Source organism: Acinonyx jubatus, chromosome E3, assembly GCF_027475565.1.
Source record: "Acinonyx jubatus isolate Ajub_Pintada_27869175 chromosome E3, VMU_Ajub_asm_v1.0, whole genome shotgun sequence".
NCBI classification, from domain to species: Eukaryota; Metazoa; Chordata; class Mammalia; order Carnivora; family Felidae; genus Acinonyx; species Acinonyx jubatus.
In genome coordinates, this window is record NC_069398.1 from 12,957,199 (window position 1) to 13,070,863 (window position 113,665).

The following is a 113,665-nucleotide window of genomic DNA, read 5'->3' on the forward strand; positions in this document are numbered from 1 at the left end:
CCTGAGCTGAAATCAAGAGTCAAATGCTCAATCCAGTGAGCCACCCAGGCACCACTATACCCATTTAAAGTGTATAATTCAGGTTTTGTTTTTGTTTCAGTATATTCAAAGTTTGCAACCATCACCATGATTATTAATTTTAGAACATTTTCATAGCCCCCAAAAAGAAACCCCACACCCTTTTGTAGTCACTGCCCATTCTCCCCAAACTCCCCTCCCAGCCCCAGGCAACCAATAATCTACCTTCTGTCACTTTGAATTTCCCCAATCTGGACATTTTATATCAATAAATTTATATAGTAAGTTGCCTTTTGTGACTAGCTCCTTTCGCTTAGCATAATGGTTTTTCCTTAAAGATTTAATTTTTAAGTAATCGCTACCCCCAATGTCGGGCTCGAACCCACAACCGCAAGAATAGTAGTCGTTCGTTCCACCGACTGAGCCAGCCGGGTGCCTCTTAGCATAATTTTTTTTAAGGTTCATCCATGTTGTAGCATGTGTCAGTGCTTCATTCATATTTACTGCCAAATAATATTTCGTTGTATGGATATACCACATTTTAATTACCTGTTCATCAGCTGATGGGCAGTTGGGTTTTCACATTTTGGCTATTATGACTAATACTGTTCTGAACATTCGTGTATGAGTTTTTGTGTAGGCATGTTTTTATTTCTCTTGGGAATGGAATTGTTGGGTTGTATGGTAACCCAATGTTTAATTTTTTGAAGCAAATGTTTTCAAAGTGGTTAAACCCAAAGGGTTTTCTTTGAGTGGTAAGAGCTCTCCATATATTCTAGCTACAAATCCTTTATGAGATACACGATTCGTCAATATTTTCTCCCATTATCTGAAATGTCTTCTCACTGTCTTTTTTTTTTTTTTTTTAAGTATTGTTGAGTCACAACCACACAGTGTTACATTAGCTTCAGGTGTGTCTTTTCACTTTCTTGATGGTATCTTTTGCATCTTGTGGGTTATTGAGTCCCTTACTGTGGACTCCTCTGGTGGGAAAGGGGGAAAAAAACCAACTCCCTGTCGGTGAGAAGAGGGATTTTTCCAATAGAGGTGGGGATTTTGTCCCTCAGAGCTTGAAGAGGAGATGGCTGCCTGTGTGACAGAAGGAGGGGCAGGCTTTAGGACAGGGGAGCAAGGCTTGGAACTGGAGTGGGCCAATGAAGAGTGCCCTGGGAAGGGTTTATTCTTCCTCTTGGATACTGTAACATTGCTAGTATGGTTTAATGTTTTCCGTCCTATATTTAATTCTTGTTACCCCAAACTTTTCAGTAAAGTCTGAACAACTTTGTGCGATGGTTATAGGAGGTGATCAAGGACTGAGTAAAAACCAAGAATGGTTCTGACCCACATCTCCTTGCTGAGGCCACCCAGGCACTGTCTTCCTAAAGCTACTGGAAGTGATGCCTACTTTTCCTTGAGAGCCCGGCTCAAATGCCATTTCTTCAGAGAAGCCTTTCTGAGCAGGTTTGCCTTATAATCTCTCCTTGTTGCCCATACCTCTCGCTCCTGGCACACCTGGAGGTTTATAATGGCATGATGGAATGACTATGAGAAAAATTGCCATTCTCCCATTTCTTGCCCCATTAGTTCTCTGAAGGCAGGCCTTTCCCCCAACTCCTAGCACAATACTTGGCCCACAATAGGGGCTTAATAAATTTTTGCCGTGAGAATGAATGTCCAGAAACCCTAGGCTTAAATCCTATTAGCTTAACAACTCTCTGGAAAAGAGATTCTCGTTTTTATGCTTGCTAGAAAAGATGCAGATAAGTATCTCATTGGCCTGGCTTGGGTCCCATGCTCATCCCAGAACCAATCAGTGTGGCTAAAAGGATGGAATGTGCTGATTGGCCAGGTCTTCTCGTGTGTTCACACTTGGCCCCACGTCAGTGGGAAGGGCCATCCTCACAAACTGAGAATAGGGTGAGCTGGTTTCCTGAGGACAAATCAAGATCCTCCTGCAAAGAAGGGGACTTCTGGGCAGACAAAACTTACAGAGGCTCAGAGGAGTTAAATAACTTGCCCAACACCACTCAGAGCTTTACGTAGTTAAGTAATGCAGTCTTGGTGGGGTTTTTTTTTTGTTTTTTGTCTGGTTTTGGACTTGGACAGAGTAGCTCAGACTCTGTTCCTGCCCAACGTTCCCACCGTCAGAATTTCAGGTGCAATTTTGTCTTGCCAAAAGCCAGTTTTCCCAAAACATCAAACCAAAATATCTACTGTCTCTGGTATTTTCCAAAACTTGTAGTACAGAGGCCAGAGGCTACAACACTCAGTGATAGGTTTCAAGACCATTTGATTTTATTCATCCCCCCCCCCACTACCTTATGAGATGCTGCCATATGTCATCCCCCTTCCTCAAGCCACATAAACTTGAACCTGCTCCCTACAGAGGCCATGGCACCTGGTAAGCTGAAGGCCTTTGCTCTCTCAGGGGAATCTGAATTTTCAGGGACCTTAAAAACTGAAGAGTCAAGGCTTAGGGACAGGACACTTGAGGGGCCAGTGTATACTCATGCCTGGGTCAAATCCTGGGTCTGCCATTGACTGTGTAACCTTGGGAAAGTCCTTTAACCTGTCTCAGCCTGTGTATGAAGTGGGGACAATAAGAGCATTGGGATGGTAATCAAAGAGCTGATCCTGTAAAGCAGTTACTTACCACAGTCACTTGCACAAAGTGAGTGTCCTGTAAAAATATCAGCGCCTACTACATCCCCTATATACCAAAGCAAGCGTTACAAATGACAGGTGGCTCTTGACTACAAAAACATGTTCACAAGCTAGTGTCACCCAGGGAAAGGAGCAAGAGAAAGGAGTCACTCTTCCTTAGAAAAATGTGAATATACCTACATGTATACCCAGATATCGTTGTCTGTCTCTGGTCTGCCTGCACCTGTGGTCTCTGTGTTTGCTGGGCCTCACCTGAGCAAAGACTCAGCATGCCCTCCAGCTCCTGTAATATAGATGCCCTTTGCCAAGAGGAGCCACCTTAGAAATCTCTTGGGCAGGGATGCCTGGCTGACTCAGCTGGAGGAGTGCACCACTCTTGATCTTGGGGTGGTGAGTTTGAATCCCATGTTGGGTGTTAGAGATTACTTAAATAAGTAAAACTTAAAAAAAAAAAATCTATGTAAGCCTCAGTTTTATGATCTGTGAAATAGAGCTAATGCAACCTACTCACAGGGTTGGTGTGAAACTGGAATGAGATAAATCACTCAATAAATATCACTTATTATTTGTATATCTGAAATTATATCTGAAATAAGAGCCGTGAAATTTCTAAAAGTTTATTAGAAAAGTATCTGGAAGGATATAGTATCAGCATGTTCACAGTAGTTATCACACGTTTTGTATCCTTTCTTCTTTATACCTTTCTATATTTATCTATTCATTCCACAGGTGTTTATTAAACATTTACTATATGCCGAGCCCTGAGAGTTAGGAATACGGCAATTTACTGGAATGGCCAGGAACGTCTACAGGGGATACTAATCAAATAATCACACAAATAGCTGCAATTGTCGTAAGTGCCTACGTTTTAACAAAGAAGAAATCAGGGGAAAAAACAATTTCGGATAAAAATATTTTAAGGTTACACATGGAGACTCAAACAATGAGATGGATTTCTAGTGATTTTGGAAAGGACTTCTCGAATTACCCACCGGGAGGGCGCCCCTTTCGCGGGTGGGTGCTAGGACCGCCCCCCACGTTAGGTCCGGACGCCGTGTAGTCAGCAGGCGGGGAGGCTGGCATTCAGCGCGGGTTGTGCACTGGGGCCTGGAGACTTGCGTGGCGGCTGCAGGAGCGGTGGCGGCCACCGGGGGGCGGGCACGTAAGTGCTGCGCGGTGCGCCCGCCGGGCCAGAGCCCCGCCCCTGCCCGCCGGCTGGTGCCCCAGCCCCGCTCCTGCCGGGATCCGACGTCCGTTTCCCTGCGCTGCAGCTGCCCCAGCTCCGCTGACTGTCGCCGGCGCTCCCGCCCCCGACACGCGTCCTCAGCGCCCCGGGATCGTTCCAGCGGCCCATCGCGCCCCGGGATCGTGCCGGCGGCCGCCGCGCCCCGAGATCTATCCAACCGCCCTGCGCAGCCCTCTCTGCCTCCCAGGAGCGCCTGCCGGTGCGCCCTGCTCGCCGCTCCCCGGGACTTTCGGGGGGCCCGCCCGCCCTGCACCCTGGAGCACCGGGCCGCGAGCCTCTGCCAACTCCTCTGGTTCTTCGCGGCCGTGGGCAGCGGCTGCGGTGCCTGTCCGCCCGAAGGAGGTAAGTGCTGGCCGCGTGTAGCCAGGCGGATGGGGGGCCGGGATCCGGCGCTTCAGGCCTGGCGCGCCCCGGTGCACCGGCTCCCGGAGCGCGCTGGGTCCGAGCCTGGAAGTGGGGCGGAGGCGGCGCAGAGTGTGTGAAGCGCTTCTTCTGTGGGTTCAACTCTTTGGGACTCTGTGTTTGCTTCTGTAAAAGCGGGGAGTCATGCAGATTAACGGCAGTGTCTGTTGGGAAAACACTTGGCACGCCGTCGGCAGGGAGAGGCAGTTTGGGGGCCTCCGCCCCGGGCTCCTCAGAGCCCGTAGAGGGTGGGGGCAGTGCTGCCTTCCTGTCTCCTGCGGGGGGCCCCGAGCCGCATGCCCTACCCTGGCCCCTGAACAAGAGGCCTGAATTCCTGGAACCCCGAGGACAGCGTAGACGCGCCCTTGCTGTATTGTTGACTGCGGGAGGGAGTTTGGGTGTTGGCAGGCTCCGCCGACATGTGCGCCGAGGGCCGGGCATTGATAGGCGTGTGGCGGCGCGGGGGTGGAGGCCTCTTGGGTAAGTCCCGGCCTAGATCAGCCAGCACCCGGGCGGAGGACTGAGGGGAGCCAGCCCGGCTGCGCCCCTAGTGTGACAGATGGGCCGCATGGGAAGGGCCGCTACATGTGCTGTGGGGACACTCTGGGAGCCTGACTTCTGGGCCCTTGGCCCGGGACGCTGCTTGCCTGGGGCCACAGTTTCAGCCAGGAAATGGAGTGACATAGTCCAGCCCTATGATTTTATAGAGGAGGAAACCGAAGCCCAGGGTTGTCTAACAGCCAACTAATGCGCAAAAGGGACTAAGCGCGGACCCTTAGAGCAAGCAGGTGGGAGCCAGTTGTGCCCGCTGTGTGGAGGTGCGTGGAGGGGGGGAGGTTACTGGGAGGCTTCCTGGAGGAGGTGATGTTTGAGCTGATTTGGAGAGGATGCCTGTGGAAGGAGGTAGGGTTTAGAGATAGCGTATGCACACATTCATTCCTTTGTTCATGTATTAACTCAACAAATACGATAAAGCTTGTAGACGATGTAGATTCAGGTGTGACACAGTTGGGATAGCCGTCCTCCCTCCTTTGAGTTCCCTTCTCAAAGAGGGGTTTGCAGGGGTCAGAGGAGGCAGAAAGTCAGAGCCTAACGATCACTTAAAATGGTTTCAGATTGTGTAGGATGGATTGTGTACATTCTGTGATGTACACTTTCTCTCTTTTGTGCTTTCGGTGATGGCACACTGCTTTTTGGCTGATTGAGGATGTAGCCCTGAGTTTATTTTAAACCGTTTTTAATGTGTAATATGGCAGAGATGGCGATTAGTCCCCTCTTCCAGGGGTATCACCTGACTGAATTTCCCAGGCTCCCTTACAGTTTGGTGGGCTGTGTGACTGCATTTTGGCTGATGGGATATGAGCAGAAATGGCGAGTGCCCCTCTTGAGCTTGAACCCCAAAAACCTCCCGCCCCCTCTGTCCACATTTACCAATGGATTTGGAGGGCTCTGAGGGCCTAGGAGAGGGCAGAGCTACCAGACGGGAGGAGTCTGGGCCCCTGAATGACTGTGGAGCAGAGCCCCACCCCCCCCTTTCTGCCTCCCTTGGGGGTCCATGTCTGCTGAAGGGAATGGGGTTCCAGTAAGCTCTTTGGAAGGTCTGGGGCTGTGCGTGGAGTTTGTTGGCTGTGGCCTTTGCATCCGGGCGATCTGGCTGGGCTGTTTCCCTGGGGAAGGGCGTCCTTAAGGCCTTTTTTTCTCACACTGGTCAGATTCCCCAAAGAAGTCTTGTCCAGTCTTTGGCAGGATTGACAGCCAGTTGCCGGGACACGGAGAACATTGTGGGCGAAAATGGAAGGTCAACGGCAGAAACTTGGATTTGTTCAAGCTCCTTCTCTAGGAATCACTCTTTCTGACCCAGTTCTTAAAGCTGAAGCAGAAAAAAAATTGGTGGTTGGGACTATATCCAAAGTAATGGCGGCTGGCTGGACTGATTAAAAAATAAAAGTTTTGTGTTGGAGAGATCAGTTCTGCTGACCAAGAAGCTGTAGACTGTTGCCTTAGTAAACTGAGAATATTCTAGAAGAAGGTGATTATGGTGGCCACCACAGGATGAAAGCGTTTTTTGTTTTGTTTTTGAGAGAGAGAGAGAGGAGAGCATGTGAGTGGGGGAGAGGGACAGTGGGGGGGGGGGGAGAGAGAGAGAGAGAGAGAGAGAGAGAGAGAGAGAGAGAGAGAGAATCTTAAGCAGGCTCCATGCTCAGCATGGAGCCCGATGTGGGGCTTGATCCCACGACGCTGGGATCATGACCTGAGCCAGAATCAAGAGTCAGAAACTCAACCAACTGAGCCACCCAGGTGCCCCTAAAGTGCCTTGGGTATTTGAATGTTGCTGGATTGAACCCTTGTAGACAAGACTGATGGGCACAAGCAGAAGGCTCTGAACAAAGGAACCAGCGAGTTACTAACATGCTGATGATAAAATAGGAGATGACGGTCTCTGGGTCCCCAAAACCCTAGGGCTGGGAACACCCAGAGAAGCATTTCAAATGGCTAGAAAGTCAGAGGGGTGGACAAGTGTTCAGATCTTCAGCTGTGACACTTTCTCGCCCTAGCAAGGACTCCACAGGTGGAGTCAGCTGCAGAGAATTTCTCTAGGCCATTGGTTCTGGAACTTAACTGCACATTATCAGAACCACCTGGTGAGCTTGTTTAAACACAGATTGCTGGGCCCACCTCCAGAGTTTACTTCAGTGGGACTGGAGTGAGGCCCGAGAATTGGAAAATACCATGTTCTGCTGCTGCTGCTACTGGTGGTCCCATGACCGCACTTTTAGAAGGACTGATTTAGCAAGTGATGGCGAGTAAAAGCCCTGGATTCAGCCCACACTGTCTTCACACCCAACTATCCCACTTTCTAGCCATGTGATTTTGGGGAAGGCACTTAACCTCTCTGTTCCTCAGTTTCCTTGTCTGTAGGATGAAGCTAATAGTGCCTACCTCCTGGGCTTCAGGGGAGGCTCCCTGGAGGAGGCGGCATCTAAACTGAGACCTGAAGGATGAGCAGAACAGTTGGCCAGGGGTTGGGTAGGGAGGGCAGGCCTGGCTGTGTGCCTGTGTCCTCCAGGGAACTGAGAGGAACTATGGTGTAAGTGCTTTGTAAGTGACACCGAAATGCTGCAAATCTGTTCTGTGCTACGTGTCTCAGGGCAGGATTGCAGTTGAGGGAGAATTGACCAGGTTGTGGAAAATGGGCTGCCTGGAAGCAGCGCCAGTTACTCCTGCCCACATTCCATTGGCCCGAATGCAGTCACATGGCCCCACCTAGATGCACAGGATGCTGGGAAATGTAGTCCGTGGTGGGGGAGGGGAGCACAAATCTGTGGTGGAGAGCTAGCTGTCTATGCCACAGCAGCTTTTTATGACCCTTGGCCACCTCTCTTACCTCTCCTTCTCTGCTTACTCTGCTCCGCTTTGTAGGATGAGTGAATTTTACAGATGAGGAAGCTGAGGTTCAGAGAGGTTAAGTAATTTGCCTAATGTCACTCAGCTAGTAGTGGCAGAGACAGGACTTGAACCCAGGTCTATTTGTCCTCGAAGCCTGTTGGTCCAGATCATAGTCCTGGGTGCTTTTTAAGGGCCTCCCTATGATCCAGGTTTTCCTAATCAGGATCTCAGCCATGTCTCAAGCTAACTAAGCCCCAGATGCCTTGTAATTATAATGGCATAGTCCCTCCACTCCACGCCTACACTGCCCATGATGTCCATAGAGCTTGCCATCTTTTCTCTAATTACTCATTCACGCAACATGCATTTACATAGAACCTGCTGTGTGCCAGGCATTGTGCTCTTGGCTCGGAGCTGGCGACGAATAAGACACAGCCCCTTTTGTTCCAAACGTTCACATGGTTTGGCCACTGAGAGGCTATGTAAACACAGAGTTCCCCTGAGAAGTGAGACACGCTGGATCCCTGGTCTGACCCGCCAGGAGTACAGAGTGTCCCGGGTACATGAGAAGGGTGCCCAGCAAATGATTAAAAATTAAATTCAAGCTCTCTTGTGCATTTTGTAAACCGAAGCTATAATGACAATATTATGTGCTTTGTATTCTAAAATGTGTTTTTCTGATTTTTAAAACAATAAAATTGCCTTTGCTCCATGACAGTTTTATATGCACAAAGCACAGTGTATGTGCCACAGTGATCTTTTTATGAGCCTCGGAGCAAACGTTGACTTCTCTCCTTGGGTTCAGCCGCGGGGTGCTGTTCTCATCAGTGAGTAAGTTTATTTCTTCAGTTCAAAAGAAACACCAGGACCGGTATGCATGGAGATCTGCTTTTAAAGAGGAGAGGAGGGGGAGTGGGTCAGGGGAAGCTCCTAGAGCTTCCCCCAGAATCTTTCTAAAGTGGGGTTTCTCGGAACTATTAACATTCTGAGCTGAATACTTCTGGGTTGTGGGGCCTGTGCTGTGCACTGTAGAGTGTCTAGCAGCATCCCTGGTGCACTCGGTACACTATTCACTAGATAACCAGGTGTACTCGGAGGGTTGTGACAACCAAAAACGTCTCCAGACGTTGCCAAAATGTCTCCTGAAGCGGCAAAAGTGCCCCAGTGTTTAGGGCCACTGTTCTAGGCTACATTTGTTTTCCATTGCTCCTATAGCAAATCACCACACGCTTAACACAAATTTCTTATGGTTCTGGAGGTCAGAAGTTCAAAAGTCAAGGGGCACATGGGTGGCTCACTCAGTCGGTTGACTGTCTGACTTTGGTTCAGGGCGTGATCTCACGGTTTGTGAGTTTGAGCCCCGCGTTGGGCTCGCTGCTGTCAGCACAGAGCCTGCTTCAGATCCTCTGCTTCCCCCTCTGCTCCTCCTGTACTCACGCTCTCTCTCTCAAAAATAAAAATAAAACATTACAAAAAAGTTCAAGGGGCACCTGGGTGGCTCAGTTGGTTAAGCGGCCGACTTCAGTTCAGGTCATGATCTCGCGGTTCATGAGTTCAAGCCGTGCTTTGGGCTCGGTGCTGACAGCTCAGAGCCTGGAGCCTGCTTTGGATTCTGTGTCTCCTTCTTTCTCTGCCCCTCCCCTGCTTGCTCTCTGTCTGTCTGTCTGTCTCTCTCTCTCTCTCTCTCTCTCAACAATAATAAACATAAAAAAATTTTTTTTTCATGTTCAAAAGTCGAGGGCTCAGTTCCTTCTGGAGACTCTAGGAGAAATCTATTTCCCTGCCTTTTCCAGCTTCTAGGGACCGACTGCATTTCTTGGCTTGTGGTCCCATTCTCCATGTTCAAAGCCAGCTGCATGGCATCTTCAAATCTTTCTCTAGGACCCCTGCTTCCATTATCATGTCTCTTTAGCTCTGACCCTCCTGCCTCCTTTTTATAAGGACCCTTGTGATTATATACAGTACATTGGATTTTCCAGGAGAATCTCTCCATCTCAAGATCACATTCCCAGGGTGACTTTTACCATGTAAGGGAGCATAGTCACAGATACTGGAGATTAGGATGTGGACATCTTTTGGAGGGCCAGTTTCTGCTCACCACATAGAATGTTCAGCCTCTGGGTATAATGGAAATGCTTCTGGAGAGCCTGGCAGGAGCGAAGTGACTTAGGGAGTGGGGCTTGGGGGGTGGTCACAATAACAGCCAGTACTTTTGAGCTCCAGTTCTCTGTCAGGCATCACATGCCGGATCTCACTGATTCCTCAAACATCTCCAGGGGTCCGTACTGTTGGTCCTCTGTTTCACAGATGAGGACACCACCTAGGGGAGACTTTCTAGAAGGAGTAAAAATTTGAGCTGGATTTTGAAGGGAACCAAGGGGTTTGGCAGCAGGTAGGAGAGGCGTTTCAGAAAGAGGGCCCGTGGGGTGCCAGGGGCAGGGAGGTGGGAACTTGGTGTGAATGGTTCTTCAGGGCAGGGCAGGTGGGTGTAGACATCTGCAAATCAGTCCTTTTATCCTGACATTCTCATATAAACTCTCTCATTTTTCCACAATAGTTTAAATATTTTTTTCATGAGCACCTACCACATGCTGGGGTTATAGACATTAATAAGACACCAACATGAGCTCGTCACCTCTGTTACTATCCCCACCCTCAGTAAATAAATAAAACCCAGCCCAGAAAGGTATTTGATTAGCACCATTGAGTCCTGCCAGGGCCAGGTGCTGTGGGGGACACAGACTCCAGGAAGGCTCAGCTTACCCTTAGGACAGCACTTTGGCTCCTAATGGGGAAGCTGGGATTCAAACCAGGCCCTGCAGCTGCAGAGCACAGCTTCTCAGCCCCTATTTTGGCTTTGATTTTTATTAAATTTTTCCACCAGATTTATCGAGATATAATTGACAAATAAAAACTACATATTAAACGTGTCCAACATGACGGCTTGGTATACATATGCGTTGTGAAATGATTACCACAGTGAACCTAATTAACATATTTATCGACTCACATAGTTACCTAAGTTTTTTATGTTTGTATGAGAATAATTAAGATCTTTTCTCCGGGCACCTGGCTGGCTCAGTCTGAAGAGCATGGGACTCTTGATCTCCAGGTCTTGAGTTCAAGCCCCACTTTGGGTGTAGAGATACTTACATAAACTTTAGAAAAATCTATTCTCTCAGTGAATTTCCAGTATACAGTAGAGTATTACTAACTATAGTCGCCGAGCTGTACATTACATTCCCAGGACTTACTCATCTTGCACAACTGAAACTTTGTACCCTTTGACCAACATCTTTCTATTTCCTCCACCTCCCAGCCCTGGACAACTACCATCTGACTTTCTGTTTTTATGACTTTGGTGTCTTTGGGGGTGTTTTTGTTTTGTTTTGTTTTCTTTTTCGTGAGATCACAAAATGTTTGTCTCCTATGTCTGGCATATTTCACTGAACATAAAGTCCTCCAGGTTCATTCATGTTTTTGCAAATGGCAGGATTGCTTTCCTTTTTTTAAGACTGTATAACATTCCATTGTATATGTACGCCAGATTTTCTTTATCCATTCATCCATCTCTTAGGTGGTTTCCATACGTTGACTATTGTAAATAATGCTGCAGTGAACATGAGAGTGCAGATGTGTCTTCAAGATAGTTTTTCCTTTCTGGTTTGAAGGAAACTGAGGACTCCTGCTACAGCCCAAGATACCCTTGGAACAAGCCGGGGGTGCAGCCCAGGGCATCCTGCCCCTGCTCACCCCTCCTCCCCAAGGTACCCCATCGCAAGCAGGCTGTCACTTCTTTGCCCAGCAGTTCCCGTCATTGCCAGATAAGAGTCCATGTTGAGTACATAGCGTGGCACCTGGGACACCGGAAGCTGTCTACGTGTGTTACTTATCTATCTCATTTCAGTAAAAATTACGCATCTTCCATAGGAACGAAAGTATCTTCCTCTTTCTCACCACTCATTTGCAGCACAAAAGCCACATCTTAGCTTATCTCCCTTGGTGAGATGAACTCATGCTAACCTGTAAGAAACCCATAGCTCCTTCTGCTTGGTGGAATAAGACAGCATTCTTGGCATGAGATCTAAAGGAACCAGGAGAGGACCTGCCGGTCTGGGGGTGGTGGAGTGTGGAAGGGAAGTGGGAAGTTCAAGGGAAGCTCAAGTCTCATTTATCACACCAGGAAATCAATATATAAGGACCCAAAGTAGGCAAAGTAAGAAATGGCAGAGAAACCATGTTATTTAGGGATGTGGCAGTATCTACCTGAAGTAACATCTAGAATAATTGGAAGTGGTTGCCTCTGAAGGTGGGAAGCAGGGCTGCCCTGTCCTCTTGCAAAGGTTGTAAACTAAAGTTGAGCAGTACCCCACCTGTACGGTCATACACCATGGACTCAATAGGAAAATGCCGTTATTTTTAACCATGGGCTTTACTGAAACTTTTTTAATTATAAGAAATAATACACAGTGGCTCTAAGTGCTGGCTGGGTTTTGGACTCTTCATAATGCAGGTGAGAAAAACCTGTGTATAATCAGCTAAGTCATCCCCAGACCCCCTAAAAAGAGGCAGTGTCAGGCATGTTTGGATTCATGGTCTCAAATGATATCACCACTATTTGTTTTTCTCTAAATCTCTTGTTCTGCTTTCTGCCAATCGTCACCTTTGTTCTCTGGTGGCCTCAGCCCCTGTCTCTGATTCACATCCTACACAAACGGATGACCTTCTCTAGTCTCTCAGACTAAAACCCCTGGCTTACCTGGGATTGGGCCAGATTGGTTAGCTTGAGTCACATGCTCACCTGTGAGCCAATCACTGTGGCCAGGTGCCTGAATGCTGTGATTGGTTTAGACCTGGGTCATGTGACACACCCTGTTGCCTGATGGTGCATCTCCAATCACAGAACAATGGCGGGGGGGGGGGGGGGGGGGGGAAGAGGGACAGATCCTGGAACAGAAACAGGTGTGTGACCCAAGGTGGCCCCCAAGTCACCCTGTTCGCGGCGGTGCAATTGACGACCCGGTGGGTTCTGCCGTGCTGGGCATGTGGTAGTGTGTGTGCGCTGGCCACATCACGTGGACAATATCGGCTCTGGGATGCTGACTCCTGGGAGTGGCCGGCAGTTTACTTCTACAGGTAGCGAGGCAGCCCTGGGCGGGGGGCGGGAAGGGAACCCCAAGGAAGACCAGAGGTCACTGTGGCCTGGCCCACAGGCCTTGACCTGGACATTGCAAACATTGTTTTCTGTCCCAGCCACTGCCAGAGGAACCTTTTATAGCGAGACCCAGTAAGAGCAGTGATTCTCTGGCCAGAGTCTAAAATAGCCTGTTCCCCGAGGACCCCTGAAGAAGCTTGGCTTGGCTGCTAACCAGGTATCCAGGTTACCAGCGTGGCTGGGACCCAAGGTTCAGCCCCCTTTATTTAGGAAAATAAAAATGATGACGATGATAATAGTTCTGTATCTTAGTGCTTGCTCTGTGTGAGTGCTGTGAGGTTAACGGTGAGAATATTGCCTCCTGCATTATCACAAGGAAGCTAAGGCTTGAGAGGTAATGTTACACAGCTAGTAAGAGGCAGAGTGGGGGCTTGAAGTTGGGTCTGACTCAGAATTCCACCCAACTACCTCTCTATACAAGTATTTTCCCAGGGTGTGTCAGGGACTCGGAGGGGAAGATGTGGGTTCCAGAGCAAGGGCAAAGGAAACCTTTCAGAAAATCCTGATGTCTTAGCTGGGGTGCTGCTGTGTGGGCCAAGGGAAGTCCAAGTCGGATGGAGATTCCTGGGAGGCCGGGGCTCTGGCTGGTGTTGGAACAGGCATCGTGGGGCTGAGTTATGGGCCATTGAGGGCTCCTTGCCTGCCTAGGGGAATCCGGCAGCCTCCAGGGCCCAGTCTTCCTGGGCGAATGTGGGAGTAGTTGCCAAGTCTGGACTCTGGACTAAGGCCTTGGTTTTCCCAGGCTGATCCTATCCAGGCCTTGACTTGTTGTAAGAGATGTGATGTGACTTTTTGGGGGAGAGATGGGGTTACTGGACTAGATAGAATTAGCAAGTAGTATGGGGGTGGATTATAGTAGATATTATAAGTTGAGATAGTCAAGTCTGAAGATTGTGAGTCCAGGGCTGTTATACTGGCCAATGATGGAAGATAATGCTGCCCCAGGCTCCCTCTGTCTCATGGCTCTGCCATCCACAGCATATGGTTTCTTCTTCTTGGTTAAATATAGCTGCTTGAGTTCCAGCCATCACACCTCCATTCCAGCCAGCAGGAAGGAGGAAGAGTCCAAAAGGGCACACTCCCTCCCTTTAAAAACTCTTCCCTAAAGTTGAAAACAGCCCTTCTGTTTATATCCGCTTGGCCAGAACTTGGACACATGGTCACACCTAACTGCAAAGGAATCTGGGAAGGAAACTGGGAAGGAATCTGGGAAGGAAACTGCAAAGGAATCATGGTCACACCTAACTGCAAAGGACCTTATTTTGAGTGGCCATGTGTTTAGCCAAAAAACCAGTGGTTGTTATTAAGAAGGAGAGAACAGCTGTTGGGGGACAGTTCGCAGGCACTGTCACAGCTGCCTTAAGAGCAAATTTATGACAACGGAAAAACCATAAAACATCCTCGCTCAGTTCTGGAATACGCATCACGTGCCTGCTGAGTGCAAGGCACTGTGCCAGGCAGGGTCGCAGCTGCTTGTCTGCAGCTCCTTTTGTTTCCCAGGGTCAAGGAGAATGTCGGGTCTGTGGCTCTGGTCATAATTACCCTGTGAACTGGCTCTGGAACGTCAGGCCACTTCCCCTCCCTCAGCTCCCCTCACGAATGGGGATGTCAGCGAGCTGAATTAGTTTAGTCCAGGTCATCAGCAGCACAGCTGGGATTTGTACCTGCGAGCAGGCTCTTAGCCCCTGGACTACACTGCCTGGAAGCCTGTGGGCTGAAGCTGAGGTTCTGGCCCCTCCCCAGCACCATCCCAGCCCTCAGAGGCCAGTGACCGGGCTGGGTCCCCTGGCAGCCCCAGACACCACGCTGCCTTGGTCAGCAGAGGTTCTGGCCAAGGGCTGACGGGGCAGAGCAGGCGCTGGGACTGGGAGCGGCCGAGAGGGGGAGGAGTGGGCCCAGGGCCCAGGGCAGGTTTTGGTAACCAACAGGGTCAGGTGGTTCAGGCATTGGCTCTTGACCGTGACTGTGTCCTGCCCACAGGGTAAGAAACAACTCTGCAGTAGACACCTGGGGCGGCCGATTTTCAAGAAATCCCTGTGGGTGGTGCCTTAAGGGAAAAGAATGAGAAGGAAGTAAAGCAAAACAAAAATGAGTGGAGTAGAAAATAGCAGAGCACGTTGTACAAAGTGAAGCTAAGTACAGTTTCCTCACATTTTAATTTGCATTTTGTGTGTACCAAGTTAGGATACAAGTATATTCCCTGCTATGATAGCTGTTAAGAAAGTGCCAGAGCCTCAGCTCTAGGAGGCTGCCTGCAGATGGAAGGAGCCATTAGATTGATCTAAAAAAGTATTACCTTGATCTAAAAAATTTTTAAAAGTGTTTTCGTTTATTTATTATTTTATATTGAAAGCAACTCAGCTTGTGAAAAGTTAACACAGTGTAGAAGTGTACAAAGTTCTTTTTTTTTTTTTTTTACAGATTTATTTTGAGAGCGTTTGTGTGTGTGCACAAGTGGGGGAGGGGTGGGGAGAGAGAGAGAGAGAGGTTGGTTGAGGGAGAATCCCAACCAAGCAGGCTCCACACTCAGTGTAGAGCCCATTGTAGGGCTCAATCCCACAACCCTGGGATCATGACCTGAGTCAGAATCAAGAGTCAACCACTAAACTGACAGAACCACCCAGGCACCTCTGTACAAAGTTCTTCAAAGTTCCCACCACCCCCACCTTCCAGCTTCCATTATCACTGCCATCCCTGTGTTGGTAGAGCTCCTAGGGGTCCTTGAGGGAAGTCTCAACCCATCTACAAATGTCCTTTTTCTTTTCACCATAATAGACCTGATGTTCTTCAACTTGTTTTTATTTAAAAAAAAAAAATTTTTTTTAATGTTTATTTATTTAAAAAATTTTTTTTTCAACGTTTTTTATTTATTTTTGGGACAGAGAGAGACAGAGCATGAACGGGGGAGGGGCAGAGAGAGAGGGAGACACAGAATCGGAAACAGGTTCCAGGCTCCGAGCCATCAGTCCAGAGCCCGACGCGGGGCTCGAACTCGCGGACGGCAAGATTGTAACCTGAGCCGAAGTCGGCCGCTCATCCGACTGAGCCACCCAGGCACCCCTCAACTTGCTTTTTAAATGTGACAGTTTTGTGGGGTGCCTGGCTGGCTCAGTCAGTAGAGCGTGTGACTCTTGACCTCGGGGTTGTGAGTTGGAACCCCACATTGGGTGTAAAGATTACTTGAAAGTAAAATCTTAAAAAACATAAGTGTCACAGTTTTTTCTGACTTTTTTTTAACCTTAGCTTTATTAAAATATAATTCTCAAACCTTATAATCTATCCATGTAAAGTACAATTCAACGGTTTTTAATATATTGGCAGTCATGCAATCAAGACACAGTTTTAGAACATTTTCACCAACTCCAAAGAAACACGTTAGCAATTGTTCCCCATTTCCCGCCCCCGCAACTCTCCCCTCCCCCATCCATAGGCAATCACTCATGTACTTTCCATCTGTATAGATTTGCCTTCTCTGGGTATTTCGTGTAAATGGATTCATTCAATACATGGTCTTTTGTGGTTAGATTCTCTCACTTAGCATAATGCTTTTAAGGTTCACCCTGTGTCAGTCCTTCCTTTTTGTGACTATTATAGCATTCCATTGTATGGATATGCCACATTTTGTTTATCCATTCATTAGCTGATGGGCATTTGGGTTTGTTTCCCCATTTGGCTATTACAGATAACACTTCTATGAACATATGTGTACAAGTTTTTATGTGAATGTTTTCATTTCCCTTGGACGTGTACCCAGGAGTGGAATTGCTGGATCATATGGTAATTCTGTGGTTAACTTTTTGAGGAACTGTCAGACTGTTTTCCAAAGTGGTTGCACCATTTTACATTCCTACCAACAGTGTATGAGAGTTTCAATTTCTCCGTACCCTTGCCAACATTTGTTATTTATTGGGTTTTAAAAAATTGATCCCTCCTAGTGGGTGGCTTTGACTTGCATTTGCCTAATGGCTAATGATGTTGAGCCTGTTTCACGGGCTTACTGGTCGCGAGTATATCTTGTTTCGAGTAATGTCTGTTAAAATTCATTCAAGCCCTTTGCCCATTTTTTATTTGGGTTATTTGTTATTTTATTGTTCAGTTGTATAATATTTATTTTGAGAGAAAGAGAATGTGGGAGAAGAGCAGAGAGAGATGGAGAGAGAATCCCAAGCAGGATCCATACTGTCAGGGCAGAGCCCGACACGTGGCTCGATCTCACGAACTGTGAGATCATAACCTGAGCCAAAATCAAGAGTTGGACACTCAACTGACTGAGCCACCCAGGCGTCCCACAAATGTTTAGTATTGATGGTGCCTAATTTATCTGTTCTTTTGTTGCTCGTGCTGTTGGTGTCATATCTAAGAAGGCTTTGCCTAACCCACATCACAAGATTTTCTCCCATATTGTTTTCTAAGGGTTAAGTAATGTCGTAGCTTTTATATTTAAGTCTTTGATCTATTTTTAGTTATTTCCCATGATGGGTGTAAGGAAGGGGGTCAATTTCATTCTTTTGCCACGTATATTCACTTGTCCCAGCGCCATTTGTTGAAAAGATTATTCTTTCCGCATTGAATGGTCTTGGCTCCCTTGTCAAAATCAATGATTCTAAATGTGAGCGCTCATTTCCAGACTCTCAAATCTATTCCATTGATCTGTGTCTATCCTTACACCAATACCGACTGTCTTGATTACCGCAGCTACTGTAGCAAGTTTTGAACTCAGGAAGTGTGACTCCTTCAACCTTGTTCCTCTTTTCTGAAGACTGTTTTGGCAATTTTGGGACCCTTGAATTTCCATATGAACTTTAGGACCCATTTGTTAATTTGTTCAAAGAAGCCACTAGGATTTTGATAGTGATTGGTTTGAGTCTGTAGATCAATTTGGGGAGTATGGGCATCTTAGCAATATTAAATCATCCTCTGATCTGTGAACACAGAATATCTTCCCATTTTTTTAGGTCTTTAATTTCTTTCAACATGCTGTGTTTCTCAGTGTATGAGTCATGTACTTCTTTTATTAAATTTATTCCCAAGTATTCTTTTTGAAGTTCTTAATAGGTGAGCTTGTTTTCTTAATTTCATTTTTGAATTTTTCATTCCTAATGTGTAGAAATACTATTGATTTTTGTATCCTACAATCTTGCTGAACTTTTTTTTTATTGTTTTTGCATGTCTGCATGTATCTAGAGTTTCCCCTTTCTTCTAACAGTCACACAGCAGTTCATGGTATATAGAAAACTCTAATTAATTTGACATGCTTCCACTGGTGGACATTGTGGGCTGTTACCGTTTTTTTGCTGTTACTGATTATGCTAAAGAGAACATTGTTTAGGGCACACAACCATTCTGGGGGCATGTATTGAGTGCCCACTCTCTGCCAGGTACTCTTTGAGGCACTGGGGATACAGACAGTAAAAAAGTAAAGGAGGTTTCAGCTTGGGAATATCTCTGTGATGAGAATAAAGCAGATGTGCTAAGGAGTAACTGGATATGTATATGAGAGGAGTTCTTTGAATTGAGGGGCTGGAGAATATTTCTCTAGAGAGGCGACTATTGAGCTAGGATCCAACTGATGAGAAAGAACCCACTGTTGGAAGGTTGGGAAGATTGTTCCAGGCACAGGGAATAGCAAGTACAAAGGCCCTGGGGTAGAAATGGGCTCCCTGTGTTCACCAAACAGAAAGCAAGCCAGTGGGCCTTGGAGAGCTGCCAAGGCCAGAGGATAAGTGGGCAGAGGCCAGACTAAGGTTGGCCTTGTAGCCTTAAAAGCCGTTTATGTTTTTTTTCAATTTTTAAAAAATGTTTATTTATTTATTTACTTACTTACTTACTTATTTATTTATTTACTTATATATTTAGAGAGGGAGAGACAGAGCATGAGCAGGGGAGGGGCAGAGAGAGAGGGAGACACAGAATCCGAAGCAGGCTCCAGGCTCTGAGCTGTCAGCACAGAGCCCGATGCGGTGCTCGAACTCACAAACCGTGAGATCATGACCTGAGCCGTAGTCAGACGTTCAGCTGACTGAGCCACCCAGGCGCCCCAGTCATTTACATTTTATTAATAATGGGGAGAGAAGCTCCCAGAGGGTGTTAAGCAGGGGAATGATTTAATCTACTTTATGTTCTAAAACGATCGCTCTAGTTGCTTAAGAAGCATTTATTTTCCCTGCCTTATTTCAAACACAGAGTTCTTCGAAGTGGAATTACTGGGTTGACGGGTTTGTACATTAAAAATGTTCTTAGATGCCGCCTGCCAGGTGCCTCCCCAAAAGATAGCTGTAGTTTTCACTCCGAGGGTGCCAGCTCTTTGTCACCAGGGGCATTCGCAGTAAGGTGCACAGCGAGTTCTGACTCCCTGGACCCCGGCACCCATTGTCTTGCTTCCCTTTGCAGGACCCACACTGCTGCATTTACACTATAACTCTGGCTGTGCCGCCCACCCCTTGGGTAACACGGGCATCCCAGGAAGATGGCAGACGAAGACCTCATTTTTCGCCTGGAAGGTGTTGATGGCGGCCAGACCCCCCGGGCTGGTCACGACGGTGATTCCGAGGCAGACAGCGACAATGAGGAAAGTTACTTCATCTGCCCCATCACTGATGACCCTAGGTCACACCAGAATGTCAATTCCAAAGTTAATAACTACTACAGCAACCTAACGAAGAGCGAGCAGTATGGCTCCAGTGGGTCCCCTGCAAGCTCCTTCCACTTTAAGGTGAGTGGACCGCCCACTCCACCCCGGCCCACCTGCCGCAAGGGATGGGGAAGTGGGGTCACTGACTGGGGTCGTCTCTGTGTTTCCCTCCCCTGGGCAGCACTCTGAGCCCTGGAGATTGGCAGATATGCCTGTAAGGCTGGGAGGTTTTTGTTGGCTTAAAACAAGTCTCATTACTTTAGAGGTGTTTTTCTAAAAAAAAAAAAACACATTTTTTTTAATGTTTATTTATTTTTGAGAGAGAGAGAGACAGAATATGAGTGGGGGAGGGGCAGAGAGAGAGGGAGACACAGAATCTGAAACAGGCTCCAGGCTCTGAGCCGTCAGCACAGAGCCTGATGCGGGGCTCGAACTCACGAACCGTGAGATCATGACCTGAGCTAAAGTCGGACGCTCAACCGACTGAGCCACCCAGGTGCCCCTAGAGAGGTGTTTTTCAAATAGCTGCTTCGGACCCACTGCTGGGTCATGAAAACCTTGACCAACTTTTAAAAAATTGCAACAGAAGAGAATAGACCAGGACATCCTGGAGACCAGTGCAAATTGTAAAGATCTTATTTTTTGGTACCTATGCTCACACATGTTCACATGTGTAGATGTGGTGACCCAGTTGGTTGTTGTCGGCCAGGCTCTAATCATGTAAATATTTGCATTTCATCCCTGATGTGTGTATATGTGGGTCCAGGTACCTGATGTAAAATGTAGTTCTTCATGTTGGTTGTAGTAAAAAAAAAGCCACTGCCTTAATATAACACTGTATGTTAACTATACTGGAATTAAAATAAAAATCTTAATAAAATTTTTTTTAAAAACCATGCTTGGGGTTAGGCAACCTTTTGGATTGAGGAAAAGTGTACTTACTTTGTTCAGGATTTGTCTTCATGCCAGGGCAAAGCTGGTCTAAAGGGGTAGGGGAAAGATGAACATCATCGGGCTTTTGTATAATAACTGGTGATGAAAAAAATTTCATTTTATTAGTTAGTAATCTCTATGCCCAATGTGGGGCTCAAACTCATGACCCAGAGGGGTGCCTGGATGGCTCAGTTGGTATAATGTCCCACTTCGGCTGAGGTCATGATCTCATGGTTTGTGGGTTCGAGCCCCATATCAGTCTCTGTGCTGACAGCTTGGAGCCTGGCGCCTGCTTCAGATTCTGTGTCTCCCTCTCTCTCTGCTCCTCCCCTGCTCGGGCTCTGTCTTTCAGAAACGAATAAACGTTAAAAAAAAATTTCAAACTCATGACCCTGCGATCAAGAGTCACATGCTCTCCCAGCTGAGCCAGTCAGGCGCCACCCCCCCCAAATTTTAAATGCAATAATGTTATCCTGATTTAATTTAATGCCCACCAACAGAAGTTATCTGTTAGTACCATAAGCAAAATGCGAATTACCACTTTGGGATTTAGAATTGGAGTCATTCTTCTGTAACTTCAAAATTAATCTGTTTTTAGAAAATTAATGATTCTAGGGGCTCCTGGGTGGCTCAGTCAGCTGAACAATCTGACTCTTGATTTTGGCTCATGTCATGATCCCAGGGTCATGGGATTGAGCCCCACCTCGGGCTCTGTACCGAACATGGAGCCTGCTTAAGATTCTTTCTCTCTGCCCCTCTCCCCTGCTCATGCTCTCTTAAAAAAAAATTAATAATTCTAGTTCTTGGACAGTTGGATTTTTTTTTTCCTATCGGGGCCAGAGTTCTAGCTTAAGTCTCTGTGGGACAGGCAGCTCCAGAAATAGCCCTGTGGGTCCCCTCTGAGGTTGGGGGCCCCTGAGGGGTCAGACTGAGGCTTGCCCTGCTTTTCCCGTACCGAGCCAGCCTCTGAAACTCAGACCCAGCCCCGTGGAGGGCAGCACAGGGAGGGCAGGAGAGCAGTCTGGCACTCCTGTCTGTTCACTGTGGGTCACGGAGGCTTGAGGAAACACGGATCCCTGAGGAATCCTGTACCACATGTGAGGGAATCTGGGAACCAGCGGGGGCTGCAGGGCTCAGGGCTTGTGAATCAGAAACCAGCTCATGCCAGCTGAAGGGAGGAAGGGTATCCATTATAACAGTCCAGGAGTATTTCTGGGGACCCAGGGAGAGAAGTAATGTCTGGTCTCTCAGGGCACAGGTCTAGGAACCAGGAGATAGCAGGACTGTCTCTCCCTGTCTCTCTTTCCCTATCCTTTATTCTTCTCTGCCTCATTCTAGACAGTGGGAAGATAGACCCCTATGGCCCCAGTGTCCCCTCATTACAGATGGAGCCATGTGCAAAGACAGACTTGACCTTCTCTGTCCCAATTGCAAGGGGCAAATATCTGTTTGGCCCAGCCTGGGTCAGGCATTCTCTCTCTCTGACTCAGTCATTTCTGTCCAGTGCATGGGATTGAGGGGTGGGGGGGGGGTGTCGCACAAGAGGGGACTGCCTCAGGGAAGGAGGATCCTGGTGGCTTCTTTGGGGGGCAGACCTGGCAGCTGACCCCATGAGCCCAGTTGAGGCTTTTGGGAAGACACTGAGAGAGCCCAGGAACTGAAAGGCCTCAGACACAGACGGCCAGTCCCTGACCACAAAATGTAGTATGGTAAAGCCTTTATAAAGGAAGCACAGACGGGAGGTTTGTCTGTCTGTCCGTGGCTTTAGGATGTGAGCCTCATGAGGGCAGGGCACTGTGGCATTTATCACTCATCCCCAGTACCTGGGGCCATCCTCTGCACACAGTAAGTACTTGCTTCAGAATTGGGCAGGGGGGACGGGTGGGAGACTACTCAACTGACTTCACTGTGGGTGCCCTCTTGATAAAGGACAGTATTTATGTAAAACATAAACCCCTGTGGGCCACTTGACAATAGTCCTTAAAATAAAAAATATACCTCAGATGGCAATTCAATCTCTGGAGACTCTTCCTCAGCCCAAGTGTTCCCACTGGGGTACTGTTGGCATTGGGGGAAGGACAATTCTTTGTTGGGTGGGACTGTCCATTCTGTTATAGGTTATTCAGCAGGTCTGACCCCTGCCCACTAAGAGCTGCATTTCCCCCCTGTTCCTTACGACAATCCAAAATGTTTCCCATTATGTGTTTGCAAAGCCCATATGGGAGGATACCCACTTCAGTTTAGAACCAGTATAGAAGAGGGACGCTTGGGTAGCTCAGTCAGAGAAGCATCTGACTCTTGGTTTTGGCTCAGGTCATGATTTCAGTTTCATGAGTTTGAGCCCCGCTTCAGGCTCTGCACTGACCATTCGGAGCCTGCTTGGGATTCTCTCTCTGCCCTTCCCCCACTTGTACTGTCTCTGTCTGTCTGCCTCTCTCTCTCAAACAATAAAAAAATAAAAAAAAACAGTATAGAAGTATTTGTACAAGTGTTCAAGTTTACATATTCAAAGATGTTGCAGTATTGTTTGTAATAAAGAAAAAATGGACATAGCTCAGAGGTCTATCAAGAGGGGCTTATTTAAATGATAAACCATGGTCCTAAGAGAATAGTGTATTTACATTAAAACAAAGATGATGTTTATATGTAATTTGACTTGAAAACTGTGCCAAGATGTATATATATATATATATATTTGGAGGGAAAATCCATGAAAAGCAGAGGGATAGTAATGGGTCCATAATTAGCACAAAAAATGTTAGCTATTTTTATTTTTATACACTGTTACGTAAAAAAGCAAGCTGAAATACAATACAATCTCACATTTATCCAAAAAACTATACACACATCTTAGTATTTGCATCACAAAAACTGCTGGAGGAATTTGCACCCAACGGTTAATGGTGATTCTCTCTGGGGGAGAGGATGCCACTGTGGGAGACTTTATGTTATATATATTTTTAAACATTTGGGACTTTTTTTTAATGTTTATTTTTGAGAGAGAGAGAGCGAGCGAGCACAAGGGGGAGGGGCAGAGAGTGGGGGGAGAGAGAGAATCCCCAACAGGCTCTGTGCTGTCAGCACAGAGCCCGATGCGGGGCTTGAACCCATGAGCTATAAGATCATTACCTGAGCCAAAATCAAGAGTCAGAAACTTAACCGACTGAGCCACACAGGCACCCCAAACACTTGGAATGTTTAAACCACACATATGTATTACTGTGTGCAGAAGAAGGTGTTTTTAGAAGAAAAATAAAGCAAAACACCCAGTTCACCTTCCCTCCCTCAAACAAAGTAATAAATAGCCTCTCCTTAAAACTTCTACGAGGCATAGTTCAAAATCCTCACCGAGGATGGGAGTGCTTGTGGTCCCCAGGGACCCTTCTGGGCTCTGTTCACCCCGCACTTCTGACTGCTCCTGGAATAGGCTTCCCTTTTCACGCCTCGGCCTGAAACCTCTTTAAACTGATGGTTGATCCGGTCTGTTAAAATGATTGTCCTGGCTCCCTCAGGATGTGTGGTTTAAGACACCCTGCCCTGGCTATCTCTTGTGCATTCCCTGGGGATCATAGGAGACCTCTGTGTGTGTCTGTTATCCTCTGAGTCAGCTGCTGCCTCCAAGGCTAGGGACTGTGTCTCATTGCACTTCCCATTCCCTATACTTGGTAGAATGACCATTTATGGACAAGACTGTGCCCCTTCGTTGCCCACCGTCCTAGGTAACTGAAAGCAGGCTCTGTGGTGTTCCTGTGGTCTGTGGCAGCTTCAGAGGGGGACAGCAGCTCAGTTTTCCAAACTTCACTCTCCTCAAAGCTAATGTGTTTTTTGTTTACTGTTGACATGGCAACCTGGCTTGTTCAACCAAAATGGCCACCTGGAGTTCCTCCAGAGAGGCACCACCCTGGCAGGTACCGGGCATGTATTGTGAACAGTCCAGTTCTGTCACTGCCTTCTGCCTAGTTCCCCGGAGGGGGGGGGGGGGGGGGTTGGGGGGATGGTGGCGAAATCTTTCAGGGGGCCACCCTGTTGATAGAATATCAGGCAGCCAAGCAAGGATATTTATAGAGTTTACTATAACATGGGAAAGTGCTTCTGCTCTGGAGTTAAATTTAAATAGCAGAATATAGAGTACAGTTATAGCTTTGTTAAAACACACTTGCACGTGCATGCACACACATACACACACAGAACAAAAGCGTGGAAGGAAGTATATCAACACACCAGCCGGGATTGCCTTTGGATACTAGGAGTTATTGTATTTCCTTTCTACTGCTCTGTCATTTCTCCACTTTCTAGAATAAGCATATGTGTTTTTAATTTTTTAGTAAAGTGGGAAATTTGATTTTAAGAAATTGTTCTCCTGGTCTGGGAGTATCTTGGGGATCAGTCTATATCAGCACATATAGATCACCTCTTTTTTTTTTTTTAAGTGAATTATGTTCCATCACATGATGTGCATGGATTTATTTAGCCACTCCGCCTCTTGGGGACACTTTCATTATCCGCCCCCACCCCCCCCCCCCGCTCTTTTTTTTGCTTACAAACAGTGCTGTAATAAATCTCCCTGTATGTATAGCTAAGCAAACTTTAAAATGCATATATTTCAGCGGTGCCTGGGTGGCTCAGTAGGTTGAGCGTCAGACTTCGGCTCAGGTCATGATCTCATAGTTTGTGATTTTGAGCCGCACATCGATTTGGGATTCTTTCTCTCTCTTCCTCTCTTTCAGCCCCTCTCCCACTCGTGCTCTCTGTCTCAGAATAAATAAGTTAACTAAAAAAATAATTACTATAAAATGCATATATTTTATAATATGTAAATAATATGTATACAAGGTAAAGAGAATTCACACTGTATCAGTGGAATAGTGAAAAGTCAGCCTCCCACCTCAGACCTGCTTCCCTTAGGGATGTCCTTCCAGAAATGTCCTTGCCTATATACACATCTATATGTATATGACCCTCCTCCCCCCCCCCCCCCTGTTTTTTATGGAATCGTTAGCTGCCTGCAGACCTGTCTTGCGCTCTTGTGGCTGTCTTCCCACATTGGCACATATGAGCTGGTATCAGCTAGTACTTGTGTAACAGCCACTCTGGGCTGGGCAGGCACTGCCCTGCACTCTTTATTCATTTAATCTACACGGCAGTCCTGTAAGGATGGGCGTTTTGCAGACAGTAAACTTGAGGCTCTGAGATCTTTTTTTTTTATTAAAAAAATTTTTTTTTATATTTATTTATTTTTGAGAGAGAGGGAGAGACAGAGCATGAGCAGGGGAGGGGTAGAGAGAGAGGGAAACACAGAATCTGAAGCAGGCTCCAGGCTCTGAGCTGTCAGCACAGAGCCTGACGTGGGACTCGAACTCATGAACTGCGAGATTGTGTCTTGAGCCGAAGTCGGACATTCATTCAGCCGACTGAGGTACCTAGGCGCCCCTGAGGCTCTGAGATCTTAATCACTTGATGCTCGTCGTGATGGCAGCATGGTGCAGCTTATTTTGTTGTTTTGTAATGGCTGAATATCATGTCTGGAAGCCCCATAATATACTGAGTCAGTCCCTCATGGATGGGTAGGAAGGTCGTTTCCAGTCTTCTGCTACTACAAACATCTCTTCCTTAAACATCTTTGTGCATATGTCCTTGTGCCCAAGCAGGGTGCACCTGCCAGGTAAATCCCCAGAGGTGGATGTTTAAGAACACAGCTGGACATTGGCGGCTGTCCTTCAAAGAGTCTGCACCAATGTCTGTCCCCACGCTGTATGGGCACATCTGCTTCCCATGCCCTTGTTGGTGGACTTTGGTGATCACACATCTTTTCAGCCCACCAAGGGTGGCTCTAACAGCTTGGTCAGAGGCAGTGATTACCCTAGAATGAGACGGACATGCCAGCCTTTGATGACTCACTGGGAAGAGAGGCATCCCTGTCCATCTGAGCCCCAGGAAGCCCCACCCTGGCAGCTTTGGGCTTCTGTCCCTGACTAGTGACCACAGGAGGCTCTGTGCACACCCAGAGGTGATGAACATTTTGGGGCTCTGCCCACTGCTTTGAGAATGCAGAATCAGACAGGGAAAGTTAGGCATCTGGTGTCCACAAAGCTTTGGACTTCTAGCAAGATGAGGGCCTGCTAGGCAGATGAAGGAAAAAGAGGGTGACACTGGCAGTGGGCAGAAGGCCACCCAGTGACCTGCTGTCTGAAAAACAGGATGAGGCTGAGGAGATTCAAGCCTGACCACAGGGACTCCTCTTTCTGAAGTCTGTGCATGGGCTAAAATGCTCAAATCCAGGGCGCCTGGGTGACTCAGTCAGCTAAGTGTCTGACTCTTGGTTTCAGCTCAGGTCATGATCTCATGGTTGATGGGTTCGAGCCCCACATTGGGCTCTGCACTGGCAGTGTAGAGCCTGTTTGGGATTCATTCATTCTCTCTCTCTCTCTCTCTCTCTCTCTCTCTCTCTCTGCCCCCTCCCTGCTTGTGTGCTTTCTCTCTGTCTCTCTGAAAATAAATAAACATTAAATACATATATATATGTACATATAAAATGCTCAAATCCTTTATGGAAATGTGCTGGGGTACAGGGGCTCCCTTCTTCAATTTTACTTTATGTTTTTAGCAGCTTCATTGAAATATAGTTCATATAACATACAGTTTAACCATTGAAAATGTCCAATTCAGCAGCTTTAAGTATAGTTATTCAATTTTGCATCCACATCACCACAATCAATTTTAGCCCGTTTTCATTAGCCCTGAAAAGAAACCCCGCATCTATCTCTCAGCCATAACCCCCAAGCATCCCCATCCCACCCAACCCCTGCAACCACTAATCTGCTTTCAGTCTCAATGGATTTGCCTTTTCTGGACCTTTCATATAAATAGGATTCTGTGACATGGGGTCTCTTGTGTCTGGCTTCTCATTGCAGTGTTTTCAAGATTCATGCATGTAGAAGCGTGAATTTATTGCCGAATAAATTTATTTATTGCCGAATACTACCCAGTGCATGGACATACCACATTTTATTTGTTCATCTGTTGACGCGCCTTGGGGTGGTTTCTCCCTTTTGGCTTTTGCAAATAATGCTACATGAATTGCTGTGTGGATGCATGTTCATTTCTCCTGGGAGTGAATTGCTGGGTCACATGGTCATACTCTATGTTTGGCTCTCCTTTTTACAAAAGAGCAGGGAACTTGGGGCTTGACGGGCTTGGTCTGAGTTTGGGGTCTGCCGGTTCCTGGCTGCTGCAGGTCTATAGGCAAGTTACCTCCTTGCTCTTGGAGCCTTGGGCTTTTCTCCAGTAGACTAGGGAACTGTCCTACCTGCCTGGCTGCCCTTCACAAGACTTCCATGAGGTGCAGGCTGGGATTCTGTCTGGGAAGGTAGCTTCCAGGGGGCAAGGGCATTATGCCACCCTCGGGGATGTTACTGCATTGCTGATTATTATTTCCATCCTTCCCATCCTTTCTTCTCTAACCCTGGCTCTGAATCCGACTGGTTGGGGGAGACCAGCTGCAACTATTCCTTTTGACAGAGAGATTTGTTTAGGACTTTTAGCTATGTTTCTTTGGCAGTTACTTGTGTGATTCCTTATGGAAGTAATCCATGTTCCTTGCAGAAAACAGCAAAAGTGTAGATACAATTGCTGTTAAGGTCTTAGTGTGTATTTTAGTCTTTTCTGCATTTCACTATAAATATAGACTTGACTAAATAAATAGGGACTTTTATTGCATTATGTATCTATGTCTTCAGAAACCAATTTTTCTTGGCAAACAAGGGATGGTGCATATCTTTCCATATTAGTAAATGTGGATCTAGTTCATCTTTTTTTCTTAATGGCTCCATGGCAGCCTGGATGTGCCCCAGTTCCTTTAAACATTTCCTCCTGTGGGATACTTAGACGGTTTCCAGTTTTTTGCTGCCATAGCCAGTGCTGAGATCCACGGAAATTGCATGAAACCTCTAAATGCATGTGGTTCAGAGTGGGACAGGCACATAACACTTCCCTAGTGAAGTGGCCTCTTCCCTAGTAAGCAAGCAAACTTCCCCAATTCTTCCTGCTTCTTTTCTATGTCCTTGGGTGTAGCTTAATCCTTTATTGTCAACCAGGAGGGGCGAGTCAGGCTGACACAGAGCTACAGACAGTTCTTGGAGTCTACAGAAAGGGACATGGGAAAAGACATTTTATAATGTCCACTTGGGGAAAAACAGTTGATGTTTCAGGGAGGATTTAGGCAGCTTCAAGATGCTTCCTCGTGTAAGATCCAGAGGCCTTGATTGCTGTGTTGGGTGATAATAAGAATAGCAATATAAAAACAGGACCAACAGTAATAACATTCTATGTGCCAAAGAAATTGCAAACACATACCCCAGCCCCACTCCTGGCATATTCCAGGAAATTTGTTGTTGTTGTTTGTTACTTTTGTTATGATTATATTTATTTTTATTTTGTACTCTCAGTCTTTGAGAAACCAAAGTTTTTTCTGATCTCTAGGCAGGGTTATATTTTCCTTTTTAGGAAATCCCCTTGGCCTGCCCATTCTGTGTAAGATCATGCACCAACAACTGAATTCAGATATTTTATTGTATTTTATTTTATTTTAATTTTTTTTTTTTTTTTTGCATCTTTAGAACTGGAGAATGCTAGAGTTGGCAGGGCCTTAAGAATCACCTAACCCAGTGATCTTTGTTAACTTTGACTTGTAAGTGCAATACCTGAAGGGTATTCAATATGTGAATATTCTCGTAGTAAAAAAATGCAAACAACATAGGTAAACCTATCTCCCAGAGATAACCATTTTATATCATTTCGGTAGAAAATACTTTTCAGACCTCTTTTATGCACTTATATATAAAGATACACTTATGTGTATATGTACAGACACACACATCCTTAGAAATCCATAATGCTGGGGAGCCTTGTTGGCTCAGTTGGTTAAGCGTCTGACTCTTGATTTTGGCTCAGGTCATGATCTCACAGTTCATGGGATGGAGCCCTATGCTGACAGTGCTGAGCCTGCTTGACATTCTCTCTCTCTCCATCTCTCTGCGCCTCTGCACGCACACACTCTCTCTCAAAATAAGTAAATAAACTTAAAAAAAAAAATCCATAGTGCTGATTTGTGGGTTTCCTCCACAGTAAATGGTGTCATACTGCTTGCATTATTCAGCAACTTGCTTTTTTACCTTCTAAACAATAAGTCGTAGATTTTGTCCATTCAGTATCTTAATCTGGTTTTTTTTAAGTTTATTTTTTTTTTTTTTAGTAATTCCTATACCCAACATGGAGCTTGAACCCACGACCCCTGAGATCAAGAGTTGCATGCTTTTCCGACTGAGCCAGCCAATCCCAATACCTTGATCTTCTTAATGGCTGCATACTAGTCTGCCAGGTGTATGGAATCATCCCCCTGTGGACAGGCAGGTTGTCGGCAATGCCTGAGCGTTATATAGCATTATAAGCACGGACCCATCTTTAGGGTACTCACCTGTGCACACCAGAGTAGGTGATCCACATGGCTGGGTCACAAGTCAGTGAAGGTACTGGCAGATGCCTCTCAAAGGTGGCAGTACCTGCTTCCACCCCCTCAGTGCCTGAGAGTACCCATTCCTCAGGCATCCATAAACACCTGTTTTTCTTAGCCTGATGGATAAAATAGTACACTGGTGATTTGCAGCTCATTACAGGGCTGTTGAACTGTAATGAGCATTACAACCTCAGTGAGCCCCTATTTCTTTTCTTTTTTTTAAGATTTTTTTTTTTTGAAAGAGTGTGCCTGTGCACGCGTGGGGGAGGGGCAGCGGGAGAGAGGAACAGAGGATCTGAAGTGGGCTCTGTGCTAACAGAAGACAGCCTGATGTGGGGCTTGAACGCATGAACCATGAGATCATGACCTGAGCTGAAACCAAGAGTCGGAGGCTTAACCAACTGAGCCACCCAGGTGCCCCAGTGAGCCACTTGCTATTTCTTTTTTTTTTTATTAGAAAAAAAATTTTTTTTAATGTTTATTCGTTCTTAAAGGAGAGAGAAAGTGAGTGGGGGGAGGGGCAGAGAGAGAGGGAGACACAGAATCTGAAGCAGGCTCCAGGCTCTGAGCTGTCAGCACACAGCCCGATGCAGGGCTCGAACTCACGATCTGTGAGATCACGATCTGAGTGAAGTTGGTTGCCCAGCTGACTGAGCCACCCAGGCGCCCTGCCACTTGCTATTTCTGAAGAGAATGTGTCCACCCCAGGAAAAAAGTTGGCCACTAGGAGTCAAAACATTCTTCATTGTCTTTTGTAAACAAGGAAATGGAGGTTCCCCCAGTTAGTCAGCCATGGGTAGGAACCAGAGTCCAGGGAACAGAGCTTAGTACAAGACCTTTTATATTGTGCTTTTAAAAAAAAGTTAGTTGCACTAAACCCATCTGTTGCCAACAAGGTGTGGCGTGATTCTTTTCTGGGTTTGGAAAAAAAGGTCATTTTGATCCTGTGAAATAACGTGCCCTCAAATTCTGAAATACTTTTTTTCTAGACTGTTTTTTCAGTTGGAGCCATAGCCTCTAACCAGGAGGAAATTTTTTAAAATTCTTATTTATTTTTGAGAGCGGCGGGAGGGGCAGAGAGAGAGGGAGACAGAGGATGTAAAGCAGCTCCGAGCCATCAGTGCAGAGCCCAATGTGGGGCTCGAACTCACAAACCACAAGATCATTGACCTGAGCCAAAGTGCCAAAGTTGGACGCTTAAACCGACTGAGCCACCAAGGTGCCCCCAGGAGATAGTTTCTGTTGATACTCCTCATTGAATGGAGAATTGGGGGAGCATTTGAGTCACCAGATAAGAGAGGCGCAGTTGGAGAGGCATGTGTAGCAGGTAGGGAATGGGGCACTTGTCCAGACAGGCTCAGAACACTATAGGTTCCTTGACAGGCAGGGGTCAGAGTCTATCTCTTCTATTCACAGCAGCTGGAATATGAGAGGGACAGTGGCCCTTTTTTGTTAACTACAGAGATTCAGGAACTGTTTTAATTACAAACATGTCTGCTGCTGGGTTATTTATAACAGGGAAGAATAGTAACAAGCTCAAAGTCTGACAGTAGAGATCCACAGGTGAATGGTTAAGTCAATAATGACAAACCCATACAATGGATTACTTAGCTGTTACAGCTAACTTGTAAATTCATGATGTCACGTTTGTGTTTAAAAATGTAAGTGACGTGCAGGGGGCGCCTGGGTGGCTTAGTCGGTTGGGCGTCGGACTTTGGCTCAGGTCATGATCTTGCGGTTCATGAGTTCCAGCCCTGCATCAGGCTCTGTGCTGACAGCTCAGAACCTGGAGCCTGCTTCGGAGTCTATGTGTGTGTGTGTCTCTCTCTGCCCCTCCCCTGCTCACACTCTGTCTTTTACTATCTGCCTCAGAAAAAAATAAACATGAAAAAAAAATTTTTAAATGTAAGTGATGTGTCCTCAGCCTCTTGGAGTATAATTTTGGAGAAACTTTTTGGAGGAGAACTCCAAACTTGTACGTTTTAAATGTGATCCAGCAATTACACTTCCAAGAAATATGTCCTACCGAGATCTTGCACAATCACATAAAGATTTAGATGCGAGGGTGTTCACTTCAGGACTGTCTGTACTAGGAATTATTGGAGAGAATACAAATATCCACCCACTGAGTTTCGAGAAATATCTTAAGGTACATTTATACATTATATGTCTTAGAACTATAGAAGGGAAATGGGGTCAACCGAGCCTGCCTGTACACATGGCATGGAAAGACGTCCAAGGCCCTGTGGTAAGTGGAGAAAAGTAAGGTGCAGAACGGAAGAGGAGGCCCTGACCCGATGCTAAATTCATGTGTTAACAAATGCGTCAGAACAAACTTGCAGACTGTCTACATCAGCTGTCAACTGTGGTTTTCAGAGCAACAGGTCAGAAAGAACTTCCACTTTCTACTTCACATTCTGTAGTCCCTGCGGTTTTTTACAGTAAGCAGATCAGACATTTGGAATCCAGAAGATAATCCAGATCACTAGATAAAGTACCATGTCTCATTGGCCCACTCTCCTGAAAGGCTGTAAATTGTATTTACAGTGTGATTCCAGTCTTATAAAACATGCATGGGAAGGATCTGGAAAAGAAAACATCTGAAGCATTGACGATCGTTGCTCTGGGTGGGCGACATGTGGTAGATTTGAATTTTGTCTTCTCTGTTTTCTAAGCATTTTTGTTAAGCATGAGTTAGCTTCCAAATTGGAAGAAAGAAATTCTGGCCTTGATTTTTGGACTTTGCAGAGAGGGAGCCCTGGCCTGTTCGGCCCGTGTGTGTGTGTGTGTGTGCACACGCGTGTGCGCCTTTCTCCTCAGAGCAGGATCCCAGCCATGAGGCTCAGGCCGGGGCCATGCTTGGGGTGTTGTCCTGTTTGGGCCTGAGTCCATGGGATGCTGAGCTGGTCCCAGTGGCTGAGGGGTACTGACGGTGGGTGAGGAAATCTAGAGTTGCTGTTCCACACCCAGTGTTCAGCCCACCATCCAGCACCCCCCCTGTGGCTCAGGCCTCTGGCCTGGGAAGGAGTTTTGGTCTCACCGATTCGTAAAGAGGCTGCAGGGCAGAGCTTCAGTTTCTTCAGAGAAAGAGGGAGAAGGGATTGCTACCCAGTGTGGGTGGAGGAGTGTTTGGAAGAGACAGGAAAGGATTCCACCTTGGGATTATAAAAGCAATAAAATGAGCTTTTTACTATTATTTTTTAAAGTAATCTCTACACCCAGTGTGGGGCTCAAACCCACAACCCCTGAGATCAAGACTCACACGCTGTACTGACTGAGCCAGCCAGGTGCCCATAAAATGAGGTTTTTAAAACAAAAAACAAGGGGTGCCTGGGTGGCTCAGTTGGTTAAGCGTCTGACTTTGGCACAGGTCATGATCTCACAGTTCATGGGTTTGAGCCCCATGTCAGGCTCTGTGCTGACAACTCAGAGCCTGGAACCTGCTTTGGATTCTATGTGACCCTCTCTCTCTGCCCCTCCCCCACTTGCACTCTTTCTCTCACTCTCTCTCACTCTCTCTCTCTCTCTCAAAAAATAAGTAAACGTTTTTTTTTAATTAAAAAAAATAAAACAAAAAACAGGGTTGTGTCATGATACTGTTGAGAATCAGCCTTATCTCCGTAATATCATCCTTCCCAGTGAGTACCCAAAAGCCCTGTTTCTCGACAGGTTTTAAAAGTTTGGGGGGACATTTTTGGTCCCCACAATGATTCAGGGGCACTACGGCACTGAGTAGGTGGAGGGCATGGATGGTAAAAGTTTGAAATGGGCAGAACAGTTCTGTGCAATGAATTTTCCTGCATCCCCAGGACCTTGGAATGTCTCATGGGAATCTGTTCTGAGCCCAGAACTTAGCACAATGTTTACGTAAAGGCAACATATCTTTGGCATGGTTGGAGATATTCTGAGTTTAGGAAGGTTATGTTGTCTATGATTTTCCTTTAGGGTGGTAAAATGGGGCATACTTATGATTTATACAGTATTTATAAAAAGGTGACGTTGGCCCTGATAGGGTCCACGATTCCCACCAGTAGGTAAGTGCACTCACTTGGAAGGGCTGTTGAGCATTTTAAGTGGATAAAACCAAAATACATTTAACCAGTCCCCACGGATGGACATTTGGGTTGGATTTGGTTTTGCACACAGCGACGCTTTGTATATATACGTTTGCAGGTTTGTGTTTGTATTTCTCTAGGACACATTTCTCGATGTAAAATTTCTGGGTCAGAATAAAGGAATTCATATTTTTTCATCTCAGTACATTGCCAGGTTGCCTTAAGAAGATGTTTAGGCCATTAACCTTATGTGAGGGCACCTGTTTCCCCTACATACTGGCCTGCACTAATTATTAGCAGCCATTAAAATGCTTGCCAGGCCGAACAAGGGGGGAGAAGGGGATTGGTGTCTTATTTTTATTTTCAACTTTTTGGTTGCAGGTGAAGCAGTGTGTGTTTTCCTCTGTGTATTGTGTTTCTTCTTTGGTTTCATGGTTAAGATATGTTACTTCTCGGGTGCCTGAGTAGCTCGGTTGGTTAAGTATCTGACTCTTGATTTCAGCTCAGGTCATGATCTCATGGTTCATGAGATTGAGCCCTGTGTTGGACTCTGTGCCTGCTTAGGATTCTCTCTCTCTCTCTCTCTCTCTCTCTCAAAATAAATAAACTTAATAAAAAAAAAAAAGATATGTCACTTCTGCCCACAGGAGGGCCATGCCCGCCTGAGAAAAAATAGGGTCTTTTGGGAACTTGGTTCCCAAAGGATGATAGCTGGGAGTACTTCTCTCTCACTGATGCTGTCCGCCTCCCCAGAGGTGGGAGACACCTAGGAAATCACAGGGTGGGAGGTGGCTAGACAGCCCTGCCCCAGAAGGCCCTGGTCTAACACTTCCCTTTGCCTTTTGCAGGAAGCTTGGAAGCATGCAATTGAGAAGGCCAAGCACATGCCTGACCCTTGGGCTGAGTTCCACCTGGAGGATATTGCCACAGAATGTGCCACACGTCACAGGTTGGCAGCTCGTCTGGGTGTGTTCTATGGCCCCAGGCCTCAAGGAGTCCTTAGGGGTATGGGTCCTGCTTCTGCTCATAATCAGTGAGGCCTACATACCCTTGGAGGTCAAGGAAAAGGGCATAATGATAGTATCTGCCAATATTTGAGCACTTATGCATGCTTATGGCGCTGTGCATTATCTCATCTCCTCTTCAGTGTGGTCCTGTAATGTATGTATTCGTCAGGCAAGGCTGAACGTGCTGCTGTAACAAATATGTCCGGAGCTCAATGCAGCAAAGGTGTACTTCTCACTTGAGTAAAGCTGGGTGAGAGCTCCGGGACCCTGGGGCTGCTCAGGGATCCAGGCGACTCCCGTCTTGTGGTTCCACTGCCCCAGCACGTGGTCCCTACAGTTGCCACCAAAGGGAAGGAGAATGCATGGAAATAGCATGCCAGCTTTTTGATGACTTGGTCCCAGGAAGATTAACAAAATAGAGCTATGAGCATATAGATTTCCTATTTGAAAAGTCAGGGGGAGAGAAGAGTTATTTCTGGGGGTATCAAGAAGAAAGAAAATAGCAAAAACCACAGACTACCACCAGATAACTATGACAACAGTAGCCCTTATGTATCGAATCCATGTGACAGGCACTGGTTGAAGTCCTCTATATGTATTTACTTATAAAAAAGCCTGGAATATGAATCATGTCAAGCATTTGGGACTACACTGAGAATCTGATGAGAGCCATCTCAGAAAGTTGCACACATATGTCTAATTTTGTTCATAATATTAGAGAGCCCTGGACCTGCCCTGGAGCCCGGCTCCCCACCCCACCCCATCCCGTGACCTCTGTGGACCTCTCCAGTCTGAATCCTCTAAGCCAACGCCCTGACTTCCCATAATTTTCCCAAGGGAAATAGAGGTTTGCCCAGGGTCACCTAGGTAGTTAATAAGCTAACTTTCTGACTCTCAGTTCAGTGTCTTTCATTTAGTCAGAACACTGTTTCAAATGTAGGTGACAGAAACCCAATTCACAGCATTAAGCATGGAAGGGGATGTTTGGCTCATGCATGTGGACTTCGGGCATGGCTGGTTCCAGATGCTCCAAGGATGCGTTGCACTTTGACCTCAGATAGACTTTCTTATATCAGTGGAACAGATATTCCCTGAGAGCCTCACATTTCATTTTACCCAACAGAAGAGCATCTTTTCTTTCGTGAATTTTTTTAAACAAAAGTTCCATAATGGAATGCCATTGGCCTGGCTTTGGTTATATGGCCTTCCCTGAACCAGTCTTGTGCCAGGGAGCTTTGCTCTGATTCTGATATGTCTAGATCACATACCACACAGGCAGGCAGAAACAACGTAGCCCTTTATGTCTTTCTGCACCGTGTCCCTGCTCCCACCCTGTGAGGAGATGGCTCTGAGCCTGGCATGCCCTTCCTCCCCACCACTGGAGGCCCACTTCCTATCAGGCACTGGGGGCTGTGCTGGCAGCCAAGGTCAGCATTGTGGAGACCCTAGTAGGGCAGGGTATGGACTCTGTTCCTCCCTGCCTATAAGGCCAGTGGTGACTGGTTGGTGACACATAGCCTCCAGGCTGAAGACACCAGGCGACCCAGGGAAACCCCTGGGAACACAGGCCGCACATGCTGGGCCGGCTCTGTGTGTCCCAGAGCTCCTTGGGGACCAGGGACCAGGCCAAACTGTTTGTTTCCTAACTGAAGTGACTGCCGGCAGAGGGAGCTCAGGCATTGATGGCTGGAGTCTCTGGGCATTTTCTAAACTGGAAGGCTTCCTCCTCTATTCCTGGTTTTTCAAGAGTACTGGTGCAGGCTACCTCTTTACTGGGACAGATTCCCTGTTCACTCCGGCCGGTTAAGAGCAGGGTTCCAGCTGAAACTGACCTGGGTCTGATCCTGGCTCTCTGGCAAGTGCCTCACCTCTCTGAGCCTCGGTTTCCCCACCTGGAAAATGGGCACAATAATTGTGCCAATCTCACAGAGGTGCTGCAGAGTTTAATTGAAGAGATCTGTTTAAATGCCCCACAGATAGTGAATGCTCAGTGAACTTTGAACAACTCTGACCTTTATGCTGTCAATGGTTGTGAAGGACAAATGAGATCCTTCTGACATCCCATGTCTCCCCTCTTCCTCAACTTCTGGGTGCCTCTCAGCCTTCAGTGCTTTTTTTTTTTTTTTTTAAGTCTACTTATCTATTTTTGAGAGAGAGAAAGAGAGAGTATGAGCCAGGGAAGGGCAGAGAGAGAGGGAGAGAGAATCCCAAGCCTGCCCCTCACTGAACACAGCCCCCTCATGCGGGGCTCGAACTCACGAGCTGTGAGCTCATGACCAAAGCCGAAATCAAGAGTCAGATGCTTAACCGACTGAGCCACCCTGGCACCCTCAGTCTTCAGTCTTATTTGGAAGTGAGAGTAGACTGTTTCCTTTACCTTGGTCTCTACACAGTAGTAGTAATAATCGTTATTTATTGGGCACGGTACTTGCCATGGACTGGTTGCAAGTAAGTTGCAGCTCTAGACAGCATCCCTTCCCCCAGCTCCAGGAGAGGTTACCTGCCAGGCTTGTCTTTCCCCATGGAGGTTTCAGGCTCTGAGAAGCCTGTTTCTCCGAGTCTGTCCTGATGAAGGGTGGGCCAGGGAGGCCTCTGCTAGAGCTAAGAACACCTCAGCCCTAAGGGGAGGTTTTAGAATTTAGGGGTTTACTGAGCTGAGGAGCTCTCTACCAGGCAAATCTATTTGAGGCCCAGCCAGGCCCAGGGGCAGGTTTGCTGCGGGAAAGAGGATTCCTGAAAAAGGAGAGATGAAAATGTTCGAGAATCTTCTCTGTCTCTGCCGTGGGTGTCCTCCTGCAGCTTCCCCACCCCAACACACACACACACACACACACACACACACACACACACACACACACACACACACACCCCTGCCTATACCGGGACACAGGCCCAGCTACCTGGCTGAGCCTCACACAAGTGTCGTCAAGATCAAGGGCACTTCCTGTCCTGGAACACGCCATTTGTTGTGTAGACGGGCTAAAACAAGGATATTTATTTTTTCTGTCAGTTCATCCAACATGCATTTATTAAGGCTCCACCTGCACCAGGCCCTGCAGTAAAGAAAATGGACATGGACCTGCCTTTGGGGAGTTACAGTCCAGCAGGGGAGCCAGATGGGGAACGAGCCCACCCACAGCACAAAAAGTGCCCAGCAACACATTGGAGAGAAAAGGGAAGGAGGGCCACAGGGAAGCCAAAGGGAGGGCGTCCACAGACCCGACCTAGGAGGTCAGCTGGGCCTATGGGTTAAGTGGTCTTGATCCCAAGACCAGTAATAGGATCATGTGACAAACACTGTGCCCTGGGGTGGCTCTCTCTGCAGGTACAATGCTGTCACTGGGGAGTGGCTACAAGATGAAGTTCTGATCAAGATGGCATCTCAGGTGAGCCGTCCCCATCCCAGTGACGACAGGGTTGAGTGGGGATTCTTCGTGAGCGGACTTCTGTCCCTGTTCCCTCCCCTTTACACTCACTATTGTTTTTACTTCGGGGCATTCTTTATATTGTTGTGTACTTATTTCATTTTTTATAACAGTTTTATTGAGATAGAATTCACACACTATGCTGCATACCCACTTTAAAGTGTATGGTTCAGTGGTTTATATAATATAGTCACAGAGTTATCCAGCCATCACCACGATCAATTCCAGAACATTTCACCATCTCTAAAAGAAACCCTGTGCTTACCCAACAGCAGCCAGCCCCCTATCCCTTCAGCTCCCCCAGCCCTGGGCAACCACTAATCTGCTCTCATCTCTGTAGAATTAACCTATTCTGGACATTTTATATATTGATCATATATCAAAAGACGATCCTTGGCACTCTTGCCGAAAATCAGTTGACTGTAGATGTGTATGTCAGTTTTCAGAAATTACAGGCCACCACCTAAACCTAAGCTGTAAAAAGTGGCTTGCAATCATCCTTTGGTGGGGGGGGGGGGTTGTAAAAAAAAAGGAATAGAGTAGAAAATAGAGCACTTCCTCCATTGTCAGGGGGAGGATGGTTTTGCAAAACTGTTTTTAGTGTATTACACACTCAGGAAAGGGTAAGGCTTGATGAGTTTCACAAAGTGAACACAGCACATAACGAGCAGCCCCCTGAAGCCCACCTGCACCCCAGTCACTACTCCTTTACCCCAACGGTGAGCACCAATCCTGAACCTATCTCCCTGGATTCGTTTCACGTATTTGTGTATTTCCTATAAATGGAGCCACGCAGGGTGTATTCTTTTGAATGTGGCTTCTTCTGCTCAGCATTTCATCTGTGATGTTCGTACATGTTTTGGCCAGCTCTATGTTTCATAGAATAGTAGAAGAGAACAATAGAATATATTCATTCTCGTCGCCTGTATTATTCCATCAAGTAGGGTAGACCTGATGGGTTTATCCATTACACTGTTAATGGACATTTAGGTTGTTTCCACTCTTTTCCTGGTATAGAAAACAGAAAAGCAGGGCTGCAAAAAATTCTTTAACGTGCATTGTCTCCCGCATAACGTCTTCACCCCCTGGGGGTTCTTCCCCTCATTGAGGGTAGGAGGAGGGTGGCCTTGTCACCCCCGAAGCCTCCAGGCTGAAAGTTCAGTCGGGCGTTAGTGCTGGGGTGAAGGAGGGAGGGCCCAGGGATTTTAGGATTGAGATGAGGTCCAGGCATTCATTTGGTGGGTGATGTCCAAGGGGAAAATCTCTTCCTGACTCAGGATTGCTTCTGGGTGGGACATAGGGACTGATAACCCTCTGTGTGGTGTCTTTCAGCCCTTTGGCCGCGGAGCTATGAGGGAGTGCTTCAGGACGTAAGTGACTCAGCCTGGTTCTTGGGGCCCTGCCCGAATTCCCTCAGGCTCCTAAGAGCAGGGGCAATCCAATAGTTCTGGCTGAGAAACCGAGACAGTGGCCTCTGCTTTTTATAGGCCAAGCCTCTCTGCTCTCCCTTGGACCACATGATGGGCCTGGCTATGGGGATGGTCTCGGGGAGGACATGGAATACCCCACTAACCTCTGCTCTGGTGTTTGGAGGCCAAAAGATGTGGGATAAGAGACCTTTAACAATGTCCCTTGGTCCCCTTCCCAGCTCTTTGAAGGGTGCTGTGAGTCAGGCTGGGTCCCTGGTGAACCCAGGTGCCCAGGTGGGTCCTCTGCTGCCTCTCCTCCCAGGAAGAAGCTCTCCAACTTCCTGCACACCCAGCAGTGGAAGGGGGCCTCCAACTACGTGGCAAAGCGCTACATCGAATCTGTGGACAGGGACGTGTACTTCGAGGATGTGCGTCTACAGATGGAGGCCAAGCTCTGGGGAGAGGAGTATAATCGGCACAAGCCCCCCAAGCAGGTATGTGACAGCCCTACCTGCCACCTTCCCACACAAGGCAGCTGGAGACAGTGACTGGAGACCAGGGCAACAGTGGTACCAGTCACAGGTTCCCTTCATGGTTTTGGTGGTGTTTTTGTTTTGTTTAAAAAAAATTTTTTTAATGTTTATTTATTTTTGAGAGAGAGAGAGAGAGAGAGAGACAGCATAAGTAGGGACAGAGAGAGAGAGAGAGAGGGAGACACAAAATCCGAGGCAGGCTCTGAGCTGTCAGTGCAGAGCCCACCGTGGGGCTTAAACTCACGAACTGTGAGATCATGACCTGAGCTGAAGTCAGAGGCTCAACCGACTGAGCCATCCAGGTGCCCCTCCCTTTATGGTTTTAACAGTAGCTAATAATGATCATCATTTATTGAGCATGCTGGGCCAAGTACACTGTATGCAGACTCATTTATTCCTAAAACCAGAGCATGGAGGTTATTTGAGATTAAAATGTTTTTATCCCATTTACAAATGGGATCTGTTAGTCAGGATTTTTGTTTGCATGTGTTAGAAACCCACTCAAATGGGTTTAATCCAAAAAAGGAAGTTTTGGCTTTATGTAACTGAGAAATAGGGCTGGCCACAGGTGTGGCTGGATCCAGGACCCAATAGGATATTGAGAATCTCCCCCATCTCTAGCCTTGGTGTTCTTCCGTGTGACATCACTCACAGGCAGCTTCTGTTTGTAGTGATGTGTTGGCCACTAGCAGCTGCAGGCTCACTTTCTGTCTTCTCAGAAACCTTGGTGGGATATGACAACACTTGTTTTTGCAGAAGTTCCACTAAGTCTCAGAACTGGGTTTCATTGGCTCTGATTAGGTCAGGTGCCTATTGCTGAGCCAATCACAATGGTCAGGGGAGGGAATATGCAGATTGGGGAGGCATGAGCCATGTGCTCATCCATAGAGGCAGCGGTGTGGGTCCTTCCCCTAGACTATGTAGACTGAGGCTGGTGGCTCCTAAGAAAAAAGTAGAAGGAGGGGAGAATGGATAGCATGTCTGACCCTGGGGAGCCCCAGGCTCAAAGAGATTAAGTGACCTGTGCAAATGGTCAGGAATGGAGCCAGGGCTCAAATCCAGGCTTTCCAAGCCCCTGCCCATTTGGCTCCTTCACTGGAGCCCCCAGGGTGTTTACTGACCCCAGGCCTAGCAGAATTTCCTGTTGCCTATGGGCATTTGAGGAAATAGCGCTCCGTGCCTCTGCCCTGCCTAATTCGCAGCTCAGCTCTCCCGTTGTTTGAACACCTGCTAGACACAGGACACTATCTCCTGGGAGCTTTGGGAGAGCTGCACTTCCAAGAATCCAGCAGAATTTATTGAGTGCCTGCTGTTTGCAGGGCCCTTGATTAAGCGCACTTGGGGTAGACACAAGAAACCACAGTCCCCACCCACGGGGGCTGTGACCACCTCACTGCATGCCATCCTGGCCTCCTTTCTCTTCCTTCCTAAGCTTGTTCCTGCCTCAGGACCTTTGCCCTGACTGTGCCCCCGGCCTGCATCATTGTATCCCCCACCCCTCCATCCTTGCATGATGAGCTCCTTCTCCTAGTTCAAGTCTCAGCTCATATGTCACCTGCTCAGTGAGGCTGCCCCAGGACATCCTGAATGAAGTAGCCCTTCCTCTGCTGTCTCCCTCTGTCACATCATTCTGTTTGTTTTGGTTCCTTTTATTGGGAGCAGTTGGCGCCATCTGAAAGAGTCTTGTTTCTGTAGTTAATATTTTGGTTGCCTCTCTCCCCCAAGGACACGGATGTTACCTGTCTTATTTACACTGTATCACAGTCCCTAGGGGGTCACTAAACAATGTGATTGTTTGAAATGATAAGGGAGAAGGATGTAGTTGTTTGAGAAGGAACAGGCTGTTCCCTGCCGGCCACATCCCTGTAGTGAGCCCACTGGCCAAGCAGGTGGCCTTGCCATAGACTTCCTTATAGGGATGGAGCCAGCATTTGGGGTGAGAGCCTCTGAGAACCGTCTGCTCCTTCCCTTTCGGCTGGTTCTCAGAACTGAGGCCAAGTTTAGGGCAACACTCAGCTCAGGGCCTCTTCAGCCTCTGCAGCTGTTGTCTGCCTGTCTAGCGACTCAGCCAAATGGTTCCTTGGATGGTTGTTTCCTTGGGAAACCCAGACCTGGATCCTTCTACGGTGGGTGTCATTGTGGGGGATGGGGAGCCATGGGGAGTCAGTGTCTCAGGTCTTACCAACCTCACTTTATAAACAATTCACAAGACTTACACGTTTCCTTCCCAATATTAGACATGTGCTTGTTAAAAGAAATTCGGCAAGGAATGTGTATAATTCCCCATTGCAAGGAGAGAACCACTGGGTATAGTTTGGTGTTTATTGCTCTAGACTTATGTCTACTGGTAATGATAACATCAGCAAACGTTGACAGACTCTTTCACGTATCAGCAGATTTCATTCTCATGCTACATGTGAGATCCCATTCCACAGGTGAGAAAACTGAGTTGATGAACTGACTTGCCCATGTTCACAGTATTAGTGTGAGACACCTGCTTAGTTGCTTAGCATACAGACCCACAAATGTGTAGTAAGGCAAAATGGTTTCTTTCTCATCTGATGGTCCCATTTTGGTGGGGGCTCAGGGTGGGCTGGTGCCTCACTTCTTTAAGTCATCCAGAAGCCTGGTTCCTTCTGTCTTGTTTTTCTGCCTTACCCCAGGGTGTGGCCCTGGAGCACATGGCCAGGTCGGCCTCACTGGGAGATGTCCACTCTATAGCCTCAGGAAGGCCAGAGGAGGAGGGACAGGCTGGGGTTACATCATCACTACTGCTCAATTCCCATTGGATGAGCTTGGTCACATGGCCACACCTAGCTGCAAGGGAAGCCAAGTGATGTCATTCCTCCTGGATGGCTGTGCATTGTGTTGGAACTCAGTTGGGGGCTGTCTTAGTCCCTTTGTGCTGCTCTAACAGAACTTTTTTATTTTAAGTTTATTTATTTTGAGAGATCATGAGCGGTGGGAGGAGCAGAGAGAGAGGGAGAAAGAGAATCTTAAGTAGGCTCCACACTGCCAGCTTGGAGCCAGACATGGGGCTTGATCCCACAAACCTCGAGATCATGACCTGAGCTGAAACTGACTGAGGTTGCTCGACTAACTGAGCCGCCCAGGCTTCCCCGGACTGGGCAACTTACAAATGACAGAAATTTATTGCTTACAATTTTGGAGGCTGGGAAGTCCAAAACCAAGGTGCCAGCCTGGTCACATTCTGGTGAAGTCCTCTCCTGGTTCATAGCCGGTGCCTTCTTGTTGTGGCCTCACATGGCGGAAGTAGCGAAGGAGCCCTGTGGTCACTTTTATCGGGACACCAGTCCTGTTCATGAAGGCTTCTCACTCATGACCTGATCCCCTCCCAAGGGCCCCACCGAATAGCATCACCTTTGAGGGTTAGGACTTGAACATATGAATTTGGGGGAGATGCAGTTAAGCCATCACAGGGGTTTTCATTCTCAAAAGAAAAGGGGACAGTGGATTCTGGGGACACTTGGCCTGCAGAGAGCTGCTGACTGATGGAGCCAGGATTGGAGCCCAGGCAGGCGGCTCCTCCCAAGCATTCTGTGTCGGAGGCACTTGCCACCTGGCTCCTGCCTGAGCTGCTCCCCTCCCACCAGGTGGACATCATGCAGATGTGCGTGGTGGAGCTGAAGGACAGACCGGGCAAGCCTCTCTTCCACCTGGAGCACTATATCGAGGGCAAGTACATCAAGTACAACTCCAACTCGGGCTTTGTGCGTGATGACAACATGCGCCTGACGCCACAGGTGAGGCCCCTGGAGGGGCGGGTCCCTGTGGGCATGAGGTCTCACCCCGAGGGGGTCCTCAAGCCTCCCGGAGTGCCCCGAAGTAGATTCTGTAACGAGACATGCCAGCCAGCTTCTGTCCCTGCAGAATTAAACAGGGCTCCTCCTTTATCTCTTCCTCTATGCAACCTCTTCTTCTTCTTTTTTTTTTTTTTTAATGTTTATTATTTATTTTTTGAGAGACAGAAAGAACATGAGCAGGGGGTGGGCAGAGAGGGAGGGAGACACAGAATCCGAAGCAGGCTCCAGGCTCTGAGCTGTCAGCACAGAGCCTAACGTGGGGCTCAACCATGAACTGTGAGATCATGACCTGAGCCGAAGTCAGATGCTTAACCGACTGAGCCACCCAGGCACCCCATATGCAACCTCTTGCAGAGAAAGGCCCCACCATGGGCAGAGCTGAGGTGTTGCAGCCCTGCAGTGTGTGGCTGACGTGTGTATGCGTAGTCCACAGCCTGGTCTCTTGTGGTTGGTCACCTTAGTCTTCCTGTCTCCCCCGCACCCGACCCCCAGGCCTTCAGCCACTTCACATTTGAGCGTTCCGGGCATCAGCTGATTGTGGTGGACATCCAGGGTGTGGGCGACCTCTACACCGACCCGCAGATCCACACCGAGAAAGGCACTGACTTTGGAGATGGCAACTTAGGTAGGTGGGGCAAGCCAGCCCGTTTCCATGGAGACCACACTCCCTGTGCCCCCACATCTCTCAGCTCTCCCTGCACACGAGGGAACTGGCTGAGGTGGTAGATCGGCCTTTCCAAGATGGTGGGGGTGGAAGCTTGGGACGCCTGAGCCCTGCCACTTTAGTGCCTGCCCTTTCCGTGGTTTTGGTGCCCAGCACTGCCCCGCCCCGTCACAAAGCAAGGCACTGCTCCAGACTCCCCTGCTCTGCCCGCAGGTGTCCGGGGGATGGCGCTCTTCTTCTACTCTCATGCCTGCAACCGGATTTGCAAGAGCATGGGCCTCGCTGCCTTTGACCTCTCACCAAGAGAGAGGGACACTGTGAATCAGAACACCAAGCTGCTGGTGGGTGCCCAATGAGAGCCTGCTCAGGGGGACCGGGCCCTTCTTCTGCCAGGCAGTGAGCCGCGCTTCTCTGTGATGGCAGTCCAGGCCCTGCAATGCTTACTTGAAGAGTTTCAGGGCCAGAAGGATCTCAGCCCCATCCGTGGCCCTCATTCCTCCCAGGATCAGTGCACAAAGCCCTTCCGAGTGTCCCCGCTAACCCAGTACCTGGGGTCTGCTTGATTGGACCTATTTTGACCAGAGTGAAGAGCCCAAGTGTGTAGAGATAGTGAGGGAGGTGTGTGGTACATGTATTTGTGTGGCATGTTGATAAATGGCTGGACTAGACCTGGACCTGGCTCTTCGGGCACCTTGCTGTGTCCAGGATAGGCCCCCCGCTTTTACCGTGACCAGATGTAAGAGATTGTCAGGACAGACCAGCTTGGGATTCTGGATGTGTGGCCGCAGGTATGCCCCAGCTCAGGGCTGTAGAGTGTGGTTAACACTTTGGGATTACTGGCTGGCTTTGAGCTCCTGCACCAGATGCCCCTTCTTAGAAGCCTTTGGGTTAATCCCCCACTGGTTATTTTTAGATTTCCTGCCAGTCCCTAAACAGGCATGTGTGGGGGCCGTTGACTGAAAGAGCCTCAGGGTTTGGGTAAACAGCACGCTCCCGGAAGAGCCCTTCTCTCCCCAGAGGGTTCCTGTGTGACATGGGTGTCCGTTAATTCTCCAGCAATCAGCCAAGACCATCTTGAGGGGGACAGAGGAGAAGTGTGGGAGCCCCCGAGTAAGGACCCTCTCTGGGAGTCGCCCACCCCTGCTCCTTCGCCTTTCAGAAAACTCTGGAGATGAGAACATGAGTGACGTGACCTTTGACTCTCTCCCTTCTTCCCCGTCTTCGGCCACACCACACAGCCAGAAACTGGACCACCTCCGTGAGTGACGTTTTTGGTCCCTGGTAGTTGTGATTGGAGGGGACAGGCACCAGAAAGAACACAACTAAACTGGCTTTCGCTTATGTTAGGAAATCAGATATGCTAGTCAAAAAGATTCATGGCCCAGATGGTTGTATGAGTGAGTTTGTTTAATAAGTTTTCAAGACCCAAGTCTTCCGAATGCTTCAAAAACAGACCCTGTTTTAGATAACATTTTTTTCAGTGTGTTTCATGAAACTAGCAAAACCTTTACACCAAAATTTCACAAAACAGCAAAAAAAGAAAACTGCATTCCAACCCCACTTATAAATATGCAATACAGAAATTCTAAATAAGGTATTAACAAAAACTGGTAGTGTCTTTGAAAGAATAGTCCATCATAATCAGATAGTGTTTTTGCAAGCATCTGAGAGTTGTTCAATATTAGGAAATCTGAACGACCTATGAATAGATCAGAGGAGGAAAACGGAATCATTATCCTCAAAGTTAAAGTGATAGAGTTTGCTGATAAAGCGCAGGGGAGGCATGGCTGACTCCAGGGTTTTGATCTGAAAAACTCTAAGGGTGGGGTGGCCATTTATTCAGCTGGGGGACGCTGTAGAGGAACAGAAGAGGAAGATTTTAGTGTCAAATGTCAAGCCTTTTAGACATTTCCACTAGAAGACCTTGGGTATAGTTTGAAGCAGGAGTTGATAGGCTCTCCTTAGAAGGCCAGAGAGTAAATATTTTAGACTTTGGGGACCTATGGCTTCTGCATTAGCAGCGTGAATGTGGCCATCAACAGTATGTAAATGAGTAGGTGTAACTGTGTTCCAAGAAAGACATTAAATTTTCTATTTCATGTACTTTTCACATAAATTACTATTCTTTTAATTTTTCTAACCATTTTAAATGGAAAAACCATTCTTAAAAACCATATAAAAATGGCAACAAGCTGGATTTGGCTGTGGAAGCTCAGGGGAGGAGACAGAGACTGGGAACCACCAGGAAGGAGGTGGTTGGTTGTTAAGCCATCTGAGGCTTCTCTAACTTGTAGCTACTCATTGAGCCCCAGATATACAAATGGCCATTCTTCTTTCACACCTGCACCTCACTGAAGGCCAACTGTGGCCCAGGCACGTGTGCCTCTAAGCACGTTGCACAAGTTATTTGCATTACAGCCTTGAGGAGGCACGGGGGTGAAGCTACGTGCTTAGGACCCCACAGCCAGCAAGTGGCAGACTGAATAAGTTCTTGAGGAAGAACTGTAGCCCTCCAGGTACTGACAGCTTTCTTCCCCCGTTTTTGCACCATTTGCAAAAAAATTTTTAAAAAGGCCTGGTGACAGGTGCGTTCAGCCCTAGATTGTAGTCAGTCTTTCAGACAGTTTTAATGGTGGAGCCAGTGCGTTATCTCTGTTTTCTCCTGCCCAGATTGGCCTGTGTTCAGTGACCTTGACAACATGGTACCCCGAGACCATGACCATCTGGACAATCACCGGGTAAGTTGGAGAGGGATCTCCCGGTCTGCTCTGGGCACTGCCAGGGGCCACAGGGAAGTGCGGATGACTCTCAGCCTCCTGCCCAGGGCAGTGGTGCCCTCTGAGAAGAGCTGGATCCATTGCAGTTCCCGGAGATGGTAGCAGAAGAGGGAATCCAAATTAGCAACAATGCAACCTTCTGATAAATGCTGAGCAAGCTCAGCCCTGGTGTGGTTTGGCCACATGTGTGTGGACAGCTGTCCTGGGGGGAGGGAGCTGTCCTGGGTTTCAGACGAGTGACTTATAGCACAATCCAGCGTGATGCCCTCAGGTTGGATAAACAGGACAGGTTTCCAACAGCTTCTGGGTGACTCTGCAGAAGCTGAAGGCACTGCATTTGCATTCAGGCAGACATATTACAGTGTCAAAGTAAAAACTCACAGGAATTTTAAAAACAGACTTTGAGAGGTGTCACCTGTGCCTAGACCTCAGGTGCACTTTAACTCGCACCCTGGGATTGCTCCAAAGGTTAAAGTTCACTCTTGACTGCTTTTCAGAGTTTTTGAGTGGAAGGAAAAAAATAAGCGTAAGACTGTTTCAAGAGCTTGATAGACACTCTATGCCTCAACAACCCGTGAGGTAGATATTATTTTTGATTCCATTTATAATAGATTTCATTCTGGAATTAGAATACATTTTAGAATTTCAGGGTGCCTGGGTGGCTCTGTCGGTTAAGCATCCAACTTCAGCTCAGGTCATGATCTCACGGTCCGTGAGTTCGAACCCCGCGTCGGGCTCTGTGCTGACCGCTCAGAGCCTGGAGCCTGCTTCGGATTCTGTGTCTCCCTCTCTCTGTGCCCCTCCCCTGCTCACTCTCTGTCTCTCAAAAATAAATTAAAAAAAAAAAACTTAAGAAAAATAAAATAAAAGATCCAGGCACACCTGGGTGGCTCAGTCCATTGAGGGTCTGACTCTTGATTTTGGCTCAGGTCATGATCCCAGGGTTGTGGGATCAAAGCCCCGTGTAGCACTCTGCACGGAGTGTGAAGCCTGCTTAAGGTTCTCTTTCTCTCCCCATCTGCCCCTCTCCCCAACTCTCTCTCTTTCTAAAATTAAATTTTTAAATTAAAAAAAATTAAAAGATCTGTAATAACTAAGACCTAATGTTAAGAGCAGACAAAGCCAGGTGACAGGTGCATAGGAGTTCATTTTATTATTTTCTGTTCTTAGAGGTATGTTTGAAATACTAATTAGTAGAACAAAGAAAGAAACAAAAGTGTGAGCCGAATAGTGATGTAGGTGACATGCAGAGATGGCCAGAACTGAACACTGGTAGACAAATGGCTGAAGTTAGAGATTCCGAATTGTCCAGAAGAATAAAAAATGTGCCCCAGTTTTGGCAGAGGGCTCCATTGTAGTAAATACTGCACTCAGTGCTACATTTGTGTCCATGGGTCATACGTCATAAACCAGCCTTTGTTTTTCTGCCTGTGAGCCCCTCTTTTTTAAAAAAAATTCTTTTTTAATGTTTATTTATTTTTGAGACAGAGACAGAGCATGATCGGGGGAGGGTCAGAGAAAGAGAGACAGAATCTGAAGCAGGCTCCAGGCTCCAAGCTATCAGCACAGAGCCCGATGTGGGGCTCGAACTCACAGACCATGAGATCATGATCTGAGCCAAGGTCGGACACTCAACCGACTGAGCCACCCAGGCGCCCCGACCCCCTCTTAATAATAGATTGGTCTTCCTGTGGTCCATACTCTCCGTGAGTAACACCTCACTTCTTGCTCATAGCCCTTCATTGTAGGCCCTATCATGAATCCTCATGGATAAGTAAATCGCTGTCCAGGGTCCCAGCTGGCAAGTCACAAAGCTCAGACTTGAGCCCAGGCAGTCTGGCTTCAGAGCCCAAGGTCTTCACCACTACTTTGTACTGTTTCCTTGTCACCCAATCAGCAATACAGAGGGAAGGGGATGTTACTTGAAGTGATAGGACAAAGGAGAGATAGCAAATGGCTGAGTGTCCAGGAGTAACCACCACTCAGAGGACCACTGAGACCCTAGGGCCATCTTCTCTCCACAGGACTCTGAGAACAGTGGGGACAGCGGATACCCCAGTGAGAAGCGGGGTGAGCTGGATGACCCAGAGCCCCGAGAACATGTAAGAAATTCCCCCCAGGGAAATGAGACCAGAGTGTTCTGTTGCCTCATTGTCCAGGGGGACGGAAGGGTGGGGAGGAATGTGAGTGCGTTGTGAGAACATAATAGGTAAATTGATACCCAAGTTCATTTCAGATAAAAATAAAGGCAGGGCAGAAGATAAAACAGGGTTACGGGGAACAGAAAGTTTAGTAAAGGGACAAGTATGGGCGATTACATAAGACTGAAAATGGCAGACAACTCTTATGAGGAAACTGGAATCTAGGGTGTTGGGTAATAGGCTGGAATGGTGTGGGCGGAAGGACGCCGTTCAATGCGTGTTGTTCTGGCCATCCTGGGGAGTGCGCTGGAGGACACTGGTGCGGGTGGCTCAGGCAGTGTCTGCCACTTAGAGGTTTTCCCATGTGCCAGAGTTGAATCTGAGCATCCAAACCAGTCTTGCTGAGAGCCCTTTGGTCTCAGCTTTGTTACTGCGAATAAAGACCTATTATGGGAGCTTTGGTAAGGGGAAGGAGGTTTTCTTGGTACTTACCTGCCACGATCCTGTGCCTTTGAGTCATTTCCATCTGTGCACACAGGGAGGGTGAGAGGAAGGCTGTGGGCACACCAGCACATTGGTCCTGCCTGTCACCCAGCATTCTCTCTTCTTGGCACATGAGTTCCAGCTGCCCCTCCTAGAGGCCAGGCCTGTCCCTTGGGAGCAGGGTCTCCTGGAGGGGGCTGAGCCTGTCCCCTAGGAGGAGAGTCCCCTGGAAGAGGGTCCCCTGGGGAGGAGAGCAGGACCAGTTCTTGGGAACTGCTCTTTGGCTCACTCTACCCTTCACCTCCCTCAGGGCCACTCAAACGGTAACCGGAGGTACGAGTCTGACGAAGACAGCCTGGGCAGCTCCGGACGGGTAATGCTCCCTGAGGCAGACTTGTCGTGACCACGTGCTTGCCTTTTCCAGCCCCTGTTTCTCCTCCCTGGTGTCACTGCTGCCTGCCCAGGCGCCTCACACATCAGCTAAAGGAAGATTGTGCAAAGGAGCCAGTCCCCTTGGCAAATACTTTTGAGCCCCTGGACTGGGCGGGACACTGGGGATCTGCGGAGAGGCATAGACACAAGTAGGATAGCCCACCCTGGAGGGGGGGCTATAAGGGCCACGGCTCACATGGTAAAGTAATGCCTGTGTATAAGTGCCTCAGAGAATTCATTCATTTACTTATCAACCACCCAGTGAGACAGGCTAATGTTATTCATCCCCATTTTACATACAAGAAAACGGGGCTCTTAAGCAGCTTTCCCCAGGTCACCCAACAAGTGTTTCTAACAAGCATCTTAGAAGCTCATTATCATCAGGCAGATGTGGGAAGACCAATCCTTGGGAACCCTTCCCTAGCTGAACCAGAAACAGACGTTGAACCTCTCACCCTCTAGTCTTTGTGAGTCTCCCATTTGCCAGGTCCTTCCTCCTACTGTGGTCACATCTCCTCAAAGCCCATCTGCTCCCCCAGACTGGCCCCCTGTGGCACCTCCTGCGGGAGCCTTTCCCAGTTGCCTCAGCAGGCTTGACTCTTGCTCCGTCCAGAACACAGAGCATTTACCACGTGGTGTTTACCGATGGTGCAAGGTCTCAACACAGTGTAGAGCAGGGTTGTTTAACTGTGGTGCCATTGACATTCTGACATTCTGGGCTGGGCCCTTCTTTGTCGTGGGGGGTGCCCTGTGCATTGCAGGATGCTTAGCGCACATATATGCACGCAGCTGCCTGGCTCGGTCCTGCAGGGACCTTTGGAAGAGGGTGTCTGTAGCTGGAACATGATGTGTTTTCCAAACCTATTCCCCGAAGCTTCCTGTGGATGCACAGAGGAAAGCGAAGTGGATTTGCTGCAGGGTCTCGAGTCAGACTTTTCTGGCCCATCATGTGGGTCACTGGCCAAGGAGGCAGCTTACGGTCCAACCTCCCCAACCAAATCCTGCTTGATAAACGAGTGGGAAACACTTTGAACTGCTGCAGTCCATTCCACTGGCCTTTGTGTCCTCGTGCTATAATATTCCCTCAGCGCCCGTAAATTGGCAGGATTTGAGGGATTAGAAATGGAGCCGTGTTTGTCCAAGAAAATTTGATACCTTAAGGGTTCGCCCCCTGCATCTTGCCAGCCAGGCTCACGCGGTGGGAGCAACTGATGGCTGGTGGTGGGGCCTGCGTCCCCAGCCCCTCATTCCCTGGCCTGTAAACTTCCATGCCCGGTTCCCTCTTTCAGGTGTGCGTGGACAAGTGGAATCTCCTCAACCCCTCCCGCCTCCACCTGCCCAGACCTTCCGCCGTGGCCCTGGAAGTACAAAGGCTTAACGCTCTGGACCTTGAAAAAAAAATCGGGAAGTCCATTCTGGGGAAGGTACGGTGATGCCCGCTTCAGAGCCCTTTTTCCGCTGACCCAGAGCCCAGCTCACGCCTCTGCTCCGCTAATCGCTTCCTCCCGCAGGCTGGCTGGGCGGCCCTGGGTGCTTCTGCCCAGGCAGCTGGGCCAACAGCCAAGTCTGTGTGGTAGGTCCATCTGGCCATGGTGCGCTACCACGAGGGCGGGCGCTTCTGCAAGAAGGACGAGGACTGGGACCGCGAGTCGGCCATCTTCCATCTGGAGCACGCGGCCGACCTGGGCGAGCTGGAGGCCATCGTGGCCCTGGGGCTCATGTGCTCACAGCTGCCCCACCACATCCTGGCCGACGTCTCTCTGAAGGTGAGGGGCGGCAGGGACCCAGTCATGGGTGGGAGGGGGTGCTCAGTCATCGTCCTCTCCATCCTGCAGGTTTGTGCATGGCCCGGAAACTTCTGAGCCCCAGTGTGGGGCCAGGCACTTGCGGGTTAGCTGAAACTGGTAGGACTGGGATGTGCCACTGGGGAACGAGTGCAAGGTGACAGTCATGATTCCAGGCAATTATGACATGGCATGATGGGAAAAACAGAAAGTAGTGGTGGAAGCAGATGGGAAGGTCCCCGAGTGGGTTTCACGGGGTCGGTGAAACGCCTGATGGTGGGTTCCATCTGTATCCTTGGTGGTGAGAACAGAGCCCGATGCCCAGTACATATTCAGTGTACATTTGTGGGACGGATGAATGAGGTGACCTCTGAGTTAGGCCTAAAAGCTGAGTGGGAGTGAGCCAGGCAGAGTGTGGGAGGTGAGCTGTCCAGGCAGAGGGGGCAGAGGTGACAGGATGGTCAGAACTGGAACTTCATTCATTTGCCACTGATGTGAGCAACTTCTTTGCTGAATCAGATAATGGTTTTAAACTACTGAAACACAGGGGCACCTGGGTGGTTTAGTTAGTTGGTTAAGCGTCCAACTCTTGGTTTCAGCTCAGGTCATGATCTCATGGTTCATGGATTCAAGCCCCACATGGGGCTCTGCACTGACAGCGTGGAGTCTGCTTGGGATTCTGTCTGTCTCTCTCTCTCCCTCCCTCCCTCTCTCCCTCCCTCCCTCTCTCCCTCTCCCTCCCTCCCTCTCTCTGCCCCTCTCCTGCGCACCCTGTCTCAAAATAAACTTTAAAAAAATACTGAAAAATGTTTCTTCAATTTCCTGTGCTAGTCACAATGTCATGTTTACAGATGTGACACACTTGTAAATTTAATCTGCATTATTAATGTTTTCTCCATCCCTTGCTTTCCATCAAGACCATCGAAAAGAACAATCAAAGTCTGATCTGTAGGTGGGCGCCTGCCTGGCTCAGTCAGAAGAGCATGAGACCCTTGATTTCAGGGTCATGAGTTTAAGCCCTGTATTGGGCATTCAAAGCCCCTTGTTGAGCGTAGAGCCTACTTAAAAAAAAACAAAAAAGAGGGGTGCCTGGGTGGCTCAGTCATTTGAGCATCCAACTTCTGCTCAGGTCATGATCTCATAGTTGGTGAGTTCAAGCCCCACATCGGGCTCTGTGCTGACAGCTTGGAGCCTGGAGCCTGCTTCAGATTCTGTGCCTCCCTCTCTCTCTCATGCTCTGTCTCTGTCTCTCAAGAACTAAATAAACATTAAAACAATTTTTTTTTTAAAAAAGCCCTCTGATCTGTACTATTTTCCACTTTCTGTGATGTAAGTGTGACTACGGTGCCATTTTCAAGGCCCCAATACAAAGAAATGTATGGTATTTCTGTCATACAGATTCAAGAGACCAGTGGTTCTCAACCAGTCATTCTGCTGTTCCTTCTCCAGGGGACCCTTGACAATGCCTGGAGACACTTTTGGTAGTCAAAATATTGGGGTTGCAACTGGCATCTAGTGCATAGAGGCCAGGGATGCTGTTCAACATCCTACCATACACAGGACAGCCCCCACAGCAGAGAATTATTTGGTCCAAAATGTCAGTAGTGCAAGGTTGAGAAACCCAGAAATAGACATAAATAATCTGAAGAATATTGACAACAGGACATCATAGTTAAAATAAGTAGAAAGTCATGAGTTTAAAAAAAAAAAAGTCATGAGTTTTGAGTAATTGTTGCCTTTGTTGTTAATATAATTCATTTAATTGTAAGTTTATGTAATTTTTAATAATGACTGTTTTAGAGTCGGCTTGCAAAATTCCCGATAATTTCATGGTCAGTTCTCATGAGCCCAGAGAGCCGGCTCCAGCATACTGCTGCCTTTGGCCTGTTCCCCCAGCATCTGCCACAGAGCCTGGCACTCTGTGTCCAGAGAGGACACTCAGAAGGATTTGAGGCCTGAATAAAGTAAGCCCAGAGCCCAGAATGAGTGGTGAGGGACCAGGACTGGGGGGGAGATCTTCTTGTGACCTCAGGCTGTTTACACAAACCACACTCTGGCAGCTTTGTAAAGGGATTTACAAGCCATTTCAGATTTCTCTCTCACCTGTAAGCCTCTCAAAGGCCTTTCTCCGGAGGATAGACTCTGGCAGCTTTCCCTAGCAGGAGTGTGGGTGGACGGTTAGGACAGGGCAGGCAGGGAGGAAGTAAGCTGTGTCCCAGCAGGTTTATGGCTTAGCAAAAGAAATGATGGGTGTGTACCCTGAGAAGCCGCTATGTGCCCTAGAAACCCCATCACCCACTTTCTCCACTGCCCCCTCCTTTGGGACCTTTGTTTGTTTTCTTACTAACACATGCATGAATTTAGCACATGCTTTTTGAGAGTCTCCAACACTCTGGGCACCGTCCTAGGTTCCTGCTCTCATGGAGTAAACTTTTCAAATGGAGAAGGATATAGTACCGATCATAATTAACAAAAATCTTTCCAACAGAATTAAAAATAACTAGCCTTTATTGAGCACCTCCCATGCCAGGCATTGTTCTATTGTGCTGAGGAGAAAATACCAGACAAGGTGATTGAGAGTGACCGGAGGGGCTTCTTGTATTAGGACAGAGTTCTGGCTCCAGGGGAGGCTGAGAAACGTAGCCTGTAGCTAGTCAGCCACGTGGCGCCCAAAATATGGTGGAGGACAATGGATATGGAGGCAGCTGGTGGTCCCTGCCACACTTCTTTTTTGTTTTTTATTTATTTTGAAAGAGAGAGAGCGTGAGCAGGGGAGGGGCAGAGAGAGAAAGAAAGAATCCCAAACAGGGATTTGTCAGTGCAGAGCCCGTGGTGGGGCTTGATCACAAGAACCCTGAGATCATGACCTGAGCCAAGATCAAGAGGCAGATGCTTGAACAACTGAGCCCCCGAGGTGCCCTCCCCTCCCACACTTCTTGAAGCCTGGTGGTTGAGAAGGGCCTCATGGGCTGATGTGAGGGTTTTGGATTTGTCTCTGAGTGGGGATAAGAAGCCATGGGCAGCTTTGATAAAGTAATGTGGCCTGACCTGGTCTTTAAAAGCATCCCTCCGGCTGCTGCTATGGGATGGATGTTGGGGGAGCAGAATGGAAGCAGGTGGTGCACTGTCGGTGGGAATGTGAAATGGTGCAGCCACTGTAGCCCCTCCAAAGGCTAAGTAGGAGTTACATGTGACTCGCAATTCTGCTCCTAGCTATCTACCCAAAAGAATAAAAACACACATCCACGTGAAAACTTGTAACAGATGTTCATAGCAGCATTATTCATTATTGAGCCAAAAGGTGGAAACAACCCAAACATCCACCAACTGATGAATAAAATGTGATCTGTCCATACGATGGAATATTATTTGCCATAAAAAGAACAAAGCACCAATCTATTAAAACCTTTATGTGAAGTTAAGCGAGTCACAGTAGACCATGTACTATATGATTGCATTTATATAAAGTGTCCAGAATAGAGAAATCTCTAGAGACAGAGGGTAAGCTCGTGGTTACTTAGGGCTGGGTGGGATGGGGCAACTGGGAAGTGACAGTGAAAGGGTATGGTATTTTGGTTTCTTTTTGGGCTGATGAAAATATTCTGAAATTGATAATGGGGATGGTTGCACGTTCTGTGAATGTACTAAAACCCACTGAATTGAGTGCTTTACATGGATGAATTGTATGGTATGTGAAGTATACCTCAATAAAGCTGTTAAAAACTTTCTAAATAAAAAGTTTAAAAAAACTTTTTAAAAATAAAAACTTTTAAAAAATGTTTATTATTTTTGAGAGAGAGGGAGAGAGAGGGAGAGTGAGCAGGGGAGGGGCAGAGAGAGAGGGAGAGACAAAATCCCAAGCAGACACCATACACTGTCAGTGCAAAGCCTGATGCGAGGCTTGAACCCACAAACCATGACCTGAGCCGAAATCAGGAGTCGGGATGCTTAACTGACTTAGCTACCCAGGCGCCCCAGAATAAAAACTTTTTAAATAATGGAAGCAAGGAGCCCTATTGGAGGCAAGAGATGATGTGGCTGTCTGGAGGAATCAGAGCAGTGAGCAAGAGTGGGCTAAGCTTCCATTCCTCCCTGCCTCATTTCCGTTTCTCTCCCCCTCTTTGGTCTGTATTGACAGGAAACAGAAGAGAATAGAACTAAAGGATTCGATTACTTACTGAAGGCAGCTGAAGCTGGCGACAGACAGTCCATGATCCTGGTGGCTCGGGCTTTTGACACTGGCCAGAACCTCAGCCCAGACAGGTACCGTGGCTGTCGCTCAAGTGGAGCTGGTGGGAACCTGGGCCACAGGCGGGGACTTCCCCCTCAGTATCAGCACAGACCCAGCTTCCAGGCTCAGCTCCCCCGGTCCCAGTCCCCTACTGTGGACAAGTTATTTCACTTGTGGACAAGTGATCTCAGTGTCTTCATTGTGTGAAATGGGGATAATTATATAACCTGCATTCCAGGGTGGTTATGTGAGGGTTCATTGACATGATGCCTGTAATCCTCCCCGAGCCTGGCAGATAAAGCAGGGACATCCCAGCCATTCTGCCAAGAGATTTGCTTTAGGTCCAGAGTGGTTGTCCCTAGATGTTAGGATTATGGGTGACTTTAGTTTCCTCTTTCCACTTTTATTTTTGTGATGTTATTTTTCACTTCTGAGAGGGAGAGCAGGAAAGGAAGCAAGATCCCATGGAGATTCAGGCCTGCTGTGAGTTTCCAGAGTGGCTCTGAGTCTCCTGAAGGCTCCCCTGCTGCAGGTGCCAGCACTTTCCCAGCTGTCCCTCCGGCTGCGGTGCTAAGACTGGTTTCTGCAGCGGAGGGCAGGAGGTGTGGCCCCGCTTCATCTCATCTCCTTGGCTTAGCCAGTGGGAAGTCCCAGAAGTCCCAACGGTGGAGATCCTTTGAAGGAATTAAACTCGTAATGCGACCCCTTGCTCAGCCTCTGGCTCCCACTGGATTTCAGCTGTTCCTGCAGTCCTCAGGGGCCCGTGGCTTTCTGGATGGGAGCAGGGTGGGCACTATGATTATCTAAACCTGCAGGGTTGGAGCAGCCTGGAAGTTTCTTCCTTTTTGGGTCGAGGTCTCATCTTTTCTGGCTTCCTTTAAGGAAGGTCAGGACTGTGGCTGCATCGTATCAAGCTCTCAGTGTCTAAAATGTCTCCATTTGTGACATCTCACCTCTACTACATATCATGCATCCACAATTTTATTAGATACCTAGTGTGACAATCACGTCCCCTTCTTTTTCGACTGTACCTTCGTATCTGTGATTTTGAGAGATCTGAGTTCTGTGATCTCACTGAGAACAAGAACTGGGGTCTCCTGCATCTCTATAATCCCAGCGCTTAGCGCAGGGCCTGGCTTACTAGTTGTTTGAATAAACGAACCCACACTTCTCTCGGACACAGACAGGGGAGGTGTTTTTAGCCCCATTGTACAGATGAATAAACTGTAGTTCTGAGAAGTGAAGGGACTTGGCCACGGTCAGGTAGCTAGTAAGTGGCAGAGCCAAATCTTGGGTCTTGTCCCCTCTCCTCCAATGTACTGTGTACTGGCTTGCTTCTCAGATTCAGAACTATACTGGCATAGAGAGAGGTGGAAGAAAAAAAGGAAAAGAAAGGAAGGAAGGAAGGAAGGAAGGAAGGAAGGAAGGAAGGAAGGAAGAAAAAGAAAGAGGAAGGAAGGAAGGAAGGAAAGAGGGAGGAAGAAAGAAAGGGAGGGAGGGAGGGAGGAAGAAAGAAAGAAAGAAAAAGAAAAAAGAAAGAAGGAAGGAAGGGAAGGAAGGAAAGAGGGAGGAAGAAAAAGAAAGAAAGAAAGAGAGAGAGAGAGAGAGAGAAAGAAAGAAAGAGAAAGAAAGAAAGAAAAGAAAAGAAAGGGGAGGGGAGACAAAGAAAAAGGCAAAGACAAGACATGCTTATGTCAGGTCAAATGCCAATGTATATGGTGCCCATTGATTGCATGGTGGGAGGGGGCTGGAGCTGGGCATTGAATATTTGTATCTGAGGTCCTTAAGAAATCTTTGTGTGTTTTCTCTTCATGCCTTTTTTTTTACTTTTTATCTGAGATGACAGTTGTTTTGATTTGTAAGAATTTAAAACACTTTTTTTTCATGTTTATGAATTTTTGAGGGACAGAGACAGAGTGGGAGTGGGGGAGGGGCAGAGAGACAAGGAGACACAGAATTCGAAACAGACTCCATCCAGGCTCTGAACTGTCGACACAGAGCCCGACACAGGGCTTGAACTCACGACGTGTGAGACTGTAACCTGAGCCGAAGTCAGACACTTAACCAACTGAGCCACCCAGGTGTCCCTGATTTGTAAGAATTTTTTAACGTTAAGGCTATCAACTCTGAGGCATATGCTTCTTTTTTAAAAAATTATTTTTGAAGATGGCTGTCATCAGTGTGAGGGAGGGGGGTGGCACATGTTCTACACACTATGACCATTGTTACTGGGTTTGGGGCAACTGGTGTTTAATATTTATGTAGTTAAATCTGTCAACATTTGCTTTTATAGCTTCTGCCATAGTCATTTTCTTATTCTTCTTCCTCATTCCAAGCAGTTCCAGCCTCTTCCATTCAGAGACTATTAATTAAGGGCCAGCTCTGGGTAAGGCAGGGCCCCACATAGGCCCACATTTACATGTAAGGGGTTTCAACTTTCTCAGAAGTTACCATTTGTTTTTTTTAATGTTTGTTTATTTTGAGAGGGAGAGAGAGAGCTCGCACAAGAGAGTGTGAGTGGAGGAGGGGTGGAGACAGGGAGAGAGAGAGAATCCCATGCAGGCTCCATGCTATCAGTACAGAGCCCAACACAGGACTCAAACTCACGAACCGTGAGATTATGACCTGACCTGAAATCAAGAGTCAGACACTTAACCGACTGAGCCGCCCAGGCGCCCCAGAAGTTGCCATTTAATATGGGAAGGAAAATCATTGGCGATTCCAAGGCAAGGTGGGCACCCTAATCTCGGGGTGTAGGGTGTGGTGGGAGGCGGGCAGGGAGAGATTAGGCCTGTCCTCCTCTTTCCTGTTTAATGCTTTTGGGGCAGTTCTGCTTTGCCCTTCTGGACCAGGGAGGGTCAGAGCTGAGAAGGGTGAGATGATGTAGTTTAGTGGCCTCAGTCCACTGTTCAAACCCTAGTTTGTCAGGTCACCAAGAATTTTCAAATGATTTCCCCTTTTTATGAAATAAAATGGAATCAGTGTTATCTCCTGAACACCATCCCAGCCAGCCACTTGTTTACGTTTATTCATTCAACAGACATTTAGGAAGGCTGAGCTATTTGCCGAGCCCTGGGAATGCCGCAGTGGACACAACCAAGTCCCTGCCTTCTTGGAGCTTGTGTTTTAGCCAAGGGAAGCCATAATAAGCAACTAAATAAGTCAACAGGAGAATTACGGGATTATATGATCGAGGTCATCGTAGGAAGTAGAATGTTTGGGATGGTGTCTCCCAAGAGGTGACGTATGAGCTGAGGTTGGGTGGATGAGGAGCCAGGCATGGAAAGACTTGAAGAAAGAGCGCTCAAGAGGAGGGAGCAGCGGGGGCAGAGGCCAAACAGCAGACAGAGTCTGGCACGTTCTGGAAAGAGAAAGTGGCTCAGCCAGTCTGGCGTGGGGGAGGTTAATGGGCTCTAAGATAGGGGTGGAGCCAGGTCGGGTAGGGCCTCAGAGGAGAGGCCAGCCAGTCATTGGAGCTGTTATTCCTGGCACATTTCACGAGACCCATAGACTTTCTTATCTGCGTCTCTCTTTGCTCTTTCCTGATATGCTATAAATAGTTACTCACATGCTTCGTATTGTGCAGTTAGTACACCCCAAGAAAGAGCCCGCTGCCCTGTTTGCTTTGTATTTTATGTTGTTCAGATTTGGTTGGAACCCGTGTATGCCCTTAGTGGCTTGGCCTTTTGTAGTAGGGAGAAAGAGTTGAGGGTGGAGGGGCAGAGCCAGAGAAAAGCCAGCTATTCTGGGGAGAGCCCTGAGTTGTGCTGGAGGAGCGCCAGAGCTGGCCAGCACAGGCAGAGGATAAGATGCGGCTGAGTGACTGCTGTTAGCTTGGATGGTTCTGGAGGCCTTGAGAAAGGGTCCTCCACCCACCGCCTCTCCTACTCAAGTCATAGAGCAGATTGGCTGGGTACCAGCTGCTGCTAATGCTAGCCCGTAGTGTGATTCTGTACAAACTAGGAAAATGCCCCCTTCCTCAAAATACGCTATGTCATCTGTTGGAAATTGTGTAATACATATACCAATTTTTAAAAATGTTTATTTATTTATTTTGAGAGAGAATATACCATGGAGGTGAGTGGGGGAGGGGCTGAGAGAGAGACAGAGACAGAGAGAGAGAGAGAGAGAGAGAGAGAGAGAATCCCAAGCAGGCTCCTTGCTGTCAGCAAAGAGCCCAACTCGGGGCTTGATCATGACCTGAGCCATATCAAGAGTCAGATGTTTAACCAACTGAGCCACCCAGGTATCCTGGGTAATATACCAATTTTGCTAGGGAAAGCTACTTGACTACTGTCTTAATATCTAAACCTACAATGTGAATGACACCCCTTAGATGTGGTAGCACTGGGTACCACGAGTCATGAGTCATAGGTGGTGGCCCCACTGGGATCCCTGACTTGCCTCTCCTGCTGATGGGTTTCCTCCCTCTGCCCATTGCCATGGTAACCTCCAACTTTTCTTTTGTATCTCCTGGAAGGTCCCGAGACTGGCCAGAGGCTCTGCGCTGGTACAACACTGCCCTGGAGATGACAGACTGTGATGAGGGCGGGGAGTATGATGGGATGCAAGATGAGCCTCGATACACGCTGCTGGCCAGGGAGGCCGAGATGCTGTTTACCGGCGGCTGTGGGCTGGAGAAGGACCCGCAGAGATCAGGTAGGGCCTGGCTGACCTGCCCCTGGTATGGAACAGGGAGGGACATAATTCCTGTCTCAGTGGGAATTATGGCAAAGGCAAGACTGAATCTCTTCTTCTTTTTTTTTTTTTCTTTTCAGTTTTTATTTACTTGGAGAGAAAGAGAGTGAGGGGAGGGGGGGAGGGGGGGAGGGGGGAAGGGCAGAGGGAGAAGGAGAGAGAGAATCCCAAGCTGTCAGCGCAGAGCCTGACTCAGGATTCGATCCCATGGATCTCGAGATCATGACCTGAGCCGGAATCAAGAATCAGACACTTAACCAACTGAGCCAACCAGGTGCCCTAAGACAGTCTCTTCTTTCACTGGAGGGGAGAAAGAGACATACCAGCCCTGCGCGACAGGCTGAATACCCATATGGTGCTGGTTTAGGAGGGGGCTTTATGGAGCTGGGATGCAAATGAACATTTTTATTTTAATGGTTATATATTAGGAGTTTGGTATTTTTGCAATTTTAAAAATTGAACTGACATTTTCATTACACAACAGTCACCATTTTTAAGTGCATGGGTCAGTGGTTTTTAATATATTCATCATGTTGTGCAACCATCACCACTATCTAATTCCAGAACATTTTCAGTACACCAAAAAGAAACCTGGTACCGGTTAGCAGTCAGTCCCTACTTCCCCCTTCCTCTGTCCCTGGCTACTACTAACCTATTCTCTGTCTTTATGGATTTACCTGTTCTGGATGTTTCATATCAATGTAATCATACAATATGTGGTCTTTTGTGTCTAGCTTCTTTCACTTAGCATCTTGTTTTGAAGGTTCATCCATATTGTAGCAGGTATCGGTACGTCATTCCTTTTTATTACCAAATAATATCCCATTGTATAGATACACCACATTTTGTTTATACATTCATCAGTTGATGTGCACACTATATATATGTTTTTTTCTGTTACATAATAAGCATACTGAACTCCTGATTTCATAGGATGAGCCTATATTTAACAGTTTAAAGTTTTTTTAAGGTGTGTGAAAAAAAAACGAAGCCAATAAGGGGTACGTGGGTAGCTCAGCTGGTTAGGCCTCTGGCTCTTGATTTCCGCTCAGGTCATGATCTCACCAGTTGTGGGTTCAAGCCCCACATTGGCCCCTGCTCTGACAGCATGGAGTCTGCTTGGGGTTCTTTCTCTCCCTCTCTCTCTGCCCCTTCCTGTTCTGTCCGTCTCTCTCTCTCTCTCTCTCAAAATAAATAAACTTAAAAAAAAAAAGCAAATAATAATGCAACTCTAAAATCCCTTATTTGAAATTTCTAAATCCAAAAAACTCTGAAAACCAAGTGTTTTTGTACACTTCGCACAAATTTTCTTGGAAGCAAAAACCTCTCCAGAACTGACATGAAACTGTTAATAATCTTTATTTCTTCTATTTATTTCTTCCACTTTCATGCATTCCCTAATTAGGCCTGTAAAAATCCTCACCCTGATTCTCATTGGATCAAATGGAATCACCCCCTCACCCTTAAGCGAATCACTGAACTCATTGAGATGGTTTACTCTGATTGGCTGTGCCTAAGTCTGGATGTCTGATTGGCTATGTTTAAGTCCCTAAGGCGGGTGGGAATTGGGAGAGTGTTCTGATTGGCTAGGCTTGAATCACCTGACCACTCAGGTCTGGAAGAAGTCATTTGGGTTCTTAAAGAAATCTTAGGGTACTGTTCCCCGGGAGGGGTCTGGGTCATAGGGCTGGCAAAAACAACAGGTGGTTCACCTCTTGTGCCCCACTTTGCTCTCCTTCAGGTGACTTGTACACACAGGCAGCCGAGGCAGCGATGGAAGCCATGAAGGGCCGGCTGGCCAACCAGTACTACCAGAAGGCGGAGGAAGCCTGGGCCCAGATGGAGGAATAGCTTGCCAGGAAAATCACTGCCGTGCAGTCCCAAGCCAAAGGGCTAAGCGCAGGGAGGGGAGGGGGAAGACTTATCATTTATGGGTTTTTTTGGCGGGGGTAAGGGGCAAGTATTTTTAGTGTATTTTAAATCAACTTTTGTGTTTCATTTTTTGACTCTTGAACGTGTCTTTGCTATTAGCAGAGACACTACAGCTGTCCCTTAGGGCAGCATCTTGGGGAGTGGGGATCGAGAAAGCAGCCTAATGAACCAACATATCGTTTTGAGCTGCTTCTTCTGTTTTTTCTTTTTGGGTCATGAGATGTAAGAAAGTGCTTTTTGCTGCCATTAATGAAAACTGTTAGGGCTTTGGGCTTTGCTCACCAGCTTTTTCAGGCTGTACTGAAATGAAATCTTGGGCCCACAGAATTTGTTTCCTGAGTTGTGATGGGGAGGGTAGAGCTGCACATTAACTTTTCCCAGGGTGTATCTTATCATGACTTAGTGCAAAGCCTTATTTCAGAGCATTTGGATGCATGCATGGCATTGTTCTGTGGATTTAAGATTGCACAGTATCAGGCCCCCTTCTGCTGTGGGCGAAGGCCTGCATGCTGGTTGTTGGCTTATCTTTTAATTTCCTTCCTGAATGCAACTGATTTTCTGGAATACAAATTCCGTTTTTCAGTATGCTTTCTAGAGTGGGCCTTATAAAACAGGTTTGATTTTTGTATGCACACATTTACTACCTCTAACTTCTCCATCAGCTAGTGTGGGAGAGGGTGCGCCTCAAACCTTTTACATGTAAGGTCAGCAATTTGGAACCGGAGCCTTTCCTCCAAGCAGATATATACTCCGCATCTCAGTGGCAGCATCCACAGTGTACCTGAAGTATCCGTGTACAGTGTTCCTCTGTGTTTTCTTAGCATCTGAGGTTTATATGTATAGAATCTGTTCCCCAGGCCCTCTCTTTGGTATTTTCTGCTTGAAACTGGGCTCATTTTCTTGTAAATTGCAGCCGTACTATTTCAGCCGCAGCCCCTTGAGATTTATCTCCGATATTTGAGAATGAGAGGGCAAGAACTATAAACACTCATTAATTCCAGTAGTTTCCCCAGGGCGAGGCTGTGGCTCTCTGTCTTTAATGAGCTTTCCCTTTAAAAGGAGTAAGATTTAATATCGGTATGATTTCAGTTGGTGTATCAAATAGCAAAGAAAACACACTGCTTTGATCAAGCCCAAGTGCTAAAGCAGCCTCTCTCCCTTTGTTTAAAAAGGGAAACATAAAAATAAAAAAACAGAATGTGACATACAAACCATTCTTATCTGTCCATTGAAACAAGTCTTTCAACACAGTACTGTTAAGTGCTGTGGGGTTGTGAACCTCTGCAGCTGTTGGGTTCCAAAGTTCAGAGTGTGCCCTAAGGGAAAAAATCAAGCAGATTCAGGATGACCCTTGGAAAAATCCTTTAGACTACCTGTAAATTCCAGTGTCCCTCATGTGTATGGATACACCACAACCAGCTTCCTTTACAAGTTGGGAGTATTCACCCTTTTTTTCATTTGCACCAGACCAAGAAGTTGGCTTGCGTTAGGTTTTTTGTTTGTGTGTTTTAAACCAGTGTGTAGAGTTAAATTGCATGTGGTAAATGTTAAGTGGAAAGCAACTTTATTGTGACTTGTCTCTTACCTCTGTTAAACAGCCAGATAGTAAATACTTTAGGCTTTGTAGGTCATATGATCTCTGTTGTAACTACTCAGCCCTGCTGTAGTGAAGAAACACCCATGAGCAGTACCTAAATGAATGAGCTTGGCTGATGTTCCAAGAAAACTTTATTTACAAAAACAGCCTGCCTGGGCAGTAGTTTGCCGACTCTGGCACTAATCCTTGACTAAGAGTTATATAGTATGCCCTGAAGGTAAAAGCTATCTCAACTTTCCAACTTTGAGTGCTTAAAAACACAGGTTGTTGGCACAGAATAGGCCCCAGTAAATGTGTGAGCAAATGGAGAGTCAGCCCTAGTCACAGCACCTGATCTGTGGCTCTGATTCTTCCAACCAGTTAATGATTTGTCATCTGAATTGGCTTGAACTGTCACTCCTCCGCTTCCACCCACCCACCTCCATGGCCTTAACTCAGCCAGCTTCTCTTCCAAAAGGCTGGATGTATAGCTAAGCATATGCTTATTAAGGACTGGGGAGAGTAAAATGATCTGCAAGATGCTGAGATCCTTCTGGGCCAGTAGGAGGACTTATTCCACATTTAAAACCTGGTTTCGTGCCTTCTAAAGCTGGTTAAGGGCTTTTTTTTTTCCCCTCACAAATTCTGGGCATACAAAAACAAAAGACAACCCCAGTACATTCCAGCCCAATTGGGAAGTCATCAGAGAGCATCTTGAAGTGCAAGAAGCGGTTGAAGGTCCAGGAGATTAACAGAGTCTGTGATGTAATCCCATATCTCTAACCGTAGATGGAGAAACCAAGGTTCCAAAAGGTAGGCTCTCACAGTGGACCCAGCTCATTAGTACTAGCTGCAGCTAGGATTTGAAAGCTGCTGTTATTTAGAGGATCCTGGGAATGAAATTTAAAATTAGACTAGAATGTAATATCCCTTCAGTTTTGCTGTAGGTTGTTTGTTTTTTTTTTAAGCAGGCTTTATGGATGTAAGAAGGAAAAAAAAAAATGCCACACCCCAGTGCATCTGAATATCCCTTCCCTTCCCCTCACCTGAGGCACTGTGGAAATTTATCATCAAATGCAAACTTGGGGATCCAAGCCAGGTAAATTACCTTTGTTCCTATTTCAGTGATTTCTTTTCCTTTCATCCCAGCACATTTGTCTGCAGTACTAGACATGATTTACAAATCAAATGTTTACAAAGGTACATGCAGCTTGTGTGGGGGGAAAGGAGACAAAATATGCATAATCTCTGCGTGGATTTGTCCCTGTTACTCATGTTTCTAGTTTCAAGGTAACTATTTAACCTAGCAAAGGTAGACACTGGGTAGGATCCAAAGAAGTGGCTTGTGTCATCAATTTACTTTTGCATATGTATTAAGTTCCATTTTGTCTGTTCAAATAAAGTGGTTTCTTTCTTTCCGGTCTCAAATTCAAATGTCTCCTAGTAACAAGGAATGCAGTGGCTGCCTGGAGGGCTCAGGCCCCATCTCAAAGGAGCAGCTGTGATTCAGCTCCAAATGATGGTCACCATGGGAAGTGTGGGCCCAATGTCGCCCCATTTTCCATTTTTTCTATGGCTGCTGAAAATGGATTTGTTAATGCAAGGTCTCCTAATTTTTAATATTTCTAATAAATTCTAATTTTCTAAAAAAATGTGTCTAGATTTTAGATTTGGCCCATATGTTGTCCTTTTGCTTTAAAGTATGTGAACCTGGTTTTTTTTTTTTTCCTGATTTTTCTTATCCATAAAACAGAAAGAATAATCTTTACATTTCAGAGTGATCATTAGCCTCAGAGGAGATAATGCTTGTTAAAGATGCTATGTGATCCAAAACTTAAGAAAATCTTGGTCACTGGTAGGATCATTTGGTTTCAAACTAATGTGTTTTTAACTTTAAGAAATTTGAACTGGGGCGCCTGGGTGGCTCAATCGGTTAAGCGTCCAACTTCGGCTCAGGTCATGATCTCACGGTTCATGAGTTCAGGTCCCGCTCTGAATTCAGGCTCATGAGTTCAGGCTCTGTGCTGACAGCTCAGGGCCTGGAGCCTGCTTCTGATTCTGTGTCTCCCTCCCCTCAGCTCCTCCCCTGCTCACACTCTGTCTCTCTCTCAAAAATAAATAAAGATTAAAAAAAAAAAATTAAAAAAAACCCTGAACTCATGCCTAGTAGATTGAAGTCACACACTTAGGTCCATTTGTTCCTGAGTCCCCACTAAAATGACAGGAAAGAGATTTTCTTCTTTTTTTTTTTTTTTAATTTTATTTTTCAAAAATGTTTTATTTATTTTGAGAGAGAGTGCAAGCGGGGAAGGGGCAGAGGGCAGAGAGAGGAGGACTGAGGATTCAAAGCAGGCTCCGTGCTGACAGCAGTGAGCCCCATGTGGGGCTGGAATCCACAAACTGGGAGATCATGACTTGAGCCAAAGTCAGACGCTCAACCAACTGAGCCACCCAGACACCCCAGGAAAGGGATTTTTTTTAATGGCATAAGCCAATGAGTCTGGAAAGCAAAGGGACTGTAATTGAATTAGCGTGTAGAACCCTGCTGCCCGCAAGGGCTGAGAAATTGGCACCAGGAACCTCTGGAAGGGGCAAGGGGAAATAAAATGGGGCTAAAATAGAAGGTCAGTTGGAAGACTTAAAGTATCAAACTGCTAGACCAGCTCACCTCCCCTGTGTGGCCAACCAGCTGCCTGTCTGTCACCCTGCAGAGGCCTGGGATGCCAGGTGTGGTAGCGTCTGGTTCTCTACAGAAAAGAGGGTTAAGTGGAAGTTTCCATATTGGAGGTAGAAGCTTCACTAGCCACCTTTCCCCCTCTATGCTCCCAGGCACTGGCCACCTGACTGACACTCCTGGCAGAAGGCAGACCATTGGAGAAATCTCTACGGAATCTGAGATGAACTACTCCTAGGTACTTGCTCCTAATGAAGCAGGCTAGAGGGGAGCACCTCGTGGGAGAGGCCACAGCCACCAGGCCCCATCCACATCCACAGGAATTCCCAAACTATTCAGCCAGCCAAAGATCCATATGTAAGGATCCATAAGCATTTCATACAAAAGACACCAGAACAAACCAACAGAAGAAACCATCTTGGAGGAAACAACATGCAGGAAGAAGGAAACCTTAAGAAACAAAAAACTATTATTCATTTCCTTAGATAAGATATTGCAGGGGCGCCTGGCTGCCTCAGTCAGTGGAGTACGTGTGACTCTTAATCAGGGTTGTGGGTTTGAGGCCTGCGTTGGGTGTAGAGATTACTTAAAAATAAAATCTTGAAAAGAAAAAGATAATTGCATCCACAAAAAGAACAGGTGCACTTCTAAAAATTCACACAATAGGAGCACCTGGGTGGCTCAGTCGGTTAAGCATCCGACTTCGGCTCAGGTCATGATCTCATGGTTCACAAGTTCAAGCCCCATGTGGGGCTCTGCTGACAGCTCAGTGCCTGGAATCTGCTTTGGATTCTGTTCTCCCCCTCTCTCTGCCACTCCCCCACTTGTACTCTGTCTCTCTCTCAAAAATGAATAAACATTACAAAAATAAGAATTCACACAACCAAAGAGCTCTTGTAAATTAAGTATACTCTTACAGAAATTAGTAACTTAATAAAAATTGGAAAATAATGGACATCTCCCAAGAAGTGGAACAAAAACAACAAAAAGGATGGAAAAAGTGAGAAAATACTAGAAGTCAGAGGAACAAAGTGAGCTGTACAACTGTTTTACAATGGAACATTTAAAATTGTCATCACTTTTGCTTTGTGGAGAAATTAGCTAAGGACAGCCCAAGATTATATGTGTGTAGTTTTTTGTTTCCTTTTTAAGATTTTTAAGTAATCTCTACACCCAACATAGGGCTCAAACTCACAACCCCATGATCCAGAATTACGTGCTGTACTGACTGAGCCAGCCAGGTGCCCCTGTGTGTATACTTTTTTAATGATCTTTTCCTTGACCATTTAAAATTTGGGATCAGAATTCTAAGACCTTAATTTCATAGATGAGATTTTCAAATAGGCTTTTAATAGAAATTGAACTTGCATCTAGATATAGTTGTCACTTTTACTAAATTATATTTGCCACGTGTTTATTCAAATTTAAAGAAGAGGGGTGCCTGGGTGGCTCAGTTGGTTAAGCATCCAGCTTTGGCTTAGGTCATGATTTCATGGTCCATGAGTTCGAGCTCTGTGTGGAGCTCTGTGCTGGAGCCTGCTTTGGGTTCTGTGTCTTCCTCTCTCTCTGCCCTTCCCCCCCCCCCCCCCCCCACGTACTGTCTGTCTGTCTCTCAAAAGTGAATAAACATTAAAAAATAATAAGAATAAAATAAAATTTAAAGAAGTGAGGGGCGCCTAGGTGGCTCAGTTGGTTAAGCATTGGACTCTTGATTTCAGCTCATGTCGTGATTTCACTGTTTGTGAATTTGACCCCAGTTGGGCTCTGTGCTGATGGTGTGGAGCCTGCTTAGGATTCTCACCTTCTCCCTCTCTCTTTGTCCTGCTCCCATGTGCTCTTTGTCTCTCTCTCTCTCTCTCTCTCAAAAGAAATAAGCTTAAAAAAAAATAAAATTGAAGGGAGTGAACTTAGCAGTAAGCAAATACTTTTCCTGTAACACAGTGAAGGTTCCAGAGGTTCGGTTTCTTTCCTTCTACCTTGATGTGCTTATAGGTGTTTCACATCACCAAAGGGAGCTCATTAAGTCTGGTTAGGACCTGGTCTGTTGTTTTGTTTGTTTGGTTGGTTTTTGGTTTTTTTACAAGCCATTTGAAGCATCCACTTGTTTTTCTTCCTCCACACTTCTTCTTTCTGACTTAATGAGCATTTTTACTTTTCCCAATTATAAACTAAATTCCAGAGAATTGGAGCACTTAAGTAGTATCTGTTGGAAAAAAGGAAGTGTAATTGTCTTAAAAGAAATTAAAAAAAAAAAAAAAGTCTAGGGGCCTAAATTAAGAGTTTGAGAAAGTAGAGGGGAAAGACTCTTTAAAAAATCAAGAATAGTTCTGAGAACTGCAGGATGGGTGTTTTCCAGAATAATAGGGCCCATGACTACCTAACACAATGGATAAGATTAGACCTATGCCAAGATTCATCTTCATGAAATTTCAGAACACTGTGGATAAAGGATCCTGGAAGCTTCCAGAGGGAAAGAATCAGTTTCATACAAAAGATTGAGAATCAGAATGACATCAAACATCATCTTAACAGTAACATTGGAAGTTGGAAGATGATGCCTTCTAAATTCTGGGGAAAATGCTCTTAACCTACACTCATATGTCCAACTATCAATCAAGTATAAGGGTAGAATAAAGCCATTTTCAGACCTACAAATTTTCAAAAAAATTCATCTTTCATGTACACTTTCTCCAGAAGACACTGGAGGATTTGCTCTCTCAAAGGAAGGCTAGCATGTGTGGAAATAACAAGAAATGCATGGGGTCCGGCACTATATTGAGGCGAAATCACACCCTGAAGCGTGTGGGATGATCCCAACATGGTGGGCTTGCCCTAAACTTAAAGAGTTTACAGCCCTGTGGGGGCACGTGGCCTGCTCAGTCAGTAGAACATGCAAATCTTTTTTTTTTTTTTTTAATTTTTCTAATGTTTATTTTAGAGAGAGAGAGAGCAAGCAGGGGAGGGGCAGAGAGAGAGAGAGAGAGAGAGAGAGGGAGACACAGTATCCAAAGCAGGCTACAGGCTCCCAGTTGTCAGCACAGAGCCCAACACAGGGCTCCAACCCACAAACCGCGAGATCATGACCTGAGCCGAAGTCTGCCCCTCAAGCTACTGAGCCACCCAGGCGTGCCAGAACGTGCAACTCATGATGTCAGGGGTCCTGAGTTTCAGCCCCACGCTGGGAATAGAGTTTGCTGGGGAAAAAAAAAAAGATTAAAAAAAGGTTTATAGGCTTGACGAGGGGCTATGGGAGAAATGTCTTCAAGAAGCTGAAGCGATAGACTGCCTTTTATGTCTGTGTGGCAAGGATGGACAATCTGAAGTTGAGTTAGGTATGAATCCATAGAAACTAGACACATTTTTTTCATAAGGCGATTGTTAACTATAAACATTTTCCAGAAAAGGAAAAATAACAGTTGAGTGTATAGCTAAGCTTGAGCTTAGTGCATGGCATTTACTAATTACTGCACAAATGATATCACAATATGAATATTTGGAGGACTGGGATCAGGGAGTGTTTGTGATAGTGGAATTAGGGATGGTTAGAGTTCAGTTCTTACCTTCCTTGGTAAGAAACCAGTCAGGAATGCCTAAAACAGGGGTGGGGGAGTGGGGAAGCGATGTAAGTATGTTGTTTAGACATTTGGAGATAAACATCAGAAGAATCAGCTGAAAGTTGAAAGTGGTTGCCTGGGATGGAAGGGGGAGGCAGGCATACAGCTGATTTTGATAACAAGCCTTATAGAATTGATATACACATGCATGGCTTTGATTCAATTCAAGTAAGAATTTAAAATATACTAAGTTGGGGCACCTGGGTGGCTCAGTTGGTTGAGCATCTGACTCTTGATATCAGCTCAGATAATGATTAAATGGTTTGTGGGATCGAGCCCTGAGTAGGGCTCTGCGCTGACAGCAAGAGCCTGCTTGGGAGTCTCTCAATCTCTCTCTCTGCCCCTCCCCTGCTCTCGCTTTCTCTCTCTTAAAATAAATAAAACATTTAAAATAAAATAGGGGTGCCTGGGTGGCTCAGTCGGTTAAGCGTCCGACTTCTGTTCAGGTCATGATCTCACAGTTTGTGAATTCGAGCCCCACGTCGAGCTCTGTGCTGACAGCTCAGAGCCTGGAGCCTGTTTCAGTTTCTGTCTCCCTTTCTCTCTGCTCCTCCCCCACTTGTACACACACACACTCACACTCTCTGTCTCTCTCCCTCTCTCTCAAAAATAAACATTAAAATAATAAAATATCCGCGAAGTTAAAAATGCTAAATTAAATTTTCTAAGTTAAAAACTCGCTATAGTAATTAAATGTATTGAGCATCTACTATGTTTTGACTCTAAGGCACCATTGATCTTAAGATATAACATTAATTTATGAACAAGAAAAAAACACTGAAAATAAACCATCTGCCGTTGGTCACAGGATGCAGATCAATTGTAGAGACATTAAAATGTGAAGGACAAGTCTTAGAAATGATATACAGTATGTCAGACTTTGCACTGGGCATATAAAGTTATCTCTAACCCTATAACAAATGTCAGTATTATCATGACCATTTCACAGATGAGAAAAAGGAGGCTTAAACGGGTCCCTTTGCAAAAGCATTTGCCAAGAATGTTTTAGTTAAGAAAGAAAGAAAGTTGGAGATGCCTGGGTAGCTCAGTTGAGCATCGGACTCTTGATTTTGGCTTAGGTCATGAGTTTATGGTTCCTGAGATACAGCCCCAAAATGGGATTCTCTCTCTCCCTCTGCTTGGGATTCTCTCTCTCCTCTCTCTCTCTGTCCCTCCCCTTCTCTCTCTCGCTCTCAAAATAAATAAACATTTTTTTTAAAAAAAAGGAAAGTTGAAGGTTTAAAGATCAGATGTGGCCATATTTCCAACATGAACAACGCCACCTGCTGCTGTGTTATTCCCGTGACCTACCAGCATCTTCCTGGGACACCAGGAGTGTGTTTGCAAAACTAGAACTTAAAGGAATTGAGGAAGGGTGCCACCACCAGCGGAGTCTGCAGCATAATGTGACTCAACACAGGACATCTTAACTCAGATGGGTGTTTGAGTGGTCAAGGGGTGAGGTTACTGCATGCCCTAGTTTACCAGGGAGAGCCCTAGTTCACTCCCGTGTCCCAGTTTTCCTTCCAATTAAGCATTTGTTCCAGAAAAAAAAAAAAAAAAGTGCTCTGGGCACCATGCTAAGGGTGTATGCTCTGCACACAACTGAAGTGTGTCTTCTGCAAGAACAAATTTCCTTTGGGGGAGGGCTGGGTGATCACTTGAGTTCCTTGGTGGTAGGTAACTCTATGCTGGCTAACTTTAGCAAAGAAGCAATTTGGAGGGAAGGAAGTAGCTTTTAACAGAATGGAAGCTTACAGAATGAAAGAATCGGGGGGAGGTACCAGGGTGAGTGTGCAGATCCAGGAAGGAGAAGGTAACTGATGGTCTGAAGTTCAGTTTATCACCCTGCTAGTGAGCTAAACCCTGTGGTATCCAGATTCAGATTCCCAGGCTAAAGCCTCTGATTGGTCCAGTCGGGTCTTGTGCCCACCCCCTTAGCCCTTGATGGACTGTTCCTCCAGGACCACAGGGAGGTTTCCCCAAAGGAAAATCAATATCGGAACCAGAAAATGGGGAAAAGGATTCTGGGAAGGAAAAAAACAACTGATTCCCACCCAGAGTATTCCCTTTCATGAGGAAGAGGAAAAGGGCCTTGAAGGTTAAAGGAGAGTGTTGAGGAAAATTTTCAGATGGTTTTGTGGCAAGCCTATGTCAAAATTTTATTACAATCTTGCTGCAAGAATGGTCCAAAGATTCATATTTGGTAGGAAAATGTTCAAAAAATGTACTTTTTAATACAGTATCACCTATATAGAGTAAATTGCACAGTCTTAAATATACAACTTGATGAACTTTGAGCATTTACAGCACCCCAGAAATTTCCCTTGGGCCTCTTCCCAAGCAATAATACCCCCACCCACTCCTTCCCCACCATACACACAGTGACCAATATTTTGGCCTCTGTCCTGGTAGACACATTCTATAGGAAATGATTAAATTGAAAAGAATGTTCAGTAAAAGTTCACTATGCTCTTGACTGACAGATGAGAGTCAATTGAGTGGGTAGAAAGCTAGCTTTACGGCACAAATCTCAATGCTATCAAATGTCATAAGAAGAAGCTTAAGCATTTTATCAGGAACATTCATTTCTTTCCAGAAGGAGATTCGTGCAGAAAGGGTTTGTCTCAATCCAGGTTTAGGATACTTTTCCTTTTATAGGACCAAGAGAGTGAAGAATGGAGGGATCCAGGACTGAGTCCCCATGCCCATCCTCGCTGCCTGCAGCTGAGGGTTTATGACATAGAGACAGCCAGTCTTCACCTGACAGGCCCTAGATTGGGGGTCGGGGGAGAAATGGGCAGTGTCTGACCTGTGGTTCTTCTCCCCTCCATCTGCCCCATTAACCAGGGGCAGAGAAGTAGGCATACCAAGGGATAGTCAGGGTTTCAGCCCTTCCCTCCACCTCCCTACTTAAAGCTGCTAGGACAGACCCTGCTGGAACAGACCCTCAAGACCCTCCTGTGGGCCCAGGAGTTCTGATACAACATTTTACTTTTCCTGCTTATTACTTTCACATCTGATTCTCACAGACAGCTGTGTAGTAGGGCTGGGAGACTGCAAGAAACTCCCAAACGGAGGCCCTGGGCTCGGCCTTTCGGAATCGACCTGCATCTGTGTAGACTCCCTGTTAAATACCCCATCCAGTATGTATTAGTAGAGACAGACGTGAATTGCTCCAGAATGTTCTGTCAGAAATATCTCTAGCTTCATTTGAGCCCCTACCATACAAGGAGGGGTGTGTGTGTGTGTTATTTCTTACAATGGATAGCTACCAGGTAGCACTAGCTTTAGCAGAAAAGGGGTATTTATTGCAATGATAAAAGGATGTCTCCAAGAATGTGAATCCCACTAGGTTCTAGGAAGGGTCTTGAGCTGGGAGTCAGAAACCCTTTAGGATTTTTCTATGACTCTGCTTTTCTCATCGTATCATTCTTTCTTTTTCTATGCATTAGCTTTCTCTACTCCAATCCATTTCACAAAATATGGCCATCCCAAATGCCCCTTTCTCCCTTGTTCTAGTCAGTCCTGGACACTAATGCTTAACACTGTAACACTTAAAATGGTCAAATTAACAAATCAGGAAATCACCATGTTTCAGTTCAGATTCTCAAAAGAGAATCTGAGTCCTATATCAACCATAGAGCCCACTGGCCATGGTGTGGCAGGGCCAGGGGGTCACAGCACAATGGTGACACTCAGGAATCTACTCTCCAGGCTGGTCAGGCAATTCTTAGAAAAGTGAGCTTAGGCAGAGATTTCAGCAATTATCCTTCACCATGGGGATATTTCCTTTTGGAAAACCCAGCACACAACTCACAGAGTCCCTCCTAGTACTAAAACACTGTGACTGGATTAATGTTCTATTGATCTGAAGAACTATTCCTCATTTAGCTTTGAATCCCCTGTGTCCTCAACAGACGGCTGGCTGCTTCTGTATTTTTAAAGGATTCCTTTAAAAGCAGCAAACTCTCCTCATGCAATGAAATGTTTGCCTATCAATATTTATGTTAAAGGTAGGTGGGGAAAAAAAGTGGGTTGAGGAAGAATTGAAGAGAAGGAGAAATATCGAATGCCCAAATGTTAGGGTATGTGCCAACTGTTTATTAACCAGAAACTTGAATATAACAATGTAATATAAACAACCTATATGTCCATATTCACATCATGGAATAAATTAAATCTACATGCATGGTGATAGACCTCATAATGTTGGAGTAGAAAAGCAAGTTGCAGAATGATCTTGGCATAATAATATTTATGTAAATGAAAAACATAGAGAAGACCATGCAATATATTGACTCTATATATTTTCCATGAGTGTGTATATATATGTATATATACACATACAAATATCTATATTTATATCTATAGGTATTAATATCGATTCATACATAGATATATACACACACAAATATCTATGTAGGCATAGACATAGTTATGAAATTATAAGGAATGGATTGAATACACATCAAATCATAATAATAGTTATAGCCAAGGGAGGATGTTTGGGAAGGAGGCTTTATTTTTAATTTGTAATTGTCTAGTATATTTTTATTTTTTGAATTTTTTAATTGTCTAGTATATTGTAACTGGAGTTTTTAAAGGATAGCATATTCATACCGTTTCCTGTGTACCTTTTAATAAAAAGTATATACATAGGAAAAGAATTGGAAGTGAAATGCCACAATATTAGGTGGGTGGGAATGTGGATAATTATTTTTTCTTTGAACTTTTTCTGTATTTTTAAATATCTATTTACATCAATATGGATAGATATTTTTAAAGTATATTTGGGTGGAAAAACGGTAGCATATCAATAGTAACAGTATGATGATATTTATGTAAAAACCCATACACACACACACACACACACACACACACACACACACGAAACATCAATCTCCTATGGATATATATATATATATATCCACATATCTATATCTATATCTATCTATCTATCTATCTATCTATCTATCTATCTATCTATCTCCACATAAATTCACAGCAAAAAGTCCAGAAAGACACATAGTAAGTTGAGAACAACAGTCATTTCTGTGGATGAAACTTAGGAGGAGGGTCAAAGGTAAAAGAGCATTTGTACCTTATCTGCATAGTTCTCATATTTTGCAATACTTCACTTACTAGTTGAGTAACTAACAATTAAAACACACAACTTTTCAGAGAAAACTGCCTAAGCCAGCTCCCCTGGTTTAGCCTTCCGAGCCCCCTGGTGCGAGTTACTGGCGAATCCACCATTTCTTCCGGTGATACGTGGCTCCGCCTGAGGTCACCAGGTTAAACAGCCGACTAAGAACACGGATTCTTAAACTGCTTTTTACTCTAAAATCTATTTTAAACAAATCTGGGTCTAAATATTGGAGCAAATATTTTCTTTTAAATGCTTGATATGTTTGAAATAGCTCTACCGGAATAAATTGAAATACAAAACATGCCAGTAAAATTTGCTTCTAAAAGTATTAAGTAGTTTTTCGGAACGCTATCGCCACAACTGGGTAGCGTGGCCGAGCGGTCTAAGGCGCTGGATTAAGGCTCCAGTCTCTTCGGGGGCGTGGGTTCGAATCCCACCGCTGCCAACACTGCTTTTTCCCTTTTTGTCCCTACCGCCTTCCTGCTGGGCTCTGTATCTGCTGTTTTTGTTGGCTCATCAGCACCCCCTGCTGCCAGACCCGGCAGACGGCCTGCATGAATGGAGAGGCGGAGAGGGCGGGGCCACGCGCGCCGGGGCGGGGCATTGTGGGTAAAAGGAAGCGCTAGGCCCGGCCCCGCTCCCCCCACGTGTCCGCTGGAGTTTCTCCACCAGCAACATGGCCGCTGCCTAAGAGAAGAGCAGGGCCACCGCCGCCTCTGCAGCCCGCGGGTACCTGGGCCGTTGCCACCGCCCGCGCGCGGCCCCCGCGGAGAGGTGAGTGCCGAGCAGGCAGCGCATGCCCGTGCTTGAGCCGGGCCGCACTCGCGAGGTGGGCCTGGGCTGGGCTGCCGAGTAGGCCGGGAGGCCCGCGCCGAGCCCAGGGGGCTGGGGGCCTCTCAGGACTCGGGCGGGAAGGATGGACGGCTGACCTCCGTTGATCCGGGCCGGCCGCGGCCTCAGACCTCGGTCCTGCCCGGTAGTCGAGGACGCCGCGGGCGAGGCTGCCGGCGGTGACTCAGGGTCTAGCCACCTTGCCCCGCCCGGCCCAGGCGGGCATCCTACGGGAGCACCTGTCCGAAGGCAGCCGGTGTCCCGCCAGCGCGGCTACTCGTGCGGATGGTCAGGGACGGGGGCCTGACCACCCGTGAGGGAGGCGAAACCCTTTGGACAGTGTGGCCCGGGGTCGGCGACCCGCCGGGCAGGGGGAGGGTACCCAAAGCCTGCCCGGGCCCCTTTCTCGCCGCTGAACCAGATCAGCCTCCGCCCGGCAAGGCCCGGCATTCTTCATTCATCTATTCAGGCCACCATTCAGCGTTAACTGAGAACCAGCAACGTGCGGCGGATACGGCCCTGACCATTTGGTCGGAGGAGGTGTCAGCAAGCACGTCAAGTAAACCAGTACATAAACAAGGTCGTTCAGTTATATTAGCTTTAGAATCGTTGGGTGATAGAGGAGATCTTAGCAGTCGCCACAGTTTCTTGGTCTGTAAAATGGGGATAATAAAATTTCCTACCTCTTAGGGCTGTTGATGAGGGCTAAATAGGGTAAGGCGCGAGAAGCCCCAGCTCCTGTGTTTGATGTGTGGCGGCGTTATATTCTTCTACGTTGGAAGAAAACATGTTGCCAAGTGATAACAAAGTTCCCTGCGGGTTACATTCATTACCTTTTTTAAGCCTCACTGTAGTCCTGGGGGGATCTGTACTTTCATTATCCCCATTTTAGGGATGAAAATAGCGAGACTTTTCAAGATTAAGCAATCGCAGGTGGGCCATGGCTGGAAAGTAGTTGAGGTGGGATTTGAACCGGGGAAGTTCTGCTCCGAGAGTCCGGGCTCTTACCCACTATACCATACTGCCTTTTACTTGAAAGGTGTGCAGCATAGTGGTTAAGAAAGGGATCATTGACATCAGCCGGACCCAGGTTTCTGCTCTGGTTCTGCTTTCCTCCAGCACTGTGACCTTGGACGAATTACTTATACTCTCTGAATCTTCGTTTCCTCATTTCTTAATTGGGAATGATGAATCTTGACTTAAAGGACTATTGAGAAGATGAGAACGTGTGTGAAGTCTTTAGAGAAGGGTCTGATGCTCAATTAAGGGCTAATTAGTTCTTTTTCTCAAGGCTAACTCTTTTAACAGAGGTGGAAACAGAGGTGGCCCAGAGAGGGGAGATGCCTTGCCCTGGAGGCACAGAGGCAGTTAGAATCCTGGCCTTGAGACCCTTTGCCTTGGGGCACTCTCCTCTTAACTGTGTTGTATTTTGTCCTCTCCCCCCAGTAGCTGGAGAGTCTTTGAAATTGCCTGTGCATTTACGATTGGATGACAGGTTAGATTCCTAGGCACACAGGGATACACCCAGGTGTGGTATTTAGGTATTTCCCTTGGCTCCACCTGCTACCCTTGTCCCCTTTACATTTGTTGGCAGCTCCCTGTTGGGGGAAATTTTGTGTGCCCAAGGCCATGGAGCCACCCCCAGAATACCATTGTGGCTGCAAGATGCCCGGTTGAGGTCAGGGTGGTCATTGGTAGTCACTGCAGTTGGGGAAGCTTGACTTGTGGCTGGGAAGCCTGCTTCTGCCTGGGCCATAGCCTCTGTCTGTTCTCAAGTACCCATGAGGCCCACACTGTGAGGCCACCAGTCTCTGGTTGGGCCTGAGTTAGGCTTACTGGGTTAAGGGTCTATAACCACCTGATTTCACGTCCTCATTTAATTATTCTTTGTACTGTATCGAGTGTCTACTTCATGCCAGGCACTGTTCTAGGCACTGGGAGAACAGCGTGAATTTTAAAAAGACTAATACTGGGGTGCCTGGGTGGCTCATTTGGTTAAGTGTCCAACTCTTGATTTCTGCTCGGGTCATGATCTTGTGGTTGGTAGGATCGGCCCCGCATCAGGCTCTGCACCGAAGGTGCGGAGTCTGCTAGCCTGCTTGGGAATCTCTCTCTCTCTCTCTCTCTCTCTCTCTCTCTCTCAAAATAAATAAAATTAAAAAAAAAAAGAAAGATAATAATCCTTATAACAACTTGATGAAGTACGTATAATCATCTCCACTTTATGGTTGAGGTAATTGAAGCATTGAGAGACCCACGTGGAGCTTCTGTTCTAGTGCAGAAGGTGGACAACACATAAGCACGTAGAATAGGTAGTTTCAGACTGTGATAAGAACCATGAAGGGAATAAAATGGACGTGGTGGTGCCTGGGAACCAGTGGTGGAGGAGCTCTTTAAGATGGGTGGTCAAGGAACCTCTCCTCCTGGAAGGGGGTTGGGTGGCAGTGATACCTAATGAAAAAGATCCAGCTTTGAAAACACCTGGGGGAAATTGGTGGCATGCAAATTTCCTGACACAGGCTGGGGCCTGGCCTCTTGGAGGCCCAGCAAGTGGCTACCTGGCCATGTAGCTAGTGAGAGAAAGGCAAGGCCAAGATCATATAGGGCCTTGGGGCCATGGAAGGGAATTTGGATTTTATTCTATGTAGCAGTTGAAGCGTTTTGAGCAGGAGAATGATGTGCTTTACTTTTCTGCAGGGACAACTCTGGCTGTCTCTGAGAGGGTTGGAGGTAGAAAAGAGGAGCCTCAGGGAAACTTGTTGAAGGGGGACTTTTTTTTCTTTTCTTTTTTTTTTTTTTTTTTTTAACTTTATCGAGAGAGGGAGAGAGAGAACGAACGAACGAGAACACAAGCCGGGGAGGGGCAGAGAGAGAGAGGGAGAGAGAGAATCCCAAGCAGGCTCCACAGGGTCAGGGCTCGAACCTACGAACCCGAACCGTGAGATCATGCCCTGAGCCGAAACCAAAAGTGGGATGCTTACTGAATTGAGCCAGCCACACACCCCAGAAGGGGTACTTTTAAAATCGTGGATCAAGATTTATTAGTAAATGGCGCCTGGCTGGCTCAGTCTGTGGAGCATGTGGCTTTTGATCTCTTGGTGGTGAGTTGGAACCCCATGTTGGACATAGAGATTACTTAAAAAAAAATTTTATTAGGGGGATGTAAAATCACCTCAGAGGATTGTTACCAGTATGTTTAATTTTAATGGACGAGGGTAGAAAACACCACTGCCCCACATATAGTAGGGGCAGTTATGGGTGTGTGAAGCCTTGGTTTAGTTACATAATTTTGTGTATGTTCTGGGTCATGTATATGAAATGGATTTCTTACTAGAGGTTTTAGGCTAAAAACTTGGAAAGCCACCGCGTTGGATGCTGTTGTCTGGGAGGCTGAAAGGAAGTGAGAACCCTGCGTCGCCCTGGTCACTGTACCGTGGGAGGGGGGAGGAGCGCCAGCTTCAGGTCGGTCAGCCTCCCTGAGCTCCCCCAGGGACCAGGGGAGAGGCCAGCAGAGCACAGCTAGGGAGCCCAGCAACAGCCGAGAAAGCCGGTTTCTCAGGAATGATTACGTCAGGGGAACCTCCCAGGCTACGCCTCTTGTACGTGTGACCCGTTCCACTCAGGTGGAAGTTCGCAGTCTCTGTTGTCCACAGAACCAGCTCAGAGGAGAGAGGTGCTTGACATACATCAGCGGCACTTGGCAACCAGTGCAGATGGGCAGGAGCGGGCACCTAAAACTGTCGGTTTGGGGCTTCTGGTTTACATCTAGGCCTCTAGCCAGAACTGTTGAGGTAGCCGGCCTGCTTCTTGCCCCCTCAAGTCTTCCTCCACTCAGAAACCTGTGGTAGCTCCCCATTAAGTAGCCTTCCTGTGGTTCGTTTATTCAGAAAGCAGGTATGTAGGGAGTGCCTGCTGTGGGCTCAGGGGGATACAGCAAGGGACAGAATAGAGCAGAGCCTCTGCCTTCGTGTAATTTGCGGCCTAGTGGCAGTGGGGGTGGCGACAGGTGATAAATCAGAGCTATAAACTGTCAGGTGGCGATGTGTGCATCAGAGCAGGGACGGGAGTTGGAGGGGGGTGTTGCACTTTTGGATAGGGTGGACAGAGAAAGTCTCAGTGGTGAGGTGACATTTGAGCAAAAACCTGGAAGAGGTGAGGGAGGGAGACATGAGGCTCCCAGGGTAGAACTGTTCCCAAGGCCTGAGGTTGGGGAAGAGGGAGGAAGGGAGCCGGGGGGAGGCGAGGTCTGAGAGGGAAAGGGGCCGTGGTGTCAACAGGTGCGTCATAAAGACTTGAGCTTCTGCCCTGACTGGGACAGGAGGCCTTCAAGGTAGAGGCATGACAGGCTCTGACATGACTTTCAGAAGGATCACTGGCACTGGCTGTGGGGATGGGCAAAGATCATAGCGTCTCAGGTGGGGTAGGGAGAGCATTTATTTAGGCCATTGCTGTCATGCAGGCAGACATTGGAGCTGTCTGGACTGGGGAGGTAGCAGTGGGGGTGCCCAGACCCCAGACCTACCTTAAAGGTAGAGCTGACCGGAGTTGTTGGTGTGGGGTGATGGGAACAGAGGCCTCAGGGATGAGGCTGGTGTTGGTGCCGAGCAGGCTGAGTTTAGAACGTGTATCTGGAATGCATGAGATGATTTCAGGTGGTGCAGCTCAGCCATTGAATCCCACTCCTGGTGAAGGTATTACACCCTTTTAAGTTTGAGAGAGAGAGAGCAGGTGAGAGCAAGTGCAGGAAGGGCAGAGAGAATCCCAAGCAGGCTCCATGTGACTCAGGTCTCGAACTCACAAACTGGGAGACCATGACCTGAGCCGAAATCAAGACTCGGACGCTTAACCAACTGAGCCACCCAGGCTCCCTGATGCCCTTTTAAATATTGACTAGCTCAGTTAAGTAGATGAGACAAAAATGGTGATGGTCTTACCCAGAACTAGGGGGCTGGGGGCTGGGGGCTGCTGGGATTCTGAAGGGACCCATGTGGGAATATGAAGGGTTAGCCCAGCCAAATTACTCCCCCTCTGCCGTGGAGACCTACAGCCTTTCCTCTCCAGTTGCTTGAGGTGATTCCGGTCACCTGGAATCCCTCCTCCAAATCCTTCTATCCTTCAGGGCGCAGCCCAAATGCCACCCCCCCCCCTTCTCCCCGGCAGGAGAGTGGGCTCCCCTCTCTGTGAGTGAGCTCCCCTACCTGTAGTTGTTACCTGGAGTCACATGGCCTGGCTTTGAAGTCCAGTGCATCCTCTTGTTCTGTGGCTTGGCTAATACACACAAAGCGTCCCTGAGTTCCAGTTTCCCATTAGAAAATGGGGACAGTCAAGCCATCTTTTTTGCGGGGTTGTTGTGTTGAATACATTAAAGTGTGTGAAGAGAGTCATTTTGTGTCACACAAAACGGGAGAATCGTCTCAGGCGGGGTTAGGCTTAAAGTTCACTTAAAAGTCAAATATCAGACTCAGAGTCATTCTGGAAAGCCTTGGGACTGCCTGTTTTTCCTGTTGGACGTCAGACTCGTCCTTAATGCTTCCTCGTGGCCCCAAACTAGTGCTCGGGTGTTTTCATCATGGCTGTGGACCAGCCAACCTCCATCTTCCTGCCTGGCAGTGAACTCTACTTTGGGAGTGGTCAAAAACCCCTTAAAACTGGTCATTTATTCTTCCCTGTGGGTGCAGACGACATGTGCTGCCTCAGGTCCACCTGTTTGCACCTTGGGTTTAGTGGTTTCTCTTTTTGTTTGCATTGGCCGTCCATTGTTGACTCCAGAAAAGATGTTGAAAGAGGGTCAGTTGCTGTGTCTCAGACTCTTCCCTCCCAGAGCAGGGCCTGTTGCAGCATGGGCAACCCTGAGTGTTGGCTGAACGACTGACTCAGGCCTCTTGCTCTCCCTTGCAGGTTGAGTCTGAGGATCGTGCGGCTGGCCCCCCCCTAGTATGGCCAATGAAGAGGATGACCCAGTCGTACAGGAGGTAACTGCTGCTTCCCACCTTCTGCCAGGGCCACCAGGGAGAAGTGCCCAGGGATGAGTCCCCTTCCATCTGTCCTCAGGCCGGCCTGGCATCTGTTGGCATCCCAGGGACCCCTAAGCCAGGCTATTCCCTCTTCCTCCAGATACCTGCCTGGCTGAACCCTTCACTTCCTCCCAGTCTCTGATCTAGCATCTCCTTGTCAAAGAGAATTCCCTGACACACCCCGCCGCCTTTGTGTGGCTTTCTCCTATATGCCTTCTCTGCCCCCACCAGACCCCTGAACATGGCCGTGCCTTGTGCTTGGTTATAATACTCACCATCCCCTGGACATAAATCTCCTTCCGCTAGAATGTAGGCTTCACCAGGGAGGGCTTCTGTTCTTTCACCATTGTATCAGCAAAGCCAAGTTCAGTGCCTGTCACTTAGATACTCAGTGGCTATTTGTTGAATGTGTGAATGGGTTTGACGATTCCCCCTTCCTGGGCACACCAAGAAGTCATTCAACAGTGTTCACTGGATCCATTGTATGTGGGGCGGGGGCTATGACAGCAGTGAGGGAGGCAGTGTCTTGCCCTCAGGAAACCTAGGATCTGTGGGCAACACTGAAAGGAAGGAGTCTCAAGATGTAGGTGGTGGGAAGGTAGGTTCCAGAGGCCGGATCAGGACACATCCTAGTGCCTCCAGGTGGGCCTTTGCACATGCCGTTCCCTCCACCTAGAATGCCCTTCACACAGGCCTCCCTTGCGCCGATGCCCTTCACTCCTCCTTTGGGCCTGGGTGGTGGGAGAGAACATGGTTCATACGAAGAGCCAGCAAGCAGGGAGGTAAAACCGCTGCTGGTGGGGCAGGGTGGTCAGTGTTGAGAAGAAAGCAGGTTTGGCCAGATTATTCTTGGAGCGGCTTTCGGACCTCCCTAAGAGGGGTGTGACAGGTGGTCCAGGGTAGGTGGTGGAGGCCAGGGGAGGAAGGGCAGCCAAGTGGGTAGGCTGTTCTCTGCCCCAGCCTCATCAGAAAAGCATTTGACCTGGTTCGGGATGCATCCTGATCTGAGCGCCCCTGGGGAAGGTACATTTTTATTGAGTAATAGTGGCCCTGGGAGGGGGCCAGCAACTCTTGTTCCGGTCTCCCTGGGAGCTGTAGGGAGGGTGGCTGGAGACTTCATCCCCTTTGTTTCTAGCAGTAGCTGAGCTGTTCCCTCCTCCCCCAGACTGCCTCTAGGAGCCACTATCCCTTCCTGAAATCTGAGGAGCGGGGGATGCCGGGGCAAGCCAGGCACTGGTTCTGTCTCCTGCTTAAGTCTTCTTCCCTTGTTCCCAGATCGATGTGTACTTGGCCAAAAGTCTGGCGGAGAAGCTCTATCTGTTTCAGGTAATGATGAGACCTGAGGGTGAAGGGAAACCTCGAGGGTTGGAGTGGGGGGAACCTCAGCCTTGCTGGGTGTTCTGGGCACAGAGTGGGCGATAAGGTGGTTTTCTTGGCCTTTGTGGGCGGGCAGTTTAATAGTCTCTCATTTTGAAGATGGGAAAACCAAGGCAGCTGTGAGAGGCAGAACAGTGTAGTGGTTAAAGCTTGGGCTCTGGGGACAGGCAGCTGCATTGAGGCCCAGCTCCATCGTGACTTAGCTGTGAGCCCTCGAGCCAGGCCCTTAAGCTCTCTGTGCCTCCCTTTCCCCGTTTGCAAAATGGTGGCGGTAACACTATACCTGCCCTGTAGGGTCCCCGTTGGGGTGGGGTGAATCCACACTAAAGTGCTCGAAACACTGCCCAACACGGACCTCAGCACCACAGTCTATTTTAGGACAGTTTTGTCCCCTGTCTCCCTTCCTGCCTACATCCCTAGGCAACCACTAACCTGTTTTCTCACTGAATTTGCCTGTTCTGGATGTTTCATACATACAGAATCATGTCATATGGGCTTCTTTTACTTAGCATCATGTTCTCAAGGTTTACTCATAGCATGTATCAGTGCTTCATTCCTCTTTATGGATGAATAGTACTCCATTGTGTGGATATATACACCACATTTCGTTTATCCATTTACTGATGGGTGTTTGGGTTGTTTTCACTTTGGGCCCATTAGGAACGGTGCTGCTGTCAATGCCCCCGTACAGGTATTTTCATTTCTCTTGGGCATATCCCTAGGAGCCGAATTGCTGGGTCCACTGGATACTCTGTGTTTAATGTTTAGAGTAATGGACAGACTGCTTTGTACCAGTTTACATTTCCAACAATAAGTATGGTTTTAAGTATTTTGTCTCCTGTCGCCTGTGAGAAGGTAAGGCACAGCGAGGCTAGTAACTTGCAAGGGGCCCAGGGCAGGGTGGTGATGGTGGTGCCCCAAGTGTGAGCTGGGAAGGGGCCCAGCATCCTTCCTCACCAGCCCCGCAGGGTCTGCCTTTACAGGCCATGCGGCTGGGGGCCTGTCCTTCAGGCCTTCTGAACCGATTTCCTTGATTGGCTGCAAAATGATGGGGGAACTGGCAGTGGTGACAGTGACCCCATATGTGTTCGCGGTGTGCCAGGCCCTGGGCTAGTGGCCACCCCTGTCAGCCTCCTTCCCTGCCCCAAGCAGCCCTGTGAGGTGAGGACACCCTGTGAAGTGAGGAGCCGGCCCAAGCGCATAGGCTGCCAGAGGCGGAGTTGGGAGCGGAACTGGGGCCTGATTCTCGAACCTGTGCCGTCCACCACCACCCGTCCCAGCCCGAGATCAGGAGGGTACAGGGCTGCCCTGAACCTCAGCCGACTAGGGGCCTCCCAGGCTGTTGTGGGCCAGCCTGTCTCAGCCGGGGCCTTTTTCAAGGGCTCAGTCCAGGCCAGCTGGGCTGCAAGCTATTCGTCCTACTGCGGCCCTAAGTTCCTGCCTGGGAATCAGGGAGGAGTCAGTGTGTTGTTTGAGCTTTTAGGAAATAACCATTTCCTTGGGCCGGAACACAGGATCTGCAGCGGCCCCCACGCAGAGGGCTCACTTTACATGCTGCCCCGCCCCCAGCAGGCTCCTTCCAGAGGTGGTCTGGTTCGGGCATGAGGGCGCTTCAAACCGTGACTCATCTGCCCATCCTGTAGCATCCGTTCGGTGCAGGAGAAAGGAAAGGAAAGGTGCCCCTGTGAGGATGGGCGTGGGAAGGTGACCCCAGTGTGTGCAGAGCAAAGAAGTGACTTGAGAACAGTATATTAAAGAGTGACATAAAATAACTTCACACATGGTGGCACTGAGGCCCAGAAGGGGCTCTCTGAGCCAGTCATCGGCAGCTTTTTATTACAGAAAAGTTCACAGGGTGCCGGAGAGAGAGAATGGGGTAGCGAATTCCCTCTTGAGCAGCCCACGGCATGTCGCTGGTCAGGTCTTCCTCTGTGCTTCCCGTGGTCTCCTTTTCCTTGTCCTTCTCCACCTGGATGGCCTGTAAACTGGCAGCTAGACCACGGACCCTTACTCTTGCCTCCACGGCAGTGTCCTGTGGCTTTACCAGACAGAACCTGCAGGGCACTGTGCACTGGGGCCTGTTGGGGCTCCTGGTGCTTAGGCTTGTCCCTCGGAGGTCGGAGATCTACGAAAATGGCCCTTTGGGGAGGAAGCTGGGTGGAGCCAGTGTGAAGGGCCCAGTGGGGATCTCTGGTCTCTGCTTGGCATTGAATCTTGGTTGGAGTCTTCGAGCCCAGCGCTGGGCTGGGCTGGGCAGAGTGGACAGACAGCTCCCTTCTACTCTCCAGTACCCTGTGCGTCCAGCCTCGATGACCTATGATGACATTCCACACCTCTCGGCCAAGATCAAGCCCAAGCAGCAAAAGGTGGGCTGCCCTCTGATGGAGGTGGAGGAGGGGAGGGGTGCTATGGGTGGGGGCTGATGAAAGAGCAGACAGGCCCTCTGGGGACTAGAAGCCCACAAAACGGGCAATTGGAGGGTTCAGAGGAGAACCAGTCGCTTCCAGAGCTGAGAAGGCCACCAAGGAAGGAAAGTCTCTAGGAGGAAAGAGGGTGGGCAGCTCCAGAGAGGCCAGGGAGTAAGAAGTCTTGAGAGGAGTTAGGGACTGGGAATGGGGGGCTCATGTTCACAGGATAAGGCAGGGGCCAGCATGCAGCAGCTCTGATAAGGGGGATCATCCGGTGCCTTGAAGGGCCGGGGTGCTAGGGGCCAGGAGAACTGTAGGTGTGCCCTACCCTGTCTGGCAGGTGGCTGCAGCCCCCCACCCCCAGATTCTTTAAGAGAAATTGGAAATGAGAATTTTTATGAGAAAAATCTGTTGGTTTTTTAATGTTGGCACCCGGTTTAGATTTTGGAGGGTAGAATAGGGAGGACAAACAAAACTACATGACTCCCACCCCCCAGAAAGCACTCTGGCCTTTCTGTCAGAATTTGGGTTTATGGCCTTCAGTGGAGACTGAAGCCTGGGGGCTTGCTTCTGGGCAGGGCTGGGACTGGCAGGGACTGGGGTCAGGAGGTGGGTGTGGGCAGGTTGGGGATGTTCTTGTGTTCCTCATATCTGGTGGGGGTGCTTGGTGCCTACAGGTAGAGCTTGAGATGGCCATCGACACCCTGAACCCCAACTATTGCCGCAGCAAAGGGGAGCAGATCGCACTCAACGTGGATGGCGCCTGTGCAGACGAGAGCAGCACGTACTCCTCGTGAGTTCCCTGGGCCCGGTCTCCAGGCTTTGGTGTGCTCCAGTACGAGCCTTTTGAAGGCCTGTGGATCGCCTGAGCCCTTGTGCCCCTGTGCTGGGCTCCCTACCAGCGTCCCAGCTTCACATGCTTGGGCCTGGAGCAACCCTGCCCTGCAGCAAGTGTCTTCTCTGTGGAGAGGCCCCGTGATGGGAGTGGGGCTTGTACCCACCCCTGACCTTGGGCCACAAACCTCATCCCCAGCTTCCCTGCTGAGGCTCCCATATGCTGAGTTGGGGCCTCGGTCCCTGTTCCTTGGTGTTGGCTTTCAGAAGGCGTCTGGGGTAGAGGGGCTTTGTCTGCCGTGCCCTGGGTCTAGAGCTTCCTTCTGTTCTCCTTCTGCTCCCAGGAAGCTGATGGACAAGCAGACGTTCTGCTCCTCCCAGAGTACCAGTAACACGGCTCGTTACGCCGCTGCACTCTACAGGCAAGGTACCCGCACTGGGCGTCCGGGCCACCATGGTTCCTCGAGGTCTCTGGAGTGGGAGAGAAGCAGGATGGGGGCCGGGACGGGGAGGCTGTCCTTAGCCTGGTACCCAGCTTGTTGCTCCCCGAAAACTGGACACCCGCAGGGGCCAGGCAAGTTGTAGAAATGACAGATCGTGGGAGCTGGAGTTGGCCACCACTGAGGACTTCTGCCTCCTGATGCTGCCTGACCTGATAGGGATGGGGCATCCAAGGTCATTGTCCTCCTGGGACACAGACATACGCACAGCATAACTTTTGAGATAGGTGGTAGTATTTGGTTTTAAATATAAGGTACTTGTGCACGAGCAGTGTTACTCCTAGACCGCATCTATCCAAGAGAAATGCAATGTCTGTCCGCAGAAAACTTGTACGTGGATGTTCATAGCAACATCTTTCATAATAGTGAAAAGGCAGAAACAATCCGGAAGTCCGTCAGCTGATGCCAGGAGAACGGTGTCCTGCAGCTGTGTGAGAGATGGCACACTGGTGCTTCGGAGCCCTAGCGTGCCCGAGCCTTGAAAACATGATGCTCAGTGAGAAAAGCCAGTCACAAAGGGCCACATATATGAGTCCCTTCACGTGAAGTGTCCATAAGAGGCAAGTCAGTAGAGACAAAGCAGAGAGCGGTTGCCCGTAGAATGCGTTGTGGCTGAGGATGGGCTCAGGTTTTCCTTCTGGGAGATGAAGATGTTCTTAGATTGATTGTGGTGCTGGTTATACAACTCCAGGAATGTATGAAATACATTGAATTGTATGCGTTAAGTGGGTGGGTTTTGTATGCCATTGTTATGGTCTAATAAAACCTTTAAAAAGTACAAGGTAGTGTACGTGTTTAGAGTTCATAAAGCAATAAAACTAATTTGGACACTTAGGAAACAAACTAGAATAGACTCAAAAGTTGTATCAACTTTTCTTTTTTGAACCTGTGTCTCAAGGACATAGTTTGTTTGTTTTTTTAATATTTATTTTATGGAGAGAGTGGGCATGTGTGTGAGCCGGAGAGGGTCAGACAGAGACAATCTTGTTTGTTTGCTTGTTTGTTTGTTAGTTAAAGTTTATTTATTTTGAAAGAGAGAAAGCATGAGTGGGGGAGGGGCAGAGAGAGAGGAGAGAGTGAGGATCCCAAGCAGGCTCTGCACCACCGGTGTGAGGTTCATACTCGTGAGCCGTGAGGTCACAACCTGATCTGAAGTCAGATGCTTAACCAACTGAGCCACCCAGGTGCCCTGAAAGAGAGAAATTTTTTTTTTTTTGGTATTTTTATTTAATTTATTTTTTTAATTTACATCCAAGTTAACATATATGCAACAATGATTTCAGGAGTAGATTCTTTAGTGCCCCTTCCCCATTTAGCCCATCCCCCCTCCCACACCCCTCCCGTAACCCTCTGTTTGTTCTCCGTATTTAAATCTCTTCTCTTTTGCCCCCTCCCTGTTTTTATGTTATTTTTGCTGCCCTTCCCTCATGTTCATCTGTTTTGTATCTTAAAGTCCTCATGAGTGAAGTCATATGATATTTGTCTTTTTCTGACCAATTTCGCTTAGCATAATGCCCTCTAGTTCCATCCACCTAGTTGCAAATGGCAAGATGTCATTTTTTTTGATTGCTGAATGATAATGCTTTGTATATATATACACCACATCTTCTTTATCCATTCATCCATCAATGGACACTTGGGCTCTTTCCATACTTTGGCTATTGTTGATAGTGCTACTATAAACATGGGGGTGCATGTGTCCCTTCGAAACAGCACACCTGTATCCTTTGGATAAATGCCTAGTAGTGCAATTGCTAGGTCGTAGGGTAGTTCTGTTTTTAGTTTTTTGAGGAACCTCCATACTGTTTTCCAGAGTGGCTGCACCTGCTTGTGTTCCCACCAACAGTGCAAAAGAGATCCTCTTTCTCCGCATCCTAGCCAACATCCGTTGTTGCCTGAGTTGTTAATGTTAGCCATTCTGACAGGTGTGAGGTGGTATCTCATTGTGGTTTTGATTTGTATCTCCCTGATAATGAATGAGTGATACTGAGCATTTTTTCATGTGTCAGTTGGCCATCTGGATGTCTTCTTTGGAGAAGTGTCTGTTCATGTCTTTTGCCCATTTCGTCACTGGATATTTGTTTTTTGGGTGTTGAGTTTAATAAGTTCTTTATAGATTTTGGATACTAACCCTTTATCTGATATGTCGTTTGCAAGTATCTTCTCCCATTCCGTTGGTTGCCTTTTAGTTTTGCTGATTGTTTCCTTCACTGTGCAGAGCTTTTTACATTTTATTTATTTTTGAGAGACAGAGAGAGAGAGACAGAGAGAGAGCACAAGTGGGGGAGAGGCAGAGAGAGAGGGAGACCCAGAATCCAAAGCAGGCTCCAGGCTCTGAGCTGTCAGCATAGAGCCTGATGCGAGGCCTGAACTTGCAAACCCTGAGATGATGATCTGAGCCACAGCCGGACACCTAACTGACTGAGCCACCCAGGTGCCCCAGCTGTGCAGAAGCTTTTTGTTTTGATGAGGTCCCAATAGTTCATTTTGGCTTTTGTTTCCCTTGCCTCTGGAGACATGTTGAGTAAGAAGTTGTTGCGGCCAAGATCAGAGACGTTTTTGCCTACTTTCTCCTCGAGGATTTTGATGGCTTCCTGTCTTACGTTGAGGTCTTTCATCCGTTTTGAGTTTATTTTTGTGTCTGGTGTAAGAAAGTGGTCCAGGTTCATTCTTCTGCGTGTCGCTGTCCAGTTTTCCCAGCACCACTTGCTGAGGAGACTGTCTTTATTCCATTGGATATTCTTTCCTGCTTTGTCAAAGATTAGTTGGCCATACATTTGTTGCCCATTTCTGGGTTCTCTATTCTGTTCCATTGATCTGAGTGTCTGTTCTTGTGCCACTGAGAGAGAGAATCTTATTCAGGCTCCATGCTCAGCCCAGAGCCTGATGCAAGGCTTGATCTTAACAACTGTGAGATCATGACCTGAGCCGAAAGTTGGACACTTAACCAACTCTACTGAGCCACCCAAGCACCCCTTAAGGACATAGTTCTTTTTTAAATTTTTTAAATGTTTATTTATTTATTTATATTGTCTTAATGTTTATTTTTAAGAGGGAGAGAGAGCATGAGCAAGGGAGGGGCAGAGAGAGAGAGGGAAACACAGAATCCGAAGCAGGCTCTAGGCTCCAGGCTGTCAGCACAGAGCCCCATGTGGGGCTCGAACCCACGAACCGTGAGACCTGAGCCAAAGGCGGACGCCCAACTGACTGAGCCACTCAGGCGCCCCTGCACGTTTGTTTATTTTTGAGAGAGAGACAGAGAGAGAGACAGACAGCATGAGCAGGGGAGGACAGAGAGAGAGGGAGACACAGAATCTGAAGCAGGCTCCAGGCTCTGAGCTGTCAGCACAGAGCCTGATGCGGGGCTCAAACTCACAAACCATGAGATCATGACCTGAGCCCAAGTTGGATGTTCAACCAAATGAGCCACTCAGGAGCCCCCAAGGAAATAGTTCTTCAAAGCCCACCCTTGCAGCTGGGACCATTCATTTCTTTCTTTTAATTAATTCTTATTATGGCAAAATATACAGAACCTAAAATTTACCATTTTAATCATTTTTTATTGTTTATTAAAATGTTTATTTTTTTGTTTTTAATGTTATTTTTGAGAGAGAGTGCGTGCTGGGGAGAGGCAAAGAGGGAGAGGGAGAGAGGATTCGAAGAAGGCTCTGTGCTGACAGCAGACAGCCTGATGCCGGGCTCGAACTCACAAATCGTGAGATCATGACCTGAGCCAAAGTTGGGTGCTCAGCCGACTGAGCCACCCAGGTGCCCCTACCATTTTAACCATTTTGAAGTGTACAGTCCAGTGATGTTAAGGGCATTCGTGTTGGCATACGACCGTCACCACCATCCATCTCTAGAACCTTTGCCATCTTCCCAACGTGATTGTGTTTTTCTGTAGCTAAACTTACCTGTCCTTTTTCCTCCTGTGTCTCTTGTGGTGTTTCTTAGGATGCTTTCTGCCATCTTAAGAGGTTCTCCTAAAAATGTTTTTCTAGTATTTATAGTATTTTATACTAAAATTTTTAACATATCTGAAAATTATTCTATGTAGGGTGGTAGGATGGTTCTTTTTTTATTTTTTTCATTTCAGTACAATTAATGTCCAGTGTTCTATTAGAGCCAGGTGTACAACAGAATGATTCAGCAATTTTATACATGACTTAGCTGCTCATCACGATGAGTGTGCGCTTAATCCCTTCCCTAGTTCACCCATCCCCCCCACCTCCCCTTTGGTAACCATCAGTGTTCTCTGTAGTTCAGTCTCTGCTTTTTTTTTTTTTTTCTATTTTTTACCGTTCTTATTTATTTTTGAGAGAGACAGAGACAGAGACCGAGCATGAGCAGGATAGGGGCACAGAGAGAGGGAGACACAGAATCGGAAGCAGGCTCCAAGCTGTCAGCACAGAGCCCAACGTGGGGCTCAAACCTACGAACTGCGAGATCATGACTTGAGCCAAAGTTGGGTGCTCAGCCGACTGAGCCACCCAGGTGCCCCGTCTTTTTTTTCCCCCCTCTGGTTTGTGTCTTCTTTTTTCTTGTTCATTTGTTTTGTTTCTTGAATTCCACATATGAGTGAAATCATACAGTATTTGCAGGATCGTTTGTTTCTTTACTCCTGACCGCGAGCACTCCGCTCCCTCTGGGGCCCAGAGAGCTTTCACAGAGCCACTTACCAGAGCCTTAGCATCTGATGTCTTCTCTTTCAAGCCCACGTTGACTTGATAGAAGTGGATTATCTTTGCACTGCCTCCTGGTACACTGGTCTAATTCACAAGTGATCTTTGTCCGAGACTGTGTAGACACTCCTCCAGCTGGCCGCACCAGGGGCCGTTCCTCCAACCACATTTGCACTAGCTGACTTCTGTGCGGATCGGGTGGGATTTTGATGAGCAGAGTTGGAGGATGAGTGGAGGCAGTCTGAGTGCGTGAGGAGCAGGGGGTGGGCATTGAAGGTGTCCGGCGAAGGCCTGGCGGGAAAGAGCAGGCTGTGTTTGGTGTGGAGCAGTTGCCTGGTGTGGCCAGAGCAAGCAGCCAGGGGGAAGGGAGTGGGGACGGGCTGGGAAGGTGTGGGATGCTTGTGGGGAGGGGGCCGTGTGCAGGCAGGCTTAAAGAAGTGACTTTGAGCAGAAGAGTCTGGATTCACGTCCTGGTGCGGTTGTGTGTTCACTGCATCCGGCAGGGCCGGGGGTGCTGGGAGTGGCCGCTGGCCTGGGGGTCCCAGCTCTGGGACTAGGGGCCAGAGCAGAGGTGGGAGGTGGTTTGGCAGTGGGTCAAGGTCTTTGCAGGGGTCCAGGGCCCTTTGGGACTATCGTGAGCCAAGCCGGTGGGCTGACCCCGGTTCCTAGAGTCACGTCCATGCCCTCCTTCTGCCAGGTGAGCTTCACCTGACTCCTTTACACGGCATCCTGCAGCTGCGGCCCAGCTTCTCCTACCTGGATAAGGCAGACGCCAAGCACCGAGAGAGGGAGGCGGCCAATGAGGGTGAGCTCTGGCCCCGCAGCCCTGCTGTTAGTGTGGAAAAAACTAGCCCAGGGGTTTGGCTTCTAGGGCGCTGAGCAGCACGGCTGCCTCTACCCCCTGGATGCTCTAGCACTCCCCTCCGCAACTGTAACAACCAAAAACATCTTCCCGTGTTTCCCCTTGTCCCTGGGGCGGGGGCAGAATTGCCCCCGGTGAGAACCACTGGCCTGTGCAGCTGCCTCCGGCTAGGAGAACTGACACCCCTGCCTGAGGCCTTCGGTGTAGGTGGGGCTGAGAGCAGGGAGTAGGGGCGCCGCCGGAGGCTGCAAGCAGGGGCCGCGCTCTCTCCGCTTTCTCTCACAGCAGGAGACTCCTCGCAGGACGAGGCAGAAGAAGATGTGAAGCAGATCACGGTGAGTAGCTCTAGCCCCGGGAAGAGGGAGGGTGCGGCCTGCAGAGGCAGCAGGCTGGCCTCGGAGCTCAGCTGCCCGGAGGCTGCGGGGGCCGGGAGGGTCTCTGCGGAACGTGGGCTCCAGGGGGGAGACAGATACCGAAACCGTGTTTCCTTCAGAGCCTTTTCACTGGTGACTTGGGGGGGATAAGCTGGTCTCTGCCCGGCCTGACTTATCCCAGCAGTAAACAGGATAGCAGCCCTGGGGTTCTGTAGAGTTGGGGACCCAGGGCCCAGAAGGTTCAGTGAGCCCCCTCAGCCTGTGCCATGAAGCCCAGGTCCTAGTAGAGCGAAAACGCCGCGTTAATTAACCGTGTAATTCTGTCTTTTCAGGGGTGTGCAGATGCAACATTTCTCTCTCAATTCTTATTCCTATATCAAACGTTATTGGAAGAATATTGACCTTCCATTTATGGCTTCTGAAGCTTCCTGTCTGTAAGCGTAGTTAGGTTAAAATGAGCATTTAGAGAAGAGTCCTGCACAAATATTGATGCGGATGACACACAAATGTGGCTAAAGTTGTAAGCATTTGCACATCTTTGAAGGACAGGCAGATACTGATGTAACCGGGGGCGGGGAGGGGAGTGGTGCTCACCTGTTCTCAGTAGCTTGGTGAGTGATCTTAGAACACTCCTTCCCTTCTCTACTCACTGGCCCTTGTTTAACAAGGCACTTGTAGGCCCATGTGCCTTAAAGGACCCATACAGAATCCCAGGATCCTGGGGTGCCTGGCTGGCAGTGGAGCGTGCAACTCTTGATCTCAGGGTCAGGAGTTCAAGCCCCAGTTGGCTATGGAGCTTACTTTAAAAAAAAAAGAATCCCAGGATTCGATAATCCAGCCAATGCCTCTGTGTAGGTGCCCTTCACAGGAGGGGTGAGTCGGGGGCTTCGTTCTGTCTGTACTCTAAGCAACAGAAACCCAGATCTACCTAGCATGAGCCCCAAATGGAGTGTATTAGTCCCTGTTACTGAAAAGTTGAGGGGTAGCTTCAGGTGTGGCTGGATTCAGGTGCTCAGACTCTGTCATCAAGACCTGGTTTCTCCATCTCCACCTCCAGGTTCTGCCTGCCTCTTTTGGCCTCTTTCTCAGGCAGGGTGTCTGTCCCCAGTGGTACAGAGTTGTCCCAGCTCCAGGCTCACATCCTCCCAGCTTCCAAGACCCCAGGGGAAAAGAAACTTCTTTCTCATTACTTCTAACTAAAGTCCCAGACTGGACTCGTTGGCTTGGCCAACCCTGAACCAGCCCCTGTGGCTAAGAGGATTTGGTGCTCGGATTGTTCAGGTCTGAGTCACGTGCCCACTCCTGTGGCTGGGAACGTGTGTGGGGGTGGGGGTGGGGGAGGGATATTTGCTCTCCCAAACTGAGGGGGAACTGGGCGTTTCCTAAAGGAAAACGGGGGTCCTGTTGCCAGCGGGAGTAGTGGGTGCCGGCAGGCGGAGGCAAGAGAAAGCTGCCCTGTGGCCTGTGTTGGCGAGTCACAGAGAGGGACGTGGTTGGAGCTGTATTTAAGAGACCCGTGTCAGGAAATGGGGGGCTCGGGGGTGGGAGGTGCCCCAGGTGTGGGGTTCTCCAGCCTCCTGGTGGGTGCGGAATGCAGCCGGGTTGTGTCCTGGGCCTGAGGCCACCACGCCCCTCCCAGGTGCGGTTCTCCCGTCCTGAGTCAGAGCAGGCCCGCCAGCGCCGTGTGCAGTCGTACGAGTTCCTGCAGAAGAAGCACGCCGAGGAGCCCTGGGTCCACCTGCACTACTACGGCCTGAGGGTGAGCCGGGGGCCCCAGGGCGGTCCTGGGAGCAAAGCCTGGTGCCCACTGTGGCCTCACTGTCTCACCGTGAACTGGTTTCACATTGAGTGGTAGCCCAGGGCGGGAGGATGAAGTCCTATGGGCAGTTTGTCCCTTGCTCCAGCTGGTCCACTGAGTGTCCCCAGGGGAGCAGGAGACTGAGAAGCGAGTCTGCTGTTTCTTGGGTCAGGCGTTTCGGCCCCCCAGACTCTGCCAAAGTGTGAGCATCTTACGCACTCTGGGGTGGGGCTGGTGTTTAGTTATGTATTTTTATGCATCACGGGTCCTGAACGGAGGCGCATGATAGAGAACTGGCCATCTCTTCCCTGGGCCAAGTTCACCATGTATTTGCCAAGGGTGCTTTTGACTATACTTGCTTTTTATCTGGTGTGTTGACCTTGAGCCCAATCCTTGAAACTGTTGAGTAAGGGAAACAATTGAATCAAAGCCAAAGACACCAGAGGCTAGGGCTCCCTAACATTTTTCTGGGGAAGGAACAACTCATGAAATCTCTGGAATCTTCTGAAAGATTTGTGTTGACAGAGTCTTAGAGTCAGACTTCAGAAGCTCTGCGATTTCATAGTGTGTGACTATAGGCAAATTACCTAATGAGATAAGTTGAGATATATATGCAGCCATTGGACTAGACCCTGGCACATAGTAGGTGCTCACTGACTGTTAGCTGTTATTTTTATCATTGCTTTTAGTGGTCCTGTGTCACAGACAGGGCCCCTAGGCATGGGTGCTGGGGCTGTTCAGTCACAAAGCTGGAAATGGTTGGTTGAGGCCACACCACAGAGGCCTTGGATGCCATGCTCAGGTGGTTGGATGGCTTTGGGGCCAGACAGTAGGTGGCTGGAGTGGAAGGTGATAGAGGGGTAAAAACTGGAGGGCAGAAGGGCTGGGTGGGGGGTGGCGGAGGGTCCTCCCACCCTGCCCCTCCACCAACAGGACAGCCGCTCTGAGCACGAGCGCCAGTACCTCCTGTGCCAGGGTTCCAGCGGGGTTGAGAACACAGAGCTTGTCAAGTCACCCAGGTGAGGTCCTCCGGGCCATGGTGTTAATCCCTATGGGCTACTGAACCTGTCACTGGCACTAGGAGGGTCCCTCTGATGTGGGGCCTTCCTAGGGACTGTGGTCCCTTCTGTAGTGTGGAGGAGGGACATGGGGAGGGGTCCTTCGTCCTCTGGAGAGGGCCAGGAGAGTGGGTGTGGGAAGAGATGGTTCTCCTTTCTCTACAAGTTTGGGGCGGGTGGGGTGCTAGGGAGTATGGGGATGGATTTCTGTCTGCTTTCCCACCCCCCAGCCCTTCCCTGGGGATGCTTCAGCTTAGATGCAGTCTGGGTTCACAGGCAGGTGTGGGGCAGGGACAGAGCCCGGGAGCCCCTGACCCTGCCCTCTTCCCTGCAGTGAGTACCTCATGATGCTGATGCCACCCAGCCCAGAGGAGGAGAAGTGAGTAGATTCGGGCCACACGCCATCCTCCCCACCCCAGACCTCCCCCACATCCCGTCCTGTAACCCATCACCTCTGTTTTCATCAGAGATAAACCTGTGGCCCCCAGCAACGTCCTGTCCATGGCCCAGCTGCGTACCCTGCCCCTGGCCGATCAGATCAAGATCCTGATGAAGAATGGTGGGTGGACACCCTTTCCCCTGGGGGGACCCCAGCCCTGCCACCTCCTGGGGAAACAATCTGGGAGAGACTTAAGGACTGAGGGGCGAGGCCAGAGGCCCCCACCACCCAGAGTGTGCCCAGCTTTACAGCTCCAGCCTTGTCTGGAAGGAAGGTACTGCAGTGGGCTCCCGCAGCCAGGCTCTGGATCCTGTTCCGCCCTGGCCACTCCCCTGCTGTGTGAGCCTGTGCAGGTCACTGACCTTCCTGAGCCTAAGTTTATCTGTAAAAAGGAACTAAGCTCCTAGGGGGCTGAGATGAGGATTCAGAGACGAGGTTTCTATGTGGCTTATACAGAGCCTTGCACATGAACATGAGTTCCGTTCATTTGCTTGCGCTGTTTTGAGGCGTCCTCACCAGGCTCCACACAGTAGGGACTGGTCTCCTTTCTCAGAGGACTTGGAGGGCCAGAACCCTTAGGGCAGATGTGAGCCCTGAACCTCAAGAGCCGAGTCCCAGGACCTGGGTTCCTCTTCTGAGATACCAACTCAGGGGTCTCCAGGGGCCTGAGCAGAGGGGAGCTCCCAGCTATGCCTGGGGCTGCCAGGGTGCCAGGCCGATGGCTTTCCTGCAAAAGGACATGGGGTCATCCCCAGGTTCTTGCCTTTCTGGGCCTCAGTAGTAATAGTCTTCCCCCCTCCCCCTTTTAAAAAAATTTTTTTTAATGTTTTATTTATTTTTGAGAGAGAGAGACAGAGTACGAGTGTGGGAGGGGCAGAGAGAGAGGGAGTCACAGAATCCGAAGCAGGCTCCAGGCTCTGAGCTGTCAGCACAGAGCCCGATGTGGGACTCGAACTCATGAACCACAAGATCATGACCTGAGCTGAAATGGGAAGCCTAACTGACTGAGCCACCCATGTGCCCCCCCCCCCTTTTTTTTTGACTAGTCTCCATGCCCGACATGGGGCTTGAACTCATGACCCTGAGATCAAGAGTAGTGTGTTCTATCCACTGAACCAGCCGGGTGCCTCGTAATAGTTTTACCCTTAAGGAGCACCTTTTGGGGTCTTTCCTGCAGGATTCAGTGAGGTGCAGGGTGTCTGCACATAGCAAGCAGCCAGTGAAGTTGGCTGTTGTTATTACCCACGTCATCAGTGTTATTTACATGCCGGGGTGGTTAAGTGAACCTGTAGCTATGTAGACTTGGCAGGGGAGAGGGACGGGCCCGGGCACCCTTCCCTTGTCTGATGTTGTCTGTGTCCTCAGTGAAGGTCATGCCTTTTGCCAACTTGATGAGCCTCCTGGGCCCCTCCATCGACTCTGTGGCTGTTCTGCGTGGCATCCAGAAGGTGGCGATGTTAGTCCAAGGAAACTGGGTGGTGAAGAGGTCAGTCCCTCTGTGACTCTGTGACGGGATCGTGTGATCCATTCAAATTCAGTGTTTTGAGTTTAAGCCTACCTTAGTGCTTTCTGTTTGTCCTGCATTTTACATCCATTCTTACCTTCTACTGGATTCTTTTTTTTTTATTTTGTTTCTCCCTGCTAATTTGGAAGTTCTCCTTTCTGGACCTTACACATTTCAGTGTGCATTCATAACTGATGATGGTTTAATGGGTTGTTTGGTTTTTTTTTAAGTTTGTTTATTTTGAGAGAGCGCGTGCATGCACGTGGAGAAGGGGCAGAGAGAGAGGGAGAGAGAGAATCCTAAACAGGCTCCACACTGTCATCGTGGAGCCTGATGCAGGCCTCCAACTCATGAACCGTGAGGTCATGACCTGAACCGAAATCAAGTCAGACGCTCAACTGACTGAGCCACACAGGCACCCCGATCACAGTTTAATATTAATTGCTGTGTTTTACCCACATCCAGCACAATTCAAAGACCTTAGAGTATTTTATATGTATTTTCTTCCCAATTCCCGTGCCGTTGTATTTATATATTTTGATTGTATTTTTTTTAAGTTTATTTTTTCAAGTTTATTTGAGAGAGCGTGCATGGAGGAGGGGCAGAGAGAGAGAGAGAGAGAGAGAGAATCCCAGGCAAGCTCCACACTGTTAGCACAGAGCCTGACATGGGGGCTCAAACCCACGAAATTGCAAGATCATGACCTGAGCCGAAACCAAGAGTTGCTTAATTGACTGAGCCACCCAGGCGCCCCTTAATTGTATTTAAAACCCACAAGATATTATTGTATTTAGTCAATATTCTTTAGATCTGCTCACATATTTATTTACCTTTTTATTCTGCTCATCCTGCCTTCATCTGTTTCTATCTGGGATGATTTCCTTCTCCTAAAAAGTGTGATGGTGTTTAATGAAGGTCTGCAGGTGATGGATTTCCTTGGTTTTGATACAGTTGGAAATAGAAAGGATATTTTTACTGAGTGTAGAATTTGCAGTTGATTGCTTTCCTTCCACATATGGACATAATTTCGTTGTGTTTTCATTCCCATTGTTCCTGGTGACAAGTCCAGTCTTTACCTTAGCTTCTCTCTGGCTCGTTTTAAGATTTTCCCTTGTTTTGGCTTTTTACAGTTCCTTAAGATGTGTCTGAGTCTGAATTTCCTTTCACATATCCTGTGGCGTTCAGAGGTCCTGAATTTGTGGCTTGATGCCTGTCAGTAGTTTCTCTTCTGTGATTCCTCCACCAGACTGTCCGTTTCAAGGGGATAGGGACTCTCCCTCATGTCCTTGGTACTCGGTACAATGCCTGGCACATCTTAGACCCTTGCCAAGTGTGGCTCCCTAAATTAATGTTAAATAGTGTAATATAAAATTAATTCATACAGGCTCGTTTTTTAGGAAGTGTGGTATAAGGCGAACAATCTATCAAAATGTGAATTGTTCCAATTTTTAAGTCCTCCATTGCAGCAGCTCCCATCATTTTAGTCGGCCAAGTGAATGGTAAAGGTATTCATGTTAATGCCACATGGTGGCGCCCTTGCCCCGGGAAACAGATGCCCGGTCTCTGTCCGTACATTGTGGCCATTGTCTTGTGCCGCACAAGTGTTTGGTTATAGAAGGCCTTCGGATGGCACGTCGCTCATTAAATGGGACAGCCAGGTGTATTTACAGCATGAATGAATGAGAGGACGCTGACCCGGAGAGGCAGAGACTTGCCAAACATCTGGCAGCAAGGCAGCCACAGAGCTGGGGTTTGAGCTCTCTGCCCGGCACCGCCCGTGGCCCTGATGTTTCTGCCCTTTCAGCCTGAGGCGTGTCCCTGTGACTTGAAGGTAGGGCCCGCTGGGCCATGTGTTCTGTCTGCCCCGGTGCCTCGGGTCCTGCTGCAAGCCCACGCTGCCACACCACGGCCTGTGGGCGATGCTCCTTCTTTGCCCTGTCCTTTTGTGTTCTTGCGAGGAAATGATGCAAAATTCATAAATCGTTCGGTAAATGTGGCCGTGCCCTCTGCTCCGCTCTCTTCCTCACACTGTCTCTGTCCTCGGGAGATCTGTGGGGCGGAGGTGGGCTCCATTACAGTTGAGCACAGCGAGTGCAGAGATCCAGGGCATGGACCATGTTCTTCCGCTCATTCAGTACCCACTTAGTGGGTCCCTTCTGTCTGTGTGGCAGAGGTGAACAACACAAGCCAGGTCCCTGTTCCCTTAGTTATTCTGGGTAGAGAGGAGACACAGAGCTCGATCTCGATGGAGGGGTATTAGTTGGTTGCCAGGTGGAGGGAGGAGGGGACGAGAAGGGCCTCCCGGCAGAGGCACCGTAGGCACAGGGCGGCCTGGGGAGGTGTGTGTGACACCCCACTGGGGTGTGATGGGGTCTGTGGCTGAACTTGGTCAAGTTATGCTTGTGAGCCTCATGACCCTGCTCTTTCGCCCTGGGCCCTGAAGTTCTCGTTCTCTGAGCTTGACTGCTGGTCCCCTGCTCTTCTCTTCAAAGGCTTTAGCCCCACTCGTGCCTCAGGGCCCAGCCAGGTCCCAGCCCCTGACCCCTCTCACCCCTGCTCACACTGCCCACCCCGCCCCTTCCGGCAGGTGGTAAAGGCCTCGTGTGCTGTTTCACAGCCAGTCTCTTGGCCTCACGCCTGCCGCATGTGGAGGACTCGCTGTCTCCCCGAGTCCTGGGCTGGCCTCTTTCTGAGCCCCTGACTGCGGTGGGCCTCGGGGCTGGGCCAGTGTGTGCACGGAAGGTCGAGAAGGGCAGTGAGGAAGAACTCTTAAGGGGGTGTGCGTAGCAGGGGTGCTTCTTTTCTACATACGTGTTCACAGAGCCAGGCTCCGAGGGTAAAAGGGAGGCCCTGGGAAGCTGTCCGAGCCCGTGTTGGAAAGAGTGCTTGGAGCTGGGGGCTGGCGCTGTGGCAGGTAGAGGGGCTGAGGGATGGGACTGACCTGTGGCTCCTGCTCTCGTTGACAGCGACATCCTGTACCCCAAGGACTCCTCCAGCCCTCACAGCGGCGTGCCTGCCGAGGTGCTCTGCAGGGGCCGAGACTTTGTCGTAAGTGCTCAGGCTCTCTGGCCTCTGGTCGGTCGGGTAGGGATCACGGGGGGGGGGGGAGGGGGGGGGAGTGGGGGGTGGGGGCATGCAGGGCTTCCAGGACCTTGGCCCTGGTGGTGGGAAAAGGGCAGGTGTGGCTCTGGACCCTATTTCTTTCTCCTTCAACTCAGAATCCTGGAGTCTGGGGCTTCATAAGAAATCTGAGTTCCTTTGGCCTGGGGATTATAAACCAGAGGCCCATAGGTGGACTCTGGCTAAGAAACAGGTTTCATTTGGCCTGAGCTCTCTGCAATCTTGTTTTTTTTTTTTTTTTTTTATGTTGACTTAAATTGATTTTTACAATTCAGAATCACTGTATAAACCGGATGTCTAGTTTAAGAATAATTGGACAGTCTGGGACCACTGGGCCCAAATGCCTGAAGGGTACCAGCGTTGGGTGGGGCTGACCATCCCGTTCTCCACGGTCCTGGGCACATCTGCTTCTCTCATACGCGTTGCATTCCCTGCACTATTGCTGTGGGTTTTTGCTGGCTCGTTCCTCTATTCCATTGCCCTGTCTCACCCCTGCCCTTATCCAGAACTTAAATCCCTGCCACAGCCTCCCTGAGGGTTTGAACGCGGGCCGTTGGGATCAGCACTGCCTCCTTTGGCCTCAGCTTTGTGCTTTGAGTTCAGGGAAATTGGTCTCCTTAGCTTGTGCACGGGGACCGTGATGTGCTCTCGCACAGGCCTGCTCACACGGGCAGCCCTTAGGCTGCTCTCTCTGGAGAGAGTGCCTGTGTTTTCCTTTCCCTGGTCGGATGTCCCAGCTCCTTTGGACAGTTAGTGTCTGGGTGCCTGTGCAGTTTAGTTTGGTCTCGGGGTCGAAGCACAGGGGTGATCCACTCCCAGGCTTGTTCACAAAGCCCTCAGCCGCCCCTGCCTGTCAGCCTTTCTCTCCCGTGCAGATGCTGTCAGACGGCGCCTGGGAGAAGGTCTGGTCAAGTCTGAGTTCTTGTCGGCGACTGTCTTCCCTGCCCTCTGGCCCCCAGGACAACTGCATGGGTTTGGGGCACAGTCTTAGGAGCGATCTATCTTTGTTTGCCCCCTGGAAACATGCTGCTTTTTCTCCCTCAGATGTGGAAGTTCACACAGAGCCGGTGGGTGGTACGGAAAGAGGTGGCAGCAGTGACTAAAGTAAGTGACGTTCCCCCTCAGAAGCCCGGGCCCTGCAGGGAACGGGGGCCGGGGCGGGCTTTCGGGCCTGCGGGCCTCACTTCTTCCCCTCCCTCAGCTCTGCACGGAGGATGTGAAGGACTTTCTGGAGCACATGGCCGTAGTGAGGATCAACAAAGGCTGGGAGTTCATACTGCCTTACGACGGAGAGTTCATCAAGAAACATCCAGATGTGGTCCAGCGGCAGCACATGCTGTGGTCGGGTATCCAGGCCAAGTAAGGGCTTACTGAGCCGTCCACAGCCACTTCGTCCCCTAGGCCGGGTGTGGGCTGGTGAGAGCATACTGGGGCTGTGTGCACCCTGTCCTGCATGCCGGTGGATGTGGCAGATTGATCCAGACCCCCCCACCCCCGTACAGGCCTGGTACAGCCACCCCTGCCGATCAGAGCTGGCAGGTGTGTTCTTAGGGGTCAGGAAGGAGGGCTGCGTGTGGAAAGCCGGGGTTTGCATGGCCCGAGGCAGCGGGCTGGAGACTGGCCGCAGAAGAGAAGGCTGGGCCACCGCCGCCCACCACAGGGCCGTGCGCGGTGGGGAGGGGCGGCCAGGCTCTGTGCGCACGGCATCCTCGGCCACCAGGATGTCCCTGGCCTCAACAGGGAACGTTGCCGTAGTGAGGCAGATGACCCGGGACGTGGCTTAAAGTTTATTCTTCTTTTCAGATTAGAAAAAGTCTATAATCTCGTGAAGGAAACCTTGCCAAAGAAGCCAGATGGACAATCAGGTGTGCGGGGGGGCTTCAGACTGGGCAGGCCCCTAACCCGCCCCTGGCTCCAGGCAGGCTGCTCTGCTGGGGCTCGTCGGGCCCAGAGAGGGGTGTGTGGCTCTCCCCATCGGTTGGCCTTTCTGTGCTTTCGTCTCCCTTCCCCACAGACCTCAGCTTAAGGCTTGTCCCCCGTTAAATGCTTGGCCTCGGGGACTGAGGGCCTGTGCGCTCTGAGGCTCTCCTAGGTTCTGGGCCCTCTTGGGTCGGCAGGAAGTGGTGGGGGGACAGGAGGAGCTGGCAGGGACTGGGAACCCGTCCTGGTTGGGGTCTCCCAACGTGCGATTCTGACTCTCCCCACTTCTCTTTCTTTCCTCTCTGCCGGGGTAGCTCAGTCCCCGCTGGGTGAGGTGGGAGTGAGAGGCTGGTCTGCACTGTTTCCATCCCCTCCCTCTGGGGGACCAGGGGGTGTCCGCAGGCCGAGGGCCCCTCTCTGCCCTGTCTCTACACCCCCCTGAGCAGAGCTGGCCTCTGCCTGCAGGGCCTGCCGGGCTGGTCTCCGGGGACCAGCGCGTCCAGGTGGCCAGAAGCAAGGCCCAGCAGAACCACGCGCTGCTGGAACGGGAGCTGCAGCGGAGGAAGGAGCAGGTGCGGGCGTCCACGGTCCTGCCCGGCGTGCGGATCAAGGAGGAGCCCGTGAGTGAGGAGGGAGAGGAGGAGGAAGAGCAGGAAGCAGAAGATGAGGAGCCCATGGACACCTCTCTCGGTGGCGGCCTCCACAGTAGGCTGGCCAACGGGCTGCCTGGCGGGCGGGCGGCGGGCGGGGACAGCTTCAACGGGCACCCGCCCCCGGGCTGTGCCGGCACCCCTGTGGCCCGGGAACTGAGGGCCTTCGTGGAGGCCACCTTTCAGAGACAGTTTGTGCTCACGCTGAGTGAACTCAAGCGCCTCTTCAACCTGCACTTGGCCAGCCTGCCACCCGGTCACACGCTGTTCAGCGGCATCTCGGACCGCATGCTGCAGGACACGGTGCTGGCCGCCGGTTGCAAGCAAATACTGGTGCCTGTAAGTAGAGCCTGCGCCGGCCCGATGGGCGTACGAACGAGGCTGCCCTCCGGCCCTCGGGCGGGCTCCTGGGCGGGCAGCGCTGCTCGTGGCGGAAAGGAGGCCGGTCCTGTCACTCTGGAGTGGCCTGCGCCCTGCTTGCCTTGGGGGCGTCGGCTTGGAGGCTGCCTGGGAACTTGGGAGGACCACTGACCTTGCTTTGAATTTTGGCTCTCGTGTGGTGGCTTTGTGTAACCTTGGGCCTCTTAGGCTCTGCGCCGTCGTGTGACGTGGGCAGATGTTGGCTTTGGTCTCCTGGGACTTGGGTGAGGGCCCCCTGAGATGTCTGAAGGCGCCAGGCTGCTACTTGGCCTAGAGTGGGGGCTGTCCGTGCAGGTTCCCTGGCCTGGTTTCCAGCCCCCACTCTGCCGGCACATCTTGTTCCTGTCGTGTTTTCAGGATGACTCCTTTTTTTTTTTTTTTTGAGAGAGAGTTGGGGAGGGGGCAGAGTGAGAGAATGTCAAGCAGGCTCGGCACTGTCAGTGCAGGGCTCCATCCCACAAACCGTGAGATCGTGGCCTGAGCCGAAATCAAGAGTCAGACGCTTAACCGACTGAGCCACGCAGGCCCAGCCCCAAGCTGACTCCACTTGTTACCTTTTGATCTTCTTTGCAATTTGTAGGTATAGAAACTGAGTTTTAAAGAAGGGAAAGGAGCTTGTCTCGTATACCAGGAAGTGATAGAGCTGGAATTTGAACCTCAGTTTAGTGGCTGCAGGGCTGAAATATTTTTTTTTGAGAGAGAGAACAAGAACATGAGTCGGGGAGGGACAGAGAGAGGGAGAGAGAATCCCCCGCAGGCTCCTCACTGTCAGCGCAGAGGCTGATGTGGGGCTTGAACCCACAAACCATGAGATCATGACCTGAGCTAAAATCGATAGTCGGGCACCTGATTGACTGAACCACCCAGGTGCCCCAGGGCTGAACTCTTTTGTGCTGTACTGGCTCGTGCGTGGGTTCTGGCAGGCCATCCGGGCTAGAGGTTAGCTGGCCAGGCCAGCATGGTTAGCATTTCTGATGCCAGGCCTGCAGGTGGCAGCGTGACAACCCCCTCCCCCCACCCCGGGGCTTCCTGTCCCTGCATAGGAAGGGGCCCCGGAGTGGACGAAATGTAGGAGCAGAGCGTGTGTTGTGGACCATTTCCCTTAGCTGAGTGTGAGGAGTGTCAGCTGTGGCTTCAGGACGTGGTGCTGGTTATTCTCTCCTCCTAAGCTCTGCCCAGACTTGGCGCCAGACCGCGTGACGTGGGGCTGCGGCTGCCTCTTAAGAGATCGTTGACGTTTGCAGTCCAAGGTCAGAAGCACCTGCAGCCTTGGGTGATGAGGCAAAGGCCCAACTCTGTGTACTTGAGAAACGAAACTAGGATGAGAGGCCTGAGATCCCATGCTGGCGGGCCGTCCCAGATCTGGCCCTCGTGTCTGGGAGCCTCCTTGGTGTGGTTTCCTCTGGAAGGTACCAGGGTTTGGGGGCCCTGCCCTATTTGGAGCACCCTTGCCCCCCCAGCAAAGGGGTCTAGGTAGCCCCAGGCCGTCTTGGGTGCTGTGTGGATGGGAGAGGGATGTGAGGTAGGCTGCTCTCAGGTACCCTTGCCCTATTGCTCCCTCTTAATGGGGCTGGGATCTCTGGGAGACCATGGCCCCTCTGCTGCTCCCATCCATCTCCCTCCCCATGATCCTGATGTAGGGACCGTATATCGTAGTCTCCTCTGAGGAGGAAAAGACCTCAGATGTGTACACAAGGATGCTCAGGTCCAGGGAGCAGGAGGAGACTCGACTCACAGGCTTGAGTTTAATCCTGTTTCTACTATTAGACGTTCGACTGTGGACAGTGAGTAAACCTCTGCCCTGGAGCAGCTCCCTGCTCCCACCTCTCTTGTTTCCAGTGATCAAATGAGACTGTACGTGTCAGGGTCCCCCCGGGGCTTTATGTGGTGGTAGCCACCCCTGTTGTGTTGTCAGGGCTGGAAACCAGTCTACCAGGTGCCCTGAGCCTGGCCACCCTTTTCTTGGTCCCCCTTCAGACCCTGCTGAACCAAGTGGCACGGGTGCTTGGGAGCTGGGCAGGGTCCATAACCCACAAGGACACGGCCCTCGAGAGAGGGAATCCCCAGATCCTCCTAGGGGCTGTGGGGGTGGGAGTGCTTCTCAGGACCCATCTGCGCATGTATATTTAGGGTAGGAGGACACTGGGTGTCGGAGCAGAGCGGGGAGCTAATGCCAGGCTAACAGGACACACAGCAGAACTCCCTTCCCCACCTTGTCAACTGCATCCGGTGACTTGAGGCTGGGCCTGTCCCGCTCCCTCCCACTGACGCCCTAGTGAGTGGCAGGAGCTGGAACTGGAACCCACAGTCTCACAAGGGCGGCTCCGTCCCTGAATGGGGCTTGTGTGGGCTGGGAGGGGTGAGGGGCGGGTGGACCCACGTGGCAAAGACACACTACTAATGCCTAGGCCTTGGTTAGTTTCCCCCACAGACCGCTGCATCCCCAGATGAGCAGAAGGTGTTCGCCCTCTGGGAGTCTGGAGACATGAGCGATCAGGTGAGGTGACCTCTGCTACCGTCTCCCCAAGAGCAGGGAGGGGGTGTGAGGCCTTCGGGGAGACCCGGAGTGCGGTAACACACGCTCGTTTTCCAGCCGCTTTCAAGTTTAAATATTCTGGCTCCGTGTCCCCGTGTAGTGTTAGGCCGGACGTGCCAGTCATTTGACCGGAACCCTTGGTCCCCTACTGCCATCTAGACTGGCTGCATCCAAGTCCTCTTCTAAAAAATCTCCATAGACTCCTAGGACCAACCCCCGAGACTTCGTTCAGTTCCAGAGGAACGGGGAAGGGTCCTAGGTATTTAAACTTCTACAAAGCTTTCCAGAGGATTCTGCCACCCAGCCTGTCTGGTGAACCAGTGACAGTCCACGTTTCTCAGGTGCTGGATTTCTAAGTTAGAGAAACTGGTCCATTTTGCCTCCTGTCACACCCTGGCAGGAAGGGTCATAAGTGTCTAGTGAACAAAATAGGAGTTAAAACAGCAGCAGTGGCTGCATGGACCCTGACGTCCAGAAATTTTCCTTCAGTCATGAACTCGCTTAACTTTAAGGATTTCAGAATAAACTGCTAAAACACTAGTTGGCCCTATTCCTAAGGTGTGGGGAGGAAGGGAGATCCCTCTTCTGCCTCAGAGGGGCTGACGGACAGGCGAGGACAGACGGGAGGGCCTCTGTGCCCCAGGGCTGTGACGGGGCCCCGGAGCAAGAGCATCTGCAGGGGCTCTTCCTGAGCCAGCCTGTGTGCTCTTGGCCAGAATAGGTGGCATCTGAAGTTTCTAGTCCTGAAGGGGTAGGAAATGAAAACAATTTCACAATTAATTTCAATCTGATGAGAAAATAAGTGCATTGAGACAAAGCTCTATGGGCAACAGTCTCCAGCCCTGTCTTCATGTAGCTTAGATGGTGACTTTCCCTGCATCCTAAATCCATTTTCACTTCTGTTTTGTGTCACGAAACACCACGTCTATACTGCCGATCCTCTGCTGGCGCTTGCCTGGTCCTTTCTTCTTCTTGGGGTCTCGGGACGACGGATTGGTTGGGTGTATTCCTGTCTAGAGAAGTCCTGGCGCACACAGACTGCAGCGTGGAGTTCAGTCCCACGGCTCTGGATCTCTTGTTCAGGGAGGTTTCTCTTTTAGGTGACTGTTTCCCACAATAACATATTTTTGCTACTAAAGCACCGACAGGTTTTGCTTGAAATCTTTTCCAAAAATTACCGGGTCCGCCGGAACATGATCCAGTCGCGGCTGACTCAAGAGTGCGGAGAGGATCTGAGTAAACAGGAGGTGGACAAAGTGCTAAAGGTACACACGCTCTGGGGAGCAGCGCCTGCGGTGGAGGCCGACGGGGTGGAAGTCCCCCCCCCCCCCCCCCCGCCAGCTGTGGTCTCTGCAGGTGCTCACGGCTCGTCCAGCCGGGTCATCCCTTTAGGTGACTGGGCCTGAGTCCTGACTCCACTCCCCTCTTGAATCCTGTAGCACCTGGCTTTCAGTAGAATCAATTTTTAAATTTAAAAGGAAATATATAATTTATCATGTAGTATAAGCAAGTCCTTAAATATACTACTTATAATGCTTTTATGAATGGACTATGGTGCAGATACCATATTGGCAGAAACATTGGAACACAGAAAGCTGAGGACGGTTTCTTTACATCCTGATTTAGTATCTCAAACATCCAAGGCCGTCTATGGTGCTGTTTATGAAACACCTTTGTTCTCGGTCAGCTTATTGACAGTTTTTTTTATCTTGTGCTTGCCGAGCATATTCTTTTGTGGCTCCCCCCCCCCCCCCCCACCCACCCAGAGGAAGAGGGCCTGAGCCCCAAGCACTAAAGAGACCAGGCAGTTACCACAGCATCATCATCTCCCGTTTGTGTTCTATCCATTAATCATAAACCGAGTCGTGAGGAGCCGTACTGGCCGGAGTAGCTGCCTCGCCTGCTGAACACCCCTCTCTCGTCACAGGACTGCTGTGTGAGCTACGGTGGCATGTGGTACCTTAAAGGGACGGTACAGTCTTGACAGTAGTCACAGACCACTCACCCAGTGCGTCGAAGTCCCAGGAAGGACGGCGCAGCCGGCGGAGGTGGACGCAGCCTCACCTGCTTCCGAAGCCACGGAGCAAGAGGACCTGACCGTCCTGCGGCTGGGGTGTCGTGCTGTCTGGTGGCCAGCAGGGGTCACCCTCAGCCAGTGGCAGGGTCAGCTTCAGTTAGATCGCTCCCAGAAGACGGCGGCCGGGACCTTCTTTACAGTAGAATTTGAAATCCCCAATGTATTTTGCTTATTATTTGGTTTCATTCTCCTAATAAAGAGAGTGTATACTGACCACAGGCAGGCTGATCTAAATCATGGTTTAATATTTTACTTTTCAAACTTAATGCCAACGAGGTCTAAGTTATGTTTACAAGATGAAGAAAACCTCAAGGTTTTAAATATTTAAAATGTCTAGAAGCCAGTGTGTAGTTTTTGATTATCTGCTAAGACTTCTGCCAATTTCATTAAACAAACCAAATCAAATTGTTTTACTGTTGGGTTTCTGTGGCCACTTTACCTTTTAAAACGACTTAATGTAGCAGTCTCGACTGTTTACATGAACCATAGGAAAAATCAGAATCAAATCCATCTATTCTGTTTGCATAAGGATGCAAACAAAACCAGGTAAGTATGGAACGGTGTATAAGGTTATCACACTTTGATGTAAAAAATTTATATTTTGTGTATTTTTAAAATAAATGTAACACTAACCTGGCATCGTGGTGCTACTGTCTTCAAAGGGTCACAGGAAGGCAGTGCTGTCTGTGCTCTCAGGGCCTTGATTACAGCCAGGGGAGGGAGCCCACCGTGGGTGTTGGGGTGGGGGGGGGGGGGGATGACCTGAGCAGCACAGCCTGGCACAACCATGCAGCCATAGGTGTAACTTGTACATTTTGACAGTAAAGAGAAGCTAGTAGAAATGGGTTATTTAGCCCAAGATGTAGCTAAAATGGCAACGTATAATTAAAAATGTTAGTACAGGGGCGCCAGCTAAGTTGGTAAGCATCTGACTTTGGCTCAGATCATGATCTCACGGTTCGTGAGTTCGAGCGCTGTGTCAGGCAAGCTCTCAGCAGAGCCCACTTTGGATTCTGTGTCTCTGTCCCTCAAAAATAAACATCAAAAAAGTGATAATAAAAAGTACCAAAAAAAACCACGTTTTCAAGATCTGGTACCTTATACTTAACGCCATTTGCAGTTTGGACCAGCCACAGTTTAAGTGCTCACTTGGGATGTGTCGCTAATGTCAACCTTACTGGATAGTACAGCCCTAGAGGATTAGGAAGAAAGTAAGAGTAAGCTGGTGTGGGCAAGATGTGAAATTTTACTACCTAAGTCTTTTTCCATGATCTGTTTTGGGCAAAAGAGCCACTGGTACCTGAAGGTTTAGTTTGATGGTCTATGCATGCTCAACACTGAAAAGGAAAACATTTGGTAATGTAGTTTCACAGGCCATTATGCTCTTGGTACTACTAACATGAGCCTGAAAAGAGTAAAAATTTCCAGAGTTGATCAAGAGTATGTCCAGTTATTGTATAACCACCTTACAAAGGAGAGACTCCTCATGGTGCACAGCAGAGACAGCATGACCACAGAGAAGTTAAGGGTCTCAGGGCTCAGTGGGCAGTCATAGCCTGAAACACACTGACAAAGGGAAATGAGTTAAACACTGAATTCAAATAGGAAAGTAAACTTAAGGAATTTAGGAAAGAATTGTTAAAAACAAAAAAATTCGCTATAAGAATTAAAGATACACCAACATGAAGGAAAATGGCATGAGCCTTACAACTGGTTGGAAAGACCCTCCCCCACTCATGCTCTGTCCCTATGTAAAAAATAAACATTAAAAAAATTTAAAAAAGGGGGGGGGGTGGCGTCTGGGTGGCTCAGTTGGTTGAGCCTCCGATCAGGTCATGATCTCACGGTCTGAGTTTGAGCCCCGTGTCAGGCTCTGTGCTGACAGCTTGGAGCCTGCTTCGGATTCTGTGTCTCCCTTTCTGCCCCTCCCCCACTCATGCTCTCGCTCTGTCAAAAATAAACATTAAAAAAATTTTTTTTTGAACTGGTTGGAAAGAAAATGACAGACCAATTATTAGAGAAGAACAGGTCCAGGAATTTCCATGGTTGAACTATTCTCACATCTTTATGACAAGCACAAGGGTTAAACTTAAGCATGTAACAAGCCTCCAAATCTGGAAGCAGTGGTTTAAAACTTGACAAAGAGGCGCCTGGGTGGCTCAGTCGCTTTAACATCTGACTAATGCTCAGGGCATGATCTCACAGTTGGTAAATTGGAGCCCCACGTTGGGCTCTGTGCTGACAGCCTGGAGCCTGCTTCAGATTCTCTCTGCCTCTCCCCTGCTTATGCTCTCTCTCAAAAATAAACAACAACAACAAAAAATAATAAAACCTGACAGAGATAGCATGCTATGAATACAAATCCTAAGTAGTAGATTGCACTGGCATGTTAAAGAAAGAAAAAGCTACCCTGGGGTGCCTTGGTAGCTTAGTTGGTTGAGCGTCCGACTCGATGTCAGCTCAGGTCATGATCTTGCAGTTTGAGAGCTTGAGCCCCATGTCAGGCTCTGGGCTGATAGCATGGAGCCTGCTTAGAATTCGGTTTCCCTCTATCAAGATTACATATATACATATATATATGTGTATATATATATACACACACACACACACATACATATATATTACATATACACACACACACCCAGGGCGCCTCGGTGGCTCAGTCCATTAAGTGTCCGACTTTGGCTCAGGTCATATCTTGCAGTTTGTGAATTCGAGCCCCGCATCGGGCGCTCTGTGATAACAGCTCAGAGCCTGGAGCCTGCGTCAGAGTCTGTGTCTCCCCCTCTCTCTGCCCCTCCCATGCTCATGCTCTGTCTCTGTCTCTAATAAATGTTAAAAAAAAATTGTTTTTTTAAATACCCTAAGGTGCCTTGCAAAGAGGATACTGGGAATAACTACTGTCACAGACATGCAAGGGTGGTATCAGGGCATCAACACTGCAGCTCATACTATAAACAGGCCAAAAGGGAAGGAGGAACAATTCCTCTCAGGGATCAAGATCTGTTTCAGTCCAGATATAATAAGTTCTTAAAGTAAGAGTGGATGGATTCTCATTAGCCTCAAATAGTAAAAAGTTAACATCATGCTAAATCAAACATTGGACATGCACCTTAGGATTGAGATGTATGTTTACTCACCATAATTATTTCATATCCTGGGTACACTTCTTAGAGCAGTTAGACAAAGATTAAATTAAAAATTACACAAATTAGTTTCCTTTGTCTAGCAAAAAAGTTAGACAAAAATAAAGGAGCCAAGACATTTTTTTCCAACACGTCAACAGAATCAACTAAAAGCTGCTCTCAATAAGCATTCAACAAAATAGCTGGAATCAATAGATTTCCTATATGCAACTACAGTCAGAAAATGTAACAGAAGATCTTACATTCAGGAGGTGAAACTTCTGAAATCTGTAAGACCTAAACTGTAAAAATATGAAAACTGAGAAACAAAGACCACTGGAATAAATGGGAAAGCATGAACCCATGTTTTGGATCAAAGTCTGTGTCAGTCTGTACTTAATTTAAGTAATTTTTCAGCCTAATTTCAATAACCATTTATTCCCAAGAACCAGACGAGCCAACTTTAAAGTTCTTATTGCAAAAATCATGCAAGAACAACAAAAAGAAACCAGCGAAATTCTGAGGGAGCAATGAGGGCAATACTCCCTTACCAGTCAGGAAAATATCAAGCTAGATAGTAATTAAAAACCGCCACAGGTGCACAAGAACCAGATCCTACAACAGAAATAGGTTCCAATGCATGTAGAGATTTAGTACTGATTCAGGTGATTTTAAGTGATGGGGAATAGATGAAGTTTAGGAAGATTCTGGAAAGATG

The 113,665-nt window shown here is 48.4% G+C and overlaps 2 protein-coding genes and 1 non-coding gene across 11 annotated transcripts; all 3 read left to right on the forward strand.

Annotated features, from left to right (window-relative positions):
• The first annotated feature begins 3,881 nt into the window (after window positions 1-3,881).
• EEF2K (eukaryotic elongation factor 2 kinase) lies at window positions 3,882-66,394 on the forward strand. The gene is made up of 18 exons (XM_027043060.2): window positions 3,882-4,270; window positions 19,323-19,644; window positions 34,911-35,011; window positions 38,395-38,455; window positions 39,827-39,864; window positions 40,226-40,397; window positions 44,051-44,200; window positions 44,753-44,885; window positions 45,138-45,265; window positions 45,981-46,182; window positions 47,595-47,662; window positions 49,726-49,803; window positions 50,636-50,698; window positions 52,047-52,181; window positions 52,335-52,523; window positions 56,680-56,804; window positions 61,253-61,431; window positions 63,212-66,394. Exons 2-18 carry the CDS (start codon window positions 19,399-19,401, stop codon window positions 63,319-63,321), a joined length of 2,178 nt encoding a protein of 725 aa, XP_026898861.1. The 5' UTR covers window positions 3,882-4,270; window positions 19,323-19,398; the 3' UTR covers window positions 63,322-66,394.
• Window positions 66,395-76,781: 10,387 nt separating this feature from the next.
• On the forward strand, window positions 76,782-76,863 carry TRNAL-AAG (transfer RNA leucine (anticodon AAG)). The gene has a single exon. It is a non-coding gene; the product is annotated as a tRNA-Leu (tRNA).
• A 173-nt stretch (window positions 76,864-77,036) lies between these two features.
• POLR3E (RNA polymerase III subunit E) lies at window positions 77,037-110,459 on the forward strand. Of its 9 annotated transcripts, none has more exons than XM_027043050.2 (22): window positions 77,037-77,192; window positions 83,148-83,221; window positions 84,539-84,589; window positions 86,929-87,006; window positions 87,726-87,841; window positions 88,227-88,309; window positions 93,762-93,869; window positions 94,212-94,261; window positions 95,940-96,059; window positions 97,032-97,117; window positions 97,491-97,535; window positions 97,624-97,715; window positions 98,961-99,081; window positions 102,066-102,147; window positions 103,264-103,323; window positions 103,421-103,578; window positions 104,023-104,084; window positions 104,605-105,128; window positions 106,850-106,993; window positions 107,629-107,706; window positions 108,885-109,010; window positions 109,673-110,459. In XM_027043050.2, the coding sequence occupies exons 2-22, from the start codon at window positions 83,186-83,188 to the stop codon at window positions 109,727-109,729; spliced, it is 2,277 nt and encodes a 758-aa protein (XP_026898851.1). In that variant the 5' UTR covers window positions 77,037-77,192; window positions 83,148-83,185; the 3' UTR covers window positions 109,730-110,459. The 9 variants fall into 9 exon arrangements, with proteins under 9 accessions (XP_026898851.1, XP_026898853.1, XP_026898856.1 ...); XM_027043052.2 differs by having other exon boundaries at window positions 94,215-94,261; XM_027043051.2 differs by lacking the exon at window positions 77,037-77,192 and adding an exon at window positions 77,276-77,829.
• Window positions 110,460-113,665: the final 3,206 nt, after the last annotated feature.

Coding starts and splice junctions, on each gene's coding strand:
- EEF2K (XM_027043060.2), top strand. CDS start 19,399: ATGGCAGACGAAGACCTCATTTTTCGCCTGGAAGGTGTTGATGGCGGC. Junction 35,012..38,394: donor GAATGTGCCACACGTCACAG/GTTGGCAGCTCG, acceptor CTCTCTCTGCAG/GTACAATGCTGTCACTGGGG. Junction 47,663..49,725: donor ACCATCTGGACAATCACCGG/GTAAGTTGGAGA, acceptor TTCTCTCCACAG/GACTCTGAGAACAGTGGGGA.
- POLR3E (XM_027043050.2), top strand. CDS start 83,186: ATGGCCAATGAAGAGGATGACCCAGTCGTACAGGAG. Junction 87,842..88,226: donor GAGAGCAGCACGTACTCCTC/GTGAGTTCCCTG, acceptor TTCTGCTCCCAG/GAAGCTGATGGACAAGCAGA. Junction 97,118..97,490: donor GAGCTTGTCAAGTCACCCAG/GTGAGGTCCTCC, acceptor TCTTCCCTGCAG/TGAGTACCTCATGATGCTGA.